This window comes from Pinus tabuliformis, chromosome 7, assembly GCF_031772625.1.
Source record: "Pinus tabuliformis cultivar Carrire ecotype Pingquan chromosome 7, CPIR1, whole genome shotgun sequence".
Lineage (NCBI taxonomy): Eukaryota > Viridiplantae > Streptophyta > Pinopsida > Pinales > Pinaceae > Pinus > Pinus tabuliformis.
In genome coordinates, this window is record NC_142293.1 from 864861352 (window position 1) to 865005530 (window position 144179).

General features: G+C 37.9%; 1 pseudogene; it reads left to right on the forward strand.

The window, feature by feature from the left end:
* The first annotated feature begins 7588 nt into the window (after positions 1–7588).
* LOC149250348 (abscisic acid receptor PYR1 pseudogene) lies at positions 7589–110205 on the forward strand (annotated as a pseudogene).
* The last annotated feature ends 33974 nt before the right edge of the window (positions 110206–144179 follow it).

Sequence of the window (144179 nt, forward strand, 5' to 3'; positions counted from 1 at the left end):
CAGGAGAAAATCCTCTGGAGTCAAATAGAGGAGCGTCAAAAACAAGAAGAAATTTTATGGCGGCAAAAGTCGCGAATAAGCTGGCTCAAAGAGGGTGAGCGAAATACTAAATTTTTCCACAAAACTACCATCCAACGGCGCATGCACAACAAAATCACCTTTGTTAACAATCAGCAGGGTGAAAGAGTGGAGGCTCATGAAGACATGGAGAAAGAATTCACTGGATATTTCAAGGACATTCTAAAGGAGCCTAACAGTAACAGAGACGAGGCAATCCGAGCTATCACACAGCACATTCCTAAAATCATCAATGAGGATCACAATACTCAACTGCTCCAGCAAGTCACACTAAAGGAAGTAGAAGATGCCATAGCTCAGCTTAAAGACGGAAAGGCGCAAGGGCCTGACGGATTCACGGCCAACTTCTTCCATGAATTTTGGGATCTCATAAAAATTGAAGTCTGGGATCTGGTGGAAGAATCCCGCAGCATGCATTGGGTACTCCCGGCCCTCAACTCAACCTTCATTGCCTTGGTACCCAAAGAAGTAGCCTCAAACAAACCTGAGAAGTATCGGCCAATAGCACTCTGTAATGTAATTTACAAACTCATTTCAAAGGTTATTGCAAACCGACTCAAACCGCTCCTACCCTTGCTTATCTCCCCAGAACAGACAGGGTACGTTGAAGGTCGGCAGATCATGGATGGAATTATTCTATCAAACGAAGTCATACACTCTTTAAAGCTTCTCAAGAAACCAGGTATGCTTCTCAATTATATCTTTCTAAAGCCTTCAACAAGCTTAGCTGGAAATACATACACAAAATGCTCTTAGCTTTTGGCTTTAGTGTAACCTGGACCAGATGGATCATGAACCTCATCACTTCTCCCAGTTTCTCTGTCATTCTGAACAGATCCCCCTCACCTCCTTTTCTCCCCTCTCGTGGCATCCGGCAGGGGGACCCTCTATCACCTTTTCTCTTTGTTTTAATGGCTGAAGGCCTAAGCAGGCTCCTCAAATCGGCTGTATCCTCTCATGCCCTTAAAGGAATTTCCCTTCATGGTCGCACTCCTCAAACGCATCAGCAATTTGTTGATGATACAATGCTCTTTGGGCATCCTTCTGCAAAAGAAGCCTATGCTTACAAATCCCTTCTATCCCTCTTCTCTGAAGCCTCGGGCACATCCATTAACGTTGCAAAATCACAACTTTTTTTCTTTAACACTCCCCCCTTCTTGCAAAGGATTATAGCCCGGATTCTGGGATTTACAATCTCCCACCTGCCTTCAAAATACCTGGGCGCCCCCCTTACTGACTCAGCAATCAAGCAGGTATCTTGGAGATCGTTGCTGGACAAATTAGAATCAAAGCTTTCATCCTGGACTTTCAGGGCTTTAAATCTGGCAGGCAGACTCGTTCTTATCAAATCAGTTTTACAAGCTATGCCGCTTTATTTATTCTCTATCTTAGCAGCTCCAAAAGGGATTCTAAAAGAAATTCGCAATCTTCAGAGGAACTTTCTCTGGGGATCCACAAGCTTGAACAGGAAATGGGCACTTGTCAAATGGACAGAGGTATGCAAAACCAAATCAGAAGGAGGGCTAGGTCTTCGGGATCCGCTCCAAAGCAACAACACTATGGGAGCTAAAATCTGGTGGAATTGGGTCTCCAAGCCAAACACCCCCTGGGCCCAACTATGGCAAGCTAAATATGCCAGCGGCAGTCAATGGAATGACCTCATCAGAATCAATCCAACTGCGCAGGGATCACTCATTTGGAACAATGCAAAAACCCAAAGTAGCTTCATCCAGGATCATAGCTTCTGGGAAATTAACTCGGGCAAGGCAGCTAGATTCTGGGAAGATTCATGGCAACAACTTCCCAAATTAGCCAATCTGTTCCACAAACCTCTATGGCAGGCTCAAATGAACCAAGAAAGCATCCCTTTGGTACACCAGTTCTGGCAGCCATCTCCAAATCACGACTTCCAAACATGGAAACCGGCGCGTCTCTGGCAAATAGATTGGCAGGGAGAAGTGTATACAGACATTGATCAGGAACTCAACAATAGGAAGATTCGCCTCTCGAATCAGCAAGACAAACTCAGATGGGGCTACACAACCAAAGGTACTTTCACCACCAAGGAAGCTCATCACCTGCGCTATTCCAACCTCAGGGCGGTTAAAGATCAACTATGGGAGCAAGTATGGCAAGCTGGGCATTGGCCCAAAATCTCAACCTTTTTATGGCTTCTTAGCAGAAAACGCATTCTTACCTGGGACAATCTGATCAAAAGGGGAATTGTAGGGCCATCTAGATGCCCAAATTGCAACATAAATTGTGAAACCATTAATCATTTAATGGAAGAATGCCCATTAGCAAAACAAATCTGGGAGAAAGTCGAAACATGCAATATGAGAGCTCACTCCAGGCTGGAGGACATAACAGAAACCATAAGGACCTGGGAAAAATACCCATACAAGTGCAAGATCCTCAACTACTTGTGGCGCATTATACCAGGATTTCTGTACTGGACCCTGTGGAAAGAACGCAACCACAGAACCTTCAATAGCACATTTAGATCCATAGATGATCTTTGGCTCACGCTCAAAAAGAACATACAGGAAACTCTGGCCATCAGAGTTTGGAATGATAATGATATGCCGGAAAATCATCAGGAACGCCGCATCATGAAGGAATGGAATCTTGAACTTAAATCCCTAGTCAAAACGACCACTACACCTTCCACCAGATCCGCTTCACCATCCTCTTGGTCCCCGCCTGCACTCAATTCATACAAGCTGAACTTCGATGGTGCTGCCAAAGGCAATCCTGGCCCAGCAGGCTTTGGAGGAGTTATCCGTAGACATAATGGCGAAGAAATGCTAGTATTCTATGGCTCAATAGGGAAAGATACTAACAATGCAACGGAGCTAGAGGGTCTTTGGAAAGGAATCTGTTTAGCTGAACAGCATCACCTCTCCCCTCTGGAGGTAGAAGGCGACTCTCTCATTCTTATAGAGGCAGCTAAAAGAATGCAGGCTGGAGCTAAGGCAGTCAAAATAGCGAAGAGCTGGAGATTGTTAAGCCGTTTGGAATCCCTGGAAGAAAAGCTCCACGCTCCCCACAATTTATCCTTCCATCATGTAAGAAGAACAGCTAACCAGGTAGCAGATCGGCTAGCAAATCAAGGAGTGTCACAGTCGACACATTACTTCTCAGGCTCTCTAGATATGGTTGAAGATGATAAACTCAAGCACGACTGCATCTCTTTGGTGCACAAAGACATCCTTCCCCGGATGCGGGTGTCCATCATGCATGAATGGCAGGTGGCCATTAAGGCTTTCCCGCGCCTCTATACCTGTCTCAAGGCCGAGGCAGCGAGCAGGTACGAGACAGCGATGGCAATAAAAAACTATTCAATGCTTCAGGCAAACGACATTAAGGAATGGCAGAGCACGGTCGAGGTTGCATTTAAGTCGAGCAAGCATGCTCCGGTCTCGAGGAGATCTGGTGTAATGGAGTCTGGTACGCGGCATTTGGTGAGGGCGAAGTCCTGGTTATATACCAACACCGCTCAGACCTGCAATGACCAGGGAATGTTGTTTGAAGTGGGAGGCAGGCAAAATATTGCTCTGCAATATTGTCTCAAGGAAACTGAGCAGAGTCTCAAGGCGCTCAGGTTGGAAACAGTTATGCGTCGAAGGGGCGTGCCTCGCCGCGGTGGTCGTTCAGGGGTTCGTTATGGGATTGAAGGGGAGGAACCGCACCCAATAGCACCTATGGCAGCCATTTCCCCCTCATCATCCAGCTCTGAGGAGGAATTTTTGCTATTGCCGGATTCCTATCAGTCTTTCCGCCTCCGCATTCCCAGAGGGATCCTTCAGTCGGATGTTATGGTCAATTTCTCTGTGTATCTTTCAGAAGCGCCTCCAATTAACCCCTCATGGTCCTCCCCTGCTTCCGACAGTCTCCAGAGCAGCGAAATTCTTCTGGGGGATATGCAAGGAAGAGTGCATAGGATGCCCCGTCCGCGGGCACCCATAGAACAAGTCGACCAGCCTCAGCAGGCTCAGAACCAGGCGAACTCAATTTGTGATGAATCAGTGCAAGAAATTCAGCCATTAATTAACTGTGTCCAGAATAGGAATGCGGAACAGGATTCAGCTCATCCGGGTTCGGAGGGGCATCTTCAGGTGGGTGAGGAGTCTGTCATATGGCTTGATCCGCCCAACCCGATGCAAAGGCAACCGCCAACTTCGCCAAGTCACCCTACCTGAATATGTTCGAAGGCGTTTCTCCAGGTTTTTGCATTTTTGTATTTTTGCTCATGTCTTTGTTGGTCAAATCCTCAATTTCACTCAGTTCCTGTTCTCAGCCCTATAGTGGCAGCTTGTTAAAAGTTCGAGTCAGCAAGGTAATAGAGTCTGTTATTTTGGCCATCCAGAACTGTAATGTTGTCCAAGGGGCTCATTTGGACAATCATTGTAATGCTGTCTCAGAGGTCTGCTAGTCTGTCCCAGTTGTCTCTGTTAGAGGGTGGCCTCGTCCCCCTTGGTTGCTGTAAATTATGTAAATATTTTTCTTGCTTAATATAGAAGTTACTTTTACCCAGAAAAAATAAAAATATGATCTTATACTAGAACCCTACTATAATTATTATTACTATTAGTGTTAAAAGTAAAATGATAGTGGTATCTTCCTATCCATGGATAGGGTATTGATATCTTAGTAATCTACTAGGAACCTCAGTTACTAGATTTAGGGAATTAGTAAATGAAATGAATCTATTATAGTTTTAAAATTAATTTAACGGATGGGTAACTAATTAACATAAATTCATTAGAATATAAATTAGTTATTTAAATATCTTAAACCATATAATTTAACCCTGAAGGAAAGAAAAGGATTAAATCAAATAAGGAAGAAGGCTAAAGAAGGAAGGATAAAGGATAACAAGGGAAAATTTCTAGAACCAGCTATTAAAAGAGGGAGGGGTGGAAACAACCAGGAGGTGAGGGATGGGATCCAACATCTGTTGATCTTCCAACCGTCATCTCTATTGAGATTGCTTGGCCTCTTTTCGATCTCAATGTCTTCCCTAAATTTACGGTGGTGGAATTGCGAAATTCTAGCAATGACATTGGCCTCCTCAATACAAACATGATGTTCGATTTTCTCCGCATGCTCAGCTAGTGCGGAATGCTTAGTTCTCCCGTGCTTAAGATCCACTGCGTGCTCACTGATTCTTCGATTAATGGAGCACACAGTCTCACCAATATAGGGGGTCTCACAGGAACAAGGAATAATATAGACCCCTTTCATATCCCTAGGTTCGATAGGATCCTTCACCGATCGGAGGGACTTACGAATGGCGTTAAGGGGTCTCAGGTCGAGGGGAAATTATGTTTCCTCAGAATCCTCGCAATCCTATCAGTGGTCCCTTGAACAAAAGGTAGATGGATCGCTGGGACACGCTCTTTAGGTTCTTTTTTAACTATTGAATTGTTGGAAGCTTTGAGAAAAGCCTTCTGACCCAGGTATTTGCTATAATTGTTCTTAACAAAGACCTTGAGAATATGGGATTTCTCTTTCTCGAAGCTCTTTTCATCAGAGATCCTTAGGGCACGAGTAGCGAGAGTGTTGAGAACGCCCAACTTTTGATGAGGGAAATGATGGGAACTGGCATGGAGATATTGCTCAGTATGTGTTTTCTTCTGAAACACCTGGTGGGAGAGGGAACCATCATTATTCTTAGAAATAATAATATCTAGGAAAGGGAGGCAACCATCAACTTCCTGTTCCATGGTGAATTTAATGGTGACAGACTGAATGTTAAGATGATGGAAGAAGAGATCTAACTCCTCTTGGCCATGCGGCCAAATGACATTAGTGTCATCTACGAATCTTTTCCAAAGCTTATGTAGAGGCGAGCCGAGGCGAGAGCTTTGGATTCAAAATCTTCCATAAAATGATTAGCAACGACAGGGGATAGGGGTGAGCCCATGGAAACACCACAAGTTTGTTCGAAGAACTCACCTTCAAAACTAAAAATGGTGGAAGTGAGACAGATCTCAACTAACCGAGCAGTATCGGGATCTGTTAGGCGGTTGATAACATCCAAAGCCTCATTTATAGGGATGCAAGTGTAAAGGGAGACTACATCAAAACTAACAAGAATGTCCCCAGGGTCAAGCTTAAAATCATTGAGCTCACCAACAAAGGAAGCAGAGTCTTTGACGAAAGATTTTGTACGACCAACTAAGTGTTTAAGCTTTAAGGCAAGGAACTGAGCTAGAAGGTAAGTAGGACAACCAGTGGTGTTGAGAATGGGTCTAAAGGAAGCCCCTTCCTTGTGAATCTTAGGGAGCCCATAGATCCTAGGAGTAATGGGATTGCTCTCAATGAGTTCATGGCAAAGGAAACTCAGGTAGTTACTGGACTTGATGGCAAGAGTCACCATCCTAGAAATCTTATTAAGCAGGTTTTTGGGAAGCTTTTTATAACTACCACTATTATGAAGATGATCTAACATCATCTTACGGTAGTCCTCCTTATTAAGAATGACAGCAACCCCTCATTTATCAGCTTTCCGAACAAAGATATTTTTGTTCTGGTTTAAGTATATGAGGGCCATAAATTCATCCCGGCTAAAATTACTCTGATATTTACTTGATATTAAATATAGTAAAAATACAAGCGAATCGTAATTATGTTGAAATTACATATATACATGAATGCTTGAAATTTATGATCCCGTCGAAAACAATTCATAGTATACGAATAGTTGTCCTTTGGGGAGACGATGGATATTCTTCCCGTTGTTTCGTCAACAGAAGCATATTCAAGTCACCTGCAGAGCGTGGTTAAAGGAGCTATGCAATTGCTTCCTCAACAGAACCATATCCAAATCAACTGCATCTACCTACTTAATGAGCTCTTGTAAAATGAAAAACGGGGTGCAGATGAACGGAAAACGGGATCCAATTCCCGAAATTAATGAGCCCTGGTCAGGGGTGGTGCGGGATGCGGTTAACCCCTTTGGAGATTTGTTGCCCACGATCATGCAATCTAAATTAAAAAAGTTAAAAAATAGACCATTATCTATTAAATATAGGATAAAAAAGGGTGTAATCTTAATTAATGGTCATATAATGTTATGTTGTATAGGAGTAATTTATGATCCCTTTCCAAACAAAGGGAGAGGGCGCAGTGGGGTGTGCGTATCCAATTCAACTGCAACTGCCTACTTATATCATTCCTCAACCCGTGAAGAGTGAAAAACGGGGAGAGGAAGATGCGAAATTAATGGAGGGCGGGATGCAGTTGCCGACCATCATGGAACCATATAGTATTCCTCATCACCGTATGTGTATGTGTATATATATATATATATATATATATATATATATATATATATATGCGAAATTAATGGAGGGCGGGATGCAGTTGCCGACCATCATGGAACCATATAGTATTCCTCATCACCGTATATATATATATATATATATATGTCTCTCTACAGCCTAACCACAGATAAATCGGCAACTTTGAGAATACAAACAGAGATATTATTTGTACTGTGAGAATGGAAATGATGAGGCAGCAGATTAAAATCTGTCCAGAGATTGAAATCAAAATTCTGGTTGCCCAACAAAGCATATGCAGGCCCCTCAGTTTGATAAACAAGTACTACAACCACCAGGTTGGAAAGGAAGAAAAGCAGTGCTCGTCCGTAAATATTCAGAGAATCAGCGCACCGGCGAGCGCAGTGTGGTCGGTTATTCGAAGGTTCGATAAACCTGAAACGTACAAGCCCTTCGTCAGCAGCTGCTCCGTCAAGGGAGATGTCAAGGTGGGATGCTTCAGGGAAGTCAAAGTCGTATCGGGGCTTCCAGCGAAGAACAGCATTGAGCGCCTCGAGATTCTGGACGAGGAGAAGCACATTCTGAGTTTCAGGGTGTTGGGAGAAGAGCACCGCCTTCGGAATCATCAATCAGTGACGACATTGAATGAGTTCGTGGAGGAGGGAATTGTTTGGACTAATGTTGTGGAATGTTATGTCACAGATATTCCAGAGGGGAATAGTAGAGAAGATACGTGCACCTTCATAGATACCATCGTCAGATGCAACCTGCAGTCCTTGTCAAAGTTATTCCCACGTCTCAACAGTCCTTGTCAAAGCTATTCCCACGGCCCACGTCTCAACAGATTAATAAATAATTGTTTTTATATTATGATCGTAAAGAACAAACTGCATTATTTTTTAGTTTTTTTACGGGAAATCTGCACTCTCTGAGATATAATTGTTACGGCAGAAACCGTGCCTAATTGCATTCATTTCTGAAGTGGCAGAGGGTCGTTGAGGACGTTATTAAATTTTGTTTTTAATTCAAAAACAATGTAAAATAAAACAACAATTTTGTTTTTTTTGAATTCAAATTTTTGTGATCGATAGACTTTGTTTTATAAAAATAATTGTTTGGGAAACGAATATAACAATACTGTTTTTTTGAACTTAAACTTCCTTCCATCAATTGAAAATGAAAAGCAAAGTAAAGATATAGATGCCTCCATGGATCCTGCAAAATCTCTCTCGTATATGCTACTTTGATTTTCAATAATTCTGCATATGCTCCAATGTCTCTGCAACATCCTTCGTATTACACTTTATTAGGATTTAAGGCCCGTCAGCACAGAAAAGGTTAAATTCTGGAATTGGAAGGTTAAACTCTGGAATTGGATGTTGAGACATCGAGAACTAAACAAGAAAGTAGATGCTATCTTGATAGAATTGAAACCTAACGTTACACTAAATAGCTTTGTCGACAATGTTAATCACCTGTTCGAGACCCCATAGACCCCGAACAAGATGAAGTATTATTGTAGAAGTATTATTGTAGCCCGCTTCGAGAAACATTTTCAGTCACCGAATTCAGGGGAAGTTGGAAGGAGCTATTGATTCTGGTGATTAAGGCAATCGTAGCGTGATTACTAAAGCTCTAGGGTTAGACAAAAAGCTGAATGTAGCCTGATCACTAGAGCAATAGGGTTAGACAAGAAGTTGAATATTTTGGTGTTTTTTTTTTTTTTAAGGAATGTATTATAAAATTAGGATAAATTTAGTTTAAATACCACTTTAATATTAACATGAGTTGAAAGGGATCTAATTTCTTATTTTTTTATGAACTCATATTATTTAAATATATATTTTAGTTGAAATTAGCAAAATTTCAACTTTATAACCTAGAGACACTTTCCACATTACACCGGGCTGTAAAAAGAACCTCTAAACTCAATCTCAAAAATATATTAAGATATGACAAAAATCTCTTTTTACTTTTTATCCAAATCTGCTTTGTTTTAATTTCATAACTTTCAATTCTCTCTCCATAGAAGTTTTTGTAAATTTTCAATTTATAATTCGATCTCAGTTTTAACCATAGAAGTTTTTGTAAAATTTCAATTTATAATTTGATGGCAATGGCCTGCCATGATTGCCCAAGATTCTTGGTACAACTCCAAATCTCACACAGCGCTTCCCTTCTTAATAAGCGTAGGCCCTCCTTTCTTCGGTGATTTCCAATTAAACTCACTCTTCCTCTTTCAACCCTTTTTCCCTCAACGATGGAACTTCTATTCTCAATTCAATATTGGCGTAATTCCAAAAGTTGAAATAGCCCTTCTTGATTCCTTTGACATTTCATTTCACAAATTAAAACAACCTTTGGAGATTATTAGTCTAAGTCGGAGGTCGGCCATAACTTCCAAGACAGTAGTCACTAAAATCGAGAAGAGACCATGGTCATGAGACTATTATATTTCACTGTCATCGTCACCGAAGATAACAGAGGTATCCAAAGTCTTTTTTCCCACAAAAAATCCTAGCGAAACCTAAGATTATGTGTCACTGTGCTTGCCCAAGATTTCAGAGATCTTATGCCAAAATGTCACTATGCTTATGACCGAGATACTCTACCTTACTCTGCCATCGAAGTTTCAGAGTGATATGAAGTTATGTCCTCTTGTGATTACTCCAAGTACGTATTTATAGGTCCATGTATGCAAGCTGACGTGAACTTAGAGAACCATTGCGTCCTTTTATTGAGTCGATGTGTCATCTATAGATACTTTGAAGCCGACTTGACTGTCTTTCACACTGTTTTGCTCACAATCTTCTTCTTTGGAGGATGGTGCTTGTCTTGGAGGGTTACTTGACACTAGGTTGACGCATATTCATGCTCGAGAAGAGCTCTTTAAGATGACTTTGATTCTTTGACTTTCCTAGAACTATGAAATGAGCAAGAAACTCATTCTTATAATTTACAAAAATAATATTTCTTTTTCTTGACAAGTACAAAGATCAAAATTACGTGTAAATATCGAACCTAGTTACACTTTCTTCAACACTCCCTCTTAACTAGGGAGGTATTTATAATGGCACTTGGTCATTCTCAATCCAAAGAATTTCTCACAAGAAGAATTAGATTGGTAACCCATCTGTATAACATCATATTAAGCAAAATTGTTTATAGCAAGGCCTTGACGAATGAAAGTATCTCTCATAAGATCAGTGCACAATTCTGGCGAGTATAGACATCTTTATCATTGTCTCTCAAGGTACATACCCATCTGGGTGTTCATCAAGTATGGCCTTCTACGATTATTCTTGTCTTGGGTTCCTAGCCCTTAAGGAATATCAGTCCTGTTGCCTACTCTTATCTTGGATGCCCTACAGATCCTCAAAGAGCATCGGATGCCAGATGATTAGCCAACCCTCCATTCTTTCTTCCAAAGTGATGACAAGAATGTTGTGTCTATCACGTGTCTACATTTCCATTCATGGCCTTAACCTATACTTACGGTTGTTAGTCTTGGTCTAGTGCATGACACATGAAGTCGAAAAACACAGCTATCACTCCTTTTTAATTAGTGGTGATCCATTGCAAGGTCCCTCTTGATCAAGGACTTGTCCGATCTCCCTCTTAGCTTGGGACTCTTCTATATATCAGCAACTTCTTTCTTCGTGGGTCCTTCAGCTCCTTGATCAATTTATCTCCTTGATTTCATGAAAATCAGTTGACCTTTTTCCTTGCAGGGATACAACCATCGATCACTTTCCTCCTTAGTTTATCATGTCATTCCTTTCTTCATGGAAAGTGGCCTTATTCATATATGGAACCTTCGTTATATGTCTACTTGTTTCTCATCATGCTTCTTCCATCCACCACGTGAATGCTAGTTGTAATTGTATTTACAACTCTTGTTCGAGTAGCCCTGCATTATCCAGATATTATTCAATAAATCGAAACATCATATTAAATTAAATCATACCTTATGAGATGGATCTTCATAATGACATCTCCTTGTACATATCAGCATCCTTCACACATATTGACACATCTCCTAAAGATATCCATTTTCAAGGGTCTTAATTTTTTAGACTTCCATCAGAATCTTCATATCTTTTCGGGAGATTTCCTAGTCAAATCTTCTTGGTCTTTGGGATGTTTATTTCCTACATCATGGTTGCATATCTCATGATTTCTTCCTTCCTCACACATTTCATTCCCATTAGCTTTCAATCAAAGTTTATTCATTGTAGTCAACCATCTCGTACTTCGTATGAGGACATATTATGTTGATTTCATTTAGTGTGACTTATGCCTTCTTGCATCCTTTCAGAGGAGGAAATCCTTTTTCTTCTTGACCATGCTTCTTAAGATAGAAGCAATGATCCATGTTACCAGCAACCGTATGACATGACATTATAATATTAAACACAAGCATGCATACCTTATTTTACCTTCAGGTCATCGAAGTTTCTTGTAGTATCTTCCTTGATTTAAAATATCTTCAATCCCTTGATCTACTTCGTGTCATCATATCATCATCTCATGGATTCTATAAGTTGGATTTTTTGTTGAAACACCTACTTCCTCTCTAAATTAGTGAACCCTACAATGAGGATTCCATCAGAGAATTTTGAGGATCTTGTATATCCCCAACTGGCAGATGTTTCCCTTCTGTATGATGAGCCTTAGATTACTCCTTTCCTTCCTTCAATGTCCATTGAGGTTCCCAAGAGCTATATATCCTACATGTTTGTCTACCATGGATCTTGTCCTTTAGGATTCCCATGGTGATGTCACGAGCTCTTGTTTATGATGCTTCCATGATGCCATGATGCAACGCATTATCATTTTCATGTCTTATAACACAAGATTTAGGAGCTTATGATAAGACCCTTTTGTAAGGGATACTATCTTACTCATAGGAGATATTTTTTACTCCCTCCTTCCTTGGTCCTTTTCTTCAGCTTCCTCCATCTTTCATTGATATGAGCTTAAAAAATATTTCTGTATCATTGAATCTTAGCTATACTTATTTTGTCTTGCTTGAGGACCAACCTTGCCTTTCCTTTCTGTACATGGCTGAGTTATTTTTACCTTCAATATTTTTGTCATCAACTTGTCTTTCTCTATCTATCATAGAGACCATAAGTTGTCGAATGAGGTAACTCATAGATATTTGTTACCTTGATTATATATTAGTGCATTATAGATCAATGATGGTTATCTTCCTTCCTCGATCTTATTTATGGGACCTTATGAAGGTATCCTACATCCTTTGATACCTTTGCTTCCATGTAGATAAAATTTCATGTGACCTTCTTCATTGCACATTCAGAGAATGAGTCTATCTTATAGATTTTCTTTGATGTGTCCAATATTTCTATATGAGGGGATCTTATAAGTATCCATTTCCATAAATTTAGAGCAGACCTTTTAGTGACTTCAGCTTCTTAGAGGACTATAACTATCCTTCTTCTCCATGCAAGGGATCTTGGTGACCCATAAACTTATAGATGTCCTTGCAATTCATGAAGTCATTTAACAAAATTGATAAATTGAAAAGATTCTTACTTGTCATGTGAAGATGAAATATTCACCTTGATCAAGTTGGTGAAGGTTGAAGAAGATGTACAAGGGATTCTTCTCGGATGATCTTCTTTCAAGTGAGAAAGCCTTTCCTTAAATGGAAAAGGTTGCTCCCTTTTGATGAGGATTATTAGTTGCTTCCTCGGATGGTCTTCTTCTAGGGAAAGGATATGATCCTTGCTTGATTTAATAACCTTGGAGATGATAGTGCCTTTAATATAATTTTCCTTATTCTATAGATCAAGATTCTTGCTAGGGTTTCAACTTTCTCCAAGTTTATGTGATCTTCATTTTCAAATCCTTTGAGTTGTGTTGTTTTGTAGACATATTGATGAGGGTCTTGGTGGCATTTTGATGAGGACTCTCGAGACACAAGTTCTTGTTGTTGTAGACTATCTCCTTGACTGTATAGACAAACTTGCTGATGTATACTGTTGTTGTGGATTTCTAGGGTTTGATGAATATTAGGGTTTGTTTATTTAATGCAGACCTTGATGACCTTTAGCTTACTTTGATGCCCTGCTAGAAGATTGATCCTTGAAATGTCTCTTTTCTTCCCTTCCTTTGACTGTAACCATAGCTCTGAAACCATGTCGAAGAATCTAGGCAAAATGTAGTTTATATGATTCTTCATCACACGATAACTATTTGTGAGTTATTTTAACTTTTTTCTTATTATCACAATATTATCTTGATACCATTAATATGTGTATTTCTTATTTCATCAAACAATTACCAAAATACAAGAGACAAGAACACAAGATGTTGGCTTTCTGCTAGGACCAAAGCCTCTCCCTCTTGGAGAGGAAAACCTACAAAAAAATATTCTTATAGTGATTCCAATTGACGAATACCAAGACCTTGACAATTAACCTATTAGGCCACTCCAAGACCAACACACCAATCCTATTCTTCATGTTTGCTTAGTTCATCATCATTGGACCACTGAGATTTTCCTTGCTATTGTCATCACTGAGAACATTATTGTCCCTTTACTGAGATACTCATTATGACAATGAGATCATTGCTTCTACACCATTACTCCATCTTCACATAGATCATTGTTGCATCATCTCAACTACACCATCATTACTGTGTCATCCTGTTACACTACCATAGATATATTCTTGAAACCATGGTTGAGATTATACTTTGATCATTATTGTGTCTTGATGATATGTCGAGACTGTATGATCCTCTCCATCGTAGATACATCAAGACTGCGAGATCAAAACTGCGACTGTGTATATATATATAAGTCGAGACAGAGTATGACTGAGGTTCTTCATATGCATGTCGAGATTGTAACTTCTGTGACAATAGTCATTGAAATTGAGAAGATACCATGGTCATGAGACTGTTATATTGATCATCACCGCATATAGAAGAGGTATTCGAAGTCCTTTTTCCCACAAAAAATCCCAGAAAAACCCGAGATTATGTGTCATTGTGCTTGCCTGAGATTTCAAAGATCTTATGTGAAAATTTCACTCTCCTTATCATCGAGATACTCTACCTTACTATGCCATCAAAGTTTCAGAGTGATCTGAAGTTATGTCCTCTTGTGATTACTCCAACTGTGTATTTATAGGTTCTAGTCCATGTATGCAAGCTGACATGAACTTAGTGAACTGTTGCGTCCTTTTATTGAGCCGACATGTCATCTATATATACATTGAAGCCGACTTGACTGTCTTTCACATTGTTTTGCTGGCAGTCTTCTTCTTTGGAGGATGGTGCTTGTCTTGGAGGGCTACTTGACACTAGGTTGACGCATATTCATACTCAAGAAGAGCTCTTTAACATGAATTTGATTCTTTGAATTTCCTAGACCTACGAAATGAGCAAGAAACTCATTCTTATAATTTACAAAAATAATATTTCTTTTTCTTGACAAGTACAAAGATCAAAATTAAATTTGTAAATATCAAACTTAGTTACACTTTCTTTAATGCACAAAAACCATAAAGGTTGTATTGACATGTCAGATATCATGGTAAAGGCACTTGGAGATCAAGTGGACACCCAATATGAAATGATAATCTACATGGTTGAGCTAATGGACAAAGTGGGTATGCTAAATAGGAGAGTTTCTATAATTGCCAAGAAATTTGAACACATCGATTTTTCTACCTTGGATGATGACATTGTTCCACAACCACCAAACCTGATGGACTCTCCAATAGAGTAATGACCATGTGAGCCTGGTGTGTCAAGAAAAGTTTCTTTAATATCACTTCCATCATCATGTATATTACCTTGTGGTTTATTTTATTTCCTAGTAATTTTTATAGTTCAAAAGATAGTTTAGTAGCTTATGAGTTATGAAACTATAAAATTTTGAACTTATGTTGCTAGTATGGTATCCCAAGTGGCATAGAAATAGCTTGCACTACTTATCTTTGTTGTTCTTTTTTATAGTAATATAAAACATCTGATTTTACAAAAAAAAACTTGGACAGTTGTAAAACAATTTTTATAACCTTGCTAATTTATTGTTGAAGAAGACACACAAATCCATATAAATACCCATGCGAGGTGCCACAATGTCAAATGCGGTAGCCATGGCTGCATCAATATTGGAGGAAATGAAATATTCACACCTCGATCATAGTGTATTCTCTCATATCATCTATATATGGTAAAACAAATTAATAGTAAAAAAAAATATTTTAAAGTTACATTTATTGAATATTTGGTGATTGTAAAAGTGAAATATATAACCATTGATTTAGCATCAATTAAATTTTTTACTAAACTCATCCAAACAACTTTCATGTATAGGATCCTCCATTGGGCCATTGCAAATATGCCTACACTTAGAGCATAGATATAGTTGTACTTGATTTAAACTAGAAACATCAACACACCTATGTGGAGTTGATGGTCTGCTATAGGTGTCACCTAAAGGCCCTAAACCTTGAGGTCTAAAATAATCTGTCGATGTATCTCATTTGGAGGCTACCACAAATTAACTACATTGCACTAGACTACATGTGAGACATGCTATCATAGTGCTAGTGTCATCAATGCAATCCAAAAGTTAAAGTGTCTATGGAGTGGTTATGCATACACCAAAGAGCAGGTGGCCCTCTCAATGGATTATGGCTAGCATTTGGTTGATTATGGGAGGAGCCAATACAAACATGTTGGAACTCACTAATGGTAAAATAGTTCACGTGGAGGCCAATCATGAACTCGGACCATAATTTTCAAAGACAATACAATGGCACCTCATGATTATCATAAGGAGGTTTATCAAAAACCAAAAATCATTGACTCATCGTGTTCTCCTTCCATGGATCAAATGTGCATCAATCAATGAATAGATATATCTTCCTAGGATCAATGGGTTGTTTGGATCTTGGGTCAATAAATATCCCCACAATCATTTTTTTGGTGATATTCAATCTTTTAACTTGTTGTTCAATGATACTAGTGAGTAGAATTCTCTCGTCTTGGTCATATATTCAATTATTGTTTTCAATTGACCATAGGCATGGTCAATGGACATAATTATTTTTGTTAAGGGATGTGACTAATGAAACTATTCATGGTTCCCTTGTGTTCTTAAGCTCTTAAATCAATATTTTTAATTCATTCGCTACTACAAAAATAGAGATTAATGACTATGAAACTATAAAAGTTAGTCACCACAATTATTTGAAGTGAATTAATACTAAATTTGATCAATTTTAAGTGACCCAATTGAAAAAGACTAACTTAAATGACTAATTTAGTCTAGAGATAAAATATAAGACTAGATAATAAGTGACCCAACTAAAAGCGACTAAATTAAATGACTAATTTAGTCTAGCATTAAAATATATAACTAGATAATAAGTGACAAAATTAAAATATTAATGTAAATAACTATTATAGTCTAAGAATAAAAATATGAACAACTAATAAGTACCACAAGTATATGCATTAGTCATTTATGCTATTAATTTTTAATTGTGTTGCTCCAGAAATGCAAAATTGAAATTTTGATACTGAAGTGTTACATTTCACTAAATTTTAAAATTTGAAAACAAAGGTGTACCTGAATCGATCTATACTGTTAAAATCCAGAGACCCCTTTAAAGGTGTCTCTAAATCTATCTGCAATGTTAAAATTTAGGTAGATGGATTCAACGACCCCCTTAAAGGGATCTATGAATCCATCTATAATGCTAAAATTATAAAAAAATTATACAATATAAAGTATAAGTTGGATATTTAGTATAGTACTTCAAACTTCATAACTTCAGAGTTCTTTGCATGCAGTGTTGGAAATAATACTGAGAGGGGGGGTGAATCAGTATTATCAAATTCTTTTCAATATATCTTCTTTATTTTTACTTTGAATAATTCTTCAAATATTGATCATTACTTTGTATGTCAGTATCATAAAATAATGAGCAGGAACAAGAAAAGCAAATAGTCACACAGAAGAACACCAGATATAAGGTGGAAACCCAATGTGGGTGAAAACCACCTACTGCAATATGTCTCTATCTTCTTTTAATAAGAAACTCCTTTTACAATGATTTTGTACTTGTGCAGTCCTTTACCAGTACGCAGGCTACAACCTGCAGAGAGCTACAACTCTCTCTCTCATTTTCCAGTCTCTCCTGGAAGGGAGCTACAACCCCCTACTTCTTTTCTTTCAAGGACCACTTTTCATTAATTTTCAGACTGGATCCAAGAACATCAAAAACCCATCAACTACACTTGCATCATCAATCTCTGATTTCACCAAAGCCAACCCGCATACAGATCTGCAAATATTTCCTTATAACTTTGCAGTTGTTCCATACATCAGACATACCCAGATCATAACATGTGTACAATAAAACATGCATCAATAATTCAGACCCAGATTATTAGATTTATAGATCAAGCGTGTGCCACATACCACTATTCCAGCCTTAAGATTTTGACCCATCAATAGAACTTATCCTTCTCCTTACGCTCAGGTTCCTTCTTCATTCAGATCCAGATTTGCACCATAACCCAATCACCATATTCTAGATCTAGCACTTTATCAGATATTCAATAATTCAGAAGATGCTTTGCCAAATGATTTCCTTCCTCTTTTATAGTCTTAGGCCTTTCACAATACCATGGTCCAAAACCATAATAACACAATACCACGGACCCAATACTTGGGATCAACACTTTTGGATGCAATACCACGGAACAAAACCATAGGATCAAAAACTGTCGGACTAATACCATGAACCATCCATGAAAGTGTGTGAACTTTTCTCTTGCATGAAAGTGCGTAAACTTTTCTCTACATGAAATAAACTTTTCTCTGCATAAAAGTGCGTGAACATTTCTCTACATGAAATAAACTCTTCTCCGCATAAAGCTGCGTGAACTTTTCTCTACATGAAATAAACTTTTCTCTGCATAAAAGTTCGTGAACGTTTCTCTACATGGAATAAACTTTTCTCTGCATAAAAGTGCGTGAACTTTTCTCTACATGAAGGAAACTCTTTTGCACTATAATTTATCAAATAAATTTGCTGCACTATAATTTATCATTTGTGTGATTTACCATGAAGGACAACACTTGTCTCATAATGCCAACAATCTCCCCCTTTGGACTTGTCATACTGAGAATTGTCATCTGATATCTCTTCCGTAGATTCATCTAGATATATATAAGTGAGTTGATCTTCTATGAGTTGTTTTCCATCAAGTACAACACATGCATCATAATGCCAACATGCAGTTCATAAAATCATCTATAATAGTTCTAGGAAGTTGTATTCTTCTATCATTATGAGTGAGTTTTTGTCGGTATTTTATGTATAATGTATTCTTTCAAGTTTCTTATTTCTAGGTATAAGGATCTTGATATTTTATTTCAGATGATCATGATATCTATTTTCATCGAAGTTTTCCCCCTCGAAAAGACTTATTTCAAGTCGTTGGTTTATATTTTATTCTATTTTTTTATCTGGTTACACATCATTTGGTATCAAATCTTTGGATCTTAATGTTTTACTGCTTCGAATAGACCATACTAGAATTTTGTCTATAACTTATTTTCTACGAGGTTTTAGAAGCTAAAATTTCTACCACGTGGAGCAGAAATCATGGTGAACATCTTGTAAAAAATCTAGAACTTGGTTCACTATATTCTCAGAGATATGATTCAAGGAAATTAGGGTATTTTTATGCTCTAGAATTCTTCCTCAAATAGATGTCTCTGTGAAAATTGTCATAACTTTTGTTTCAGGCATTCAAATTGAATTTTGTAAAGAGTGGATGAAATTGCATAGATTGTAGTTTTGTCGTACCATGTTCAAGTTGGAAGGTTTAAATAGGGACATGTGGCATTCCATACAAGTTTACTCTATTGAATTACTCCATAAGTAGGTCATCTTGGGATATTTGACCTAACTTTATCTTGAAGAATCCAATATCGGTCTAACTGGTGGTCTTGGGAAGATGACACAGAGGGATACAACTAGACACAATTTCAAACCTTTGGAGGATGAAATCATAGAGATACAACAATTCCAAGTTCATCCTTATCAGCAAGATCAAAATCAAGCTCTAATAGGTTTTAATTTTTAAATTTGCATAACTTTGGTTTGAAAAGTTAGTTTGAAGTGATTCAAAGGGCATAGTGAAGGAAATATTTCATTAATTAGTTCCAAAATGCCTCCCAAACAAAAAAATCTACACTCATTAAGAACTCAGAAAGCTCTACTATGATGCATGAAGAGGAAGAAATGAAACATGATATATCAAATTTACGGGACCAGCTGTAACAACTTTTTGTTTCACAAAGAGCCACAAAAAATGAACTAGAATGGGACATGGATGGTTTAAAAGGAGACATGGATGATTTAAAAGGGAACATGAATGGTTTAAAAGGAGATCTAGTAGGTTTAAAAGAAGACAGGGAACGCTTGAAGGAAGGTTTGACAAAGTTGCTACAAGAAAGGCTTTTTAATGTGACAAGGTATCCCATGAGACTCATGATGAAAACAAAAGGAATGTGAATCATGATTTTAGAGACTCAAACTTTGGGTTGAAGACAAACCACATTACAAAGATTGATATGAGTAACTTTGATGCAAGAATCCAATAACATGGATGCAACAAATGGAGAAATTCATTTATCTACAGGATGTGTAACACATACAAGGTACAAGGTACACATTGCATCTATATATTTAGAGCCTAATTAGTTTGTGTGCTATCAATGGCTTCTTCTCATAAACTTTTTGTCGCTTGGACAATTTTTACTAAGGAGTTGATAGCATATTATGAGGATACAAAGAAAAATACATTCTTTAGGAAATTAATAAATCTCAAACAAAATGGTTTAGTTAGGGAGCACATTCGGGACTTCCAAAGATTGAATATCAAGGTAAATGATATTCTAGACGAGCATATGATTCATGTCTTCGTAGGTACTTTAAAGGATAACATCAAACATGAGGTTCACCTTTGGGAACCTAAGTCATTGGAGAATGCATTTAGGGTGGAAAGAAAAATTGAAAAATTTTTTATGGTAACAAGGAAGTCTACATCTCATAACTATAAAAATATTGTTGCCCCTAGCCTCGCATAACCTACAAGGTTGACACCAAAACAAATGGAGTAAAAAAGAGAAAAAGGGATTTGTTATAGTTGTGATAGAAAATGCACTAAAGGTCATAAGTCTGATGAGAAGAAATTAGTTTACATAGATTTCAAAGAGCAGGAAGAAAAGGAATAAGAAACATAAAAAGAAGAAGACATACACCAAGAACCAACCCCAAGGGTTGAAAAGGAAGAAATGAATCTAGCCACATCTTGTAAAGCATTGATAGGAATTACCACTAGTCCTCAAACTCTCAAGATAGAAGGATATATCAAGAAGAAAAGGGTAATAATGCTTATATATTTAGGAAGTTCCCATAATTTTATTCATTTGAATATAGCCAAGGAGTTGAATTGATTTCTATATCCAGCACTAGAGTGTCAAGTGATGGTTGCAAATGGAGGAACTATAAATTTCTTAGGTAAGTGCCATAATATCAATTTAACCATGGGGTAATATGTATTAAATAGTCCAATGCTTGAAATTGCAATTGGTGGTGTTGATGTTGTATTAGGATTCAAATTGTTACATTCTTTGGGGATAATAGATTTTAATTTTCAAAAGATTTCCTTGAATTTTTGCTAGGAAGGAAAGGAAATAAAATTAAGGGGTATCACAAGGAGACCTAGAGAGATAATTAGCTCTAATGGCATGAAAAATATTTTGAAGAAGGAATGATGGGTAATTGTGTAATTATGCTCACTAAATTTTCAAACATTTAAGTCATCTATTTATTCAGGTCTCCAGAACGTCCTTGACAATCACTCACTACAAGGAAAGGACCCGCTAACAGAGGTTTTTGTGGAAGCCCCTATAAAAATAGCCCAAAAATCCATTTGTAGCAGAGTTCAATAGCGGAGATGGGCAGGTGGATGTTTTAGTGGATGTTGTTTAATGGTGTGTCTATAATACCCAAATGCGCTGATGTGTCTATAATAACCAAATTCATTGGTGCATTATATAATCATACGCACTAATGCTTAATAGAATATGGTGCACCGTAACAGAGTTGTTTTTAATAAAAACTAAAACTGTAATGATGCACTAAGTATATAATGCACACAGTGTAGGAATTTACAGGGTAAGTTCCTCAGAAAGAACACCAAAAGGACACCGCTCACAACCAGATCACAGATCAATACACCAGTATTTTTGACGTGGTTAAAACCATCAAAGAGGGAAACAGTCCACGGCCTGCGCCAACGTGGCTACTACAGGCAATTTATTAATCAAAGAATGAAAATTTACATAAGCTTCTCTCATGCACGGATTACCCGAACAATGACCCTCCATGCGCTTTAAATAGAACTCATGGACCAATCGGGTGTCAAGCCACGGATCAAGTGTCGGTAATACCGAGGAGAGAATGAACCGTCGGATCACTACATATCGTGACCGTCGGATTGTAAGTTACAAAACGTACAACGGTAAAGAAACACACTTTACCTAACTCTATACCTAACTCTACACTAGACCAAGTTGAACTTAACTATATCCTATGTGTCGGAATATCCTAACATCCCCCCTTAAGAACAACTTGGGATAGGATTGAAGGATTTACAAATATGACACAATAGGAGAAGGAAGGAGGCACTAGAGCCTATCCCCCCTTAGTGACAACTTCCTGAAATCCAAGCATATATCGAAGTTTAGTGGACTTCGCCTCTGTGAGAGCCTTTGTGAAGATGTCTGCAACCTGATCATCTGTTGAACAATATTGCACTTCAAGAACATGGTCATGAATGAGCTTTCTGATGAAGTGCATGTGTAGTTCAATGTGTTTGCTGCGCTGATGCTGGACTGGATCTTTGCATAGCTGAATGGCACTTTGATTATCACACCAAAGTGTGGTTGGATGTTGCTGCTCAAAGCCAAACTCTGATAGGATCTGACGAAGCCATAAGGCTTCCTTACTAGCTTCCACAGCACCACGATACTCTGCTTCTGCTGACGAAAGAGAAATGGCAGCCTGTTTCTTACAAGCCCATGTAATAGGTCCTGAACCAAGAGTGAAGACATAACCGGCAATAGACTTCCGATCATCAGGGTCACTAGCCCAATCAGAATCAGTGAAACCAACTAATAGAGGAGTTGCTTTGGCACTGTAATGAATCCCAAACTGTACTGTACCTCAAACATAACGAAGTATTCTTTTAGCTGCTTTCCAATCACTTTCACGGGGGTTTTGCATAAAACGAGCAACAAGGCCAACAACAAAGGAAAGGTCAGGACGAGTATGGGTTAAATACAAGAGTTTTCCTACAAGTTGACGGTATAAGGTAGCATCAACTTCAGGAGAAGTACAAGAGACTGAAAGGGAGAAGGGGCTGGCTTACAGTCTTCCATGTGAAAATGACGAAGAATATCACAAGCATACTTGGACTGGGAAAGGAAAATACCCTCCTTGGATTGCAAGACTTGAAGACCGAGAAAATAGTGTAAGTGTCCTAAGTTTGTCATTTCAAATTTCTTTTTAAGGCTGGACTTCACATGGTTTATAAGGTTGGGATCACTACCAGTAAGAATAAGATCATCAACATAAAGAACAAGGATGATAAGAGAGTTGCCCACTTTCTTGGTGTAGACAGTATTGTCAGAATGACACCTAGAAAAGCCAGATTCTAAAAGAAAGCTATCCATTTTGGCATACCAAGCCCGAGGAGCTTGCTTGAGACCATAAAGAGATTTCTTAAGTCGACATACAAGGCTGGAGTCTGTTTGGATGAAGCCAATGGGTTGTTCCATATAGATTTCTTCATGCAAGTCCCCATGCAAGAAGGCAGATTTAACATCCATCTGATGGACTTCCCATTTTAAAGAGGCAGCAAGGGAAAGAACAAGGCGGATAGAGTTCATTTTGGCAACAGGGGATAAGGTTTCAGTGTAGTCAATGCCTTCAACCTGTGAAAAACCCTTAGCAACAAGACGAGCTTTATGTTTATCAACTTTCCCATCTGGTCCATACTTGGTTCTGTAAACCCATTGACATCTAACAAGTTTGCGTCCCTTTGGTAGAGGAACAAGATCCCATGTATCATTTGTCATCAATGAATGATATTCTTCATTCATAGCTGCTTCCCAATGTGGATGGCCTGAAGCTTCTGCAAAAGTGTCAGGATCATGATTTACTGGAGCTTGAGCCAGTAAAGAAGAGGCTCTTTCAAACTGAGAACGTGTACGTCGCTGATCTGTAGGATCACTAGCAAGATCACCTGCTGCATCCCGAGTAGCACGAACCCATCTTGGAAGTTGAGGATCCTGGAAGGTGGGGGAGGATTATCATCCTCACTTTCATCATCTGAAGAAGAAATGTTTTCAAAAGTAGAAGAGATAGGAAGAGGTGGCACATCCGCCGGACTAGGCTCACAGGCCGATTTATTTTCATCAAATTTTACATCTCTTCTAATGATAACATTTTTGGACTTAAATGGAATAAGTCTATAACCTTTTACATCTTCAGAATATCCAACAAAAGTACATTTCTCACTCTTAGGTTCTAAAGCTTTATGCTTTTCGTCTGGAATATGGGCCCATGCTTCACTTCCAAAAACACGAAAGTGACTTACATCTGGTTTAATGGAACTCCAAGCTTCTTCTGGAGTGATATTCTCTAGAACCTTAGTAGGAGTGCGATTGATTATATAATTTGCACAATTAATTGCTTCGGCCCAAAAACTAAGACTGAGTCCTTTAGATTGCAGCATACAATTATCCATTTCCTTTAAGGTGCGATTTTTTCTTTCAGCTACACCATTTTGTTGTGGAGTGTATGGAACAGTATGTTGCATTTGAATTCCATTTTCGGTGCAAAAGTTGATGAATGTGTTTTTAACATATTCTCCACCATTATCAGTTCTTAGCTTAAGAATTTGATGTCCAGATTGTTTTTCAACAAAGGCTTTGAAGGCCAAAAATGTGTTAAATACTTCGCTCTTGAGTTTTAAGAAGTATACCCAAGTGCGTCTGGAGAAATCATCAATGAAAGTTAAGAAATACTTGCAGCCAGAGAATGAAGCAACAGGAAGAAGCCCACATAAATCACTGTGCACAAGCTGTAAAGGGGCTGAGGCATGCCAAGAGGCACGTTTGTCAGAACTGTCCCGATGATGTTTTCCGAGTACACATCCGGAACAAACACCATCTCTGCAAGATACCATAGGAAGACCTGTCACCATATTTTCTTTACATAGATGTTGAAGGGAGCGATAGTTTAAGTGACCAAATCGCTCATGCCAAAGTTTGCTCACTTCATCATTATGAGAAACAAATACTGAGGGAAGATTTGATGACCCAAAGTTGTGAAACTTATACAACCTTGTGGAATCATCAGCAATACCAGTAGCTAGAATCTGTTTAGGATCTCTTAGATCCTTGATTACAACATCATGAGGTGAAAATTCAACAATTTTACCTTCACCTGAATGAGTTATCTGATATACAGATAGAAGGTTGCAGGATAAGGTTGGAACACATAATACATCATTGAACTGACCATTGTCCAGATGAACAGTTCCAGTCCCTACAACATTAAGAGATCTATCATCACCAACATATATATTTTTGGTGTTACAATCATTTAAAGAAGAAAACATGGCTTGGTTTTTGGCCATGTGATAAGAGGCTCCAGAATCAATGAGCCACTCATGAGAAGGAGAAGAAGAAGATACATTTAATGCATAACCAGACTGAGATGATTGACAACGACATGCAGAAAGTGCCATTCCGGAAGTTGGAGTTGAAGTATGCTCCACATGGATGTTATGTTTCTTCATTGCGGCTTCCAAGGCTTCCATCTTCTTAAAGCATTTAGATTCTAAGTGGCCATCTCGATTACAAAAGTTACAATGTCTATCAGTCTTCATCCATTTGTTTTTATTGGTCTTATCATTTTGCTGAAATGATCTTTCATTTTGAGGCTGAGTTGGTTTAGGACCATTCTTTTGAGGATATGACTTCTTAGGATTCTTTGAATTTGGTTGCTGCTGGGCGGCTAACGCTTTCGTGGAAGAGTTTCCAAGATTAAGAAGACCAAGGTGTAAGAGTTTTTCTTGTTCTCTTATTAAAGAATCACAAAAAGAGTCAAAGGAAGGGGCCTTGTAGTCTTTTCCTTGACAAATGAAAGCTTCCCTTGTAGAATGGAAAGTGGAAACAAATACAGAGTAGGCTGGTCCCAACTTAGTAAGGATGGAATAAATAAGGTTACCATCTTCTTTCTTAACCTTAACACGTTCCAAGAGATATCTAAGGGTCTTGAATTTGGACAAGAAATCTAAATGCAAGAAAAATTATTAGGATCCAAAGTAAGCAACTCATTTTCAAGTTGATGGGCTCTAATTTCATTTTTAATCCCAAAAACTTTAGCGATTTTTTCCAATGCTTCATGAGGAGTCTCAAGTTCTGCAATATGGAATCTAAGATCAGGAGAAATAGACATCCCTATCAAACCACGTGCTTGATCTTGTCTATTTTCCCATTTTGCAGCCTTGTCTTCATCTTTTGGTTTCTTCTCTTGGTCTGTGGCTATTCTGTAGAGACCTTTACTTCTAAGTAAATCTTCCATGTAGGCTATCCATTGGAAGTAGTTAGTGCTGTCAAGAATGACTTGGCATGGAATTTCCATTTTTTTTTTTTTTAAATCTGAAGCTGAAGCTGCTGAAAGTAAGTGTTCCAATGGATAGATCTCGAAAAATTAGGCTGTTTTAAAAAAAACGGCTCTGAAAAAGGTTTCCGGATGAAGAAGTTATGGCTTTTTGAAAAAAATTTGTTGAAGTTGCCGGCAAAGTGCGCGAATGTGCGGGAATGAAAAAATCCGCCCCCACAAAATGGAGACTTGAACCCAAGACCTCTACTCTCTTAAAATAGCTTTGAACCAATTGATCTATACAAAAAATTTTAGAGAGAGAGAGAGAGAGAGAGGGGGGGGGGGCCTTGGTTTGCGTGCTTGCCTTGAGAAAGCTCTTTTTCCCTACAAAACACAAAACACGAAACCCAACACGAATATGCAAAGAAAAATGAACCTTGCGGCTCGAAGTTAGCTTTAGCCAAAAAACTAGATATTTAAAAAAAAAAAATCTCAAAGTTAGCTTTAGCCAAAAAACTAAATATTTTTCTCAATGTTTTTGATTTTCCGAGATCACACTAAGGTGCAGGGAAAAGAGCATACGCATGAGAAAAATCCTTCCTTTCTGTTTCTGATTTGCCCAGATCGCACAGAGTCGCAGGGCAAAGAGCATACGTAGAAATGAAAGGTATAGATCCGGTTAAAAAAAGGGCTAAATAAACTGAAACCGAAATAAGCAGAGAGAAAATAACAGTAAACTGCAAAAACATTGTATACCTCCCGATCTGAAAAATGATGCAGCTAGGGCTACCGGAAACCTTTTCGCGTGAAACGAAAGGGGTTCCTCACTGGAACAGATGCTCCGAACGCAACAGAGCAGTCCTCTCGGCCCGAAAGCAGTCAGAAACAGCAGATCTAGGAAACGACAGCCGCATGCAGTTCTACCGGCTTCAGATTTGGATCATCAACGGACGCGGCCCTCAAATAGCTCTGATACCATGTAGGAATTTACAGGGTAAGTTCCTCAGAAAGAACACCAAAAGGACACCGCTCACAACCAGATCACAGATCAATACACCAGTATTTTTGACGTGGTTAAAACCCTCAAAGAGGGAAACAGTCCACGGCCTGCGCCAACGTGGCTACTACAGGCAATTTATTAATCAAAGAATGAAAATTTACATAAGCTTCTCTCATGCACAGATTACCCGAACAATGACCCTCCATGCGCTTTAAATAGAACTCATGGACCAATCGGGTGTCAAGCCACGGATCAAGTGTCGGTAATACCGAGGAGAGAATGAACCGTCGGATCACTACATATTGTGACCGTCGGATTGTAAGTTACAAAATGTACAACGGTAAAGAAACACACTTTACCTAACTCTATACCTAACTCTACACTAGACCAAGTTGAACTTAACTATATCCTATGTGTCGGAATATCCTAACACACCGGTGCGTATAATACTCAATATCACCAAAAAGGGTTGAATTTAAGAAATGTTGGTCATAAAATTCATTTTCCCAATCTGATGCTATACTCTCACGACACTCTTATACTAAACAAGTACACTAATGCCTCGATGCATAACGAATATATAACATCTATGCTTAATAGAAAGTGGTGCATCGTTGCGGGGGAATTTTTTATTTAAAAAAAATAATGATGTACTACCTATATACGACATGCCAGTGCATATACTAAGAAATAGCACCAAACAAAGATTAAATTTAAAAAATGTGAGTCGTAAAATTCATTTCACCATTTCAATGTTATACTAAAGTGATGCACCAATTATCTTAATGTATTTAAATGCATGGATGCATAAACAACAAGGTGCACCACGATAGGGTTTTAATTTAAAAAAATACTTGTGCACTTAGCAACATGCATACACTAGTGTAGTTACCCTAGAGCATCGAAACAAGTTAAAAAAAAGAAATCTACCAGTTATAAAAATTCATTTATACCATTTGTAGTGTCTTAGAGCTCTCAAACAAGGGTGCTACTCTTTTATTTTCAAAGCCCCCTGTTGGCTTACGGGGTGCTGACCCAAGATCAAAGTTAGTTGCATCAAAAAAATCCCTACACTACTGGCCCTTTCGACATCAATCTGCGGTGCATGAACTGAAGTCTCACTCGAAGTAATATGGGGGATGCTAGAACCACATTTACGCACCCAAAGATTACTGCGATTTCCTTTTATTACCGAGATCAACCTTCGCGCAAATCTATAAGCCCTTACAACCTGTCGTTGTAACTTCCCTTAGTCAGCCTCTAGACCTCCTCAAAGGTCTATGAATGGCTTTTGCAGACCCTGAGCAGGCGAATCAGCTACTTACGTGCACCCTAGTGTACCCTTAGATCATTGTTTACTCGGATCTACCTAAGTGTTCAATAACTTTAATAGAAAGCTCTATGACCTTTGTGTAATCACTTAACATTAATTGCGTTCAGATATTAATATGGATTAAGTAAAATCGCACATCAATACATCATTATTTCATAAAGACATTATTCATCACAACATATATCACATTCATACATAAAAGAATTAAAGAGATAAACACATGAATTTCTGTAGCAATCTCCCTTATTTATCTTCAATATAATTTTACATACTCAAAACTTCCCTGCGCATGTAGGTGCAAGGGTCCACATACTCTGCTATGGACACTACTCTAGGCCTATGTGCACTAAGCTACAGATCCTTTTCCCCTCTAAGACTACTTCTTTGTGCTAGAATTCTTCCTTCGTACCCATACACCAGCTTAGATTACTTGTAGATATTCGAAAAGCCGACTCAAGCTTACATAAAGGAGGGTAAAACCCTTTTTTGACTCTTAACTAGTTATGCACTCCGCGACCATAGTTTTTGGATACTTTACATCTTTTTACATCAAAACTTGGGCTTTTGCCACAAGATTGACCCAGTGGACCCCATCCCAACAAGACCCCAACACAAAGGTCGCGACTCACCCTCGAGTCACTCGGCTGGCGTAGTGATATTGCTACAAAGATCCCCCATCTCTACTTGTACAACCGCTACTTCAGTCGTGCTCTGCGTGAATTCCTACTTTACTTGCTCCACCTCCTACTCTGTGGCTGGTCCTTCACATGATCACTTGATCTTCTGTTGTGTTAGTTGCAAATTCGCCAACTTTTCCTGTATGTTGGCCAAGACTAGGTAGGGTTCATCTAGCCAAGTACCCAACCTAGCCTTAAGGATTGCTTCCTTTTTTTGCACTGCTTCCATCTGTGTAAGAAGTTGCTTTGCCTGCTATAACTTCGTGAGGCATTGTGTTGTAGTAATGGAGCACGTTGTTTCCCTCACTTCATCGTACTGCTTCTGGAGCTCGCAGATCTATGTATTTAATATACACAGGGTGGGATATTCCTGCAAGGTCATCACCACTTCCATGACCTGTTCAAACAAAGATGTCTAGTCAACAACCGAGACATCCGTAATAGTTATCCCTTCCTTAACAACAACTTTCCACTGTTTCGTAACTTTTGGCGGAGTCGAAGGCTGTGACTTAAGCTCCAGTTCTGTTATTTTCATATTAAGTTCAAACTGAACTCTATCTGCCTCTACCTTAGCATTTCATACATCCGTAGCAAGTTTTTGAATCTTGGCCTCAAGCGGTGCCTCCTCAGGTATGTGAAACTTTGGCACTGTCCTGCATGCCTCTGCAACCACAACCGCCAGCTGGGCACTCTGTGTGTTTCCTTTGCTTTCAGGGCCTCCGTTTTCTCGGCGAACCTTTTCTCATTGGTCAGCCTGTACTCGCTGATTAAATTGAAGGCGCGCTGCTCCCGTGCTCTCAATTTTTCTGTCACATCGGTTTGCAGCGCGTGAAGATATTCGTTGTGGAGCGCTGCAATGTTGCGGCCAATATTCTTCAGAGTGCTCACGACGACCTTCTCATTGTTTGATTCGGCACTTAGGGACCCTTCTGGTAGCGCGAATTTCCAGAGATCCACTCACCTGACATGTTCTGCAGCTTGACGTGTCCCTGGAGCTAGGCTCATTTGTGTAGTGCCCACCTGACTATCTCCCACCTGTATCCTGCTGATATGGATCTACAGTCTGCATAGATCCTTCTGATTAGTACTTAATGATTGTAGGTGTTGTTCCTCAAATTGTTTCCATAGTTCGGCGATGGTGTCGTGCACTTTCTCCCCGATCTTGTCGAGGGAGCCCTCTGTCAACGTAATGGGATCTGGCAGTGGCTTAGTTGCCTTTCCCTTCTTTTGGGGCCCCTACTTCTGTTGTTCTTTGTACCTCTTTTACCTTAAATGGAGTGATTTTTCCTTCATCACTGCCACCTCCCTGCACCGATTGCTCGTCTTCCTCATTCTAGGGCAAATGAGATTTACTACTTCGCTCGGAGTCGCGCTGCTCTTGTTTAGCCTGCTGCTTTGCAAAATGCTCCTTTTCTAGTCAGGCCCTCTCGTCAGCCTCCTTCCTTTGCTACCTGGCTAACTCTTGGACCGTCTCTTTTGTTGCATCCTTCTTCTTTTTCTCCATTGAACTCCCTACGCCTTTGCTGGTACCCATGGCCAGGTCGAACGAAGAGTGCCAATCTGCTAGCTAGTGCTTGATTACTTCCTGAATCGCATCATCCATGGTAAGATATGGCATATCAAACCACTTCTATTGTGGATCCTTCTGCGACCTGATATAGACGTAGTGGAAGTCTGCTTTGAATTCTTCCTACTCAGATAACTGCTCAAACATGGTTGGGGACAACTGTGGCCGCTAGTTGATGTCCATGTGAATGCTCGACTCCGTCAAAACCCAAAAGATTTTCATTTCTTTGACCTATGCGAGGTCCTTTGTGGCCCAAAGGGAGGCAAACTTGGTAGCCTCTAGCAATCCTGCCCCAATGGAGGGAACTCACTATCCTCTGGAAGGTCCCAAGCAACTAGCACAATAGAGAGCAGCAACCACACATAGTGGAAGGTATTGCTCTCATCTTGAGCCTCGCGACAATTCACAAGGAACTCGTTACATATATATCGCGACCTGTTAAACTGCATGCCCTCTGCGCACTATGCAGCTAACGAGAGCACGGGCGACGAAACCTCGTCCACATGGCACTTCCTCATGACCTTTTCAGCTAGTATCTGCATGGAAATTTTCAACACAGGGTCGCTGATTGATGTTATGGAGTACCTGCGTGGCTTCTTGACAAGCACAAATTTCTTCTTCATCTTCTCTGCCAAGTCCCGCTCGCTTATCTTTCCGCCAAACTCCTTGGCCAAATTCAAGCCTTTTGTTGGCAGGACCGTGATGCGATGGATAAGCATGTCCATGATGGGGATAGGCATGCCAAGCCATAAACACCCATCATCCACCAAAGTCAGTAGCTGACTCGTGCAAGTGGTATTAATTTTGGAGCGGTGATAGTGGGGAACCCACAACAAGTTTAGCAACCCCGATTTATTTACTTCACGAATCCACTCAACTAGCTCCAACGCAGTGACACTAGATTCTTTATAATACACCCGTTTCATGTAATTCTCCATCGCCTCTCATTGTCAACCAAACCCTAGTCCTCCATCTTTAAAAGGGGAGCCCTCGCTAGACGCGAACCTTCAAAGGTTATATTTTGTCGCAACAGGGGCGTGTGAATGTTGAATTTCTCTGCGTTTGGATCCTTGGTGACCTTCACATTTCCTATGCACGGAGGGATATAATCTAGAAACTTGGAGATGGGTTCCACACCCTCATCATCTATATCTTTTATGCCCTCTTAAGTCTCCAAGTCTACAACCTTCCCAAGGTGCTTGTCCTTCTTCTGTGACTGGGTAGCATACTGCTTTCTAGGCAACTCGTGTACTAGCACCAACCATTTCTGCTTGTCGTTCTTTGGCTTATGGGTCTCACGCACTGGTGTAGGCTTTGACCTAGGCAACCTTGGCGTCGTAGGCACAGGAGTTGGAGCCTCCATGCTCAAAACTGCTGGGGCTGCTCCTTCGGAGGCAACAGTTCCTCCAGTGCTTGCAATCTCACCTGGTCCTAACATAGTGTTGCGACTGGATTGCTGGGTCTCCTTAGGTAGAGTATCAAACACAAATCTTACAACCAAATCCTTGAAAAACTGAGGATTCATGAGCGACAAACATCACAACTCAAAAACTCTAAGGATGCAAAGTGTTCTCTGTTGGACGGGCACGCATAATTTATAGGAGATTTTGAATATAAATTCAAGTGTTCTTCCCAAAATTCATCCATAAATGCTGGTTTGGTGGTAGATCTACAAAAATTTCATCCTTAAATGCTGACCACCTGCTCCTCTTAACAGTCTTATGGTTGTCAAATCATGAACAGTTACTCTAACATTCACTTGCTGGTTGCACTTTGCGGCATCTCCCTCCATAGTGCAGCTCCCTTCTCGCTACTTCTAACACTTTGGCATCACCCTTTTTCACGTGTTCCCCACCTTTCACATAGTTCCACAAATCAAGCAGTGTAGTTTATAGTCTTGTGCTCCCTTGCAGCTACCTAGAACACTAAGATTGTTCTATCATCATATAGTCATTTAGTTGGATCTCCTATATATGGCTTCAATCTGCTTCCATTCACCTTTCCCAAAGAAGTTTCATCATTCAACTTAGCAAGCTGAACCGCGCCCCCATCTGTGATTTCTTTGATGACATATGGCCCCAACCAGTGCATCTGAAACTTTCCTAGAAACTTAGCGAACTTACTATCATATTATAAAATCGAGTCATTTATCTTGAAGTGCAAAGCTTAATGTGGTGATCGTGCAAGCCTTTTCATGTTCCTTCTGGACTTGCTAATGGAATCCAACCAATGATATATCTTCTTCGAGATCTTCTATTTGCGTGAGTTTCTCTTCCAAGGCTTCACGGTCTGCCATTTCTATGAATGTTGCTATGCGGAGACTAGGCATGATATATTCCATAGGCATCACAACTTCTACACCATCGACAAATCGGAAAGGCATCTGACATGTTATATTTTTGCAAGTAATCTTATACACCCATAATAGTACTGGTACGCACACGTCCCAATCATTCCATTGTGTATTGCAAATGTTCATTAGCACATTCTCCAATATTTTATTGAAGGCCTACATTGTTCCATTATCTTGAGGATGATATGGCATACTCTTCTAATGATACATCTAGAATTATTCTGTCAGCATGCTGATCGTTTCATTAAGGAAGTGGGTACCATGATCACTCATCAATACCTTCAGGAAACCAAACCTGGTTAACATATATTCAAACAAGAACTTGGCTTTCGTTTCCCCTGTGCAAGCCTTCATAGGATGTGCATCCATCCATCTAGTCAGATATTCTTTCACGGTGATGACATAGCGTGCTCCTGTCTTTTTCCTTGGGGGCTGAATTGGTCCTACAAAGTCAATTGCCCATTTGTCAAATGGCTGTAATGACAACTAAGGATGTAATGGCTGATCGTCCCTCAACGATCGTCTACCCGTTCTCTAACATGCATTGCATGCCTTACGCTATGCTTTATAATCTTTATGCAACATAGGCCGTCACAACCTAGTGCGTAAAATCCTCTATGTTGTCGCTTTTCCTGCATAATGCCCTCCCGTAGCTCCGCCATGAGCTTTATCCAGGATGTTATTTCATTCAAAATCAGGCACATACCATCGAAGTATCTCATCAGCACCCATCTTATACAACTTTCTTGCAATTACTAAGAAGTCTGTCGTGTGCACTACTAACTCCTTCTTCTGCTGGCTATTGTATCCTTCTAGAGCTGTCCGTGTAGTAAAAAAGTGGATAATATGCAAAATAGTTGTCCGCTACGTGCACCGCGAAGAGCTATGCATTGGTCAGCACTTCCTCCAAATTAGTAGGCTCCTCCATTGTTTCAATTCGCGACAAGTGGTCAGGTCCTGTATTCAACCTGCCTGGTTTGACAATTACCTCAAAGTCATATAATGTCTGAACTTTTGGAGCGTGTATAGCATAGCCAATCCTTCGCGCTTTGTTGTTGAGTAATTCTTTGCCGCCTTTGACAATTTTCTTCTTGTAAATGAGATAGGATGATCCATATCCCTTTCACCAGCTTGTGTCACCATTGGTCCTAATGCAATACATGAGGCATCATCATACACATGGAATTCCTTCTTCCAATCTAGGAAGACCAAGATCGGCACAGTGACCATCTTTTCTTTCAATACATCTAAATTGCACTGACATTCTTCATACCAACAGAATGTAGCGTCCTTCTTCAATACCTTCTCCATAGGCGTGGTAATCTGAGCATAAGCATTGATGAACTTTTGATAGTATCTAGTCTGGCCCAACATTGCATGTAGCTATTTGACACTCCTTGGAGCCTCCAAATTGACTATGACCATGATCTTAGCAAGGTCCACCATTAGTCCTTTCTTGCACACCACATGACCCAAAAAAATTCCAAAGGGGACACAAAATAAGCACTTCTCCTGATTCAACGCGATATGATACCTTTGGCACATATCCAATATTAAGCGTACATTGGCTACATGGTGCTTTACTAACCCAAACTCTGTCCAATAATAAAAATATACCACCAAGAATTTGTGAATAAATTCTTTGAATCTCATGATGACTACGAGTGAGAATATCGCCAGTGCATTCTTGAGTCTGAATGGAATTATTGTATAGTGAAAACAACCCCATTCCGTTGCAAAATTTGTCTTGTTCCTATCTTCCATCGTGCTCTTAATCTGATGGTGCCTAGATAACCCATTAGTGAATGAGTAAGCCTCCTACCCTCCAACATTGTCTAGTACATCATCGTTAAATGGTGTCGGGAAAGGATTATGGATGCAGGCATCATTAAGCTTTCTTATATCTACGCAAATCCTTATCTCTCCCTTCTTCTTTTCCTGAACTACCATCGGCCTCACCCAATCAGATTCCTCCACTGGTTCAATATTACCTGCCTCAAGCATCTTGTCTAATTCCAAGCGAATATTTTCCTTGTATTTGGGATTAAGGCGATATGATCTCTGCTCAACGAGCTTCGCGTCTGGTTTCAAAGTTATATTCATCACACCCAAATCACCTATGATTCCTTTCAAGTCCGAAAATTTTGTAGGAAACAAGTCTTGATACTCATGGAGAAACTCAACAACTTTATCTACCGTGGCATCATCCCAGTAGTCCCCAATCTTCGCAAATTTTGGCTCTGGTTCCATGCCAATGTTTACTTGCCTAGTTTTCAATGGCGCGGTGATGTGTATATTCTCTATCTATGGACCTGTTGAGGGCCCCGAAGTCAGGTCAACAACAAGGGGGATACCCACCCGGTCCGGAACCTGGTTGGCGGCTCCTTGCCCGTTTGGAGTAGCGGGTCTAACTGGGGGTAATGGGACCAGTTTCCCAATATGAAGGGTGTGCGTGTGTGTGTAGAGTTTGATGATATTAATCTAAAAGGTTTCTCTGAACTAGTCTTAATTCTAACATCTAAACTACTTCTATACTAATGTGATCTAATGAAGAGAAAACAATACATCTAATCTACGCTAACCCGGGGTGTTCTCTTTTGTTATGCGATCTAGAAAGATTTCTAACAATAGCTGGTAATAAAGATCATTCAACTGTTATCAGAATATAAATCGATAAAGATAAACCATTCTGCATAAGAAGTTAGGCAGAGTAGTTGTGAACAGCATATCGCATAATCAGTTTTCTATATGTCAAGCATAAATAAATGACTCCACCGTACAGAAGTGCCAAATGGTAATACATACATTCATACAGTAACATATAAAGAACTCAGCTGTATATCACTTTGGGGATACTAGCAGAATTTAGTCAAGAGATAAAAGTACCATTTATGACTGATTTCACTAATAAACTTCAAGCAATAATGATTTACTTCTACTTGTTCTAATATATGTTAAGAGTACAGAAGTGCAACATCAGTAACAGACATTAAAATGCAAACATAAATAAATCTCGATCCATCCATTCATCAAAAACCTCCTCTGAGGGTGCAGAAGTGCATGTTATGAGGATAAGTTTTTTGACAGATTTCCAGACCCTTCTCCAAATGCCATGAGAAGGGTTAAATACTACTAGCTAATTGATCTTAATTACACGAATTTAGGGAATCGGCTTCAAATGACCGCCCTTTACTAAAAGCAAATTTATTTCTAAAACTTTAAATCTAATTTCTGACCGTTTCTGTATATTCTCTTTAGTGTTGTCAACTGCGCAGCACTTTCCTGGGAAGAGTCGGTTGGCTGCCTTCTTCTTTTGCTCGGGAGATAAAAGTGGAAATAACAAGAGTTGGCACCTCCTCCTGACAGACCAGAAGATATTTTCGAAAACCTTTCTCTAGCTGGGTGTATTCGCCGCGTGTATACTTAGCACAACCCAGGTTCTTCTCGAACTGATTTTGTTGTTGCTGTTTCGGTTTTCGGTCGTGCGAATGACTGAGTGGGTTAGGAGTTGCGCTGTATGGACAATCCCCTGTTTCGAGAATTGTTTCCGCTCTTTGTTCCAGGCTTTTCTGGAGCGTCCTCCTTCTTTTGCGTTTCTCTTTTTGCTTTACCCAGTCTGAGCTTCAAGATCTTTTGTGAACACGCTGCTTTTGTGCGCCTTTGACTCTGAGTCCTAGATAGTCTAATTTCATCAGTGCCAGTTGTCTGATAGTCTGGAATCCGCGGTCCTGCTGCATGCGGCATTCGTTTGCGGAGGCATCTTCTCTCTGCTATTTGATTGGCGCTTTCCCCTTTCTCTCAGATGTTTCCTGCATATAAATTTATATCAGTTGCGTGTCTTGCAGTCTACACAAAGAAGAAGGGAAATGAAAAGATTGACATAAAAGCATTAAACTCTAATGAATGCATAATCCTGACATGCATCATGACTTGACTCTTCGATAAATGCGATGCAATCATTCCTTGATACTCAAGCATGCGGTCATTAATTTCCTTTAAGGCGCGCGCTTGGTCTTTGGGTTTATCGTGTGATGAGTCTTTTCAGATCGCAGATCGCAGATCGCAGATCACAGTTTACTGATATCGCAGATCGCAGTCATCGCAGATCGCGGATTTTATTCAATGGTTTATGGTGCCATAGCGTGACGTTTGCGATGTGCGATGTCGCATATCGGCGATCGGCGCTTCTTGGAGGTCCTCCTTTTAGAGCGCGTTTGAGATGCATGCGACGCGATGGACTTCGCGTCGCTCTTTCGCAGTTTTACTTTTCGCGCTTTAAGTAATGCTTCGACCTTTCTTTGCGATGCGATTTAAGCCTTAGGGAGAAAAATACAAAAATTTAACAAAATATTTTTTGGGATTTTTTGTTCAGGGTCCCCCCTTTGCTCGACGTTATTTCTAATATCAAGCAAAGAGGGGGGGTTGTTGGTGACCACAACAATGGCGATTCACTGTGAAGAACCAGTTATCTCTGCTTGTTCTATTGCATTTTCACTTCCAAAACAGAAAAAATTTTCTTATGTCTAAATTTTGTTATGGACGGATAGAGTATTACCCCTTATCCTGTCAATGATGTTTCGTCACAACTTTTTATTTCATTCTGATTGTTTGCTTCCTCTGGGTTATTTCTTGTATTCACACCTAGACATTACTCAGTCTTTTCAAAGACAAAATAAGGTCTTCTCTGCGTACTGGCTTTGTAACGTATGCTCATTTGTCGTAGGTAGAGCCTCTGCTGCCCGCAAGCGTCCATAGCCTCGACAGGGTTACCATATTATCCAGCAATGATCCTTTTTCCTGCTTGAGGTTATCTACAACATTCCAGAGAAAAATCCTTTTGACACTTTTCTTTCTTTCTTTTTTTTTTTTTGATTTTTTTTTATTCTCTAAAGAACAATGTCTTGGTTTGGTGGCCAAATTATGACACAGTCATTCACTTGATTTACACTTTTGTTGAACAAGCTGGCTCGTGATGAGACCCCTTGTCTTTTGATTGCAACAATCTTGAGTCGTTGCCCTGTTTTGATAGACAGTAGTGGCAAAGTCAGCAAGTTATAATATCTGTGATCATGATAAGCCGGCTCGTGATGAGACCTCTTATTCTTTGAGATATAGTGTTTTCTTGGATTGTTTCTCTGGATGTTGCGATTTTCCTTAACAGGGAGGAAGTCATTGTTTTTCCTTAAGAAAGCTCTGGACGACAATAATAGAGTTTAAGAACAGCAATTTTGCAGAGAATACTTATTTTGCTATTGATGATACTTTTCATTGCATTGGCATAAAACAATTCTTTTCCAAAAGTTACTTTCATCCCAGATTTCTTTGTGAAGTTGAAACTAACATCATATTCAGGCTAAAGTTAACTCTATCTGTCAATAATAAAAGTCAGATTTTTCGAAAGTTTTACTATTTATACAAGTGAAATCAAAATCTGATAGAGAAATGGTATATTCTTCATAAATACAATTTATGATCATTCACAACCAACCTTATTTATATAAGAAAAATAAAACTAAAACAAAACTAAAATTATCCTACAAAAATTAGAAGGATAACCTTCTATGGAAAATACATTTTGAGGATTTGTCCATTTACAGGCAGAGAATCTCTTCTGCCTTTCAAGTCCTACAACACAAAAGTCGACGGGCCTATGACCTCTACAATCTGAAAAGGACCAAGCCACAGCTTCTGGAATTTCGTATGCTTTCCCTTTTCTTCATGTGCCTTATCCCACTTCAAAACTAAATCTCCCATCTGAAAGTTTTTTCTGGTCATTATGTTCGAATCAAAAGAGGATTTTATCAGCGCTTGGTGGTGAGCATGGGTTTTCTTGGCCTGTTCTCGTTGTTCTTCTAGCTTGATTATTTCCGTTTGCCTTAGTTGTAAGGGAGAAGTGGATACTTCATCAATGTATTGTACTAAGGACAATGAGGGAATGACTAAGTGAGTAGGAAGAACTGCTTCTCTCCCGTAAACTAAATTAAAGGGAGAAGTGCCGATAGAGGCTTTCTTTGTAATTCTGTCTGCCCATAGGGCGTTTACTAGCGCTTTATGCCAATTCTTTTGGTTTTGGTCGACTGTCTTTTTGATAATCCTGATTAGGTTTTTGTTCGTTGATTCAGCCAACCCATTACCTTGCGGATAGTAGTTGGCAGAATACTTCAGTTTGAACCCTCTTTTGAGCGCGAACTCAGTCATGGTATTTCCAGAAAAATATGAAGCATTATCGAATATTAAGGCCGTTGGCAATCCAAACCTAGTAATGATAAACTGATCTATGAATTCAATAATGTTTTCAGAATTAGCTGTCTTGAGAGGAACTGCCTCTACCCATTTAGTAAAATAGTCAGTTGTCGTGAGGATATACCTATGCTGTTTAGAGGAGTGAGGAACGATCTCACCTATTATGTCCAGGCCCCATTGGCTGAACGACTGTTCGATGTTAACCGGCTGCAGTGGCATGGATGACTTCTTTTGTTTTCCTGCAGCAGTCTGGCAGACTTGGCATTTTCTTACGTGATTGTACGAGTCTTTGAACATCGTGGGCCAGTAGTATCCTGCACGTAAGATTTTGTGCGCGGTGGTTTCTCCAGCATAGTGTCCACCTGCTGGTCCATCGTGGAGTTCCTGCAAAACCTTTTCGGCTTCAGTTTTCTCAAGACATCTAAGAAGCACAGAATCATAATTTCTTTTAAACAGGACATCATTCACGAGTTGGTATTGTTTGGCTTTTAATCTCAGGGCTCTCTTCTTGATGTGATCCAGGTGAAATGGAGCATGCCCGTTCTTTAGGAAATAAATGATGTCAGCATATAATGATTCTGCGTCGTTTAGGCTTACCTCATACGCGTGTACCTCTTCAGACGATTCTTTGGGGATTTGCGATGCTCCAGCTAACATCTTGCAGAAGCCTTGGCCTCGAACGATGTGTGCCGGCTTGATCTCCAGGTCGTATTCTTGCAAGGCGGTGATCCAATTCGCTCTCTTTTCACCCACATCCTTCTGTATCAGGAGATTTCTTACCGCTGGGAACGGTACTATGACCTTGGTATGGGCCTTTAGCAAGAATGGTCTGAAATATTTAATCGCTTTAAAAACGGCATATGCCTGTTTCTCTACGTCCGAATATTTCAGCTCAGCACCTTGTAAGTTTGAGCTAAAGAATGCGATCAGAGCTTCTACCTTTTCTTGATTCGCTTGAGTCAAGATTGCAGCATAAGAATTCTCTGAGGCAAACGTGTATAAGACAAAAGGCTCTGAAAAGTTTGGGGTTGCTAGAGATGGAGCGTTGATGATGGCTTGTTTGATTAAGTTAAACGCTTCGTGCTCGTCTAGACCCCATTTAAAGTTTGAATTCTTTTTTATCATTTTTTGTAAAGGAGAAATAATACGTGAAAAATCTGGGACAAATCTTTTGACAAAATTGATCTGTCCTAGGAAAGATTGCATGGTATTTTTGTTATGGGGCATGGATATATCGGAAATTTCTTTGATTCTGTCAGGTTCAATGTGAATGCCAGATTTGGACACTATGAATCCTAGCAATTTTCCTTCACTCAACGCGAAAAAAGATTTCTTCGGGTTAAGCGAGATCCCATACCTTAAACATATTTGAAAGATTTGCTTCAAATCTTTGAGCTGGTCGTTTCGGTTCTTGGAGTACACAGTTATATCATCCAGGTAAATCACTACCGATTTGTTGACTAAACCTTTAAAAGCGATGTCCATAGCCCTTTGAAAAGTAGCGCCGGCGTTGATCAGACCGAACGACATTTTCCGATACGCGTAGGTACCCCATTTAGTTCGGAAGGTGGTTTTTAACTGATCATCTGGGTGTACCAACACTTGGTTATATCCTGAAAATCCGTCCAGGAAAGACATTAACTCTGAGCCTGCGACTGCCTGTAATATTTGCTCCATCGGTGGGAGGGGAAAATTGTCTTTCTGACAGGCTTTGTTGAGGTTCCGGAAGTCGATGCAGATTCTAATATCTCCGTTTTTCTTCCTAACGGGTACCATATTAGATACCCATTTGGAATGTCTGACCGGGAAGATTATTCTGGCTCTCAACAATTTATTCAGCTCAGTTTTTATCTGACTTTCCAAGTTCGGGTGGATTTTCCTGAGCTTCTGCTGGACAGGTTTCTCGTTGTCAATCATGGGGATAGTGTGTTGAATGATAGAAGTCTTGTAGGTCTTCAGCTCATCGTAATTCCAGGTGAAGACGTTTTTGTACTGTCGTAGAAGACGGATATATGCTGATTTTTCTTCAGGAGCCAGGCCTTGGCCTAGATTAACGTTTTGCGGCTTCTCATCGGTTCCTAGGTTCACTGATTCATAGTTCAGAGTCGAACTGTAAAGTTTGGCATTAGCTGACCTTTTGAACCGACTTTTCAAGTCGTATAAATCTTCTAGTTTGACCACCGATTTGGGTATAGCATTATCAGTGCTATTTTGTTGTATCTGGTGGTCATGACAGTCTTCGTCGATTATCTGGTTTGAGTAGGATCCTTCGGAGGTGAGGAAACTTACGATGTCTGGGTCGTCGTTGAATACTCTCCAGTTAGTGATGTTGTCAGGGATAGACGGTTTAAAAATCAATTCTATCGAAAACCTATCTGGACTAAAGTCTTCGGAGGGAATGAGTCTGGAGGCTACGTTAGCTAACAGGTCTGCGCTTGCATTGTGAAGTCTCGGGATTGACGAAATATTGAATGCTGTAAAATGTGCAGTGAGATCTTGTACTAAAGATTGATAGTGCTTTAAATGACTAGACAGGCAGTGTATGGTGTTACATACCTATTTGATGACGATCTCGGAATCTCCAAAGACTTGAAGATATTTGACGTTGCAGCTGATTGCTTTGTATAGGCCTTGCACCAAGGCTTCGTATTCCGCTGTGTTGTTCGTGCAATCGAACTCCAGTCTGCATGTGAGCATTGTCTTATTTCCATCCGGGCTAATCAAAACGCATCCTGCTCCCGCTCCCTCGTTGGATTTAGAGCCATCAAAATATAATTTCCAAAATAAAGAAGTATTTATAGGGTTATCTAAGAAACTAACACATTTTGAATCATCAGTCTGGGAAAAGTTTTCTACTTGGGACAAAACTGAATTTTCTAAATATGGTGATATGTGAGCATTGAAATTTCCGAGGAAAGAGTCTACCGAGTAGTTGCCTATGATGCTGCTGTTGTATGCTATGGCTTCATTCTCTCCTTCCAAATCCGTCACTATGTATTTTTGGTGCAATTCTCGTTCAACCTTTATTTGATTTGGTTTCTCGTTGAAGGGTAACCACATGTGCGACCAGTCGGTTGAAAAGTATCCGTGGAGTTTCTTGGACCAGTCCCTGCTAAGAATCAGGCCATAAAATTCAGGGATGTCAGCCACTAGGATGTCGATAACTTGGCATACCTTGGGGTTAGAAGACAGTCTTATGGTCACTTGATTCAGTTCGCCTATCACTTCGACTTGTGATCGATCAAGTTGAACTATGCGCACTGCGGATTTTTGCGGTTGAACGTTGAGTTTGGCACATATTGACTTGGGTAGAATATTGGTTGAAGCACCAGAATCAACCAAGCAGTTTTGCACGTTTCTGTTAAAGATTTCATAAGTGAGGAGGAAAGGAGTATGAGATCTAGATCTCCCTCCAATAAAAGCGATGTCATTTGGATCGATTTTATTGATCGTGTTGATTGGAGGTCTTCCTATATTATGGGAAGCTATGGCTGTAGGTAAAGGCGTAGTAGGTACGGCGTGTAACTCTTTCATCATGATTTTCTGTTGGTGTTTCAATTTGCTCAACTCGTACAGGGTGATATTAGCCCTAGTCTTTTTCATGTCATCGATGATGTTATACTCCATTTCATCCGACACTATTAGTGTCTTTGATGGAGGCGTTTGCTCTGATTGGACTGGGCTAAAAGAGGTCGCTTTAGCAGTTGTTTTCTTTGGTGCGACCCTTTCTTTTGCTGCAGGGCTTGCGCCCTTCTGTCTTGGGATATTCTGGGGAGGATCAAGCTGATTTTTGCTTCGTGTGATGACCGGAAGTGCTTCTTGATCTTCCTCTTGTGGGAGGATGAAATCCCACATTCCTTGCAGTTCCACCACTTCTTCATCGTCGGTCTGCATTTCGATGGTGCTCTCTTCTTCTTCTTCGTCAGATTCCACGTTTGAGACCACGTTGGGTGGCTTCGTCTCCATAGGAGGATTTCTCTTAAAACTCCTAAAAGGCTTTCTTGGGGACGATTCTGCTACTTGTTTCCTTATATCAATCATCTCATTAGACATGGCCTTTTATACCTTTTGTAATCCTTCCATGTCGAAAGGATCTTTCGTTTGCTTCTTCTTGGCGTCTTCTTTGAAAGAGATTTTCTTAGATTTACGCTCTTCGATTGTAGATCTCTTTTCTAGGGCTACTACACGTCTTTCAACTCCCAACGCCTCAGCCAAATTTTCGACTAAGGTTGTCTTGCTCGCCCTATCTACGAAGATGGCCAAGTTTGAAGGTAAGGCCGTGATGTACCATTCGCATCTTACTTCCTCGCTGGGTTGAGAAGCAGCGGGGATTTTGTTGAGGATCTTGTTGAACCGTAAGTTAAAATCTTTAATGGGTTCTCTAGCCTCAGCTTTGAGATTGGATAAATCATTGATTAGTGTCGCTGTCGATCTATCATCGCCGAATTTGGTGAGAAATTGATTTTGAAAAATGTCCCAGCTGGTGATAGATCCGGAGGGCAGCGAAAAGTACCATGACCCGGCTGTCCCTTGCATTGTATAGGGGAAAAGTCGGACCACGGTATCTTCGTTGGTAACTCCGTTGAGATTAACAGAAAGCATGAAATTATTGATATGTTCTTCAGCTAGCATTCATGTTTCCGGATTGAATTTCGGCAGCCATTTCTCAGGATGGGCAGGTATTGGACTTAGGGGTGGAGGCATTAAAACCGCCCCAGGATTGTTCCATGGAGATTGGGCCATCGCTGAGTGACTAGTTAACAAAAGTGCAGAAGATGATTTTTGATGTTGAGAAGATGGAGATGTTACGACCTTCGACGATTGCGGAGGAAGGGTTGTGGGAGATGGATGAGTGTTTTGAGGTGACGACGTGGGTGGTAGACTTCGCGGAGAGGGAGTTGAGATGGACGAAGTGGATGAAAGAGTCTCTCTGTCAGACTCTGGAAGTGCTTTCCTTGCTCTTTTCCTAGTAGGGAGAGGGGTTTCAGTTGGCTGGATGCCAAAGTTTTCACTCTTCAATCGGGTCAGGGGATGAGCAGGGTTGTACTGCGAAGTCAAGCTGCCTTTAGATTTATCAGACTTCTGGGTGAAAATAGAGAATCCCTGGAGTTTACGGATCAACGTTTGAACTTCAGGGGGATCGATAGTAGGACGGTCTGACGTATCGGGGTGTATAGCAGCGGTGGATGTCCGAGCGACTTCTAGTTCCGAGTTTAGTCGTACTAGAGAAGTCGGGGAAGTTGGTGAGGGTGATTTGCTCTCAGAATGGTATTTGGATTTTGAATTATGCGCCATTCATAGCTCGGGCCCTCCTTCTAGCGCCAGAAATGTTGAGGGCCCCGAAGTCGGGTCAATAACAAGGGGGATACCCACCCGGTCCGAAACCTGGTTGGCGGCTCCTTGCCTGTTTGGAGTAGCGGGTCCGACTGGGGGTAATGGGACCAGTTTCCCAATGTGAAGGGTGTGCGTGTGTGTGTAGAGTTTGATGATATTAATCTAAAAGGTTTCTCTGAACTAGTCTTAATTCTAACAGCTAAACTACTTCTATACTAATGTGATCTAATGAAGAGAAAACAATACATCTAATCTATGCTAACCCGGGGTGTTCTCTTTTGTTATGTGATCTAGAAAGATTTCTAACAACAGCTGGTAATAAAGATCATTCAACTGTTATTAGAATATAAATCGATAAAGATAAACCATTCTGCATAAGAAGTTAGGCAGAGTAGTTGTGAACAGCATATCGCATAATCAGTTTTCTATATGTCAAGCATAAATAAATGACTCCACCGTACAGAAGTGCCAAATGGTAATACAGAAATTCATACAGTAACATATAAAGAACTCGGCTGTATATCACTTTGGGGATACTAGCAGAATTTAGTCAAGAGATAAAAGTACCATTTATGACTGATTTCACTAATAAACTTCAAGCAATAATGATTTACTTCTACTTGTTCTAATATCTGTTAAGAGTACAGAAGTGCAACATCAGTAACAGACATTAAAATGCAAACATAAATAAATCTCGATCCATCCATTCATCAAAAACCTCCTCTGAGGGTGCAGAAGTGCATGTTCTGAGGATAAGTTTTTTGACAGATTTCCGGACCCTTCTCCAAATTCCATGAGAAGGGTTAAATACTACTAGCTAATTGATCTTAATTACACGAATTTAGGGAATCGGCTTCAAATGACCGCCCTTTACTAAAAGCAAATTTATTTCTAAAACTTTAAATCTAATTTCTGATCGTTTCTGTATATTCTCTTTAGTGCTGTCAACTGCGCAGCGCTTTCCTGGGAAGAGTCGGTTGGCTGCCTTCTTCTTTTGCTCGGGAGATAAAAGTGGAAATAACAAGAGCTGGCACCTCCTCCTGACAGACCAGAAGATATTTTCGAAAACCTTTCTCTAGCTGGGTGTATTCGCCGCGTGTATACTTAGCACAACCCAGGTTCTTCTCGAACTGATTTTGCTGTTGTTGTTTCGGTTTTCGGTCGTGCGAATGACTGAGTGGGTTAGGAGTCGCGCTGTATGGACAATCCCTTGTTTCGAGAATTGTTTCCGCTCTTTTTTCCAGGCTTTTCTGGAGCGTCCTCCTTCTTTTGCGTTTCTCTTTTTGCTTTACCCAGTCTGAGCTTCAAGATCTTTTGTGAACACGCTGCTTTTGTGCGCCTTTGACTCTGAGTCCTAGATAGTCTAATTTCATCAGTGCCGGTTGTCTGATAGTCTGGAATCCGCGGTCCTGCTGCATGCGGCATTCGTTTGCGGAGGCATCTTCTCTCTGCTATTTGATTGGCGCTTTCCCCTTTCTCTCAGATGTTTCCTGCATATAGATTTATATCAGTTGCGTGTCTTGCAGTCTACGCAAAGAAGAAGGGAAATGAAAAGATTGACATAAAAGCATTAAACTCTAATGAATGCATAATCCTGACATGCATCATGACTTGACTCTTCGATAAATGCGATGCAATCATTCCTTGATACTCAAGCATGCGGTCATTAATTTCCTTTAAGGCGCGCGCTTGGTCTTTGGGTTTATCGTGTGATGAGTCTTTTCAGATCGCAGATCGCAGTTTACTGATATCGCAGATCGCAGTCATCGCAGATCGCAGATCGCAGATCGCGGATTTTATTCAATGGTTCATGGTGCCATAGCATGACGTTTGCGATGTGCGATGTCGCATATCGGCGATCAGCGCTTCTTGGAGGTCCTCCTTTTAGAGCGCGTTTGAGATGCATGCAACGCGATGGACTTCGCGTCGCTCTTTTGCAGTTTTACTTTTCGTGCGTTAAGTAATGCTTCGACCTTTCTTTGTGATGCGATTTAAGCCTTAGGGAGAAAAATACAAAAATTTAACAAAATATTTTTTGGGATTTTTTGTTCAGGGTCCCCCCTTTGCTCGACGTTATTGCTAATATCAAGCAAAGAGGGGGGGTTGTTGGTGACCACAACAGGACCTTAAACCTTATGTTAGCCCTTTGCTTCTAGGATATCAATATTCCTTGTATCTTCATCCTCCCCTTCACCAATCATATTATAGCATTCAAGCGCATGGCGCAACTGGGTGCTCCAATCTGGCTGAACTAATTCTAGGGGATCTTGCGGAATTCTGAAGATCATTTCCTTAACCTCCTGTAGGGCTTCATTAATGCTTTCAAACCCATCTTCAAAACTAAATTTCATTAAAAAGCCCTCCCTTAAGATATCCCACTCTGTGGTGTCGTGGCAGAGCTCTATTTCTAGGTACCAATTCATAGGGATTATATCCAATGTGTGATAGAAAAAATGCACCCATTCTGGTTGCGGCTCCATTTCATAAAATTTAGTCAATTTTGCTAAATGATCATGCAGATCATTCCTCCCATCATTTTTCTCAGTTAGCCGAAATTTTGGGCGAACAAATCGCAACCTCATCATTCTCCTATAATTATGGCATTGATCAAAGTCATCTTTATGCGTACCCACCCACCATGCAGGCGTAGTGCATAATGCCAAATTCAGTGTTTGAAAGTTATGGTCCTTAGGTACTTCTCTTTCAAATGCATCCAAAAATTTATCCACATCAGTTAAAACATCAAAATAAGGTAAATTTCTTACCTCTGATGACACACAACATAGCGATTCAGTCATCATGTTGCAGTGTAGTGTAGAGACTTCATGCAACTTGTTTTTCCAATGTTCCAATTCTTCATCCGAATTCGAGGTATTGGAAGTTTCACGGTCCCATGCAATCTATCCATCAGCCATTGGATTAACCCAATCTTGGTCTTGCGTCGTAATTTTGTAGATTTGATCCAAATCATCATCACTTTTCTCATAGTTGTGAACCTGTTCAATATAGCGTGGTTTCTTTTGCAAGGTCCAATGGTACCACCACACGGAGTGATTTTCTTTCAAATAACATCATCTGCTTCTCCAAGTTGATTACCCCATTCATATCAATAGCCCAATCAATTCCAAGGAGTTTGGGGTATGGATTGTTGTCATCAACAATTTCTATCATTTCAAAATTAGCAAGCACACTCACACCTTCTGTGTCTACTGTAACTCCATAGGGATAATCTCCTGCTGGTTCTCCATCCTTAATTGAATTGGAGACCACTGCAGCATAGGACTCCCCATTCTCTCCCATGTCTGCCTAGGAAAAATGTTCGCATCAGACCCTGAATCCAGAATAACTTGGTCCATCTCATAGTCTCCTATTTCCACAGTGCGCCCCATCTCATGTCCTATTCTCGTCTTATGTTTACCGATCTTTCATACTACAATGTGTCCTTCAGGAGAGTTTTCCTTACCAACACACTTGTTTATTGATTCTTGTAGCCCTCATCGAAGCTTTTCCTTGCCTCCATAAATGTTTCCTTCACGTGCTCCAGATCGAATCCAGTCTCCTTTTCCGGGGCCTTGCAGACCCATCCAACTTCTTTAGGTTGTTTTCCCTTATCGTCACCAGTCGTGATCCCGCTTCGTAGCGCAATATTCACATTCGGGTCCTCTTCACGGGGCTCAACTCTCATTATTGTAAGTTCTGGGTAGGATGATGAGGCTGCACCTTTTTCTCCTGAATCTTGGCCATTAGTACAGGACATTCTTTGATTGTGTGGTCAAACTGAGTTCAGTATTGACATGATAGGCATGTTTGATTTGTACACTCTTGCACGTAGTGTCTTGGCATTCCGCAATTGTAGAAAATGACCTTCCCATGACCTCTACCAAGTCCTCCCTATTATCAGGAAAACTAGTGTCTATTCAGAGCTACTAGTCCCACTAAGACGGGTAGCTATCTTAGAAACAAAAAGATTAAAGTTACTTGTGTTTTCCTTTATGAGAGATATATGAGAGAGAAGTAGAGAGCACCAACCTCACTCTTTCACTAGTCTCCTTGCCTGTTTCCTCTCTCCTTTGATAGAGCTTTTGCCACTCCTTTCTCACTTGTCCTGCTTCAAATAACATCTGTAGAGTCAAGGCAGCAAAATACCATCAAAGCATAGAGATCTATAACCATAAATAATGTAGGATCAGATGTACATTAACCATATAAATGCATACATAAACAAGATTCAAAGATATACAAGCATATGGAGGAAAACTCAAATAGATTTATTGATAGAAGTAGTAGAAGAGAGGATTACAACCAGGCTGTCTGATCCAACATCATCCTCCCAGCATGAAAGCCTTCTTCACTCATACAAGGCAAGATCACCCAACAATGTCTTCAAATAGAAACCAACAACACTTCCTTGCAAATTACAAAATTCCAGCCTCTGGATCTCTTAGATGAGGGATCCATATATAGATGTTTACATGAGAGTGAGTCAGCTTCTGGGATTTTGATTAGTGTCATTTCACTGATAGTTCTTGGTTCCACTTGGAGATTTTAGATATCTTACTCATCCCTGGGAGAATTCAGAGAGGCAACTGTCATATAAGTAGTTTCTAGAAGATCCTCTGGGTTTCCACCTAGCACACTGCTTCTACCATTTTTCTACTCTTGCTCATCGCACCCTATAGAAGGGCTTTCCATATGCATCGTACCCCCCGTGTGTAATAGGTGATATGCATCGTGTTAGTGCCTAGATTTGTCTCAGGCTGAAAAGACAAGGTTCTAGGTCCACATCAAACCATGCTCAACTTGGTAGCTAGCCCTACGAGGACAGGAGAGGGCTCTCTCCGGGTCAATCTTGGAAAACGGTAATCAATGAGGCTCGAGATGAGTAAATTTGAAACTTATTTTAGGCTAGGTATTAAGTGCAGGGATTTGATTTGGTTTTTTGAGGGTTTTGTTGAAAAAATGGGAAAGGAAAATTTGGGCTCAGGGATGAGGCACAGTTTCTGCAGAGTTCTGATTGGGGCAAGAAAGGCAATCATTTTGATGCTTTAAAGTGAGTGAGATGGATAGATCAAACTGGCGTGTAGAAATTTTGAATAATATGACACATATTCACAGAGATTATCCTAATTATACACTTATAAGAAAAACATGCATAATACATAACCTCCTCTACGTTGATCATCAATTTACAGAAGCAGAAACATTCACAGGCGCACATAGAAGCATCAATCAAACTCATTAACACAGTATGTATCCCGGGGAAAGCATCTCGCTAAAAACCCCAACTATCTGTATATTATATTGATTGAATCATGTAACATTACAAAGTACAATGCTTATCACAAGCAATCCAGTACCAGCTCCACCTGTTACACACAATACAGCTCAGATTTGATCTCCAAATCTATTCCACTGCTTGCCTGCCTCTCCAGCTCAATACCTGCTCAAGAACTGATGAGAATGGCTTACCAAACTCGTATTTGACCTGCAAATAATCACTCACACTCTGTTGGACGTGAGCACAGGCTACAATTCTTGATATTGGCCAATTCATTGGCATACTCAATCCCTCTGATTATGCAAATCCTCATGCACAACTATAGTCAAAACTGATAGCAATCTGATCCTCTAACACATGTCCCTGTTGAACTGAACATGCACTGACATGCAACTGAGTTAAGTGATGTATTCTATAGTTGCATTATGAGTTAATAACTTGTGAATTAATTAATAACTAATTCACCCAACTCATCTCTAGTCTATTGATCAGTTAGACTAAATACAACCAGTTTAACAAAGCTAAACTGAACACAACTCCATCAACTGCACCTCCAGTCCACTAAACTCAACTCACTTGAGTTCTAACTGAAGTCCTGCATGCAAATATTAGTCATCGCATAGGTAACCACGTATTTCCTTCTAGGATCTACATGTACCACATCCGTAGCTCATCCTGAAGTGCTCCAAGAGAATAAGATCAAGTTTATTGTCCAAATATTATTATGAGACAATAATATTTGACTTTTCTATTTTTGACAGCCAATCTAAAAATAGACTTTGATCACTCACACTATGATCACTCACACTATGGTCACCCACACTGTGGTCACCCACACTGTGATCATCCACACTGTGATCACTCATACTGTGATCATCCACACTATGATCAAAAATAGAACTTGCGCCATAATTGGCCTGCGGGCCCACTTAGTGAAGGCGACTCTTTTCACTAAGCTCCATCATCTTGTTGCATTCTCAACAAGCATTTCTTGTTGCACACTTTTCAACATGGCGAGGGGCTAAGGAGAGAAAGAGAGTCTCAAGAATTCTCCATAAACAGATGAAAACATGAAAATTTAAACAAATTCAAAGGCAAAGCATAACAGTTATGGATTCTACCTTAATCAATCATTTGTTCAAATTCAGAAGAAGAAGCAGGAAAATGATACACATAACACTAATGAACTTACAATTACTCAGAGAAGCACACCATCAAAACATAAGGCCACATGGATCCCAAAGAGTGCTGTAAAACCCTGGTCTTTCCTTAGCCAAAAATGCAAAAGTGAATGTACAATAGAGTGCCAAACTTTTCCCAAGAGTCCAACCCTGACAATGAATTAGAAAATAGATGATATAGACCAGCCCAACCCATTCCCTTGCCTCTAGGTGTCAAGCTCATCATTCTATGGGCTATTTCAACCAATTCTAAACAAAGCACTAAAATCTAGGCAGTCAAAACAACTTGCCTCTATAAGGTAGGAAACTGATTCATTCATTAAATTTTCACTTTTTGATGAATGAATCCTCTAGAAAAAGTAACTAAGTGCCAAAATTACATCATGTTCACCCAATTACATCAAGACATGTCAAAAATAACATTACAAACCAAAACTAGTCAAACTGGCCGAATTTCTGAGCTAGAAGGTGAAAAATTGGGCCAAAAACCTGTGTGCGTCGCGCCAATTTCTGTATGCATTGTGCCACTTTGCTATTGATTTTTAGGCACTTTATGAAGTCCAAATTGAGCCAAAGTGTTCTTTTTGGAAATCCTTGCCTGTCTACTTTCCAACCCAAGTGGAATTTCTGAATTTGGTGCCCATTTTCCCCTCCAAAACTTCTATCTCCCAAGACTGCTTGTTGTGTGTGAAATTAGGGGCAGAGAGGTCATTTTTAGGGTGTTTTTGACCTCCTGAGGACTCAAAACTTGCCCAAACTTCTTGGACATGCACAAAAATTCATAATTTTTCATGAAAGATCCAAAAATATAATTTTTTTTTGCATTTGGAGCCTCCTATTGTAAGCGCGCGCCACGTGGCGTGGCGCACAGGGAGAAAAACCCTGTTTTTTTTACAAAAATTTGCAAAAACACCAAAAATGCCCCAAATTTTTGAAAATTTGGGCTGGAGCTTCTTCATCAAGTGTTATGTTGGGCTAAAGAGGCCTCGGCCAATATCTGAAGACGATCGAGCTCCCTTTTCCTCTTTTGTTTCTTTATTGCCTTCCTCAATTTTGCCTTCAAATTCCGGATTCGGGCCTTGCACAACTTGTTTCGCGCCATGTAGTGGAAAGCCATGTGTCTCAGCAATGCATGGTATTTGTTGGCTTTGTCCAATATCCTCTCTAAGTGCATGTTGACTCTCTCGAGATTGGCCTCCCAATCCTCATTAATCTCTTGCTCCAAAGACGTTAACTCAATTCTTCTTCTTTGTGCAGCTTGACGATTATGGCGGATGTTTTGTAGCTCCATCATTGCTTGCTAATCCTCAAGCTGTTTGTTCCTCTGCTCCAAGTACTCCATGGTCCACTTGGCCCTCTCTAAGTCAGGGGATAAGGCTTCGATCTCTAATCGCTGCTCCTAGATGATCTCTCTAAGTTTGGCGCTTTGCGGACCTGTATCTGTATCTGTATCATGAATGAGAATGATGTCGGTCTCTCGTTCACCTAATGGCTCACCTGAAGGCCCCTCATCCTGCATTAGCCCCTTGCCTTTGTCCTGCACCTGCGGTGCTGATGGAGAAAGCGAGGCCCCTTCCACCCTGGGTTGAGATAACACTCGCTTTGCCGCTGCAAACAAACGTCTGGTGCCTTTCTGATATGTGATGAATACTGGAACACTAGCAGCCTCATGGCGCTCATACCGATGAGAAGGTTCACCTTCATGCCTAACCTCTGATAATCTCCGTGAAGCTCTGAAGAAGTCACGAGAGATGAAATCATCGCAAGTGATGCCCTGCAATCCAAGCTGATGAAACACCAAAATATTAATAAGAGCAAAATGATAGACATTGTTAAGTTGCTGATGAGGGGTTTTATGATGTTTAAAGGTGGTCATCATCTCTATGTTCCGGCAAATGAAATACGAAATGTTAATCATCCGTACCCTGGTGAAATGCATGAGCAACCTGATGTGATAAGCATTAAGATGAGAGAACCGTCCCTCACAACTGAAATATTTCATAATCAATCTCATTAGTGGAGCATATTCATCTTTCAGATATCGGAACAGGAACACTCTCTTGAGCTGCCTCAAGAAACTGGTTTTGATGTAGGGCTCATAATGCTACCGGTCAATCTTTCCTTTCTTGTGCCATAGTTCACCAATGTTCGGTATACCGGTTGCTAATGAGACAGATTCTGGTGTAAGTGTGAAGGTGACACCAGCAAAGATAGCTTGATCTCTGTGCAAGTGCAGCACAAAAAGACGAGCCAGCTCATGATGAAATTGGACACTAGCCACCTTTTGACAAAATTCATAGCATGACTGATGTTGAAAACACTGCATAGCAAGAGGGCAGGCCTGCCATTCTGTAAGGGTGGTCGGTTCTTCCCTGACATGTCTGCCACTTTTATGAGGCCTCCGAGGTGCTTGTTCTTCCAAGGGAGAGTCACTTTGGGTTTCCACATCATAGTCCGATGAATGCTCAGATGCCATGACTGCTATACAAAACACCTTGAAGACAAGATGCTGTTGTATATGAAAACTACTTTGACTGCTCTTTGGGGTGCAAAGTCTGCCACCAAAGGGAAAAAACAAATGCAACAGGGACTGTTAGTGATTGTTAGGAAGGGAATACAATTGTGAGGAATGGGAATTACTGGGAGAAATTTAATAGGGAAATATGGGAGTGGGTTTGAGGGATTTATGTATGGGAATAGGGTTGAGGGTTTGGGACCATTGTATAGGTTTTGAGGTGTGAGGTTGGAGGATTTTGGATAGAGCATGTAGGAGAAGGGAATAATGAATTTAGGTGATAGGGAATTAGGGGTTGGTGAAGACAAGGGAACAATGGGAGGGAGGAATACTTTTGGTGCCAAAACAGTGAGTACAGTGAGTTCTAAAAACCCCGACAGCAAGTTGGCTTATGTTTATAAAAAGAGGGCTTGATATATGTGTGTTCACCCATTGTTACCCATAAACCACCATCACTGATTACAAAATTTGATGCAACATCAAGATAGCAAGCCTACTTGGCAAATCTATGCAAGGTATGAGCAATTTGAAGAGATTTGACATAGTTTTAGGCTTTGGGCTATATGCGTCGCGCCAAGAACCCAGTGCACTGCACGCTTCATGTGCATCGTGCCCCTTCAAAATAACACTGGGTAGAAACTCCCAATGCGTTGCGTGCTTCTAGTGCACTACGTCGGCTAGTTGCAAACAAGTTCTCTCCAAATCACGCACTGCTCTCACCCAATTCGCTCTGAACCACTTTTCTCCAACCTTGGCATGCAAAATGACTTTGATCTTCATGGCAAAAGCTTATAAAGACATTGGCTTGATTTTTGGTTCTTCAAAACCCATTTTGTAATGTTTTGAATTTGGCACTTTTTGATAGCTAATAGAACTCAGAATTTTTGTTTCCTCCTTGATTTTTTGGTTGAAATGATGAATTTCTTGGCAAATTTTTGCAGGAATAGCTGACATGGGAGTTGGCAAAGGAGACCAGGGCTGCACCTGGAGAATTCAAGAACTGAAAATTTTGGAAACTTATTACAAAAAATGAAATGTCGACTTGTCTTCAAAACAATGTTTTGAAGAAAAGTCATAATCCATGATATGACGGTAAAATCTTTGAAATAATAACTTGTCAAGAACCTCCCTCTCTAGCCTACTGGATTTATTAGACTTTGTCGAAGACCATTGGCTAACCCTAGACCTAATGACTAAAATCATTGTTATGACCTAGAAACTAAAACAAGACTGCAAATGACTTTTAAAATATGATTTTGATGAACAAACCCGAGCCAACATTGCAAAGCATGAGGGGGATGAAAGACAAAATCCCTTCCGACAAATTTATGGAATGCTCCTTACGGAATGCAACTGATCGAGTGAGATGGGACACCTAAACATGAAATGCGAAAAGCATTTTGATCTTTGACGGAGGGATGACCAGACTGACTCTAACACATCGCACGCTATGCATGGAGCAGTCTGTATGGTCCAGTTTTGACCAGTTCTGAGTAGTTTTTCATGGAGAAATTCTGGGAGGAACAACACTTTTAGGGGTTTAGAATCCCTTGGTTTATGGACATATGTGATTGGGGTTGTAGTGCCCAAATATGTCTATAATAGTTGCCACCTAAATCATGAGGTCGTAAATCCTTTTGATGTCGGGTGAAATGCTTTATAATGAGGATCCGAGGTTTTTCGAACTAGAAGGTGACCTATAATAAGATACAACACAATAAATTATCTTCATAATATTTTCATGATTTAGCTAAGGCAGGCATTCCCATGCTCAACATTCTAAATTCATATTCATGTACATAAGACAGACAATCGTCTTTGTGGAAAACTGATGATTCTGGTGATCTATGATCTGGTCAAGGGATTACATTACGAAAAAGGACCACTGGAATTTAGTGTCTATTTAGAGCTTCTAGTCCCACTAAGATGGGTAGCTATCTTAGAAACAAACAGATTAAAGTTACTTGTGTTTTCCTTTAGGAGAGATATATGAGGGAGAAGCAGAGAGCACCAACCTTCGTCTTTCGCTAGTCTCCTTGCTTGTTTCCTCTCTCCTTTGATAGAGATTTCACCACTCCTTTCTCACTTGTCTCACTTCAAAGAACACCTGTAGATTCAAGGCAGAAAAATACCATCAAAGCATAGAGATCTATAACCATAAATAATGTAGGATCAGATGTACATTAACCATATAAATGCATACATAAACAAGATTCAGAGATATACAAGCATATGGAGGAATACTCAAACAACTTTATTGATAGAAGTGGTAGAAGAGAGGATTACAACCAAGTTTTCTGATCCAACATCATCCTCTCAGCATGAAAGCCCTCTTCACCTCATACAAAGCAAGATCACCCAACAGTGTTTTCAAAGAGAAACCAATAACACTTCCTTGCAAATTACAAAATTCTAGCCGCTGGATCTCTTGGACGAGGGATCCATATATAGATGTTTACAAGAGAGTGAGTCAGCTTCTGGGATTTTGATTAGTGTCATTTCACTGATAGTTCTTGGTTCCACTTGGAGATTTTAGATCTCTTACTCATCCCTGGGTAAATTCAGAGAGACAAGTGTCATATGAGCAGTTTCTAGAAGATCCTCTAGGTTTCCACCTAGCACACTGCTTCTGCCATTTGTTTGCTCTCACTCATTGCACCATACAGAAGGGATTTCCAGTATGCATCACGCCCCCCATGTGTAATAGGTGAGATGCATCGCACCCTATGCATGGAGCAGTCTGTATGGTCCAGTTTTGACCAATTCTGAGTAGTTTTTCATGGAGAACTTCTGGGAGATGATGTAATTAGCTGACCTTGTTCCTTTAGAGTATGAAACAACACTTTCAGGGGTTTAGAGCCCTTGGATTATGGACATATTTGATTGGGGTTGAAGTGCCCAAATATGTCTATAACAATTGCCCCCTGAAGAATGAGGTCATAAATCTTTTGATGTCGGGTGAAATGCTTTATAATGAGGATCCGAGGTTTTTCGAACTAGAAGGTGACCTCTAATAAGATACAATACAATACATTATCTTCATAATATTTTCATGATCTAGCTGAGGTGGGCATTCCAATGCTCAGCTTTATAAATTCATATTCATGTACATAAGACAAACAATCATCTGTGTGGCAAACTGATGATTCTGGTAGTGTGATCATCCTTTAGTTTGGATGATTATCTGTTCAGTTGTGATGTACATTTGATGTCTTTAGTTTCCTAAATATATTGCAGCCTGGATGAATGAAACAAGATATGGGGTCTTCAAACTCGTTCAATCTACGCCCGAAGTATAAGTCGATCCATGTGAGAAGATGTTCTTATGTCGAACATGGAAAGACATCACCTGGTTACCAGCCAATGATGTAAGTTGTTAACAAACGCGAGAGGAATCATCGATAATGATGATGACCCTCAAGGTATTGCAGTACAATTCACATGGTGTGAATACATGAGTTGATGTCGAACACCACGTAAAATCTTTCAGTCGAAGGCCATTGATGTAAACCTGTCGCCGGAAGTGAGAAACTTGCCATTGAGGCATGCAAGCTTCAAAGTATTGAAAGGGTTGTCCCTAAGTCAACTTCTTGGATAATGAGCTGATGTCCACAAGAAGTGACCTATCGTAGGAGGGCCTTAATGAATCCCACATTTATGACACGTAATGGAGCAAATGATTTTTTGGAGGTGAAAACGATCTGATGATACAAGGTTCAGGGTGGCGATCATGAAAAATGGAGAGTGAAGGTATTGCAGCGGATGAGACATTAGCTAGGTTGGTGAATTCTCTAAGTGACTTATCTTGAACATATCAACGACACTGAGATGGATTGGTAGTGTTAACCCCAAGGTGGATGGTGCGGTGTACCAATGGTGATGTGACCGGTGAATGGAATAACCCAACCTAACTCAATCATGGTGACAGAGTGAAAGTGTCATGTTCAAGAGCGACATGCTACCAATGAAGCTGTTCAAGTTTTCTTCCCTTTTTTCCTAGTCATTGCTAACCAGTACCTCTTTATTTTTGTCAATCTTGGGGAGGATAACGTATGCTTGTTCTATAATTTTCCCTTCGGGAAAAACCGTCGCTATGTTTTAACTAGCCTAGTGACAGTGAAACTCGATCTTGTCTGCATGGACAATTTTTTCGCTATTGTTTTAACGAGTTTAACGACAAAGATAACTCAATCCTTTTCAATTTTAGGGAGTCTAAAAAGGGACATAAAGGCAACTCCAGTGGTCCTTTTTCGTAATGTAATCCCTTAAGTCTGAAAAAGTGTAAAATAATACGAAAGGGATGACTTTTCGATAGTTTTAACAAGCCGAACAAGACAAGCGCTCGATCTTTTCATGTAATAATCCCTCAAGTCCAAAAGATTAGAATCTAGAGGAGGGATAGCATTGCCGATCACTTTAATGAGATGGAGAGGCCAATTACTCGGTAATCTTTTCATATGTTACGAGTCAGATGAAAAGAGCTTAAAGGAGACTCGTTTTTTGAGGAATAAGTGATGTTTTGGATAGCAACTGGTTCCAAGTAAGGTTTGGAACATTCCAATCATGGCAGTGTAAAGGAGGTGGCTAATAGAATCACTCGTCGCAGCTATTCCTCAAAAGGGTAAACAATCAAATGGAGGCGTATGATCAGCTAAAAAAGAGTGGAGGTGATGGTAAGAACACGACCAAGGATCAAAAGATGATATTCATGCAATCAAAATGGTTATTTACTGGGGGTGGGGTTCATTTTTTAATGAGCTTAAACTCTATGGAAACACTTGCTTATTTCTAGGTTTATTTTTTGACGAGCTTGAACTTTGTGTAAAACTGCTCATGGCGAGGTTTATTTTTTAACGAGCTTGAACTTTGCGTAAAACTTCTCGTTGTAGGTTGATTTTTTAACGAGCTTGAACCTTACGGGAACATTGCTATTTTCCCTTTTTATGTAAGCTAGGAATGACCAAACTATAAAGCTAAAAAGCTAAAAAACGCTAAAAAGCTAAAAATGAAATTGGTCGTTTTTGCTTGTATAAAAAAGGTCTGCATGCCCCCAGCATAAAAAGTCTTCAGTAACCATATGGAAACTTATTATGGTTAAGCATGATGATTTTCTATCAATACTTTAGACAAAACATTTCCTGCACTTTGTCCGCCAAATAGACAAAGGTGAAAGGTCACTCGGACCGATCACATAACTTACAGGGAAACTTATCTCTACTGCTAGGTTTGTTTGCAAAATAGACAAGGGTGCATGCCCCCCTAAGATTTGTTACATTCACTAGACTACTTGGTAATCAGGTGGATGGAATGAAGGTTCCTTTATGAGATCAAGTGAAAGACTCGACTTGAAACTTTGCTCAGCCTTATTTCATTTTTTAACGAGCTTGACACAAGACAAGGAATTCTGCTGAGATCCTTGGTTTCATTTTCTAAAGAGGTTGGCACCAGTCAACGAACTATCCTTGGTGACTTTTGATCATAACTCATAAGGGGTCATGAAGGAAAGATCTGGTTCCAATGCCCCCAGTACATAATGTACAACATCACTGAATTGATCGTCAGATGATGTAGGTATGGTAGGGTTTCGAGGTAATCGTGATGTTCCACACTGTCAAAATGGTTAGAGTTCTTCTTAATGTTTGATGATGTAGAAGATATCATATGACAAGTTTCCACTCTGGCCACTTCCGCCAGATTAATTGGAGGTGGAAGGGAAAAAGTACCCATTAAGGAAGGGTCTTTTAGGAAACCTACTCCGATATTTTGAAGTGGTATAGAGCTTCCATGGATCAATGGAATTCTTCCGGTAACTTGCAAACTGTTGCGGAGGAAGGTTAGTTGGTCAATGATTATAATTCTGCCTTGTAAGGGGAATGAAATCTTTCTAAAATATGTTGACACAACAGCAGCCATAGCATAAATCCAGGGCCTTCCTAGCAAGATATTGTAGTCAAGGTTTCCATCAATGACCTCAACTTCAATTTCTACTGTCTTGCCCGCCAGTTTGACTTGCAAGTTACTTAATATCCCATATGGCGTGTATGTCCTTCCATTGAACGTTTTTAATGTCATTGATGATCGTGACAAGGGTGGAGAGTGTAACATTTTCTAGCAACTCATTGACATAATACAGGTAGATGCCCCCTCATCAATGATTGTTCGATGAACTCTTTTGTTGAGGGTTTTCACTTGTATGAGGAAAGGGAGCTGGGCTGGTAACTGAGGTTCATATCCTTTATGATTAAAGGCCACTAGATTGGAATCCACCAGATCAATTCCACTTATCGCTGATAACAAAGCCTGCTTTTGTGGGGGGCAATTCTACAGTACTTCATGTGTCGACATAGCGGACGGTGATTGGGCCAGATCCTCCACTATATTATAATTCTGTGCTGCTCGAGCACGAGGATTAAACTTTGATTTATGTACTGCCTCCTTAGGCATTTTTATTGTTAATTTACAAATGATTGGTGGAACAAATTCCAACGAAGTTGTTGTCGAACTGCTTGGTTGATCTGTATCCTTTTCGTTCGATGATTGTGGATTTCCATAATCTTTATTCCTTATTGATATCAAAGAATCATTTTGTTGTTTTGAGATGGATAGCATAAGCACTTGGGATGGGGAAGCACGATCACTAGAAACCAGGTTTGTTTCTGGGCTTGGAAATGGATTAGTCAACACCACTGGGGTATTTGAAGTTTTTAAAATTTCATAACATTAGCTTTATGAGGAAAATCTTTCGTGAAATGCTCGTCATCGCATATGTAACATGCATAACAAGGATTCTTTTTCTCATTAAGGTTTTCAAAAGATTTTTTAGGAGGTGAATTTTCTTGTTTCTTCTTATTATTTTTCCCTTTCTTCTTGCCCCCTGGTTGCTTCAGTTCTTTGCCTTTGTCAGCCAACACGAATTAACCTCTGAGGCATGAAGTTCTTCATTTGCATTTTGACCAGAAATCGTATGAGCTTTCTTATATGTAGCCTTAGCGGTTTTTGTGCTACATGTACCTATCACGCCATCGCCGGCATGAGAGTCTTTGTTTGATTTAGGAGGAGGAGGAACGGAAAACTCTGGTCTAGGAACATCAGGAATTTTGTCATAGAGCGTGCCAGACTGAGTATAGATCAAGTCTAGATATTTCGCACGAGCAATGACTTGCTCTTCAGTGACAACTCCCCCCTTAGCCACATCTTCTGTAATAGAAGGTAACAATGACTTAATAAACCATTCAGCTAAAAGTTGATCAGGAATGTACGTCTTCACCATTCTTCGACAATGCTCCCACTCATGAATATGATCAGATATGTGAGTGGCTATCATTTGTTTAAAATTGGTAAGGAGTTATGTCCCTCTTTCGTACCTTATGGGTAATTGAAAATGGGTTAAAAGGTAGTGGCAATGGTGCTAAAGTTATCAAACGAAACTCTAGACAATTCTCTATACCATTTCGCTGCCAGACCAGTTAACGTTCACTGAAAAAGGCGAGGCCTAATCAAATCATCATTCAGGGTGTTGGATGAACACCACAAATGGAATGTCATTACATGATTCGATGGATCCTCACCTAAATTTTCATTGAATTTAGGAATATCTGACGGAAGTTTATGAGGAATTGTTGGACAACAAGAGGCGTAAGAAATTGGATCATTTGTTAGCTGATTCAGATTTGGTAATTCTAAAGTTGCTACGAAGGGCAACTATTGATTTAGGTTTGGAGAAGCATACCCAGGATAAGATGGGATCGCCTGAGCAGTGGGTCTTTGCATACCAGCATAATGCATTTGATGTTGATAACTTTCATAAGGTTGATGGCCATAACCATTATAATATGGTTGTTGATAACCGCTTTGGAATGTGGTTTCCCATTACTTACAAAGACTTGTTGCTCAGGTCCTTGGTATGATTGTTGGAATTGCGGTTGTTGATATTGAACCAGCCATGGTTGTTGGACCATTTGCTATTATCCAATACTGGATGATTGACCAACAAGTTGAGTCATAGTACATGTTTGAGCCTGAGTCACTCCAGATGAGGAGGCACTAACCTGAGGTTGTGATTGAATCGTTGAGATGAGAGGCTGTTGTATAGCAACCTGAAAAACTTGAGGTTGACATACAACAGGTAGCGCTTCTACTTGCGATACAGTCATAATAGTAGGTGTAGTGGGAATATTTGGCACAGGATGGACTGGTTGCATTGAATATATAACCCTTGGTTGTTGAGGCAGTATTGGTACCCAACCGCTTGATGTAATTCTAGTTTGACCTGAACTTTTTTGTAAACTCCCATATGGTTGTTCTCCAGGAGGGAACAATGAAAAGGCATACTGACCCCAATATGGTGGTAATCCAATATTTAAAGGGTAGATTGGACTTTGAAGACACATTGGATTAACTTGTTGAGTTTCAACATAAGAAATACCAGATGAGAGTCCGGATGAAGAAATGGGAACTAACCATGTCATCGAAACAGTCCCTGATTGGACTCCGGCTTGTTGTTGATAACTTGCCGGGACAGATGGTATACCAACAATCATTGTAGGAATGAAAATAGGAAGCTTCGCCGTAGCTATTTTAGTTGGCACAGTCCTAGATGTTGATGGTTGTTCAGACATGTTTAGTCTATCCAAAATATTTCCTAGCGATTCGACAGGAACTTGCGATGATAAAGAACTAACTTTTGTAGTAGAAGGATGTAAGTGGATACCAGTTCCAAAATGCACTAGAGTACTTGGTGGAAGATCCTCCACTATCTCTTCTATAGCAATCAATCTAGGTGGAAGAGGTAGGCCGTTAGGTCCATAAAATATTTTTAGTGCCGAAGAAGGTATAGACTCTATAGCGACAAATGTTGGAGGGTGACACCTTCCGAATCAGCCTAGGTGGAGTTGTTTCAGGGATAGAGGTGTCTACCGTTACACTAGGATCAGTTCTAATTTCCTCTTGTAACTGCGAAACTTCTTCTGTAAAGGCAGATGTAACAGAAATAATTGGAGTAACTATAGTCTCTAACGATGTTGAAACACAAGTTTCAAATAAATCAGGTGAATTTGACTCAGTTAAACGAGATTGATTGGCCCAGAATGGTTTTGTTTATGGAGTCAAAGATGGTTGACTCGTTAGTCTCCGTGAACGATGAGATTTTGATTGACTTTCTTCCATGATTTCAGATTACTTGATCAACTCAAAATAAAAAGGGGAAAATGTTATTCCGAATTAAATGAATTTTATGATGCTTTGACACAACTTCCTTTTTCAATTTTTAAGAGTCGAGAAAAAGCTAAAGATGACTCTAGTCGCCTTCTATTTTTAATGAACCTGAAGTGACAAGTGCTCAGATAGAAATTTTCTTTTAAGGAGTCTAAAAAGGAATGAAAGTGACTACTCTAGAAATATAGACAGAGGGATTACCAAACCAATCACAAAACTGCAGAATACTTTTTATGGTACAGCAGTCAATATTCCCGAATGCTGTGTTCAATGCATTGCGATCGATAGGGTGATAGACACAGCTTCCTAAGGATAAAGGAGGTAGCCTATTGTGGTCTCCTAATATATACTCAATGGTACATGGGAGCACATGTCCGTACTGGCACTTGTGTCATCTCAAAGAGGAGGAATCACCCAACCTACGATGAAAGTGATAGTTACCAGGCTTTACGACGCCAGAATATGTCTCTAGCCTAGACTTCTAAATGTTGTGCGTTAGGTTCCAAAGCATTTTTATGTTCATTGAGGCTTATTTTACAGTTCATCTTTCTTAAGAAGTTTTCCTTTAAGGTTCACCACGTGATGTAGATATACAATTCCTAAATATGAAATATAAGATGATAAACAGTCGTTTACTTTCTTTTTGTAATGAAAATCCTAGCTACTAAGGAAAGAGAAATGAAATTCTTTCAACGTAGAGCAGAGAGCACACACTAGATGCACTTTCCTAAATCAACTTCAGCATGCAATATTAATGCAAATGCACATGCATGTATTGTTTTTTTAGTTTCCTTAATGTGAGAATGACAAAAAGAAAACTAAGTATAGATCTGAACTATCTTCTTTCAAGGCGACAGTACTAACAATCTTTCTTCAAAAAACGAAAGTAAGACCAAGACGACACTTTGCAATTTTGAATTTAAAACTACTTTCGACACTTGAAATACTATTAATTCAAATCAAATATAATGGAAAAGGTGTAATCGACTATCTAAAAGAGGAATGCTTTGCGACACTCTTTTTCTTGACTAAAAGCGACACTTGCGACACTTTCAAATCAAAAGACAATAGTTCGATTAAGCTACTATTTGAAAAGGAGAACTGTAAATGATGAAAAATACATAAAAAACATTCACAATTCCTTCTAATGGAGGCTGAATAATACAAAGGAAGATGGTTTCAACAGAGATGTACTCATCATAGACAGCAAAACTACTGAATAAAGCCGAAGACAATGAAAAAAACCAAAATCTAAAGGCAGAAACAGGCTCAAACAATCATCGCACCTGTAACACAGGGAAACAAGGATGCATCTCACCTGCAACACACAGGAGGTGCAATGCATCTAGGTTGCTAAGAAGAGACTGTATGATGGTCCAGGGATGAGATTGAGCTTGGTTTTCACTCACAGTTTGCAGCTAAGTTCAGGGATTTAGGTTGATCTAATGATTGTCGGTAAACAAAAAGTATAGGGGCTGATCTAATAAGGTTATTTGAGCTACCACTAGGGCACTTTGGATGTTTGCAAGCTAGATGTTTAGTTCATAAACCAACTCGGAGATTGATTGAAGCAGCGTTGATCTACTTTGCAATTGCATAGCAAAAGCAGTTCGAAGGCTAGCTGGCTTAACTTCAGGCTTCGTCTGTGGTTTATAAAGCAAACAACAGTAACAAAACAAACAAAATATTCGCTCCCCAGCAGAGTCGCCATTTTGTTATCGAGAAAACTAGTGTCTATTTAGAGCTTCTAGTCCCACTAAAACAAGTAGCTATCTTAGGAACAAACAGATTAAAGTTACTTGTGTTTTCCTTTATGAGAGATACATGAGAGAGAAGCAGAGACCACCAACCTCAGTCTTTTGCTAGTCTCCTTACTTGTTTCCTCTCTCCTTTGATGAAGCTTTTGCCACTCCTTTCTTGCTTGTCCCACTTTAAAGAACACCTGTAGAGTCAAGGCTACAAAATACCATCAAATCATAGAGATCTATAACCATAAATAATGTAGGATCAGATGTACATTAACCATATAAATGCTTACATAAACAAGATTTAGAGATATACAAGCATATGGAGTAAAACTCAAATAGCTTTATTGATAGAAGTAGTAGTAGAGAGGATTACAACCAGGTTGTCTGATCCAACATCATCCTCCCAGCATGAAAGCCCTTTTCACCTCATACAAAGCAAGATCACCCAACAATGTCTTCAAAGAGAAACCAACAACACTTCCTTGCAAATTACAAAATTCCAGCCCCTTGGATCTCTTAGATGAGGGATCCATATATAGATGTTTTCAGGAGAGTGAGTCAGCTTCTAGAATTTTGATTAGTGTCATTTCACTAATAGTTCTTGGTTCCACTTGGACATTTTAGATCTCTTACTCATCCCTAGGTGAATTTAGAGAGGCAAGTGTCATATGAGAAGTTTCAACAAGATTCTCTGGGTTTCCACCTAGCAAACTGCTTCTACCATTTGTCTGCTCTCGCTCATCACACCCTATAGAATGGATTTCCAGTATGCATCACACCCCCCATGTGTAATAGGTGAGATGCATCACACCCTATGCATGGAGCAGTCTGTATGGTCTTGTTTTGACCAGTTCTGAGTAGTTTTTGATGGAGAACGTCTGGGAGATGATGTAATCAGCTGTCCTTGTTCCTTTAGGGTATGAAACAACAATTTTAGGGGTTTAGAAGCCCTTGGCTTATGGACATATGTGATTGGGGTTGTAGTGCCCAAATATGTCTATAACACTCCCCTCCTTGGCCTCATCCGCGCCCCTAATATCCTCTGCACACTCCCCCAATGCCTTGATCAGGAGGTCAAGTTTCTGCTTGAATTCGATACGTAGGCATCCTTTCCATCATTAATTCATAGCTTTGGCAGTGACACTCATCATCGTGGTGTCTGTAAAAATCGCAGAACAATTATCGTGGTGTTTGTACAAACTTTTGCATCAAATGACAATTATGCATGACATGTTTTTCGACCACCTAAAACATAGCGCATCATAGCGCGAGCCCCATACTTGGTCCTGCTGGCGCTTCCTGCCTCAGGGTCATCAGCCCCACCCTGAGATATAATTCACTAAGACAGGGCAATGATCCTTATCATGTCCCTCGGTCTTATATTTGAGCCACCAAACTTCTTTCCGCACCTCTGTCCTGACCTCTTTTCTTTTTTCACGCTCTGTAATTCCAAGCAGAGGTTCTACAACTGCGAGTGAATTTTTTGGACTCCAAAAGATGCATCCTAAATAGGTGTTTCATGCAATCTCGTTGTGATTTCTAAATCTTTTGCCTTACTTCCTATCTCTTGCTGCAATAAAGAAATCCTTAGGTGGGGCAGGAGCGTGGATACAAACCAATCACAGTGCTGAATATATGTGAGATTTATATTAGCTTTGCAAATCCTGCACTTCAGTCTTTCATCTATCTCCGAGGGTGTTTCACCAGTCCTCATCATGATTTCCTTAAATCCAATTAGCGATTGTGAGGCAGACTAAGGCTTACCGAATTCTTTGTTCAAAGCAGCCTGAGTATCTACTAACGATGCCAATGGATTATCAATGCAGTACTTAACGTACCATGTCAGCGCGTGATCTTGCAGAGTGATAACCAACTACACCTTCTTTATATTATCATTCATAATCTGTTGAGTTGTCCACACAGCCTTTTCAACAAACCAAAACTAGTCTGGATCGTCACTTCCTAAGCCCTTGAAAACTGGCAACTTCATTGTATTTGACATGTTGATTGGTAGTGGTGGTGGTGGCGATGTGGGCGAAGGTGTGTGCTATGAAGGTGAAGGTGTAGGTGGAGTGGATGGATGACGTATTCGTAGAAAAACCTACCTTATCAACTAGATAGTGCTCCATGGTGAGGCTTGTATTGCTCCCTCTTCGTCACTTGAAGGAGGTTCGATCAATGGACTATATTCAGGACCTACTTTTTCTTCATTTCTAAAGCTTCATCCACTTTGTGTAGATCCAAACATCAAGGCAATGGAATAACCCGCTTTTCACAGAAGGGAATCTTAATCCAAGTTTCCAAAGATCTAAAATACTTACCTCGCAGTCCCTTGAAGAAGCATCACTCTACTTCATTGTAACTGACTGAGGTATCAACTGTGAATTCCATCATAAATCCTCCTATGACTCAATCAAGCTAGTGATCAACAATGCATGCGGTCTTATCTTTAGAAGCTTCCAACTTCCACACCAACTCTGGGGTCCACACTATTGGACCGTCCAGCCTCCACCTTCCTTGGTCGTCTACAAATTTAGTTACCCACTCATATAGTTCCATCAAGAAGGTGGAGAAGAAGATTTGATGTATTTCTATGTACAAATATCGTCCAACCACTATTCTTTTGTTACGCACGGATTTATGTTTTCTTGCTCTCCAAATTCATGGATCTTCCTATCCAACCACTTCTCAATTTCCTTCTTGGTCGGATTCGAGTGATGCGACATATCACATCTCTTTATTCAAATCCTTGTCCTAGCAATGAAACCATTTGTTGGCTTAGGGGGTCGTGACCCATGTTCATAGTTAGTTGCACCAAATAAATCCCTACACTACTGGCCCTTTCGGCATCAATCCACGTGCACAGACTAAAGTATCACCCGAAGCAGTATGGGAGGATGCTGGAACCAAGTTTTTACACCCAGAGATTAGTGTGATGCCCTTTTATAACCGAGATCTTCCTCCACGCACACCTATAAGCCCTAATGGACTATCGTTGTAGATTCCCTCAATGAGCCTCTAGACCTCCGCGAAGGTCTACGACTGACTTTTGCAGACCCTCAATAGGCCAATCAGGTACTTACATGCACCCTAGCATACCCTTAGATCAATATTTAATTAGATCTACCTAAGTGTTCAATAACTTTAACATAAAGTGATAGGATCTTCATGTAATCAATTATCATTAATTGCATTTAGATATTAAGATGGATCAAGTAAAATTGCGCATCAATACCTCATTATTTCATAAAGACCTTATTCATCGAGACATATATCACAATCATAAATAACAGAAGTAAAGATATAAACACAGGAATTTCTACAACAGTCTTCTTTATTGATCTAAAATATAATTTTACAGACTCAAAACTTCCCTGCGCACTTAGCTACGAACACTACTCTAGGCCTCTTCACACTTAAATGCAGAGCCTTTTCCCCTTTAAGACTACTTCTTTGTGTTGTACTTCTTCTTTCGCAACTAACTCTGAACCTGGGTCAGGACCCCCTAAGCCAACAAATCCCTACACTACTCGCCCTTTCTACATCAATCTATAGTGCGTGAACTGAAGTCTCACCCAAATCAGTATGGGGGGATGTTGGAACCAAGTTTCCACACCTAAAGATTAGTGTGATGTCCTTTTGTGACTGAGATCTGCCTCTACACAGATCTATAAGCCCTTATGACCTATCTCTATAACTTCCCTTAATCAGCCTCTACACCTCCACAAAGGTCCACGACTGGCTTCTGTGGACACTAGACATGCCAATAAGCTACTTACGCACACCCTAGTGTACCCTTAGATCAGTATTTACTAAGATCTACCTAAGTGTTTAATAACTTTAACAGAAAGTGATATGATCTTCGCATAATCACTTAACATTAATTATGTTCAGATATTAAGACGGATCAAGTAAAATCGTGCATCAATGCATCATTATTTCGTAAATACATTATTCATCACAACATATATCAAATTCATACGTAACAGAAGTAAAGAGATAAACACAGGAATTTCTGCAATAGTCTTCTTTATTGATCTTCAATGTAATTTTACAGACTCAAGACTTCCCTATGCGCTCAGCTGCAGGGGTCCATGCACTCAACTGCAGACACTACTCTAGTCCTTTGCGCACTCAGTTGCACATCCTTTTCCCCTCCAAGACTACTTCTCTGCGCTAGAATTCTTCCTTCATAGCTAACTCTGAACCTAGGTCAGGACCCCCTAATCCAACAAATCCCTACAATACAGGCCCTTTCGGCATCAATCCATTGTGCACGGACTAAAGTCTCACCTGAAGCAGTATGGGGCGATGTTGGAACCAATTTCCGCACCTAGAGATCAGTATGATGTCATTTTATGACCGAGATCTACCTCTGCGCAGATCTATAAGCCATTACAACCTATCATTGTAGTTTCCCTTAATCAGCCTCTAGACCTCCACGAAGGTCTACGATTTAGTTTTGTGGACCTTAAATAGACCAATCAACTATTTACGTGCATCCTATCGTACCCTTAGATCAATATTTACTCAGATCTACCTAAGTGTTCAATAACTTTAACAAAAAGTGTTATGATCTTCATGTAATCACTTAACATTAATTGTGTTCAGATATTAAGACGGATCAAGTAAAATCACACATCAATACATCATTATTTCATGAAGACATTATTCATCATAACATATATCGCATTCATACATAACAGAAGTAAAGAGATAAACATAGGAATTGCTGCAACAATCTTCTTTATTGATCTTCAATATAATTTTACAGCCTCAAAACTTCCCTACAAAATGAGCTGCAGGGGTTTGCACACTCAACCGCAGACACTACTTTAGGCCTCTTCACACTCAGCTGCAGAGCCTTTTCCCCTCTAAGACTACTTCTATGCGCTATACTTCTCCCTTCATGCCCATAGAACAACTTAGATTACTTTCCTTAGACTCTCTAAGACACACCTATTTATACAATTCCATGGTCCATGAATGATGGGAAATCTTAAAAAGTTGTCTCAAGCTTACATAAAGGAGGATAAAACCCTTTTTGTCTCTTAACTAGCTACGTGCTCCACGACCACGATTTGTGGAGATTTTACATCCTTTTACGTCAAAACTTGGGATTTTTCCCCAAAATTAACCCAAGGGACCCCATCCCAACACAACCTAATGTCATTTCTTCCCTTTCTTGGCATCCTTCAATCCATTGCTCAGTGTGTTTGTTTTGAATTTTCTCAAACGGTGCTCAAATTTGTTTTTTTCATTTACGTGGTAACCATGCCTCCCCGATGAGCCAATGTCTAGGTAATGTCCATGTTTCTATTTAATTTAACTTTCTAGGAGAGTATAATTGAAAATTAGGTAAAAAAGTCATTGTTTTTGAATTCTTTTTCTTGCGCGGTACATTCGAACATTTCATCTTTCGCCAAGGGCGATGCACCCTATAAATTAGCAGGGTGCACCGCAAATCAATGTGTTCCATAAATGCACTGCAGTTTTTGATGTGCGTTGGGAAATTAATACGCACTAGGAAAGTTATAAGGGGAGTCATGTGAACTGTAATCCACTATCTTTCTGGTCATCTTTGATCTTCTTCTTCATGTAGACATACCGTGTAAGATAACCAAATATATACATAATCAAACATACCTTAGTGAAGTTCATGGGAGGCTATCTCATCTGCATAAATTAGTACAAATTAGCACTATATATATCTATATCTATATATCTATCTATATATATATATATATATATATATATATAGATAGATATACATATATAACACCAACATATCAACGTATTGCCATCATGCACTGAAATGCCAACTACATACATAACAACCATATCTATTACAATGCATGCATATGACTCACATGCATGCATAACAATCACATCCCATCCATCCAATCCAAGTGTTTGGACCTGGAAGCTCTCATACTAATCTGTAGCACCCCCTCCCCACATTTACCCGCTTTTACTAGCCCTCTAGGTAAATGTGAGGCAAAAAATGTCACTGTGACATGAACCAACCTCCTTGTTCCAAGTAAGGAAGCGGGGCCTATAGGGGATACAGATCACTCAAGAGTTGAAGAAACACCCCAGGTGGTCAATATTTGAGCTAGAACTTTTATTCACTAACCTAGAATCCCAACCGCACCCTTGATAGTCCTTGCATGCGGTTGTGAGCCTCCAACCGCACTCACAAGCCTTGTTCCATGTGGTGGTGACCTAAATTTCCCAGTTCAGAGGGTTTTTTCCCAATATCTGAGCCACAATTCCAGGCCAACCTCCAAACCACTGCCTGGGACTTCTTAGAATGATAAATGACATAACAACATAGCTAAACGTTAAAACTTGAGTTAGAAACGTGTTCTAAACTAACTAGAACATACTCGACATTTCATCAAACACATGGTAAACATGTAAGCTATAGGTCATCAATGCATATATGAGTGTAAATCTATCTTCTTTAGCTGTGAATCACTAAGAAGGTCCAATGCCTTCTCAAGTAGTTGCAACCACACTTGCTAGACCATACATTCATCAATCATTCATCAACTTACCAAACATAACAATAGGAATAACTAGAACATATTATAGAACCAAGCTTATAACCAACATACAATAAGAATACTAGCCATGACAGAACAAAAATTAAAGCCACATAGTAACAAGTATAAATTCTCATAGAGTACAATAGATAACTAGCTCATATTAACTTGTGCATAAGGCAACCAAGTCAAGGACTTCGACGTACCACTTGACCATAGATTGAGCTGAACGAAATATTTCTTTTACCATATCACCCTCATGCCATATTCCAAGCATGAATATGGGATCTCATGGGATAATGCAAGACATAAATAACTAAAGGAATTTATAGGTTAAACCACCTCCACCCTCAAACTACCGCAATCTTGTCAAAACATGTCAAGAGATCACAAAACAAAGACAAGATTAGATGCCTATGAATTCCTTCACAATACCTTGAGGACTTATCCTCTCCCTGTGCACCTATCAAGGGCTTCTTGGATAAAACCATATCCACCCCCAACCCTTGGGAATTTTCTTGAGACTACCTCACGTGGTTCCAAAATCATTCGACAATTCAAAGCTCAACCAAGAAATGAATCCCATCACACCATGGTTATCCAGGAAATGGTAAGGCAAGGTTGAAACCACTATCAAACCTAACAAAAACCATGCCAATACAAACAAATGAACTAAATACCCAAAGGAATGAACCATTCATACACACCTCAACTAGGAAATCACACATTCAACTTGTTACCAGCAAAATATTCCCACTGAAGTTGTTGATCCAACCCTATCCTTTCTTTCCTTGCTCGTCCTTTTCTTGCTTGCTCGATTTCTGCTCTTGGTGGTCTCTCTCTCTCTCTTTGCTCACTTTATCCAAGATAAAACTGAAAAAAGGTTGTGAATTGATCGTTAGAAGCCTTTTTATCATTGAGGCCTCTATTTTCTTCATTTTTCCTTCAATTTCCCTCTCATGCAAATTTGTGTCTCTTAAAATTCCTTTTCTCCTATTTTCCTTTATATCATATATAAAATGCCAATTAATGCCACTTTTACTTTACCAATTCCATTTCCAATATCCATAGCCATTAATTAACTAAAAGTGATGCCCACTATAGTGCTTTTCCCATCATTCATCTTGGAATACATGTCCCATAACCTTGTCTTTATTTTTCCTTTATTAACCTTTATTACATGAATTTTTAACCCAAGTTTGTTACAAAGACCACTCCAAGCGTGTATAAATTGACCCAATGGTAGAAGGTACTTAAATAAATCCATTTGAAAAATCCCTAGGAGCAAAAGAAACTTGATGAAGTTATTCAAAAAATGTAGACCGAGGAAAAAAAAACCAACAAGACATGGAATCCCAAAGCCCCATCAATTGAAGAAAAAATCAAGAATGTAATATAAAATTCCAAAGGCATCTTTGCATATAGTCGTCACTAGAAAATGGATGAGATCTTCCTCAGCTCACATAAGTGAAGCCACGAGAAGAATAGTACATCTTCCAATAAGAAGAATGAGACTTCTTCCATTAGGCCGAATGGCAACATTAATAATGGTACCTCATATAAAACTAATCAGGCCACTGGCACTAAGACTGATAAACCCACTACAATTGATCTAACAGATGATACACCTACCAACTATTTGATGCACATTGTAAATGAACCAAATGAGTCAGAGAAAAATTAGTTGAAACAAAATTAGTCAAAACAAAACCAGTTATAGCAGAACCAGTCGGATTAGAAAGATAATTTTGAAGCGAACTCGCAAGATAATTTATTTTATCACACTTAATCTGATGAAACCATAAAATATCACAACCCACAAATGACTGAGATATCGATTGACCAACACCAAGAAAGAATGACTGATGTAACAGTCACCAACCCGCCAGTCATGAACAATCCATTGATGACCAACACAGTTTCAACGGGCATGAATTCTATAGTACTAGCCTCAACAAGCACGATGGGGGTCAAGGATAAAAGGGCGATTAATGATACCTTTACCAAGTATGCCAACATCAAACTAGCCAGCGGAAAACACATTTTTGAAGTTCTGGAATAGTTGTTTAAATGCACTGAGCAGAGTTGCAGAAGAGAAAAAAGGATACCAAAACGCTTCAAATTCAACAGGAACAGGAAAGGCAGATTTTGATGGTATGTCAAAACCAAGTGTTCGCATTATGATGCATGTGTTGTCCTTGATGGCGACTCACTTGTATATGGTAACTAAATGAATCTATAGGACAAATCAAAGGTGACAAAATTATAGAACACAGAGATATCAAAAGTGACAGAATGATGGAACACAAAGATATAAGAGGTGACAGAATGATGGAATAGAATAATGGTTAAAGGTTTGATATAGGAAGACTATGTTAGTTTTGTCCTTGATAGACAACCTATTTGATGAATGGGCTACTTGATAAAGATATAAAAAAGATGTGACAGAATGGATGGAAATCATGTTTACAGATGTGAAACAATGCAGGGCAGTTCAGAGGAATCAGTTAAAAAGTAATGTATGATGGCACTCACATTGTAATAGGTCAATTCAGAGGTAATAGAGTAATGACACAAAAGAACAGGATGATGGAACAAAGGGTTACAAATTAGAATCAAGCAATTGAAGAAAAATAAAGTTTTAAGTTGTATTAAGTTGTATACGCCATTTCATCTAGTCCAAGTAGCATATACAAGTGGGTACATAGAAAGAAAGAAGCGTATAAATATGCATGCACTTCCGCAAGAAGAAAAATGCGTATGGGATGGAAAATTAAGGTTAAATAATACCAAGGGTCAATACCATGGTATTAGCCCACAATATTGAGTGGAATAACAGTTACTTGATCACGTCTAAGAATACCAAAGGTTCTAAGTGTTGTTTTGGTTCGAGGTATTGAAAAAGACTCTAAGTATATAAGGAGGAGATGATCAAATGGCTAAGCATGCAAGTAATGAATATCTTATGAATAGTTAGATAAAAATAAAATATGCATGTTATGAGTTTCTGATGCTTTGCTTGATCTATACTAAGTATGCACCTGATTGTTTGATGATGAATGAGATCTAATGATGGATCGGGATCATAAAACCTGAAATGACTTCTCATTATGTGATATGATAATGGATAGGCTAGATTTGATTTCTAACAAATGTTTTGTCCTTTAAATGCTAAGATATGGGTATATCTAAAGTTTGGAATAACTGCGAAGTTATAAGTTATTATTTGCATATCTATACGCTGATTTGACTGGGAGAAGGCACATATACACGTGCGTTTGGCTCTTCCAATTAGAGTATGCAGAAGAAACGTTTGTTGTTCAAAGATAACTGGTCTATCTAATTAGTGTTGTTCTTTTACTGATGTTTGTCAATGATGTCTTCTTTGGATCTCAGAGTAAAACTGATTGTATAAGGAGATTGAGTCTGGTTGAATGATTGATTGAGTAAGAAGGGTGATATTTGTTGCTAACTGTTTAGAACTCTATAATATGATAGTAGATATTCATAATGTCTCTGGTTAGTTCAATTTTTGGTTCAGAAGTTTGATGATTTAGTATCTTTAGACGTATATGCAGGTTGGGCTACAGAAAGTAACGTATATATGCAGGTTGGATTCATTGAAGTAGCGTATGAATTCTGACATATGATTTTTGAGGTTACGACTCTGGTTATTGATGCAGTGTTCTGGGTTCATATTTGTGTACTAGTTATATTGATCTTCCTATTCGAGTTAATTGGTTGAATTTTGATTAAAGGTCAGCTGATTGAGTTTTCAGTTATTGATTGATTAAGTTGTGGTTGATTCAGAGATTGATGATTGGATTTTAGTTATATAAGAGATTGATGAATGGGTTTCAGTGATTTGTTGATGCAGATGTATTTGATGGTTGTATTGTAGTGGTGATTGATTTTGAGCTTCAATGTTATTGATGGGTCCAGTATGAAAATTTGATGAAATGTGGCCTACATATTGTGTTGTTTTGTACCTGGAGTATCGAGTCTAAAAATTTATGAAACGTGGTCCCTAGAGGATACTAAGGGTTGAGCCTTTAGTGAGGAAGTCGAAGCTTCCTGCCAGTAGTGCCTGGTGATTAGATTAGGGGGTTGGAGCTCCCTTCCAGTATTAGCTAGAGATCAAGTGAAGGTTGTAGCCTTCTCTAGGATAGTGCATGTGTACTGGTAAACATATTAGCCAGTACAAGAGCTAGGGGGTTGTAGCTCCCTTACAGTAGAAGCTTGAGAATGAGAGAAGGTTGTAGACTTATGCAGGTGGGTGCATGCGTACTGGTATGATTCTGCACCAATACAAGATTGTAAACAACTTATTCTTTATATTAAAAGGAAGACAGAGAGTAGGTGGTTTTTCCCGCATTGGGTTTCCACCTCAAATCTTGGTGTTCATGTGTGTTCTTATGTGTGATGATTTTTTTATTGCAGCACATGGTTAATGTTTATCGAGTGGTTAATAAAGTACAAATACACTAGTTGCAGACAACATATGATGGATTAACTCAATTGTAAGCTGTTTGGATATATGCTAATTCTCTTAAGAACAATTGCGTGCACACGCAGGTTCGATTCAGTAAAGTCTGATATAGAAATCTGAATATGAACTGTAAAAAGTTATTAATTTCTAAATACTGATTCATGCCCCCAGTATTTTTCCCATCAATTGGTATTAGAGAAGGTCCTCTGGCAGAAGCTTGATCGCTTGAAGGAGTTTCGTCGAAATAATGGGAAAGCAGCAAAAGAAGAAAGCACCTCAGAAGAAGAAGACATCTCAAAGGAATAGTGAGAGTAGGATAGACAATTGGCTATTAGGTGGAAGCAAGCATTTATATTTAGAATCACCTCAGATTGAAGATGAACAAGCAAAAGAAGTATCGGGTACTGATTTTTGGTCTTATGGAGATACATTTCTTTGTTCATGCAACATTTAAAATAATGAAAGTGATAGTGAAACACCTGAATTTCCTCTTATGGGTGAAAGTGAAAGAAATCTAATAGAGACAAAAGTTAAAAGACTCACAAATAAGACTAGAGATCAACAAGATCTATTTTACAAAAGGGAGTGTGCCTTCAAGGAGGAAGTTACGAGGTTAAAAGCTCAGTTAGAGGAAGGAAAAAAGGTAAGGAAGTAGTACAAGGAAAACGAAGATCAATGTCAAAGGTTGCAGGATGAAGTGACATCATTGAGAAATGAAGTAAATGAAAAGGATACAATAATCAAGAAACTTAAAGATAGATCCAGCTAATATGAAAGTCTTGAAGCTGGGGTCATCTCTCTAAATGAAGATCTTCAAGATTCAAATAACTAGAATGGAAAACTACCTCAAGAAGATGAAGAACAAGAAAATGAGATTCTCAAATTAAAACAGCAAGTGGAAGAAGGAAGACAAATTAAAGAAATAAGGAAGAACAAGTATCTAGAAAAGGAAGAGCAATATCAGGTTGAGGTAAATATCCTAAAAGGTAAATTAGAAGAAAAGGACAAACTTTTACGATTTCAAGACAGTATTAAGATTTTGGATAGTATTATTAGTAGTCAAAGGTCTCTTGCCATCAAATTTGGTCCTGTTTTTCGTGAAACTGTTAAAGGTGAATCTAGCTCACAAAATAAGGCAAGGAAATCTAATGCAAAATCTGAAATGCTCAATAAGGAGATAAGAGGTCAACCCCATCAACAATGAAGGAAAGAAAATCCTCAAAGAAAATCATTTACTCCTAACTATGGAAGTGTTAATCAATTCTTTCCTCTAATGAATAATGTTGAATGTTTTATATGCCATAAGTTTGGACATGTTGCACCCAGATGCAGAAGTAGAATGTCTCAAGCTAATAACACTTTCACAGAAAGATCGTCAACTTCTAAGAACTTTAAGGGATATTCCTTTTCTTGCAATTTGTTTGGTCACAAAGCCATTGATTGCTATAGAAGGAATATGAAACATATAAGATGTTATACTTGTAAGAAATTTGGGCATGTAACAAAAGAATTCAGGGACAAGTCTACGGATCACTGCAGACAATATGGTAAGCAGTCAAATGAGCAGATTTATATCAGAAAATATGAAGAAAAAGATGAATCCACCAAGAATCAAGAAAAGGAAGATCATATAAGGTGTGATCTTGCTCTCTGCTCATTCAAATACAAAGATGGTAGTAGATGTTCTCATCACATGACTAGAGACAAGAGAAAATTGGAGTCTCAAATGAAGAACCATCATGGTAATGATATTCTTGGGACTGATGCTTCAACAAAAGTTCTAGGACCAGGTATAGTCAAAACATTCTCAGGAGGAACTGAAAGTATGAAGCTTCATTGTTCTAATTCTCATACGCAGATATTATGAAGACAAGTAGCATATATACACTATTTTGAAACTATACAGTCACATATATGTTGGTTTGATGAAGAAGCAGTGGGACAGACTCAGAAAAAAAGGGTCTGATATGGTTCAGACAATTATCAATTGTCTTTTTTGTCTTGAGGATTGATGATTACAGACTGTTGATGTTATTTAGAAGTGATTTTGGCTCTCACAAGTTATTGATGACTTGATGTATAACTAGTTGATGATGATTCCTTGATGATTCTTACTGTTATATTCAATGATAAGATCTGACAGTGATCAGTTGGAATAGGTTCAGGTGTTGAAAAGTGTGCAACAAGTAATGCTTGTTGAGAGTGCAACAAGATGATGGAGCTTAGTGAAAAGAGTCGCCTTCACTAAGTGGGCCCGTAGGCTATTTTTGGCACAAGTCTATTTTTAGACTATGTCTATTTTTAGACATATGGATCATGTCTATGGATTGTAGGTTGTTGTTTATGGATGATTGGTCAAGTTGGGAAAAATAGATGGACTTCTATTTTTGATGAAAGTGTGAATGATCACAGTGTGAGTGATCAAAGTCTATTTTTAGACTGGCTGTCAAAAAATAGAAAAGTAAAATATTATTGTCTCATAATAATATTTGGACTATAAACTTGATCTTATTCTCTTGGAGCACTTCAAGATGAGCTACAGATGTGGTACATGCAGATCCTAGAGGGAAATATGTGGTTACCTATGGGATGACTAATATTTGCATGCAGGACTTCAGTTAGAACTCAAGTGAGTTGAGTTTAGTGGACTGGAGGTGCAGTTGATGGAGTTGTGTTCAGTTTAGCTTTGTTAAACTGGTTGTATTTAGTCTAATTGATCAATAGACTAGAGATGAGTTGGGTGAATTAGTTATTAATTAATTCACAAGTTATTAACTCATAATGCAACTATAGAATACATCAGTTAACTCAGTTGCATGTCAGTGCATGTTCAGTTCAGCAGGGACAGGTGGTAGAGAATCAGATTGCTATCAGTTGTGACTATAGTTGTGCACCAGATCTTGCACAATCAAGGGATTGAGGATGCCAATGAGTTTGCTCACGTATTTTCCCAGTATTGTAGCCTTTTCTCACGTCCAACAAAGTGTGAGTGATTATTTTGAGGTGAAATACGAGTTTGGGAAGCCATTCTCATCAGTTCTTGAGCAGGTATTGAGCTGGAGAGGCAGGTAAGCAGTGGAATACATTTAGAGATCAGATCTGAGCTGTATTGTGTGTAACAGGAGGAGATAGTACTGAGTACTTGGGATGAGTATTGTACTATGTATTGTTAAATGATTCAATCAATATAATATATAGATAGTTGGGGTTTTTAGCGAGATGCTTTCCCCGGGAAAATACTGTGTTGATATGTGTGATTGATGCTTCTATGTGTGCCTGTGAATGTTTCTGCTTCTGTAAATTGATGATCAACGTAGAGGAGATTATGTATTATACATGTTCTGCTTATAATTGTATGATCAGGATAATCTCTGTGAATATGTGTCATATTATTCAAAATTTCTACATGGTATCGAAGCTGCTTGATTTGTAGAAGAGATTTTTACAGGATATCAAGCAAGGATTGATCATCGGATCTATTATTCAGGAAGTGTTTACATTTTATTTCTTCAGGCAGAGTCTGTAATCAAGCCAGGTAGCCTCTCGATTCATACTTCTTTTGGAAGGTGAGATATCCGGTGAATGCCCATACAGTCGATCTTTGTACAAGAAATATTGTGTTCTCACGAATTCTAGATCGGAAGCAGTTGAGTTTTTGTGCTGGTGGAATTCGAATTTAATTCCAAAGCAAGAGATAAACTCAGAAACATTTAGTGTGAGAATGGAGACAGTATGCCCCAGTATCTCACGAAGTTCACCCAATGCCGGGATGAACTGGGAAGTGTGGGGGTGACTGTCAGATGGGGATGGTGAGTCTAGGACTCCTTGACCTTCCTAAGAGTTGGCATAGCTACCAGGACTTGGTGAATGGAAGGGAGAAACTGCCAAATTGTGAACGACTATGGTCGGATTTGATGCAGGAGGAGATCAGACGGCGCACCAAAGACAGTTCTTCATTTATGCATGATGAGGAGAACTGTGCCTTAGCGAGTAAGGTGAAGAAGGAGAAGGAGAAGGTTTCTCTTTCCGAATCTTGTTCTTCCAATGATGGGAAGAAGGTTAAAAAATCAAAAGTGCGATGCGTTCGTTGTCATGATGGAGACTTGGTGGTTGAGAGGGAGCATACATTACCTCTCAACATGCAGAGCCATAAGAAGTCTCAGACGATTGTGGAGGAGCCACGATTTGTGCAGCAGCTTCAAGAGGTTGTGGAGGAGCCACAACAAGGGAAGCTGAGAGGAGATAGAGTAGAGACATCTACTCATCCAGAGACCTCCAGTAGGGGGAAACTTCGAGCCAGATGGGCTGAAGGATTGCATGCAGCCATACCTCCAGGTAGGAGGTGGGGTGATGTGGATTGATAGTCCCAAGGAGGAGGGGCAGGATCCTTGAGGTACCCAACCTCTTGGATGAGACCTTGCTACGGGAGCCCCGATGTGTAGTAGCAGGAACTGATTGATTGGGTGGAGACAGATGCGGATGGAGTGGCAGAGAGAGCGACAGTGCAGGGAATCCCAGGACAGTGCATAGCTAGCAAGCTGTAGCAATGCGAGAGGCACAAGTGTTTTGCACAGTGTTAGGTGGCACAGAGAGGTGTTCAATGGTGCGAGATGCATGGAGATGTTGCAGTAGCGCAGATGTCAGAGAGGGAGCACTTGTCAGCAGCAGGTAGAGCTTCAACATCAGAGGGTGTTTCTATCCCAACAGGGAGGTCAGTTGGGAGGTGCAGTGCGGATGCAATGCTGAGAGATAGAACCAGCAGCATCACGGATGCAGTCAGAGATCAAAGTGACAGAGGCTAGAGCAGTCAGATACTCAAGAGCACATAGATGCAGAGTTTCAATCGACAGAGGCAATAGCAGTCAGATACTTTGATGACAGAGCAAGTGGACCGGCCAGATGTGTTGCATGGAGAACATTCCAGAGTTACAGGATCGGGTTTGAGAGGAAGCCTTTCTTGTTGAGAGGGAGTGTTGAAAAGTGTGCAACAAGAAATGCTTGTTGAGAGTGCAACAAGATGATGGAGCTTAGTGAAAAGAGTCGCCTTCACTAAGTGGGCCCGCAGGCTATTTTTGGCACAAGTCTATTTTTAGACTATGTCTATTTTTAGACATATGGATCATGTCTATGGATTGCAGGTTGCTGTTTATGGATGATTGGTCAAGTTGGTAAAAATAGATGGACTTCTATTTTTGATGAAAGTGTGAATGATCACAGTGTGAGTGATCAAAGTCTATTTTTAGACTGGCTGTCAAAAAATAGAAAAGTCAAATATTATTGTCTCATAATAATATTTGGACTATAAACTTGATCTTATTCTCTTGGAGCACTTCAAGATGAGCTACGGATGTGGTACATGCAGATCCCAGAGGGAAATATGTGGTTACCTATGGGATGACTAATATTTGCATGCAGGACTTCAGTTAGAACTCAAGTGAGTTGAGTTTAGTGGACTGGAGGTGCAGTTGATGGAGTTGTGTTCAGTTTAGGTTTGTTAAACTGGTTGTATTTAGTCTAACTGATCAATAAACTAGAGATGAGTTGGGTGAATTAGTTATTAATTAATTCAAAAGTTATTAACTCATAATGCAACTATAGAATACATCAGTTAACTCAGTTGCATGTCAGTGCATGTTCAGTTCAGCAGGGACAGGTGGTAGAGAATCAGATTGCTATCAGTTGTGACTATAGTTGTGCACCAGATCTTGCACAATCAAGGGATTGAGGATGCCAATGAGTTTGCTCACGTATTTGCCCAGTATTGTAGCCTTTGCTCACGTCAAACAAAGTGTGAGTGATTATTTTGAGGTGAAATACGAGTTTGGGAAGCCATTCTCAACAGTTCTTGAGCAGGTATTGAGCTGGAGAGGCAGGCAAGCAGTGGAATAGATTTGGAGATCAGATCTGAGCTGTATTGTGTGTAATAGGAGGAGATAGTACTGAGTACTTGGGATGAGTATTGTACTATGTATTGTTACATGATTCAATCAATATAATATATAGATAGTTGGGGTTTTTAGCGAGATGCTTTCCCCGGGAAAATACTGTGTTGATATGTGTGATTGATGCTTCTATGTGTGCCTGTGAATGTTTCTGCTTCTGTAAATTGATGATCAACGTAGAGGAGATTATGTATTATACATTTTCTGCTTATAATTGTATGATCAGGATAATCTCTGTGAATATGTGTCATATTATTCAAAATTTCTACATCAGGGGGAGAATGTGCTATGCTTCTAATGATGCATTTTTGGCATTATGTTTAGAAGTATTTGGTACATAATGATTGTTATCAATGGTAAGGATGACTATGTTGTTGAAGTGTTTCAATGATGCATCATGCTACGTTGTGGTCACGGGTTTCCTATGATGAAATCTCAGATGATACTTATATTACTTGGGCCACATAGTTGTTATTTAGATCAGATTTATGGATGATTCATATGATTCTCTTTTACGGTGCATATAGTACATGTGTCATATTTCTTACATAGATGATCTTCATAAGTTTAAGGATAAGAACAAATCTTGAGTGCATATCTTCATTATTTGATGATGATAAGTGTCACACATTTATTTTACGCCGCTGACATCATCCCTTCAAAGATGCATAAATTTGATATGGTGCAGTTATGGATGAGGATTCCTATATTTATTGGATATTACATGGTATATTGGTTGAGGATTATTGATCTTGATGATATCAAGAAAGTTTGACTGTGAATTCATGATTTGCTTTTCTCATTGATGAGAAGCTAGATACACATTATGTTGGATAGATGGATGATTACTTAAGTCGAATATTGGTAAATATTCTTGGGTGGCCAAGAGAATGGGTGTTATTACAGGTTTCAGGAAGACATAGCTATTTGAAGACGTGGATACTCAGAGACATGGCTTACTTAGTAACATAATGATGATGAATTCTTACTTTATGATGATAGGTTTGATACTCACATATGTTGATTATGATGGTTGATGCTTATTAGATGTGGAATGTTATAAAACTCCCTAGTGATGATACATGGTTGATATATTGAGTGTTCTTGTAGAAAGATCATGAAGTTCTTTCTACGATGATGATTTTATGGTCATAGATGATGACTATGGCGATTTCACATATATTTTATATGATGTGAATGGTTTTGTATTACTGTTTGGATATATGACATATGCTTAGTTGATTCATGAAAGCATATGTTAAGGCTTTTTCTACTAAGGAAATGGAGCAAGTTGACCTTGATAAGATCAAGGGGATGAGTTGATATCTATATGTGGCATACTTTGCCACAATTTGATGATATTAAAATCTACATTGACTTATCTTGTGAACCGATGATGGACATATACATTTTTTTGTTCTCAATGCTGCTGATAGATGCTTATGGTGCAGATCATATATGGTGTATGATAGTTGCTAATAAATATCATGGTCTTGTTTAGATATTTTGTATTTGTTATAAATGTCTTGTAAAACGTTTGATGTAAAGGTCATATGGTGTAATAATATGTCTCTTTCTATCATAGTCTATTATGAATGAGTCCTTTTGGACATATGATGTAATTTGTAGCCCCACTATGCATGGGAAGGATGATGTAATAATTGGAATTTTCAGTCATGTATGAACATTTGGTGTATCCCCACTTGGTTGGGTGATTGATGTATGCATGAGCCATTGGTGATAGGAAGGTCATATGCACAGAGTTGAGTTATAGATTCATGTTATTCTTTTGAAAAATATTTATGCAGACTCTACATGTGCTCAGGGGGAGCATGAAAAGTATAGTGCATCTCAGCATGTACTAAGGGGGAGTTTGATTAGAGAATTCGGAATGTCCCTAGGGGGAGCATGATCAATGTTTATATTCAACAATTCAGATATGGAAGTCTTCATTTAACATTGGTGAGGCATTTTCCCTTGATGTCAAAGGGGGAGAGTAGCTTGGTGTTTGGAGAGTAGCGTGATGTTTTGAGAATCTTAGTGCTTTTCTTGATGTTATTTATAGTTTGTGGTAACCAAACACCAAAGTCGTTGCCATCAAGTCCAAAGGGGGAGATTGTTGGAATTATGATGCATGTGTTGTCCTTGATGGAAACTCACTTGTATATGGTAACTAGATGAATCTACAGGATAGATCAGAGGTGACAAAATGATGGAACACAGAGATATCAAAAGTGACAGAGTGATGGAGCACAAAGATATCAGAGGTGAAAAAATGATGGAACAAAATAATGGTTAAAGGTTTGATACAAGAAGACTCTATTAGTGTTTTCCTCGATAGGCAACCTATTTGATCAATGGATTACTTGATCAAGATATAAACAGGGTGTGACAGAATGCATGGCAATTGTGTTTACAGCTGTGATAAAATGTAGGGAAGTTTAGGGCAATCAGTTCAGAAGTGATTTATGATGGCACTCACATTGTAAAATGTCAATTCAAAGGCAACAGAGTAATGGCATAGAAGAACAAGATGATGGAAAAAAGGACTATAGATCATAATCAAGCAATTTAAGAAAAATAAAGTTTTAAGTTGTGTACAATGTTTTACCTAGTCCAAGTAGCATATACAAGCAGGCACATAGAACAAAATAAGTGTATATGTATGTACACACTTTCACAAGAAGAAAAGCACATATGGGATGGAAAATTAAGGTTAAATAATACCAAGGGTCAATACCATGGTATTAGCCCAAACTATTGAGCGAAATAACAATTACTTGATCCTATCTAAGAATGCCACATGTTCTAAGTGTTGTTTTGGTCTAAGGTATTGAAAAAGGCTCTAAGTATATAAGGAGGAGAAGATCAAAGGGCTAAGCGTGCAAGTAATGAATATCTTATGAATAGTTAGATCAAAAGAAAATATGCATGTTATGGGTTTCTAATGATTTTCTTGATCTAGAATAAGTATGCGCTTGAGTGTTTGATGACGGATGAGATCTAATGATGGATCAGGATCATAAGACCTGAAATGGCTTATCATTATGTGATCTAATAATGGATAGGCTAGATCTGAGTGATATCAAATGTTTTGTCCTTTAAATTCTATGATATGGGTATATCTAAAGTCTGGAATAGTTGCGAAGTTATAATTTATTATTTGCATATCTATACGCTGGTTTGCCTTGGCGAAGGCACATATACACACTGATTTGGATCTTACAAGTAGTGTATGCAGAAGAAAATTTTGTTTTACTCATGTTTGTTAATGATGTCTTCTTTGGATCTGCAAGTAAAACAGATTATATAAGGAGATTGAGTCAGGTTGATTGATTGATTGAGTAAGAAGGGTGATATTTGCTGCTAACTATTTACAACTCTATAATATGACAATAGATCTTCAGAATGTCTCTGGTTAGTTCAGTTTTTGGTTTAGAAGTTTGATGATTCAGTATATTTAGAGGTGTACGCAGGTTGGGCTATAGAAAGTAATGTGTACATGCAGGCTGACTTCATTGAAGTAACGTATGCATTTTTACATATGATTTTTAAGCTTGCAGTTGGTTATGGTTGTTGATGCAGTGTTCTGTGTTCATATTTGTGTACTAGTTACAGTGATTTGTCTGTTCCAGTCGATTGGTTAAATGTTGATTAAGTGTCGATTGATTGAGTTTTAAGTGATTAATTGATTCAATTATGGTTGATTCAGAGGTTGATGATTCAGTTTCGGTTATATCAGATATTGATGATTAGGTGTCGATGATTGGTTGATGCAGATGTATTTGATGCTTGCATTGCATTGGTGATTGATTTTGAGCTTCAGTGTTACTGATGGGTCCAATATGAAAATTTGATGAAATGTGGCCTACATATTATGTTGTTGTGTACCAGGAATATCTAGTTTGAAAATTTATGAAATGTGGTCCCTTGAGGATACTGAAGGTTGGAGCGTTCAATGAGCAATTCGAAGCTTCTTGCCAGTAGTGGTTGATTATTAGATTAGGGGGTTGGAGCTCCCTTCCAGTAGCAGCTGGAGAACAAGTGAAGGTTGTAGCCTTCTGTAGGTCAGCGCCTACATACTGGTAAACATATGAGCTAGTACAAGAGCTAGGGGGTTGTAGCTCCCTTCCAATAGAAGTTGGAGAAGGGGAGAAGGTTGTAGCTTTCTGTAGGTGGGTGTCTGCATATTGGTATGATTCTGTGCTAGTACAATATTGTAAACATCTTATTATTTATATTAAAAGGAAGACAATGACAACATCGGCAGTGGTTTTTCCTGCATTGGGTTTCCACCATAAATCTGGGTGTTCATGTGTGTTTCTTATGTGTGATGGTTTACAACACATGGTTAATGTTTATCTAATGGTTAATAAAGTACTAATGCAGTAGTTGAAGACAAACATATGATGGATTAACTGAATTGTAAGTTCACTGGATATACGCTAATTTTATTAAGAACAGTTGTGTGCGCACACAGGTTTGATTCAGTAAAGTCGCGTATGGAAATCTGAATATGAAATGTAAAATTTTTTTGATTTGAAAATATTGATTCACCCCCCCCCCCCCCCTCAGTATTTTTCCCAACACCAAGTAGCAAACAAACTTATAATCCCCACCCCAACCAAATTTGATGAGCATCTCATCCACATGCAACAGTTGGTGCAACAGTTAATCAACCACAATTAACAACTTATTGCATATGTTGTATACCTACAGGCCCAACTTACAGTTCTTGGAAATCCAAAGTTTATAGAGATTCAGGAGAAGGTTCACAATGAATTTGTGGCTACCAAATAAACTTTGGAGAACACACTCGACAAGGGAGTTTCCCTTATGACAACATTGGATAACTGGCCACCCTATCTTGCATCTAATCATTCCAAAATCAAGGCTCAATATGTGCTCACTGGACAATTGTTTGCAAGAAAAATTGAAGACCCCATGCCATAACAAGGACTTAGCAAGACATTGGAGCAGGAATGATAAATTTATGGGTAGCTACATTGATAGGAGAACTAGTTGATAAGGGAAGGGAATAAAGCACAACAATAAGCTGAGAAATGCATCTGAATATCTGCAAGGATTACTTAATCAAGTATTGAGCATTGAAATGACCAAACCTTTCATCCAAAGCCTAGCAAAATACATGCCCCTCGAAGAAAAATTTTACTACCTGTTAGAACTTAAATAATCTAGTGCTAAAGTTAGATTGGAAGTACGTGAATGGTATATTTTCGATGAGCATGTGCATATCTTTGCTACAGTGATTTATTAGAATTCATATCCTAACATGGATCCTTCACCACCAGCTTGTTTTGCATCGTCGGAACCACCATGACATACCCACCAATTCTTTGCACCAAGTGTTTCACGTCAAGGATGTGTGCAAACCGTGAACTACATTTCTCCAAGACAATCATCACACTTTCATTCTTAGTTTAGTGTTGATGCTTAGAACTAATAATAAAGAAAATTTAACTGGGATTTGGCTCATCCTTGACTATGCAATGTACAGGCAAGCGAAGTACTGGCAATTCACTAGTCATTATTGATTGGTTCTTGGGGATTAGTAGATTACACAACTTTTCCGTAAATCGTTGGCAACAAAGAAAGTTCCAATTATAGGATTTTTTTGAGGAGTTGGAAATATCATATATCCAGAGGGAACACAATTTCTATGGGGACATAAGATCGAAGGAAGCATTACTCCAACTTGTAGGACATTTAGTTATACAAAAAAAGTCTCTGATGTCCTTATGATGAATGCCAAAAAAAATGAAACTGAAGTTGTTGTAATTGTTGGAACCTAACAAGTTTTTATTTTGATTGTCATATGTTTTGGATTGGTAGAATGTTGTAATTGAAAAGTAATTTAGGTACTTTCATTTCAATGAAATAATAAGTATGAGATTTTTCTTGGGAAAAAAACTCTTAAAATGAGATGATTTTGTAGGTCAAATAGATATATCTATATATATATATATATATATATATATACAAATGATTTAAGGTCAAAGTAAATATGAATGGGCATATGTGGTGTGAGAAAACTTACAGAGATTTATTCTTAAAAAATTTAAAAGTCGAAATTACATATATATACATACTTAAGTTGAAATTACATATATACATAAATGCTTCAAATTTATCATCTCGTCGAAAACAATTAATAGTATACGAATAGTTGTCCTTTGGCGACACGGTGGATATTCTTCCCGTTGTTCCGTCAACAGAAGCATATTCAAGTCAACTGCAATTACTTCCTCAATAGAACCATATCCAAATCAACTGCATCTACCTACTTAATGAGCACTTGTAAAATGAAAAATGGGGTGCAAATGAACGGAAAATGGGATGCAATTCCCGAAATTAATGAGCCCTTGTCAGGGGTGGTGCGGGATGCGGTTAACCACTTTGGAGATTTGTTGCCCACGATCATGCAATCTAAATTAAAAAGGTTTAAAAGTACATCAATATCTATTAAATATGGGATAAAAAAGGTGTAATCCTAATTAATTTAGGATCCCTTTCCAAACAATTAATAGTATTTGAGTAGTTGTTCGTGGAGATGGTGTAGGGTGTCTGTATCCGATTCAAATCCAATTTCATATTGTAATAAAGTGATAACTAATGTGAGATTAGTTGTAGTATTTGGTTAGACAATTAGACTATGTAACTGTCCCAATTGATTATATATATATTTGTATATATTTGTATACCAATGTATTAGTTTTGATTTGACTAATAATAAGGAAGATATATATGTATTCTTTCATTCCCCATTACTCTGTCTCTCTTATCTTTACTTATGCTTCTCATGTGATTGCTTGATGTCTGTCTACTAGTAACAATGTACGCTTTTTGTTAGATTACAATAGTCCTTCTTTGATCGAGCCCAAAAGTCATGTTAAGGATGTATGCAAACTGTGAATTGCATTTCACACTTTTATTCTTAGTTTAGTATTGAGGCCTAAAACGAATAATAAAGCAAATTTAATTGGGATTTGGCTCATCGTTGACTATTCAGTGTCCATGCAAGTGAAGTGCTTACAAATATTTGGAAATTCACTAAGGGTTATTGATTCGTTCTTGGGGATTAGTACATTACACAACTTTTCCCTAAATCGTTGGCAACAAAGAATGTGCTAATTGTTAGGGTCCTATAATTTTTTATAGGATTTATCGATTATAGCTAGTAATTATTATGTTTGAGATGTTGTAAAAAATATTTCATCTAGCAAATTATTTCCAAAGACACCAAGTATTAGAATTTAAGGATATTTTTTTTTTCATGACAATTTTTGGATCAGATCAGACTACACGTGTTTTCATCAGAAAGTGCTAAAAAAAAAAATTGAAATGATATATCTTGCGCCCAAATCCGACTCCTGGATTGAAAGATAGGCCAGAATGAACCTTTCACTTCAAAAGCAGATAAAGGCTCAAAAACTATTTCTGGTACAGTTTTAAATTATATTTGCATCTATCTTTTGTGAAAAATTTGTTCCCCATTATGAATATGCCATATGATTTGTAACTCTTGTTAAAATCCTATTGCATATCCTTCTAGTCACATTTCCATGTTTTATTATAAAATCTAGCATTAATCCATTATTTAAATCCCAAACCTTAGCCATATTTCCATAAATCCAACTCTAGTCGCATTTCCACTCTATTCGTATAACTCTAGCCACATCCCATATAATTCCCAAACCATATTCAATTATCCCTAGTTTATTTAAATAAAACCAAACTCTACCTGCGTTTCCATTGAATGGGCTAATTGTCAAACTCTAGTTGTAAATTGTTGAAAAGTGTGCAACAAAAAATGTTAAATTTAGGAAGTGCTAAAGATAGAACTGCTAAAAATTGTTGGGTTGTGTTATATTCTTTCCACGTAGTTAATAGGGGGTTTGAAGGGCACCCGTAACCCCACTTTATGGGGTCTGGGGCAGCGCCCCGAAAAATTTTGGTTTTGGACCATATGTTAGGTTGGGCGGATCCACCTATGGTTTTGTGCATGATTTTCGCACATGCTTTTTGGACGTGATGGTTTTCGGTCCATGGTATTGGACGCGATGGATTTCGGTCCATGGTATTGGATGCTTCGGCATGTATAAATATGTATTGTAACATTGAAAGGAACATAATGAAAAATCAAGCTCGTAGTCCCGGTTTTGGGATCCAGGGAAAAATCTCTGTGCATATGTGTTTTATGGGTTATGCTCTCGCATTGTTTATTTTCTTTGTTTAAGAATTCATATGCAGGTAATTTCTGTACAGGGTTAAAACCTACATTTGGTATCAGAGCTGTTTTGGCTTCAAGGGGACGCCTTTGTTGCTGAGGGGTTTCGCTCGGGCCTGTGGTAGACCCTGTTCAGTGGGAGATCTGCGAGATCAATTATGGTGGTGAAAGAAGATGGCGAGAAATGGAAAGATAGAGATTGAGAAGTTCAATGGTTAGAATTTTGAGTTGTGGAAACTCAAGATGGAGGATCTGTTGGTGGATAAAGATTAGTGGATCGCGGTAGATCCGGGTACTAAACCATCGGGAGTGACCGATGAAGAATGGAAGAAGTTGGATCGGAAGGTAAAGAGCACAATACGATTGTGTGTCTCAGATTCAGTATTGCTGAATGTATCAAGGGAAGCTATGGAAAAGGCTTTGTGGGTCAAGTTAGGGACTTTGTACCAATCTAAGTCTCTGGTGAATAAACTGTTCCTACGGAAAAAGTTGTATAACCTGAGGATGAAAGATGGAGACTCGGTGACAGAGCATCTGAATGCGTTTAATACTGTGGTAAGTCAGTTATTATCTGTTGATATTAAAATTTCAGATGAAGATAAGTGCATCAGTCTGTTGTGTTCTCTACCAGATTCGTGGGATAGTCTGGTTATTGCAATAGGTAGCAATGCAACTGCTTTGCAGTTTGATGAAATAGTCTCAGCCTTGCTGACGGAGGAGATGAGACGGAAAAATATGGACAAATAGAATGGTGATGCCTTGTCTGTACGAGGACGGTCCCAGAACAGAAACAAAAATAAGTCATCGAGTGGGAGATCTAAATCTAGAGGGAGATCTAAATCTCCAGGAAAGCCTACAAAGGTGGTGTGCTGGAAATGCGGAAAGGAAGGGCACTTCAGAAGGGATTGTAAATCTAAAGCTCCTGATAAAGGAAAGGGATCTAATGATGCTCCTTCTGCAGAGGCGAAAACCACCTCAGATGAAGGTGGGGATGTGTACTTGGCTTCTTCAAGTACACATGTAGATCATGAGGCATGGTTGATTGACTCAGGTGCATCCTTTCACTTCACTCCCCATAGAGATTGGTTCTGCGAGTATGAGAAGTATGATGGTGGTGATGTCTTCTTAGGAGATGATAGGAAGGCTAGAATCATTGGTCGGGGAAAAGTAAAGTTGAAGTTGCAAGGTGGAAGGGTTAGAACACTTCCGGGTGTTCTACATATTCCTGCATTGGCCAGAAATCTGATTTCTGTAAGCAAGTTGGATGATGCAGGTGTAAAGATGGTGTTCGAGAAAGATACCTGCAAGATGGTTCGAGGAGCACTGATATTGATGCGGGGAGTTAGGATTGGAACTCTGTAAAAGCTGCAAGGTAGCACTGTTGTTGATGGGTGCAATGGTTCTATGGTTCCTGAAAATGGAGCAGAAAATCTAGTGGTCTCTGGAGAGAAGACCATGTTGTGGCATCAAAGGCTTGGACATATTGGAGAGAAGGGCCTTCGAATACTTCATGGTAAAGGTATGGTAGAAGGTATGAATGATAGCTCTCTGGATTTTGATTTCTATGAAAATTGTGTGTATGGGAAGCAGAATCGGGTGAGTTTCCCCTCTGGTGGTAAGAGGACGAAACAGATATTAGAGCTTGTGCACAGTGATGTGTTTGGACCTGTGAAGGTTCCATCACTGGGTAAGTCTGTGTACTATGTATCATTCATAGATGACTTCTCAAGGAATACATGGATATATTTCCTTAAGAAGAAATCTGAAGCCTTTGACAGGTTTAAAGAATTTAAGGCTCTGGTGGAAAATCAGACAGAGAAGAAGATAAAGGTGTTGAGGACAGATAATGGTGGAGAATTTTGCAGCAAGGAATTTGAAGAATTTTGTAAGAAGTGTGGTATAGCACAGCAGAAGACTACTCAATATACACCTCAGCAAAATGGAGCCGCAGAAAGAATGAACAAGACGTTGATGGAAAGGGCAAGAAGCATGCTCAGTGGTGCCGGGTTAGGACAGGAATTCTGGGCAGAGGCGGTGGATACTGCATGTTACCTGATCAATAGATCACCTTCATCAGCGTTGGAGGATAAGACTCCACAAGAAGTATGGACTGGTAAGAAACCCTCTCTTTCACATCTAAGGGTATTTGGATGTGATGCATATGTACATGTTCCAAAGGAGAAACGAACCAAGTTTGATAGTAAATCTGAAAAGTGCATCTTTATTGGGTATAAGGATGGTTTAAAGGGTTATAAGCTTTGGAACCCAGTCACACGGAAGGTTGTGTACAACCGAGATGTGTTGTTCAGAGAGGTAAAAGATGTTATTCTACATGAAGTCCAACCAAAGGAACCTGAGAAGATAGAGTTTGAGCCAAAGGAGGAAGAATCAGACTCTGCAGCAGAGGAGGAATCAGAAGATGAAGAGCCACAAACTCCGGCTGTGAGAAGATCAGTTCGAGAAAGAAGGCAGCTAGAAAGGTATAGTCCATCTGCTTTCAGTTCAAATTTTGCTTTGTCTGTTACTGATGATGATCTCAGAACTGTGAAGGAAGCAGTGGATTCAGAGGATGGAAAACTCTGGAAAGAGGCCATGGTCGATGAAATGGCATCTTTGCACAAAAATGAGGCTTGGGATCTGGTGGAGTTTCCGGCTGGAAGGAAACCCATTGGCAGCAAATGGGTGTTCAAGAAGAAGAGAAATGCAGAAGGAAAGGTGGAGAAATACAAAGCTCGGCTGGTAGCAAAAGGTTATTCCCAGGTGCCGGGAATTGATTTTGGTGATATTTTTTCTCCTGTTGCCAAGGTAACTTCTATTAGATTACTTTTATCTATTGCTGCTGCTTTTGATTTTGAGGTAGAACACATGGATGTGAAGACAACATTTCTTCACGGGGATTTGGAAGAGGAAATCTACATGAAGCAACCTGAAGGCTTTGCAGTGAAGGGTAAGAAAGAACTGGTATGCAAGTTAAAGAAGTCTCTGTATGGGTTAAAAAAGTCACCAAGGATGTGGTATCAGAAATTTGATACATTTATACGGGGACTTGGCTTCACGAGAAGCAAAGCAGATCATTATGTGTATTTTAAATTAATTGGTGACCATGTTATTTATCTGGTCTTGTATGTGGATGATATGTTGCTGGTTGGAAATGACAAAGAAATTATCCAGGATTTAAAGACCCAATTGTCCTCCAAATTCGACATGAAAGATCTTGGTGCTGCAAACTATATTTTGGGCATGGAAATTAAAAGAAATCGGTCAAAGAGGAAGCTCTGGTTAAACCAGAGGAGGTATGTCGAGACAATACTTCAAAGGTTTAATATGCAGGATAGTAAACCGGTGAAGGTTCCTATTCTTGTAGGTGTGAGGTTATCTGCTGAACAGTGTCCCAAGACACAAGAAGAGGAAGAGGACATGTCTCGTGTTCCATATGCAAGTGCAGTGGGTAGCCTGATGTATGCAATGGTCTGTACTAGACCAGACATTGCACATGCAGTGGGAGTATTGAGCAGGTTTATGTCAAAACCTGGGAAGGAGCACTGGACAGCAGTGAAGCGGGTTTTCAGGTATTTGCGTGGCACTAGTGATTATGGTTTGTGCTACCAAGGAAGACCAGGATTGGACAGAGTGTTGGATATTCATGGCTTTTTTGATGCAGACTGGGCTAGAGATCTGGATCAGAGAAGATCTACAAGTGGGTATGTGTTTAACCTATTTGGAGGTGCAGTCAGTTGGAAGAGTAAGAAACAATCTGTAGTGGCACTATCAACTACAGAGGCAGAATACATGGCAACCACTGATGCAAGCAAGGAAGCAGTTTGGTTGCAGAGATTGTGTTCAAGTATGGGGTTAGTACAGGGAGCTATAAGAATAGACTGTGACAGCCAAAGTGCAATTTTCTTGGCAAAGAACCGTGCTTATCATTCAAAGACAAAGCACATTGATGTTCAGTATCACTTTGTGAGGGATATGATAGAAGACAGAAAGGTGTTGCTGGTAAAGGTGGACACTTTGAAGAATACTACAGATGCATTGACAAAATCTGTAAGCTCTGAGAAGTTCTCTTGGTGTAGAGAAGCAATGGGAATCTCAGGGCTGAAAAAAATGACTAAGCTCTCCTGTGGCCCCCTGTGGAAAGAAAACAACAAGTGAGAGATTGTTGGGTTGTGTTATATTCTTTCCACGTAGTTAATAGGGGGTTTGAAGGGCACCCGTAACCCCACTTTATGGGGTCTGGGGCAGCGCCCTGGAAAATTTTGGTTTTGGACCATATGTTAGGTTGGGCGGACCCACCTATGGTTTTGTGCATGATTTTCGCACATGTTTTTTGGACGTGATGGTTTTCGGTCCATGGTATTGGATGCGATGGATTTCGGTCCATGGTATTGGATGCTTCAGCATGTATAAATATGTGTTTTATGTGTTTTATAAATATGTGTTTTATGGGTTATGCTCTCGCATTGTTTATTTTCTTTGTTTAAGAATTCGTATGCAGGTAATTTCTGTACAGGGTTAAAACCTACATTTGGTATCAGAGTTGTTTTGGCTTCAAGGGGATGCCTCACCCCCCCACCCCATAATACCATAAACTACTCTGACCCCTCTCCAAAATCTATTTTCCCCGCTCTCGCCACATCCCTGCTCCTCCTCCTCCACAACTATTTTGACACATACCTCCTCCCGCCATGATCCCACACCCACTTACTATTCCATCTCCTTGCCTCCATCATGTAGATGTATAGCTCATTTTCCTGATTGTATTCTTTTCACCTAATCCCCAACTGCCACGTGGCCCCTCCACGTGCATTCATTCATAATCCAAAAGAATTGCCCCCTTTGCGATAGAAGCATCAAAAGGACAGTGGACAGCGAGGACACATTCAACACATTTTAATCAATAAGTAGCAAAAGGACAGAGGACAACATCACATATTCAGCACAACAATCATCGAACAGAATGCAGTGAAAAGTGGGACAACACAACACATCTGCCAGCAAGACAAACAACATTGCTCATTTAAAGGCCTAGTCACTACCAGAATGCCCAGAAACAACATCAACACTCAACCGACTGATATTTTTTAAACAATTTAGTCTATTTTTATACTTTTTGTAATAAAATCTTGAATTTTGTTTCAAGATATTTGTATAGATATTCATAACAAATCTTGATATTTTAAATCAATATATTTTGTAATAAATTTGTATAAATACTTCATCATTTGAAGTAATACAGGTTGGTTTTTGTACAAAAGAAAGCTATTGTATGTTTTTCAAGCCTCAGTGGACTTATCAGTAATAAAAAGGACATTCTTCACAGGATTCATGTGTTGGACTATTTGGTGAAGTGCTCCTCTCATTGTCTATGTGTTATTCCTTTGTTTCCATGTTTATGTTTTCTTAAAATTAAATTATCTCACATAAAGTTGATGAACATAATTTGTTGAAAAATACACTCTGATTTTGGCTGTAGATAATTTCAATGTTCTCCTTAGATATCATGCTAAAGAATTCTTAACTTATCTTTAGCCTCAATTGAACCTATATCTTTTCTCCTACTTCATTTCATCTAAATCTAAAAGATCCAGTTAGTTCACTGCATTGACCTCTACTTTCGTTTCCTATGCCCTGTAAAGTCTTTCTTAAGGTTGAATAATCATGTCATTACCTGCCTTACAACTTCTAATCTCTACCTTCAGACTTCTAAAGATATCTTCTATGTTAGGAGAGTAATCATCTCTTTGTTTCTCATCTGATCTATAAGGGGAGTCACATGAATTGTAATCCACTATCTTTATGTTCATCTTTGATCTTCTTCTTCGTGCATACATACCATGTTAGATAACCAAATATATAAATAATCAAACATACCTTAGTGAATTTCATGGAAGGCTATATCGTCTGTATACATTAGTCCATATTAGCATGATATATATATATATATATATATATATATATATATATATATATATATATGTATGTGTGTGTGTGTGTGTGTGTGTGTGTGTGTGTGTGTGTGTGTGTGTGTATGTATATATATCACATCCCACCCATCCAATCCAAGTGTTTAGACCTCGAAGCTCTCATACCAATATGTAATGCCCCCTTCCCACATTTACCTGCTTTTACTAGTCGTCTAGGTAAATGTGAAGCAGAATGTCACTATGACATGACCCAACCTCCTAGTTCCAATTAAGGAAGTGGGACCTATAAATGAGACTTATTGACCACAAACTGACATTCTAGAGGGGATATAGATCACCCAAGTGTTGAAGAAACACCCCAGGTGATCAATCTTTGAGCTAGAACTTTTCTTCACTAACCTAGACTCCCAACCACACCCTTGACACTAATTGCATGCGGATGTGAGCCTCACACTACACTCACAAGCCTTGTTCCATGTGGTGGTGACCTAAATTTCCCATTTAAGAGGGTTTGGTCCCAAGATCTGAGCCACAATACCAGGCCAACCTCCAGACCATTGTCTGGAACTTCTTAAAATGATAAATGACATAAAAACACAGTTAAACATTAAAACTTGAGTTAGAAACTTGTCCTAGACTAACTAGAACATACTTGACATTTCATCAAACACATGGTAAACATGTAAGCTACAGGTCATCAATGCATATATGAGTGTAAATCTATTTTCTTTAGCTGTGAATCACTGAGAAGGTCCAGTGCCCTCTCATGTAGTTACAATCACACTTGTTAGACCATACATTCATCAATCATTCATCAACTTACCAAACATAGCAATAGGCATAGCTATAACCTATTATAGAACCATGCTTATAATCAACATACAATAAGAATACTAACCATGAAAGAACAAAAATCGAAGCAACATAATAACAAATATAAATTCTCATAGAGAACAATAGATAACTAGCTCGTATTAACTTGTGCTTAAGCCAACCAAGTCAAGAACTTCGATGTACCACCCGACCATAGATTGAGCTGAACCAAATATTTATTTTACCTAATCAGCCCTGTGGCATATTCAAAGAATGAATATGGGATCTCATGGGATAAACCAAAACATAAATAACAAAGGTAATTTATAGGTTAAACCATCTCCACCCTCAAACTATCGTAATCTCGCCAAAATAGGTCAAGTGATCACAAAACCAAAACAAGCTTCGATGCCTCTGAATTCTTTCACCATACCTTGAGGAATTATCCTGTCCTTGTCCACCTGTCAAGGGATTCTCGGATAAAACCATATCCACCCCCAACACTTGAGAAGTTTCCTCAGACCACCTCACCTAGTTCCAAAATATTTCGACAATTCAAAGCTCAACTAGGAAATGAATCCCATCACACCATGGTTATCTAGGAAATGGAAAGGCAAGGTTGAGACCACTACCAAACCTAACAAAAACCATGCCAATGAAAACAAATGAACCAAATACCCAAAGGCATGAAGCATTCACACTTCAACTATGAAATCACACATTCAACTTGTTACCTATAAAATATTCCCACTAAAGTTGTTGATCCAACCCTATCCTTGCTTTCCTTGATTGTCCTTTGCTTGCTTGCTCATTTTCTGCTCTTGGTGCTCTCTCTCTCTCTTTGTTCACGTAATCCAAGCTAAAACTGACAAAAGGTTGTGAATTGATTGTTAGAAGCATTTTTTTTATTGTTGAGGCCTCTATTTTCTTCATTTTCCCTTCAATTTCCCTCTCATGCAAATTTATATCTCTTCACTTTCCTTTTCTCCTATTTTCCTTTATTTCATATATAAAATGCCAATTAATGCTACTTTTCCTTTACTAATGCCTTTTCCAATATCCATAGCCATTAATCAACTGAAATTGATGTCCACTATAGTGCTTTTCCCATCATTCATCATCGAATACATGTCCCATAACCTTGGTCTTATTTTCCCGTTATTAACCTTTATTACATGAATTTTTAACCAGAGGCTGTTACAAAGACCACTCCAAGTGTGTCTAAATCGACCCAGTGGTAGAAGGTACTTAAAGCAATCCATTTGAAAAATCATGAGGAGAGAAAGAAACTTCACGAAGTTATTCAAGAAATGTAGACCGAAGAAAAAACAATCAAGAAGACATGGAATCCCAAAGCCCCATCAATTCAAGAAAAAATCAAGAATGTAATGTAAAATTCCAAAGGCATCTTTGCAGATAATATTCCCTAGAAAATAAATGTGATCTTCCTTAGCTCACATAAGTGAAGCCATAAGCAGAATAGTACATCTCCCAGTAAGAAAAATGGGACTTCTTCCATTAGGTCGAATGGCAACATTAATAATGGTACCTCCTATCAAACTAATCATGCCACTGGCACTAAGGCTGATAAAGCCACTACAATTGATCTAACAGGTGATACACCCACTAACTCTTTGATGCACATTGTAAATGAACATAATCAGTGGGAGAAAAATTAGTTGAAACAAAATTAGTCAAAACAAAACCAATTAGAGGAGAACCAATCTGACAAGCAAGATAATTTTGAAGTGAACTCGCAAGATAATTTATTTACGTGAACTTACTCTGATGAAACCATCAAATATCACAACCCACAAATGACTGAGGTATCGATTGACCAGGACGAGGAAAGAATGAGTGATGTACCAGTCACCAACCCACCAGTCATAAACAATCCATTGGTGATCAACCCAGTTTCTACAGGCATTAATTTTATAGTACCAGCTTCAACAAGAATGATGGGGGTTAAGGATAAAAGGGGGGATTAATGATACCTCAACGATGTATGCCAACATCAAGCTGGCCAATGACAAAAACATTTTTCAAATTCTGGAATAGTTGTTTAAACCCGCTGAGAAGAGTTGTGGAAGAGAAAACAAGATAGCAAAAATATTCAAATTCAATAGGAGCAAGAAAGGGAGACTTGGTTGTTATTTCAAAACCAGTTGTTGGCATTATGATGCATGCGTTGTCCTTGATGGAAACTCACTTGTATATGGTAACTATATGAACCTACAAGATAGATCAGAGGTGACAGAATGATGGAACAAAATAATGCTTAAAGTTTTGATACAAGAAGGTTGTGTTAGTGTTTTCCTTGATAGACAACCTATTTGATGAATGGGCTACTTGATAAAGATATAAACATGATGTGACAGAATGCATGGAAATTGTGTTTACATATGTGAAAGAGTGCAGAGCAGTTCAGAAGTGATGTATGATGGCACTCACATTGTAACAAATCAATTTAGAGGTAACAGAGTAATGACACAGAAGAATAGGATGATGGAGCAAAGGATTAAATATTAGAATCAAGCAATTAAAGAAAAAGAAAGTTTTAAGTTGTATTAAGTTGTATACATTGTTTCACCTAGTCCAAGTAGCATATACAAGAGGGTACACAGAACAAAAGAAATGTATACATATGCACACACTTTCACACGAAGAAAAACGTGTATGGGATGGAAAATTAAGGTTAAATAATACAAAGGGTCAATACCATGGTATTAGCCCACAATATTGAGTGGAATAACGGTTACTTGATCAAGTCTAAGAATACCACAGGTTCTACGTGTTGTTTTGGTTTGAGGTATTGAAAATAACTCTAAGTATATAAGGAGGAGAAGATCAAAGGGCTAAGTGTGCAAGTAATGAATATCTTATGAATAGTTAGACCAAAAGAAGATATGCATGTTATGGGTTTTTGATGCTTTTCTTGATCTGGACTAAGTATGCACCTGAGTGTTTGATGATGGATGAGATCTAACGATGGATCGGGATCATAATACCTTAAATGACTTATCATTATGTGATTTGATAATGGATAGGCAAGATATAAGTTCTAACATTTTTTTTGTCCTTTAAATGCTAAGATATTGGTAAATCTGAAGTCTGGAATAACTGCGAAATTTTAAGTTATTATTTGCAGATCTATATGTTGGTTTGACTTGGCAAAGGTTCATATACATGCTGGTTCGGCTCTTCCAAGTAGTGTATGCAGAAGAAAAGTTTTTTGTTTAGAGATGACTGATCTATCTGATCAGTTCTATTATTTTACTAATGTTTGTTAATGATGTCTTCCTCAGATTTGAAAGTAAAACTTATAAAACAAATTTTATAAGTTCAGAATGTGTCTAGTCATTTTAGGTTTTGGTTCAGAAGTTTGATGATTCAATATCTTTAGAGGTATAGTAGGTTGGGCTACAAAAAGTAACGTATACATGTAGGTTGGCTTCATTGAAGTAATGTATGCATTCTAACATATGATTTTTGAGGTTGCACTTTGTTCAAGTTGTTGATGCAGTGTTTTGGGTTCATATCTATGTACTGGTTATAGTGATCTTCCTATTCTAGTTGGTTGGTTGAATTTTGATTAAGTGTTAGTTGATTGAGTTTTCAGTGATTGCTTGATTCAGATATGGTTGATTCAGAGATTGATGATTGGGTTTTAGTGATTGGTTGATGCAGATGTATATGATGGTTATATTACAGTGGTGATTGATTTTGAGCTTCAATGTTACTGATGGGTACAATATGAAAATTTGATGAAACATGGCCTACATATTGTGTTGTTTTGTACCAGGAGTATCCAGTTTGAAAATTTATGAAATGTGGTCCCTCGAGGATACTGAGGGTTGGAGCCTTTAGTGAGGAAGTTGAAGCTTCCTACCAATAGTGGCTGGTGATTATAAAATGGGGTTGGAGCTCCCTCTAGTAGCAGCTGGAGAACGAGTGAAGGTTGTAGCCTTCTGTAGGCTGGTGCCTATGTACTGATAAACATATGAGCCAGTACAAGAACTATAGGGTTGTAGCTCCCTTGCAGTAGAAGATGGAGAACGAGAGAAGGTTGTAGCCTTATGTAGGTGGGTGCATACGTACTTGTATGAGTCTGTATCAATACAAGATTGTAAACAACTTATTATTTATATTTAAAGGAAGATGGAGTCAACAACATTAGGTGGTTTTTTCTGGCATTGGGTTTCCACATTAAATCTTGGTGTTCATGTGTGATGGTTTGTTTATTACAACACATGGTTAATGTTTATCTAATGGTTAATAAATTACTAATGCAGTAGCTGAAGACAAACATATTATGGTCTTCTGGTGATACATTTCTCTGTTCATGCAATATTGAAGATAATGAAAGTGATAGTGAAACAATTGAATTTCCTCTTATGGGTGAAAGTGAAAGAAATCTAATAGAGACAAAACTTAAAAGAATCATAGATAAAATTAGAGATCAAAAAGATCTATCTGACAAAAGGGTGTGTACCTTCAAAGAGGAAGTTACCATGTTAAAAGCTCAGTTGGAGGAAGGAAACAAGGTAAGGAAGTAGTATAAGGAAAAGGAAGATCAATCTGCAAGGTTGTAGGATGAAGTGACATCATTGAGAAATGAAGTAAATGAGAAGGATACAACAATCAAGAAACCTAAAGATAGATCCAGTTTCTATGAAAGTCTTGAAGCTGAGGTCATCTCTCTAAAAGAATATCTTGAAAATTCAAATAAGAAGAATGAAGAACTACCTTAAGAAAATGAAGAACAAAAAAATGAAATTCTCAAATTAAAACAAGTGGAAGAAGGAAGAAAAATTAAAGAAATCATGAAGAAGTAGTATCTAGAAAAGGAAGAGCAATATCAGGTTGAGGTAAATATCCTAAAAGGTAAATTAGAAAAAAAGGATAAACTTTTACGATTTAAAGACCGTACTAAGATTTTGGATAATATTATTAGTAGTCAAATATCCACTGCCATCAAATCTCTTGGTTTTCATGGAACTATTAAAGGTGAATCTAGCTCACAAATTGAGGCAAGGAATTCTTATGCAAAATCTGAAATGCTCAACAAGGAGATAAGAGGTCAACCCCATCAACAACCAAGGAAAGAAAATCTTCAAAGAAAATCATTTACTCCTAACTGTGGAAGTGCTAATGAATTCTTTCCTCTAATGAATATTGTTGAATGTTTCATATGTCATAATTTTGTTCATGTTGGAGCCAGATGCAGAAGTAGAATGTATCAAGCTAATAGCCATATCACAGAAATATCATCAGCTTCCAGGTACTTTAAGGGATATTTTTTCCTTGCAATATGTTTGGTCACAAATCCATTGATTGCTATAGAAGGAATATGAAACATATAAGATGTTATGCTTGTAACAAATTTGGGCATGTGGCAAAAGAATTCAAGAACAACTCTATGGATCACCGCACACAATATGGTAAGCAATCAAATAAGCAGAATTATATTAGAAAATATGAAAAAGATGAATCTACCAAGAATCAAGAAAAGGAAGATCAGATAAGGTGTAATCTTTCTCTCTGCTCATTCAAAGAAAAAGATGACAGTAGATGTGCTCATCACATGACTAGGGGAAGAGAAAATTGGAGTCTCTGATGAAGAACCATCATGGTAATGATATTCTTGGAACTGGTGCCTCAACAAAAGTTATAGGACCGAGTACAGTCAGAACAAACTCAAGAGGAACTAGAAGTATGAATTTTCAGGGTTCTAATTCTCATACACATATATTACGAAGACAAGTAGTGTACATACACTATTTTTGAAACTGCATAGTCGCGAATATGTTAGTTTGATGAAGAAGCAGTGGGACAAAATTAGAAAAAGGCTCTGATATCGTTCAGAAAATTGTCAATTATCTTTTCTGTCTTGATGATTGATGATTACAGGCTATTCATGTTATTTAGAAGTGATTTTCGCTCTCACAAGTTATTGATGACTTGATGTATAACTAGTTGATGATGATGCCTTGATGATTCTTACTGATATATGAAATGATCAGATATGACAGTGATCAGTTGGCACAGTTTTAGGGGGAGAAAGTGTTATGCTTCTAATGATGCATTGTTGGCATTATGTTTAGAATTCTTTGGTACATAATGATTCTTATCAATGGTGACGATGACTATGTTGTTGAAGTGTTTAAATGATGCATCATGCTACGCTGTGGTCATGGGTTGCCTATGATGAAATCTCAGATGATACTTATATTACTTGGGCCACATAGATGTTATTCAGATCATATTTATGGATGATTGAGATGATTCTTTTTGATGATGAATATAGTAAATGTGTCGTATTACTTACATAGATTATCTTCAAAAGTTCAAGGAGAAGAAAAAAGCTTGAGTGCATATCTTCATTATTTGATGATGATAAGTGTCACTCATTTATACTATGCTACTGTCATCATGCCTTCAAAGTTGCATAAATTTCATACGGTGTAGTTATGGATGAGGATTCCTATAGTTCTTGAATATCACATGGTATATTGGTTGAGGATTATTGATCTTGAAGATATCAAGAAAGTTTGACTATGAAGTCATGATTTTCTTTTCTCTTTCATGAGAAGATAGATACACATTATGTTGGATACATGGATGATTACTTAAGTTTCGTGTTGGTAAGTATTCTTGGTTGGCCAAGAGATTGGTGTTATTACACGTTTCATGAAGACATAGCTATTTGAAGAAATGGATATTTAGAGACATGGCTTACTTAGTCATATAATGATGATGACTTCTTACTTTATGATGATAGGTTTGATACTCACATATGTTGATTATCATGGTCGATGCTTATTAAATGTGGGATTTTAGAAAACTCTCAAGTGATGATACATGGTTGATATATTGGGGGTTCTTGTGGAAAGATCATGCAGTTCTTTCTATGATGATGATGTTATGGTCATAGATGATGACTATGGTGATTTCACATATATTTGTTATGATGTTAATGGTTTTGTATTACTGCTTGGAGATATGACATATGCTTAGTTGATTAATGAAAGTGTATGTTAAGGATTTTTATACTAAGGAAACAGAGAAAGTTGATCTTGATAAGATTAAGGGGATGAGTTGATATCTATATGCGACATACTTTGTCACAGGTTGATGATATTAAAAGCTACATTGACTTATCTTGCGAACTGATGATGGACATATACATGTTGTTCTTATGGATGCTAATGATAGATTCTTATGGTGCAGATCATATATGGTGTATGATAGTTGCTAATAAATATCATAGTCTTGTTTAGATCTTTGGTATTTGTTATAAATGTCATGTAAAAAATTTGATGTAAAGGTCATATGGTGTGATAATATATCTCTTTCTGTCATAGTATATTATGAATGAGTCCTTTTGGACATATGACGTAATTTGTACCCCCGCTATGCATGGGAAGGATGATGTAATAATTGCAAATTTCAGTCATGTATGAACATTTGGTGTATCCCCACTTGGCTAGGTGATTGATGTATGTATGATTCATTGGTGATAGGAAGGTCATACTCACATAGTTGAGTTATAGAATCATGTTATTCTTTTGAAAAATATGTATACGGACTCTCCATGTGCTCAGGGGTAGAATGAAAAGTATAGTGCATCTCAGCATGTACTAAGGGGGATTTTAATTAGAGAATTCAACATGTCCCTAGGGGGAGCATGATCAGTGTTCATATTCAATAGTTCATATATGGAAGTCTTTATTTAACATTGGTCAACCCTTTGCCATTCATGTCAAAGGGGGAGAATAGCTTGGTGTTTGGAGAGTAGCTTGATGTTATGAAAATCTTAGTGCTTTTCTTGAAGTTATTTACAAGTTGTGGTTGTCATCAAGTCCAAAGGGGAAGATTGTTGGAATTATGATGCATGTGTTGTCCTTGTTGGAAACTCACTTGTATATGGTAACTAGATGAATCTACATGATAGATCAGAGGTGACAGGATGATGGAACACAGAGATATCAGAAGTGACACAATGATGGAACACATAGATATCAGAGGTGACAGAATGATGGAACATAATAATGGTTAAATGTTTGATATAGGAACACTGTGTTAGTGTTTTCCTTGATAGACAACCTATTTGATGAATGGACTACCTAATAAATATATAAACAGGATGTGACAGAATGCATGGCAATTGTGTTTACAAATGTGACAAAATGAAGGGTAGTTTATGGGAATCAGTTTAGAAGTGATGTATGATGGCACTCACATTGTAACAGGTCAATTCATAGGTAACAGAGTAATGGCACAGAAGAACAGGATGATGGAATAGAGGATTACATATCAGAATCAAGAAATTGAAGAAAAAGAAAGTTTAAAGTTGTATTAAGTTGTATACGATGTTTCACCTAGTCCAAGTAGTGTATACAAGAAGGTACATAGAAGAAAATAAGAGTATACATATGCACGCACTTTCACAACAAGAAAAGCACGTATGGGATGGAAAATTAAGGTTAAATAATACCAAGGGTCAATACCATGGCATTACCCCAAACTATTGAGCGAAATAACCGTTACTTGATCTTGTCTAAGAATGCCACATGTTCTAAGTGTTGTTTTGGTTTGAGGTATTGAAAAGGCTCTAAGTATATAAGGAGGAGAAGGTCAAAGGGCTAAGCGTGCAAGTAATGAATATCTTATGAATAGTTAGAGCAAAAGAAAATATGCATGTTATGGGTTTTTGATGCTTTGCTTGATCTAAAATAAGTATGCACTTGAGTGTTTGATGATGGATGAGATCTAATGATGGATCAGTATCATAAGACCTGAAATGGCTTATCACTATTTGATCTAATCATGGATAGGCCAAATCTGAGTGCTAACAAATTTTTTGTCCTTTAAACACTATGATATGGGTATATTTAAAGCCTGGAATAGCTGTGAAGTTATAAGTTATTATTTGCAGATCTATACACTGGTTTTCCTTGTTGAAGGCACGTATACACACTAATTTGGCTCTTCCAAGTAGCGTATGCAGAAGAAAAGTTTGTTTTACTCATGTTTGTCAATAATTTCTTCTTTGGATCTGAAAGTAAAATTGATTGTATAAAGAGATTGAGTCAGGTTGATTGATTGATTGAGTAAGAATGGTGATATTTGTTGCTACCTATTTAGAACACTGTAATATGACAATAGATCTTCAGAATGTCTCTGGTTAGTTCAGTTTTTGGTTTAGAAGTTTGATGATTTAGTATATTTAGAGGTGTACGCAGGTTGGGCTACAAAAAGTAACATATACATGCAGGTTGATTTCATAGAAGTAACGTATGCATTTTTACATATGATTTTTAAGCTTGCAATTGGTTCTGGTTGTTGATGCAGTGTTCTGTGTTCAGATTTGTGTACTCGTTATAGTGATCTATCTATTCCAATTGATTGGTTAAATTTTGATTCAGTGTTGGTTAATTGAGTTTTCAGTGATTAATTGATTTGGTTATGGTTGATTCAGAGATTGATGATTGGGTTTCGGTTATACCAGAGATTGATGATTGGGTGTCGATGATTGGTTGATGCGGCTGTATTTTGATGGTTGTATTGTAGTGGTGATTGATTTTGAGCTTAAATGTTACTAGGTCCAGTATGAGAATTTGATGAAACGTGCCCTACATATTATGTTTTTGTGTACCAGGAATATCCATTCTGAAAATTTATGAAATGTGATCCCTGGAGGATACTGAAGGTTGGAGCATTCAGTGAGCAAGTCAAAGCTTCTTGCCAGTAGTGGTTGATGATTAGATCAGGGGGTCAGAGCTCCCTTCCAGTAGTAGCTAGATAATGAGTGAAGGTTGTAGCCTTCTGTAGGTCGACGCCTATGTACTGGTAAACATATGAGCTAGTACAAGAGCTAAGGGGTTGTAGCTCCCTTCCAGTAGAAGCTGAAGAAGGAGATAAGGTTGTAGCCTTCTGCAGGTGGGTGTCTGCATACTGGTATGAGTCTGCGCTAGTACAATATTGTAAACATCTTATTATTTATATTAAAAGGAATACAATGACAAGATTAGCAGGTGGTTTTTTCCTGCATTAGGTTTCCACCGTAAATCAGGGTGTTCATGTGTTTTTCTTATGTGTGATGGTTTACAACACATGGTTAATAAAGTACTAACGTAGTAGCTGAAGGCAAACATATGATGGATTAATTGAATTGTAAGTTCACTGGATATACGCTAATTCTATTAAGAACAGTCATGTGCAGACACAGGCTTGATTCAGTAAAGTCACGTATAGAAATATGAATGAAATGTAATTTTTTTTTATTTGTAAATACTAATTAATCCCCCCCCCCCCCCCCTCTCAGTATTTTTTCCAACACCAAGTAGCAAAGAAACTTATAATACCCACCCCAACCAAATTTGATGAGCATCTCATCCACATACAACAGTTGGTGCAATAATTATTCAACCATAATTAACAACTCATTGCATAGGTTGTATACCTGCAGGCTCGACCTACAGTTCTTGGAAATCCAAAGTTTACAGAGATTCTAGAGAAGGTTCACAATGAATTTGTGGCTTCTAAATAAACTTTGGAACACACATTCGACAAGGGAGTGTCCCTTATGACAACATTAGATAACTGGCCACCCTATCTTGCATCTACTCATTCCAAAATCAAGGCTCAATATGTGCTCACTGGAGAGTTGTTTGCAAGAAAAAATGAAGACCCCATGTCGTAGCAAGGACTTAGTAAGACGTTAGAGCAAGAATGATAAATTTATGGGTAGCTACATTGATAGGAGGACTAGTTGATAAGGGAAGGGAATAAAGCACAACAATAAACTGAGAAATGCATTTGAATATCTGCAAGGATTACTTAATCAAGTCTTGAGCATTGAAACGACCAAAACTTTCATCCAAAGCCTAGCAAAGTACACACCCCTCGAAGAAAAAGTTTACTACATGCTAGAACTTAAATAATCTAGTGCTAAAGTTAGATTGGAAGTACGTGAATGGTCTATTTTCGATGAGCATGTGCAGATCTTTGCTACAGTGATTTATTAGAATTCATATCCACGCATGGCTCCTTCGCCGACAGCTTGTTTTCATCGCTGTAACCACCATGACATACCCACCAATTCTTTGCACCAAGTGTTTCACGTTAAGGATGTGTGAAAACCGTGAATTGCATTTCTCCTAGACAATCATCACACCTTCATTCTTAGTTTAGTGTTGATGACTAAAACTAATAATAAAGAAAATTTAACTGGGATTTGGCTTATCCTTGACTATGTAATGTACAGGAAAGTGAAGTGCTAGGAATTCACTAGTGGTTATTGATTGGTTCTTGGGGATTGGTACATTACACAACTTTTCCGTAAATCATTGGCAACAAAGAAAGTGCCAATTATAGGAATTTTTTGAGGAGTTGGACATATCACATATCCAGAGGGAACAAAATTTCGATGGGGACATAAGATCGAAGGAAGCATTACTCCAACTTGTAGGACATTTAGTTATTACAAAAAAAGTCTCTGACATCCTTACGGTGAATGCCAAAAAAAATGAAACTGAAGTTGTTGTAATTGTTGGAACCTATCAAATTTTTATTTTGATTATCATATGTTTTGGATTGGTAGAATGTTGTAATTGAAAATTTTTTGGGTACTTTAATTCGAATGAAATAACAAGTATGAGATTTTTTTTGGGAAAAAAACTCTTAAAATGAGATGATTTTGTAAGTCATATATATATATATATATATATATATATATATATATATATATATATATATATATATATATATATATATATAGACATATAGATTATATTAAAGAAATGATTTAAGGTCAAAGTAAATATGAATGTGCATATGTGGTGTGAGAAAACTTATAGAATTTTAATCTTAAAAAATTTAAAAGTTGAAACATAATTTAAATTATAAAATTAATCAATTATATTCGATTTCAATTTCAATTTTTATTATTTTTTTCTTTTAAAACATATGACTGTTACCATGAATCTATAATTTTTATAAAAATGAAATTGCATATTTTTTATGAATATTCAATTTAGTTTTCCAAAATTTATATAATACAAATGATTTTTTTTTTTTTTTTACATTAATCTTAAATAAAAAATATATTGAAGATATTAAAAAAAAGTTAAAAATCTATTTAAAAAAAAAGACTTATAAGAAAATAAAAATAAACAAATATATAATATATTAAATAAATAAATATTCTGTTATAAATTTGAAATAAACATCTAATCATATATTCTAAAACATTATATAACATATATGTAAAAATAAAAATATTTTAAAGAAAATTCAGGAAAATAAAATTAGTTAAAAAAATCTAACAACTATCTTATATACTTGATATGGATCACAAAAGCGTCAATTCAACAAATATTTACATTCTAAAAAATTATACTAACATTCTAAAAAGTTATATTAACGGAAATAAAAACAAAAATATAAAATTATTTTAAAGGTATAATACAATCTTAAAACAATCTCACAAATATAATAATAATAATAATATCCATTTTTAAGGTCACAGCCAAGCAAGACACCAAATTGGTATATGAGACCCCCTTGTTTGTAAGACAAGGGACCCACCTCAACCCATCGATTTGACTACTAAGTCTATGAAAGGATACATACTCTACCCCCTCTAGTTTTGAATATATAACCTCTTAAGAGGAAACACATGCTTTTAACCATTAAGCCCACTCAATCTTTATTAAATATAAAACTATTAAGAAAAATATTTAATGGATTTTTGAAATTACATATATGCATAAATGTTTCAAATTTATCATCTCGTCGAAAACAATTAATAGTATACGAATAGTTGTCCTTTGGGAGACTGGTGGATATTCTTCCCGTTGTTCCGTCAACAGAAGCATATTCAAGTCAACTGCAAAGCATGGTTAAAGGAAACTATGCAACTGGTTCCTCAACAGAACCATATCCAAATCAACTACATCTACCTACTTAATGAGCTCTTGTAAAATGAAAAACGGGGTGCAGATGAACGGAATATTAATGAGCCCTTGTCAGGGGTAGTGCGGGAGACAATTCCCGAAATTAATGAGGTCTTGTCAGGGGTAGTGCGGGATGCGGTTAACCACTTTGGAGATTTGTTGCCGACGATCATGCAATCTAAATTAAAAAAAGTTAAAAACCAGATCAATATCTATTAAATATAGGATAAAAAAGGGTGTAATCCTAATTAATGGTCATGAGTATACAATATATGTATACTTTTGTATGTTGTAAAGGAATAACTCTGAAATCAATTTTGCTCTCTCCCTACGTGTCATTACTTTGCACCATTAGATGATATGTTAGACGATTGAGCCATCTTGAGTCGTTGGATTATGTTGACGTCGCTGCAACACCTTAACTGCCTGAGCAGCGCATCGGCTTCGTCTCCTTGGGTACTGTATCGATGGTGGGGAGAAGATGCTCGTGTACGAGTATATGCCCCAGGGGTTGCTGAGTCTGCATCTGTTTCTTTTCTCGATTGTGCAGTTGCAGAGAGTTGCTGCGATTGTAGAAAATCTGCCTGGAGCATCACTTTCCCCTGTACACGATACTTCTCTGAGCCTGGCAACTGGTAGTGCTGGTGTCATCAATCATGTAAATCCTGCTTTCAATTCCCTGGACGGGCTTTCCACTGTCGATGTTGCAGGCCGACACTGATCAAGTCCAAGTGGGATCGACAAATCATCCACAAAAGAACTTGCCGTGGCATCCATGAATGAACTCATCAGAATGGCTGGAATGCAACAACCTTTCTGGATCAAAATCCCTCACGATGGGATAAAGGAAACGCTCAACCATGATGAATATTTTCGCCAATTACCGACGACCAATGGTCCGAAACCGCTGGGATACCGAACTGAGGGAAGCAGAGGTGTTGCCACCGTGCTTATGAATAGCATGGATCTGGTGGAGATACTTATGAATTCGGTATGTAAGTAAACAACCACTGATTGTACCACCACCATTTCATCTTCTTGCCTACTTGATCGATTTCTAACTACTGCTACTCTATACACGGTTGAACTAACTAACTGAACTTTCGTATACAATTCAGAACCGTTATTTGGAAATGTTCGCATCAATTGTTTCCAGAGCCACGACCTTGGAGGTCTTATGCGATGGTGTAGGGGATACCATGAATGGCAAACTCCAACTGGTATGTTAATCTTTTATTCAGATCTGAGTATTGTTACAGAGGGAAGTGAAATGCTCTAAAATACCTAATCAGATTAGGCCTCATTATTTAATTCAAGGATATTAGATTAAAAACATTTTAACTTTGAATTGGAAAATCAAGTATTTTCTCATTATTTAAGTCCAGGATTTTAGATTAAAAACGCTTTAGCTTTGAATTAGAAATTTAAATATTTTTACTTTTCTAAAGCTTAGTAATGGTCTCTAGAATAGTTTATTTGTGAAGCGAATTATACATATTTCTTTATCGATGCAGAAGGTAGAATCTCATTAGATATACTGAATGTCATAACAGATGTATATGGAGCTCCATGCTCTCTCACCGCTTGGTCCGCTTAGAGAATTGTATTTCTTAAAGTTCTGCCAGCAGCTTGGTGCAGGAGTCTGGACCGTCGTAGATGTTTCTGCAGACAGTTTAGTGGAGAACTCAATTCCGGTGAATTGCAAGAGGCAGCCATCGGGATTAATAATTCAAGACCTCCCTGGCAATTGTTCAAATGTAATTGCTCATAACAATTATTCCATGTTATCGAATTAATATCCATGGTTCCTTGCCTACAGGTTTTCATTGCTGACTGACTCATTAACTGTTTATAACAGGTTACCTGGGTAGAGCACATCGATTATGACCATAGAGGTGTGGACTCCGTGTATCATTCTGTGGTCAGCTCCGGATTGGCGTTTGGATCTCAGCGTTGGCTCTCAGCACTGCAGCACCAATGCCAACGTCTAGCTCTCATGGAAGTAAATGCAGATATGACTGGTAAACCTTGTTACCTATCAACCTTATATTCCATTACTATGAATCTATTTTCATCCAAAAATATTTACGCCGTAAGGCGTTCCCCTCTGAAATCAACTTTGCTCTCTGCCTACGTGTCATTACTTTGCACCATTAGATGATATGTTAGACGATTGAGCCATCTTGAGTCGTTGGATTATGTTGAGGTCGCTGCAACACCTTAACTGCCTGAGCAGCGCATCGGCTTTGTCTCCTTGGGTACTGTATCGACGGCGGGGAGAAGATGCTCGTGTACGAGTATATGCCCCAGGGGCTGCTGAGTCTGCATCTGTTTGAATGGGCGGCGGCCGGGCTGAGGCCGCTAGAATGGAAACAGAGGCTTAGCATTGCCCTCGATGTTGCCCGCGGAGTTGAGTACCTGCACAGCCTTGCACAGACGAGCTTCATTCACAGAGATCTGAAGCCCTCTAATATCCTTCTGGGCGACGACATGAGGGCCAAGGTCTCGGATTTCGAGTTGGTCAAGCTGGCCCCTGATGGAAAGTTTTCTGTTGAAACCAGGCTGGCCGGCACTTTTGGTTATTTGGCCCCTGAATACGCAGGTACTCATGGAATCACTCCATTTCATTCCATTGCCCTCGATGTCGCCCGCGGAGTTGAGTACCCGCACAGCCTTGCACAGACGAGCTTCATTCAAAGAGATCTGAAGCCCTCTAATATCCTTCTGGGCGACGACATGAGGGCCAAGGTCTCAGATTTCAAGCTGGTCAAGTTGGCCCCTGATGGAAAGTTTTCTGTTGAAACCAGGCTGGTCGGCACTTTTGGTTATCTAGCCCCTGAATACGCAGGTACGCATGGAATCACTCCATTTCATTCCATTGCCCTCGATGTCGCCCGCGGAGTTGAGTACCTGCACAGCCTTGCACAGACGAGCTTCATTCACAGAGATCTGAAGCCCTCTAATATTCTTCTGGGCGACGACATGAGGGCCAAGGTCTCGGATTTCGAGTTGGTCAAGCTGGCCCCTAATGGAAAGTTTTCTGTTGAAACCAGGCTGGCCGGCACTTTTGGTTATCTGGCCCCTGAATACGCAGGTAAGCATGGAATCACTCCATTTCATTCCATCAATCTAGCTTTGTTGGAATTCAGTAGCTTTGTTTTGTTTCATTCCATCAATTTAGGTTTGTTGGAATTCACTAGCTTTGATTTGTTTGAATTCATTAACTTAATGGTGCTAGGAAACCCTTCGGAAGGATGGTTTCCCACATTCATGGATGGTATATTTAACCTTTAGACATGCTAGACCCATTGGCATTGGCATAGGCAATAGACTAGTGCACCTTACCTCACCTCTAAGGGGATTCAGATTTCTCAAGTGAGATTCAGACTTAGATTCAAACTTGACACCTAGTGGTATGGAGCTCATGAACCGTAACCCCAACTCTCATGGTTGCAATAGAACCGACAACCTGATTAAGAGACGTGTTTCTTATACCATCCTTATATGAATCTGCATTATTGAAGTGAAGTTAAACAGCCTTATGAATCTGCATTATTGAAGTAAAGTACATAGCTTGAATAAATAGGAACAATTTTTTGTACCATACTTGTCCTCATTCCTGCCCTTTGTATATCTCTGTGAGAGAAAAAGAATCCCAACTTCGCATGATCACAGTAAAGCCCACAACTTGAATAAAAGACCTGTTTCTTGTACCGTTCTTTCATAAATCTGCATTATTGCAGTAAAGCCCACAACTTGAAAAAAGTGCATATTTCTTGTACCATCCGTGCCCTCATTCCTTTTTATTTTATTGTTGGATCTGTAAGTAAAAAGGAACCCCAACTCCACATTACTGCAGTAAAGCCCACAACTTGAATAAAAGACCTGCTTCTTGTACCATTCGTCCTTAATTCTCTCTTGTTTTTTGATGCATGGTGAGTTGTAAACCTCAACTCTGCATTATTGCAGTAAAGCCCACAGCCTGAATAACTTAATAAGACACCTGTTTCTTGTACCATTTATGTCTTCATTTCTCTCATTTTTAGATTTATGAAACCCAACTCCACATGATCTCGGTAGGGTTCACAAACTGAATAAGAGACTGTTTCTTACACCACCATTGTCATTTAACATGTGGTCATGGTCATCAAACTCAACTAAATAATACACAAGATCAAGGCTTTATGCCTCCAGGGTTTGAATGTGGGTCATTATTGTGGGTCATTATTGTGGCTACGAGGATTGCTTCTTATTGGTTTAGTTCTTGAGATGCACTGACCCACCTTGTAGTGTAAGGGTTGCCCTTTTGCATTTTACATATTTGCACTTAACGTGAATAGTTTGAATGTATCTGTCTATTTTTCTACTTTGAATATCCAATCAGATAATGATATCAATACTTGAAAATTGTGGAAGACTATCTTCTGCGTTTGGTCTGTTTATTGTGTGTCCTTTGACTGTATTTGGAATTTGTGAACGAATATATTGTGCATTGGCTCCAACGAGTAGAGCTTTGACGAAATAATGTCACTGATGTTCATTAATTTCAGTTTGTATATTCAAATTTTAGACAACTTACATGCCACATAGTTTCAATTTCAAGATTTTCCTTCTTTCGAATCTCGTTTCATTGAAGGTGTTTGCTTGTTATTTTATATTATATTGAACAAAAATAAATGCTAATTTTTTTTAATGGTTAAAAAATCAAGGCCAGTATGTATTTATATTCATTTATTTTCACGACGTTTTTTGGTATTTTTTCTGAATAGCAAGTGGTTTTTTTTCCCTTTATTAATCTATGCACAGATTTCTCCCACCTGGAACAGTGTACACAGTTATCCCACCCTAAACTGCAATAACATATGTGTGCAGCTATTTGCAAATTAGCAATGGAATTAAGAATTCTGGCAAATTCATGGAATTTGATTTAGAAATATAAAAATTTATTAGAAATATTTAAAAATGGTATTAGAGAGTTGATTTTTATCTACTATTACACAAATCTGCACCCTCTAGCACAAAATCCTTACAAGGTACTGAGCTTAAGTGTAACATGGAAGAGTTGTCATTATCACCTAGAGATATACTTCCTTTCTGTTAAGTTTAGCCGAACTGAACTTCTATACGTATGCAAAATGTGAAATGTATATGGTTTATAACATATCATCCGTGAACTTATCAGGCCAGAAACTGGTTTTGGTGTGCAAGTCCCTGGCTAATGTCATAGTATCCTTCCTCACTTTGTTACTAACATTGTAAACGGTTTCAGTGCCATGCCACATGGGCGATCCTTGGTTTGTGGCTGTTTTCTATGTGATATTTCAGGTGATCTTACTGCAGTGGCATAACTGGATGTCCCTATTTTTGGATTATTGTGTGTATCTTAACATTGCTGTTGGGATTATTTCTCAAAAGAATTTTTAACTTCAAAAGAAGTCAAAATGGCACAAGTATTTTTTGTTTTGGGAATTCTCCAACATTTGTACCTCACTCTGTGGCAGTGGGATTATATTAGAATATCTGAAAACAAATATCTAAACATTTTAATACTCACAATAAATTCCATTGTAGACCTTGATGTTCTCCCTGTGTTTTATACATTATCCTATGTTAAAATGTCTATTAAGTATCTAATAGAGATGCGAGGAAGGAATTACCGAGAGAAGTTGCAAGTGGGTTAATGTAATGGTTAGAAATTCACAAATTGCCTGTGGAGCTCCCAAGTCACCATGACATCATGGTTGCTGAAGGAGCACATAGTTACATTTGAGCATTTTTCTTTACTGACTCAGACTCAAAATCAGACATATTAGAGCACGGTTCTTACAATTCCTCTACTAATTACAACAACCATCACTTTGGCAGTCGACTGCCTGCCCCCCCTCTTGCTTATCAGTCTTCTTTTATACATTAGGTAGGTACGGTGCTTATCTTACCATGGTCAAGCAAGTTGTGAAATGTATATGATTTATAACATATCATCCATGAACAAAAGATTTATCGGGCCAGAAACTGGTTTTGGGTTTTGGTGTGCAAGTCCCTGCCTAATGTCATAGTCTCAATAGTCACTGTTAGGCACGTCAGCATTCACACTGGCTTTGACACCTTCAAACCTTACTATACTTTAATTCGTTCTATTATTATAATAAAGCACTATTGTTTGTACTATTCAATTTTTCCTGGTAAAAATAGTACTGGAGTACATTCCATACATTGCAATTTCATACTGACCTCCCATCATGGCGCTGTCCTTTCAACCTAAATATGGAGGAGATTAAGCCCTTTCATTGCTTCCACCGACAGTGTGTGAAACCATCTAATTTCAACCTAACTCAACATAAATCTCAGGGCCATATCTGCACTTCACGTGTATTGCTTGTACTACTAGATTTCGGTTCCTTTCTCCTTCTCTATCAATCTCATTTCAATAAATTATAAATTACAGACATTCATTGACGCAGTTTCAGAAAGGGTTTCCCCTGCATATTGGGCTCACATGAATAAATGAGACAGAGCAGGCTCGACTGGGGTGACCTTGCAACACATTCACAGGACTAATGGAGATATCAAGAGTTTAGAGTAATGTGGATGTGTTCCGAGGTCGCCCCAATCGAAACCTCCTCTGCTACTGCTGCTTTAATGGTGTCCTCCGCTTCTCTTCACTTCTTATCTCACAGCCAATATACTCAAAGGTAAGGACAGATACTATAACTACAAGCAAGAAAGAAACAAAATCTGCAACAAGCAACAATTTTTAACAGTCTCTTTCGTTTGTTTGTGATTCGTGCAGTCTCCCCTCTCTTTGATAGCAATGCTTTGTTTTCAGGTGAGCAAATGTTGTTTATAGGGTCAACCATGGGCATTTTTATATATATCGGGAATCTGGCAGATAACAACAAGGTTAATGGTTTGAACTTGCTCTTATTTTTAGGATTGCAAGATATTTTTAGATTCTAATAGTTTTTAAATGTGATTTTTTGGAAAGTTTTCTTATTAAATTTGTCTAAAATCTGCTAGGGATTCATTGAAATCACAAGCTGTCTAGGTGAACTCTTCACAAAGAAAGTGCCCCAGAGATTTTTGAGGGTGCTGAATCTATATATGCAATTAAAAAACCAGTTTAAACAACACAAATCAAGATTTGGCCACAAATTTTTTCACTAGGAAACTCCAAAAAATCTCATTTAAAGACATTGGCTCTACCTATCTGTTATGTAGAATCTGCATTTAATAGCGACCTTGGCCCTCATTTCTAAAAATATTCTTGTTTCTTTGATTGAGAAAATTGTATGTCACAACTAGCATAATTCAAGTGCAGTAAGTTGTTTGTTACTGAATCCTTCTATGCTATCAAAATCTACAAATACAATTACAGCCAAATTATTTGTTTACTTACTGAGTCCATCAGTGCCAATCAGGCTCTACAATTCCAATCCATTTAATCATAAATTTCAACAAAAATTGGTCCACCATGTATGTGGATCAATCATTAGTCAGTAACCCTACTCCTCAGGAGCCAACGTGCTTTCAAGGGTTGTAGTTTAATGCACATGCTACATAGGAGATAGGTGCTGCCACGGTGTTCAGCCATGGGATGTTCAGCTCACAACTTACTTTCTCTGCCAACGGGCCATGCTGCCTTGTAATGGTACATTGATGCTTGAAGGCCTCATTCAATCAAATATGCAGGGAAATATGGAAGGAGGAGTGGTAGCAATCTGACTATCTGAGTTCGAGTCCTAAAATTGAAAAAATCTCGAAATTACAGAGTAAAGTTTCTTATTCCTTTGAATAGTGATAGTAACTTTCTTGGAACTTTCTCAATAGTCACTGTAAGGGAGGAGGAATATAATTGCTTTTCACGCAAGTTCCTGGGTTGATGTGATAGCCTCCTTTCACAAAATTCCTTTGTGCAGTCCCATCATTGCTTTGAGTGGTCTCAAACATTTCCAAAAACCATTTTATACAATTGGTTTATAAAGGCTTTGCCTTTACAAAAATCTAGCAAACCTTCTTAAGCCTTTCGTCCCTCCACCATAGTCTGATCTGAGGTTCAGGTCTCTTTTAGGGCTTGACCCTTTTCGGATTGCAAGTTGGCCTCACCTAAGTCACTTTGGTATTGTCTTCTTCTGATGGTTTGGCTTTCATGTTTGCAGAGTTTTACTTGGGAGCGTGAGCAATTATGTTGTGTCCAATGCATCCTGCCCAGTGACAATAGTTAAAGGGACATATAAACCATAAAGGAATGGATAGATTCAGGTTTTATTGACATATAAACCAACCATAATGGAATGAATTTAGGGTATATTATTATTGCTGATGCTTTTATTCAATTGGAGTAGCATGGCTGGATTCAGGGTTTATTGTTCTTGCTGATGCTTTATTCAAGTTTAGTATTGTTATTGTTTAGGAACCAAAATACCTTTCTGTAGCTGATTGCTTTTTACTATAAAGGAAATTTGAGTTTCATCAACATTGACTTCATTAGAGCTGTTCTGATACTCAGCAATGGATGTGTGGTAGGTTATATTCCTTTCTGATGATTGGTTTGGTTTATTATTTCACATTTCCTCCATGTTATATTTGTCCTTTCCCATTGAAATATTTAACAAATCCCCATATCTATATTCTTCTTTAGTTCTTGTTGAATAGGGTCATTGTGAGTTTCTTCTATCTTTATTTTTGCAGTTAACGTGGACAAATTTTTTTGACCTTCTGGCAGGTGTTGGACACAGACATCAGTTCTAGTGGCATCTGGAATGCCATAAACTTCCTAACAATTTTCACGTGTTCTCACACTAATAGGAAGTAAACCATATAGAATTTAGGTCATTCTATCAAGAAACGTTATTCTGTCAGCAAACCTTCTAAAATCCTGGTTATTCTGTTAAGAAACGTTAGGTGTTTATCAGGAGAAATAAAATGCCAGATATAAACTTGAATGTGTCTTATTTTTTATATTTCATCAAACAAACATCAATTCATTTGAATTTGTAATACTTGAAGAGGGGCTAAAAGGTTAAAGGGATGCAGACCTCAATGAGATTTGAGACAGAAGCTGGACTTTTCTTCATGACCATAGCCAGACTAACAAATTATGTATGTTTTATATAGGCAACTGTTGTAACTAAGGTTTACTGGGGTGATCCGAGGGAAAAAATCTGTGATGCAATTGAATATATTAAGGTGGACTGCTTAGTCATGGGTAGCGGAGGCCTCGGGCTCATCAAAAGGTATTCTCTCTCTGTGTGATCACCTAAGTCACTTTGGTATCGTCTTCTTCTGATGGTTTGGCTTTCATGTTTGCAGAGTTTTACTTGGGAGTGTGAGCAATTATGTTGTGTCCAATGCATCTTTCCCAGTGACAGTAGTCAAAGGGACATATAAACCATAAAGGAATGGATGGATTCAGGGTTTATTGACAGATAAACCAACCATAATGGAATGGATTTAGGGTTTATTGTTATTGTTGATGTTTTTATTCAATTGGAGTAGCATGGGTGGATTCAGGGTTTATTGTTCTTGCTGATGCTTTATTCAATTGTAGTATTGTTATTGTTTATTTATTCAGTTGTAATAATGTGGAGGTTTTACGGATTGTTCACTGTGCTATAGCTCTGGTTTCACTGCTAAAGGTAGCCTAGTATGGTAGTATGTATGGTTGGCTAGGTTGTGATCATGGTGTATCATGCCTTCTAATATCTATGAGAATTTTGATGTTATTTGCTTTATGTGAACTAACTTCAGAAGATGGAGGAACCAAAATACCTTTTTGTAGCTGATTGCTTTTTACTATAAAGGAAATTTGAGTTTCATCAACATTGACTTCATTAGAGCTGTTCTGATACTCAGCAACGGATATGTGGCAGGTTATATTCCTTTATGATGATTGGTTGGTTTATTATTTTACATTTCCTCCATGTTATATGTGTCCTTTGCCATTGAAATATTTAACAAATCCCCATATCTATATTATTCTTTAGTTCTTGTTGAATAGGGTCATCGTGAGTTTCTTCTATCTTTATTTTTGCAGTTAACGTGGACAAATTTTTTTGACCTTCTGGCAGGTGTTGGACACAAACATTAGTTCTAGTGGCATTTGGAATGCCATAAACTTCCTGACAATTTTCACGTGTTCTCACATTAATAGGAAGTAAACCATATAGAATTTAGGTCATTCTGTCAAGAAACGTTATTCTGTCAGCAAACCTTCTAAAATCCTGGTTATTATGTTAAGAAACGTTAGGTGTTTATCAGGAGAAATAAAATGCCAGATATAAACTTGAATGTGTCTTATTTTTATATTTCATCAAACTAACATCAATTCATTTGAATTTGTCATACCTGAAGAGGGGCTAAAAGGTTAAAGGGATGCAGACCTCAATGAGATTTGAGACAGAAGCTGGACTTTGCTTGATGAAAATAGCCAGACTAACAAATTATGTATGTTTTATATAGGCAACTGTTGTAACTAAGGTTTACTGGGGTGATCCAAGGGAAAAAATCTGTGATGCAATTGAATATCTTAAGGTGGACTGCTTAGTCATGGGCAGCAGAGGCCTCGTACTCATCAAAAGGTATTCTCTCTCTGTGTGATCACCTAAGTCACTTTGGTATCGTCTTCTTCTGATGGTTTGGCTTTCATTTTCTGCAAAGTTTTACTTGGGAGCGTGAGCAATTATGTTGTGTCCAATGCATCTTGCCCAATGACAGTAGTCAAAGGGACATATAAACCATAAAGGAATGGATGGATTCAGGGTTTATTGACATATAAACCAACCATAATGGAATGGATTTAGGGTTTATTGTTATTGCTGATGCTTTTATTCAATTGGAGTAGCATGGGTGGATTCAGGGTTTATTGTTCTTGTCGATGCTTTATTCAATTGTAGTATTGTTATTGTTTCTTTATTCAGTTGGAATAATGTGGAGGTTTTACTGATTGTTCACTGTGCTATAGCTCTGGTTTAACTGCTAAAGTTAGCCTGGTATGGTAGTATGTATAGTTGGTTGGGTTGATCATGGTGTATCATGCCTTCTAATATCTCTGAGAATTTTGATGTTATTTGCTTTATGTCCAGTGAAGTAGTTGTGAATGTTTTATTTAAATTTTCATACTTTGGAATGTTTTATTTATGAATTAAAATTTTATGTGGATTATGAAAGGATTCATGACTGACTTGATAAAAGGTCAAAAATGAAATTTGATTCAGATGGTATTTGGTATTTGGTTTTACTTATGCCCAGGGGGAGATGTACTCCAGTCAATATATCAAAAAGGGAATAATGGAAATATATAATATATATGTGGTTTATAAAATTAAAATTTATATTTTATTTAAAAGAATTTTACTTATGAAGAAAAGTTTTGGAGATTTAAATTGTTAAATAAATAATTTAAATAAATTAAATTTAATGATTTTATTATGAATTTCTCTGAGTGGACTTAATGGTTAATGGTTAAGAGTATGTATTTCTTCTCAAAAGGTCACATGTTCAAAACCAGAGGGGCAGAGTGAGCATGTATGTTTTGGTAGACTTAGCAGTCAAATCGTTGCGCCTGGTTCTAGAATTGATGTTTTGGTAGACTTAGACTTAGCAGTAAAATTGTTGCGCCCAGTTCTAGAATCAATGTTTTGGTAGACTTAGCATGGTAGACTTAGTAGTTAAATTGCTGCACCCGGCTCTAGGATCGGACTTAGCAGTCAAATCGCTGTGCCCGGTTCTAGAATCGGGAACGACCCCTTGTTCTGTGGCCAAATTTGAAAGAGTAATAAGTTGGTTCAATTCCCAGTTCTAGAATCGGGAACGACCACTTGTCTTGTGGCCAAATTTGAAAGAGTACTAAGTTGGTTTAATTCCCGGTCAAGTGATATATTAAACTTGATAAAAATGTAAGGAGTTGTCTTTAGCGCGACTTTTTGGACTTTTCGGTGCTGGAATCTGGTGGAAAAATTTGAGGTGAAATCTTGATTTGTGTTATTTAAGCTAGTTTTTTCACTGTATATATGAATTCAGTACGCTGGAAAACCCCTTGGGAACTTCGATTGCACAGGATTACCATCAAACTTGTGATTTCAATTCCAAAATATAATCTAACTAAACTATATATATTGAAATTATGTAATTGAAAAAACTTATGAAATTAGAATCAGTGACAACCACTTGTCCTGTGGCCAAGTTTTAAAGAGTACTAGGTTGAGAAGAGCCTGTTTGTCGTTTTCATTGTTGAATTTACTATGGCACCATAGCCCACATTTGGATTAGAATAAATATGTTGGCACTGTTTGTCCGTCCTATATCATGTTCATCAATATACTGGGGAATGGAGTAATAAATGTGACCCATTAATGTGTTTTTGGGGATATAATTTCTTTTATTTTATTTTTAGCCCTTTGTCATCTTTGCTTTTTATCAATGAATTTCTTTGTAACATGCTAAGAGGATAAGGCCAAAAAAAACATCACTTCAATATTTTTTTATTAAAAATATTGAAATATCACATTTGGTTATAGATGATAATGTGTATATTTTATTTTTAGAATGCTAAGATAGAGCATGAGCGTCATTTTATATTATTAAAAATATTGAAATGTCACATTTGGTTATAAATGATAATGTGTATATTTTATTTTTAGAAAGCTAAGATAGAGCATGAGGGTCATTTTATATTTTTGAGTTCTTAATGGTGTACTATATACTCAAGGATAATGTGTATATGTAATTTAAAGTGAATTTCTAAATGATTATTATTGATTATATTGTAGTGTATTAGTTTAAAATTTATTATTATTGATTATATTGTAGTGTATTAGTTTAAAATTTATTATTATTGATTATATTGTAGTGTATTAGTTTAAAATTTAAAAATAAAATAGGTAGAAGTTTATTTTATATAATCAATGATAACGGATATATTTAATTTAGAGTGAATTTCTAAATGATTATTATTGATTATATGGTATTGTATTAATTTAAAATAAAATAAATGTAGGAATTTAATTTTTTTAATATTTTTGTTAAAATATTATATTTTGTTGGAAGTATTGATATATATTTTAATTTAAAAATGAGTTGTGAAAAGATTATTATTTATTATATTGTGTTTTTTTTTTTAATTAAATAAAAAATTTATTAATTATAATAGAGTTTATATTTTTTTTTAATGAAATAAGTTTAAAATACTACATAAAAGAATATTTGTAGTTATTAACTTTATTAAAATAAAATAGATAATTAAATAATTTAAAGAAATTTAAATATAAAAACATAAAATAAAAGAGGTTTATTATAATATATATTGGGAAAGATGTACATCATAAAAAATAATAAAAAGGTATAACTTTATTTTGATGAAAAGAGTTGAAGTTATTTGGTATATTTTTCCATTAATCATTTATTAATAGAGAACGATTTTCATCATTGCATTTTTAAAGAACATATCATTAGCTTAGTGTTAATGCATTTAAAAGATCGTATTACAATTCTGTGAAATTTCCTTTATGTTTTCCCCTCTTTTGTTTTGGTTTCAATTTCCAGTTTTTAAAGTTGAAATGAGCTCTAGCCTACAATGCTATGTATTCATAAACACGTTTATTTACAATAAGACCTTTATCTTTGACAAAGCTTTTTCTAAATTAATAGATTGCTAACATTTGTTATCTATAATTTTCACAACAAAATCTGTGAGCATTCAAGTTGTCTGTAAATTTCAGATATCAGCGAGAAGAAGCAAGAATTGAAGCTTTGGTAAATCTTAAGACTTCCAAAGCTGAAGCTGCAACCAAAAATCTGAAGGTATAGGGAGTGTGCCTATAAATATTGGTACACATTTAAGAATATTTCCATAATTCTGGTTGTTTACAACATTTAGAAAAAGTGAATAGAGATGTTGATATTTAGGTCATTGACTTAATTCACACACTACATGGATAATGGATTTCCGCACTTTATGCCTTACGGCGTTTCCTTTGCAACATTTGATGCAAATGCTAGTGTATGATCCCTTTCCAAACAATTAATAGTATCTGAGTAGTTGTTCGTGGAGAGGGTGCAGTGGGGTGTGCGTATCCAATTCAACTGCAAGTGCCTACTTATATCAATCCTCAACCCGTGAAGAGTGAAAAACGGGAAGAGGAAGATGCGAAATTAATGGAGGGCAGGATGCAGTTGCTGACCATCATGGAACCATATATTATTCCTCATCACCGCATATATATATATGTGTCTCTCTCTACAGCCCAACCACAGATAAATCAGAGATATTATTTGTACTGTGAGAATGGAAATGATGAGGCAGCAGACTAAAATCTGTCCAGAGATTGAAATCAAAATTCTGGTTGCCCAACAAAACATATGCAGGCCCCACAGTTTGATAAACAAGTACTACAACCACCAGGTTGGAAAGGAAGAAAAGCAGTGCTCGTCCGTAAATATTCAGAGAATCAACGCACCGGCGAGCGCAGTGTGGTCGGTTATTCGAAGGTTCGATAAACCTGAAACGTACAAGCCCTTCGTCAGCAGCTGCTCCGTCAAGGGAGATGTCAAGGTGGGATGCTTCAGGGAAGTCAAACTCGTATCGGGGCTTCCAGCGAAGAACGGCATTGAGCGCCTCGAGATTCTGGACGAGGAGAAGCACATTCTCAGTTTCAGGGTGTTGGGAGGAGAGCACCGCCTTCGGAATTATCAATCCGTGACGACATTGAAGGAGTTCGTGGAGGAGGGAAGTGTTTGGACTAATGTTGTGGAATGTTATGTGACAGATATTCCAGAGGGGAATTCTAGAGAAGATACATGCACCTTCATAGATACCATCGTCAGACGAAACCTGCAGTTCTTGTCAAAGTTATTCCCACGGCCCACGTCTCAACAGTCCATGGGCTCACGTCTCAATAGATTAATAAATAATTGTTTTTATATTATGATCGTAAAAAACAAACTGCATTATTTTTTATTTGTTACGGGAAACCTGCACTCTCTGAGATATAATTGTTAGGGCAGAAACCATGCCTAACTGCATTCATTCCTAAAGTGGCAGACGGTAGTTGAGGACATTATTAAGTTGAAAAATGTAAAATTGAACAACAATTTTTTTTTAATTCAAAAACAATGTAAAATAAAACAACAATTTTGTTTTTGTTTTTGAATTCAAATTTGTGTGATCCATAGACTTTGTTTTATACACATAACTGTTTCGGAAACGAATATAATAATAGTTTTTTTGGCCATGGCCCAAAATCTTTAGAGCTTAAACTTCCTTCATCAATTGAAAATGAAAGGCAAAGTAGAGATGTAGATGCTTCCACCGATCCTGCAAAATCTTTCGTATTTATACTACTTTGATTTTCAATAATTCTGAATATGCACAAATACTTCTGCAACATCCTTCGTATTGTACTTTATTAAGATTTATTAGGATTTAAGGGAAGGTCAACACACACAACAGGTTAAATTCGGGAATTGGATGTCGAGACATCGAGAACTGAACAAAAAAGTAGAACTGAACAAGAAAGTATACGTTACACGAAATAGCTTTGTCCACAATGTTAATCCCCTGTTCGACACCCCATAGACCCCGAACAAGATGAAGTAGCGTGATTACTAAAGCGCTAGGGTTAGACAAAAAGCTGAATGTAGGCCAGGACTAGACAAAAAGTTGAATATTTTGGTTATGCTCTGTTTGGTTATTTTTTTTTTCATGTAATTAATTATTTTTAAATTTTTTTTTTCAAGGAATGTATTATAAAATCAGGGTAGATTTATTTTAAATACCAATTTAATATGAGTTGATAGGGATTTAATTTTCTTTTATGAATTAGCATTATTTAAATATTTTGTATAGTTGTTTATTTATTTTTTATTTTTAGATTAAAAAAAAATTATTTTAGTTGAAATTAACAAAATTTTAACTTTAATAACCGGGAGACACTTTCCACATTACACTGGGCTGTAAAATGAACCTCTAAACTCAACCTCAAAAATATATTAAGATATGACAAAAATCTCTTTTTACTTTTTATCCAAATCTGTTGTGTTTTAATTTCATAACTTTCAAATCTCTCTCCATAGAAGTTTTTGTAAATTTTCAATTTATAATTCGATGACAATTTTAATTTCATAACTTTGAAATCTCTCTCCATAGAAGTTTTTGTAAATTTTCAATTTATAATACGATGGCAGTGGCCTTCCACGATTGCCCAGGATTCTTGATACAACTCCAAATCTGCACGCAGCGCTTCCTTTCTTAATAAGCATAGGCCCTCCTTTCTTCGGTGATTTCCAATTAAACTCACTCTTCTTCTTTCAACCCTTTTTCCCTCAACAATGGAACTTCTATTCTCAATTCAATATTGGTGCAATTCCAAAAGTTGAACTGGCCCTTCTTGATTTCTTTGACATTTTATTTCACAAATTAAAACAACCTTTGGAGAATATTAGCGTAAGTCGGAGGTCGGCCATAACTTCCAAGACAGTAGTCACTAAAATCGAGAAGAGACCATGGTCATGAGACAGTTATATTTCACTATGATCATCATCGAAGATAGCAGAGGTATCCCAAGTCCTTTTTCCCACAAAAAATTCGAGAGAAACCTAAGATTATGTGTCACTGTGCTTGCCCGAGATTTCAGAGATCTTATGCGAAAATGTCACTATGCTTATCACTGAGATACTCTACCTTACTGTGCCATCGAAGTTTCAGAGTGATCCGAAGTTATGTCCTCTTGTGATTACTCCAACTGTGTATTTATAGGTGTTAGTCCATGTATGCAAGCTCACGTGAACTTAGTGAACCATTGCATCCTTTTAATGAGTCGACGTGTCAACTATATATACTTTGAAGTTGTCTTGACTGTCTTTCACATTGTTTTGCTGACAATCTTCTTCTTTGGAGGATGGTGCTTGTCTTGGAGGGCTACTTGACACTAGGTTGACACATATTCATGCTCAAGAAGAGCTCTTTAACATGACTTTGATTCTTTGACTTTCCTAGAACTATGAAATGAGAAAGAAACTCATTCTTATAATTGACAAAAATAATATTTCTTTTCTTGACAAGTACAAAGATCAAAATTACATTTGTAAATATCGAACCTAGTTACACTTTCTTCAAAACTCCCTCTTAACTAGGGAGGTGCTTATAATGGTACTTGGTCATTCTCAATCCAAAGAATTTCTCATAAGAAGAATTAGACTAGTAACCCATCTATATAGCATCATATTAAGAAACATTGTTTATAGCAAGGCCTTGACTAACACCACTATCTCTTATAAGATCAGAGCATAATGCTGGTGAGTATAGACACCTTTATCGTTGTCTCTCAAGGTATATACCCACCCGGGTGTTCATCGAGTATGACCTTCTAGGACTATTCTTATCTTGGGTTCCTATCCCTCAAAGAATATCGGTCCTCTTGCCTACTGTTATCTTGGATGCCCTACATATCCTCAAAGAGCATCGAATGTCAGATCATTAGCCAACCCTCCATTCTTTCTTCCAAAGTGATGACAAGAATGTTGTGTCTGTCATGTGTCTACATTTCCATTCATGGCCTTAACCTATAATTACGGTTGTTAGTCCTAGTCTAGTGCATGACACATGAAATCAAAAAACACAACCATCACTCCTATTTAATTAGGAGTGATCCAATGCAAGGTCCCTCTTAATCACAGACTTGTCAGATCTCCCTCTTAGCTTGGGACTCTTCTATATATCAGCAACTTCTTTCTTCGTGGGTCCTTCAGCTGCTTGACCAACTTCTGTCCTTGATTTCATGAAAATCAGTTAACCTTCTTCCTTGCAGGGATACAACCACCGATCACTTTCATCCTTAGTTTATCATGTCATTCCTTTCTTCATGGAAATTGGCCTTCTTCATATATGGAACCTTCATTATATGACTATTTCTTTCTCATCATGCTTCTTCACTCCACCACGCGAATGCTAGTTGTACTTGTATTTACAACTCTTGTTCAAGTAGCCCTGCATTATCCAGATATTATTCAGGAAATCGAAACATAATATTAAATTAAATCATACCTTATGATATGGATCTTCATCATGACATCTTCTTGTAGGTATCAACATCCTGCACAAATATTGACACATCTCCCAAAGATATCCATTTTCAAGGGTCTTCATTTTTAGACTTTCATCAGAATATTGATATCTTTTCGGGAGATTTCCTAATCAAATCTTCTTGGTCTTTGGGATGTTGATTTCCTTCATCATGGCTACATATCTCATGATCTCTTCCTTCCTCACACATTTCATTCCCATTAGCTTTCAATCAGAGTTTCTTCATTGTATTCAACCATCTCGTACTTCATATGAGGACATATTATGCTGAATTCATTTAGTGTGACTTATGCCTTCCTGCATCCTTTCAGAGGAGGAAATCCTTTTTCTTCTTGATCATGTTTCTTAAGATAGAAGGAATGATCCATGTTACCTGCAATCGTATGACATGACATTATAATATTAAACACAAGAATACATACCTTATTTTACCTTCAGGTCATCGAACTTTCTTGCAGTAGCTTCCTTGATTGAAAATATCCTCAATCCCTTGATCTACTTCATGTCATCATATCATCATTTCATGGATTCCATAAGTTGGATTTTTTGTTGAAACACTTACTTCCTCTCTAGATTAGTGAACCCTACGATGAGGATTCCATCAGAGAATTTTGAGGATCTTATATATCCCCAACTGACACATGTTTCCCTTTTGTATGATGAGCCTTAGATTACTCCTTTCCTTACTTCAATGTCCACTGAGGTTCCCAATAGCTATAGACCCTACATGTTTGTCTGTCATGGATCTTTTCCTTCATTATTCCGATGGTGATGTCACGAGCTCTTGTTTATGATGCTTCCATAATGCCATGATGCTTACTCATAGGAGAGATTTGTTACTCCCACTTTCCTTGGTCCTTTTCTTCATCTTCCTCCATCTTTCATTGATATGAGCTTCCAAAATCTTTCTATAGCGTTGAATCTTAGCTATACTTATTCTATCTTGCTTGCCGACCAACCTTGCCTTTCCTTTCTGTACATGGTTGAGTTATTTTAACCTTCAATATTTTTGTCATCAACTTGTCTTTCACTGTCTATGACAGAGACCATAAGTTGTTGAATGAGGTAACTCATAGATATTTGTTATCTTGATTATCTATTAGTGCATTATAGATCAGTGATGGTTATCTTCCTTCCTCGATCTTATTGATGGGACCTTATGAAGGTATCCTACATCCTTTGATACCTTTGATTCCATGTAGATAAAATTTCATGTGACCTTATTCATTGCACATTCAGAGAATGAGTCTATATTATAGATTTTCTTTGATGTCTCCAACTTTTCTATATGAGGGGATCTTATAAGTATCCATTTCCATAAATTTAGAGCAGACCTTTTAGTGACTTCAACTTCTTAGAGGACTATCACTATCCTTCTTCTCCATGCAAGGGATCTTGATGACCCATCAACTTATAGATGTCCTTGCAATTCATGAAGTCATTTAACAAAATTTATAAATTGAAAAGATTCTTACTTGTCATGTGAAGATGAAATATTCACCTTGATCATGTTGGTGAAGGTGGAAGAATATGTATGAGGGATTCTTCTCAGATGATCTTCTTTCAAGTGAGAAAGCCTTTCCTTAAATGGAAAAGGTTGCTCCCTTTTGATGAGGATGATTAGTTGCTTCCTCAGATGGTCTTCTTCTAGGGAAAGGATATGATCCTTGCTTGATTTTATAACCTTGGAGATGATAATGCCTTCAATATGATTTTCCTTATTTTGTAGATCACGATTGTTGCTAGGGTTTCAACTTTCTCCAAGTTGATGTGATATTCATTTTCAAATCCTTTGAGTTATCTTGTTTTGTAGACATATTGATGAGGGTCCTTGTGGCCTTTTGATGAGGACTGTCAAGACACAAGCTCTTGTTGTTCTAGACTGCCTGCTTGATTGTATAGACAAACTTGATGATGTAGACTATTGTTGTAGATTTCTAGGGTTTGATCAATATCAAGGTTTGTTTCTTTAATGTAGACCTTGATTTCCTTTAGCTTGCTTTGATGCCCTGCTAGAAGATTGATCCTTGAAATGTCTCTTTTCTTCCCTTCCTTTGATTGTAACCATAGCTCTGAAACCATGTTGAAGAATCTAGCGAAAATGTAGTTTATACGATTCTTCTTCACATGATAACTATGTGTGAGTTATTTTAACATTTTTCTTATTAGCACAATCTTATCTTGATACCATTAGTATGTGTATTTCTTATTTCATCAAACAATTACCAAAATACAAGAGACAAGAACAAAAGATGTTGTCTTTCTGCTACGACCAAAACCTCTCCCTCTTGGAGAGGAAAACGTGCAAAAAATTATTCTTATAGTGATTCCAATTGACGAATACCAAGACCTTAGAACATAAGATGGATCTAGGCTAGTTATTATACAAGTAATAATATATAATGAATAAAATGATAAACAAACAATGGTATATTAACTAATTTCTTCTAATAAAATAGTAACTTTTACATTACATAGGATTAAAGATTAAGAAAAATGAAATGCTAAAGTACATAATTAATTTTAAATATAAATTATTTATTTTGTATCAAATGTCATGAAAAAAATGTTAGAGCTGAGAAAAACCATCACACAATCCATGAAAAATAAATATATAAATAAGAAAACATTTTAATATCACTATAACAAAAGAATTGAAAACATTTTAATATCACTATTAATGTTTATTAAATTTGTATAAATAATGTCCACAGGGTAGAAAATTTCCAAATGCACTAAGTGGTAGAAAATTTACCATAAAAACATATTTTACTATAACTTTCTAGTAGAGTAGTTTTAATGCAAAATTTTCAAGAGAGGCACTCCCTGCCAAGTCCTACATTGAGATCCTCACAACACCATCATATTTTTATCAACCACTGACCCCCTTCAGTTATGGGAAACTTGGGGGTGAGAGTCAATAGGCACAAAAATTAAACATCAATGTATATGGTCTATTATCCATAAATATAATATCTTGCTTTGATGCTAGACATACTAATATGATTTAATTGATTCCTAATAAGAGCTACTTTCAGGCGCCTAGTGTGTATTGCTATTGTTGTGCCTAGTAGTCCCATGTTTGGCCTATTCATGGTTACTAATTGGTTTGACATTACTAAAAATATTTTTATACTATTGTATCTTAAGCTAATATGGTGATTTCACCCAAAGGCACTATACAACCCAATATGGTAGGACCCCATGTAAACATTGATGCCCATAAATGTCAATTTTTAATAGGATATGGAGAGGTTTGCATTGAATTTTTAGGTAATAAAATAGTTAAGATAAGTTTGAGGCAATCATTTTATGGGTTTATCGATGATGGTTTACAAGTCCATGGTATTCCATAGACCATGATATTTTTCAGTGGTGTTCGTTATGATAAATCCTATTTAAAGGATTGGGGAAATATATTATAGAATGCAAGAGTACCAGCTTAGATACATCTTAACTCTGGATTTGATCATTCTTGGAACTTGGTAGATTTGGATTTAAGATGGATCTAGGTTGGTTTTCAAAATAATTAATGTTTATGAAGTCCTTGTAATATAATTTTTCCAAATAGAATGTTTCTATAATTTCTATCTTATAATTGGTTTTCATTGTTAAAAGAAAAAAGTTAAACATAATATGAGTCTTATATAATATTTTCTCTTGTCAATTATAAAATTTTATTGGCCTCCTAATATAATAAGATATGATACTCAATGCAAACAAAATTTTCGATAATACCTAGAATTAAAGTTGTTACGGTAACAGACATATTGGTATAATTCTATTATTAAATAAGTTTTATTGACACTTCAAAATTGTGCCAACCTTATACTAGAATATTAAATCAACACAAACAATATGGTATTTTCTATATCAAATTATAACCAAACTAGTTCATAATACTAATATACATAATTATTATCCTTTTCATATAAAAAGATTAACGAAATTTTTAATAGGAACGGTAAATAATATTAGAAGAAATACTGTAAGGAGTCCTAGATTAAGATGCCAAAGATTTGTTTATGAAAGTTTATATAAATTTGTTTTATATAATCTATGATGAGAATTTTATTGAAAAAAAATGATGAATAGATATATTCAAAGTAGCGAACTAAACATAGTCTAGTTAAAGTTCTAAATTCTATATGCACTATATAATTCCAAATTTAATGAAATATGTTTATTGTTGAAGTCGTTGTAATATAATTTTTCCAATTTTAATGAAACATGTGTTATAGGATAAAAATAGGAGAGTTTCTATAGTTGGCAAGAAATTGGAAAACTTTGATTTTTCTTCCTCAGGCAATGACAGTGAACCGAACCCAATGAACTCGATGGAATCTGTAATAGAGTAATGACCAAGTGAACCTGATGTTTCAAGACAAGTTACTTTTATGGCACTTCCATCGTCATGTCTATTATCTTGTGTTTTTTTTGGTACTTTGTATAGTCTAAAAGACAATCTAGTAGCCTATGAGATATGCAACTATAAAATTTTGAGCTTATGCAACTGGTATGGTATCCCAAGTGGTATAATAGTAGCTTGCACTAATTTTGTATATAATTTTTTTATAGTAATATAAAAGACCTAATATTAAAAAAAACACAAACAATTTTAAAACCAAAAAAAAATAAATTAAAATCTTGCTAAGTTATCATTGAATTAGACACACATAAATTCATTTAAATACTTGTGTAGGAGGTTCCACAATGTCAAATATTGCATCCATGGGGACATCAAGTTTAAAGGAACTGACATATTCTCACCTAGGTCAGAGTGTATTCTCTCATAACATCTGTATATGCTAAAAAAAATAGTGCAAAGAGGTATTTTAAGGTTACATTTATTGAATATTTATCAATTGTACAATTAAATATATAACCAATGACTTAACATAAAATAAAAACTTTACAAAGATGATTCGTAAGACTTCCATGGATAGGATCCTCCATCGATCCATTACATTTATGCCTACAATGAGAGCATAAATACAGTGCTGCTCGACTTGAATCATAATCATTAGCCTACCAATGTGGAGTTGATGGTCTATAATCGATGTGTCCTAAAGAGTCGACACCTACAACTTTAAGATAATCCTTTAATGTATCTCATTTGGAGGCTACACAGGTGAACTATATTACACTATACTACATGTGAGATATGTTATCATAGTGCTTGTGTCGTCAAAAAAATCCAAATGCTTAAGTGCCTATGGGGGGTTGGGAATACACCTAGGAGTAGGCGGCCCTATGAATGGATTATGCCTAACATTTGGTTGATTCTAAGGGGGGCCAAGACAAACCCATTGTAAATCACTAATCTTAAAATAGTGCACATGGATGTTAATTGCAAACATGGCCTATCATTTGCAACGATAATACAATGGTACCTTTGTATAATAACAAATTGGTTTAAAAGGAACATAAACGATTGACTCATTTAGTTCTCTTTCCATGTGTCAAATGCACACCAACCATTGCAAATACATCTTTTCCTAGGATCATAGGGTTGGTTGAATCTTGGTTCAATAAATAACTCCCACGATTTTTTGTTTGGTGATATTCAAATATTTAACTTATCGTTCAATGATACCAATGAGTGTAATTCTCTCATCTTACTCCTATATTCAATAATAATTTTCAATTGATGATGGGCATGGTCAACAGAGGTAATAATGAGGTTAAGGGATGTAGCTAATAAAACTAGTGATGGTTCCTGTTGTTATGAAGCTCTTCAATAAATAGTTTTAATTCATTTAAATATTCTATAATTTGTGTTTGTTGTTTGGTATTTTTCTCCAAGTTAATGTTTTCTTGTGACTTTATTATTGGGTTGGTTTTTTATTTGACTTTATGTTTTTAGCTAGTACAATTATATAAATTATATTTGCAATTAAAAAAACCCTTTAAAATTTTGATTTTTTTAATAGAACAAAAAATATGGCTTACCTCTAAAGCTAAATGGCCATAGAATATTTGAAGCCTTCAGAGTTGGAATCCTGTACTAGATGACTTGATAACCTTTACGAAGGACATGCTTGCTTTACATCTATATTGGAAGCTGGTTTTCCAATGGATTACGAAGGACATGCTTGCATTACATCTATATTGGAAGCTGGTTTTCCAATGGAAATCCTGGTCCGTTGAATAATAAGACGTCATATATATTTTTTTATGCATAGAAAAGTGCGTACATGTTATTTTTAGAACCAAGTGTGCACTAATTTAAAATAAGTTTGTTAATTTTTAAGCCACTTGGGAACATGCATCCTCATAAATACTCTAGTGGGCCAAAAATACTAATATTTTTCGACCATAGGAAATCCTTGTAAAGGTCACTACAAGACTATTTAAGATATTGTGTGAAGAATATATGGTTGAACCAAAATCTCGAAAGTGCCATGGTATTCCAAAAGATATAGTAATAACTTGCACTAATTTTGTCTATAATAGTAATTCTTACAACATAAGTATCTCATATCACAAACAACTAAACTGAATTCATATCTCTCTGCACTTTCGTAAAAGTAGTAATAGCAAAAATACATATAAATTAAAATATTATCTAATAAGCATTTTTGAAATTTTAAATTTAATTAATAAACACAAAAAAAAATTTAATAATAACAACAAACTTACCGTATGACCTGACTTTTAACCATGTTGGGCTGCTCCCTCCCGAGGAACAAACATGTAGCAGATAGCGTGATTAAAGGAACCTATGAAAAACGGGGTGCGGATGATTGGGAGCGTACGGGAGGGGGACTGGGGGATGCTTCCTAACCAGGAGAATATAAATCAGAGATATTATTTGTACTGTGAGAATTGAGATTGAAATCAAAATTCCGGATGGCAGCCCCTTCAGTTTGAAAAACCACGAATGGTACAACATGAAGGGTGGTGTTTTGGCGTCTCACCACATGGACCAGGAAGATAAGCAGTGCTCGTCCGTAAATATTCAGGGAATCAACGCCCCCGCGAGCGCAGTGTGGTCGGTTCAGCAGCTGCTCCGTGAAGGGAGATGTCAAGGTGGGATGCCTCAGGGAAGCCAAAGTCGTATCGGGGCTTCCAGCGAAGAACAGCATTGAGCGCCTCGAGATTCTGGACGTGGAGAAGCGCATTCTGAGTTTCAGGGTGTTGGGAGGAGAGCACCGCCTTCGGAATTATCAATCCGTGACAACATTGAATGAGTTCGTGGAGGAGGGAAGTGTTTGGACTAATGTTGTGGAATAGTAGAGAAGATACGTGCACCTTCATAGGTACCATCGTCAGATGCAACCTGCAGTCCTTGTCAAAGTTATTCCCACGGCCCACGTCTCAACAGTCCTTGTCAAAGTTATTCCCACGTCTCAACAGTCCTTGTCAAAGTTCTTCCCACGGCAGAAACCATGCTTATTTGTATTCATTCGTGAAGGGAAATTCCTATTTCTTATCCTATAGGAATTTTAATGCGGCCTCACATGGGGCCGCATTAAGGCGATACAACACGTCGCTAAGTGATGAGAAAGAAAAATCACTTAGCGGCGTGTTGTATCGCCTTAATGCAGTCCCATGTCAGGCCGCATTAAAATACAACACGTCGCTAAGTGATGAGAAAGAAAAATCACTTAGCTGCGTGTTGTATCGCCTTAATGCAGCCCTATGTCAGACCGCATTAAAATTCCTATAGGGTAACAAATAAGAATCGCCTTCATGAAGTGGCCGAGGATGGTTGAGTAATTAAGTTCACAAATGTAAACTTGGCATTGAATTTTGTTTTATAAAAGTCACTGTTTCCGGGACGATTATAACAATAGATTTGTTTGCATAACTCTTCTTCCATCAAAGTGAAAATGAAAAATGAAAGGCAAAGTAGAGATATAGATGTCTCCATGGAGCCTGCAAAATCTTTCTTATTGTATTTATGCTACTTTGATTTTCAATAATTCTGCTCTGTTCAGAGATGTTTTTTTTGCATGTAATTAATTGTTTTCCCTCTTATATTAACATATGTACAAAGAGCCCATTGCTTTTTGGTATCAAAGCCTGCAGGATCACTGTGTAATAATCCTATAACTTTTAAATCTTTCTCCCTCGAAGTTTTTGTAAATTCTCAATTCCTATAATATATTAGTTTTTTTCTCCCCTTTCCTTGCTCGGATGTTCGTTCCGCCGTTTAATTTACATGCAGATTTTATTTTTGTTATCGTAGAAAGAAGTTTTTATTTATTTATGATATATTAGATTTTCCGGTTTCCTTGTTATTTTTTTCTTTACTAATTTTTTGGTTCACTATTATATTAAGATTTACAGCAACAGCAAAATAGGAGTCTCAAAACTTTTCTGATGAGTTTTAGGTTTTATAAAAGAAATAATTTATAGTAAGAAAGATGGGGTGCTTTTGTTATAGATTTTACATTTTATAAAAAAAATGACTATATTAATATCGAGATAAGTTTTTGGGATTAATCACATTGTTAGTATTTGGTGGACATTTCGAACCAACTAATGTGGTTCATCCTCACCTTGTCCCGAGGATGAACCACATTAGTTGGTTCGAAACCTCGACCAAATCCTAACAATGTGATTAATCCCAAATACTTAATTATCTCTACATTATGGATCAAAAAAGTCTTAGATGTAATATATTAAGATCCTAGAATTTTCGGGTGTTCTAAAGTGTTATAGATATTTCATTCATTAGAATAATCCTTACAATATTTTGAATTTTTTTATTATTTAGTTTATTCTCTTACATTGCAAATCTATCATGAGTAACCTCAATGCTCAATGAAAATGAAATAATGACCAAAAGAACATGTGATCCCAGGAGAAAAGCTAGGGAGAAGGTGAGGCTAAGGCATATGTTTTTATCTCTTTTATTTACTTATGAAAATGCAAACATAAAGTAAGAGGCACTCACTATAAAGTTTAAGACTATGGCTTAGTTTCCTACTACAAAATCTTCATCTTCTTGTGTTATGCTCTCAAATCTAACTCCTAGAAGCTTTGTTTAACCATGGAACAAGTATGATACTAAATAATCGAACCTCCTCTCCTTCTAGGAGCCTAGTATTAACATGGCATGATAGATATATAGGAATTAGTGATTTTGCATCTCTCAACCCTAAATTAGTGCTAGGCTTTGGAATTTCTACAATCCTTTTGAAAGACCACATGTAAGTACTCCGCATGAGTGGGTGATGGGCGCTAACAGGGCATCTACTCGGTACCATGGTGATCAAACAATTAGTTCAACTTGTTGGAGGCATAGCACATGAATATAGATTTCTATTGAAGTTGATACCACACTATTTAAAAAATCTGAGTGTGTAGAATGTTGTTAAGGGGATAAGAGCTATGTTGAGAAAGCTTTGACCCCATAAGTGTTGTTTGATGGCTCAAAATGCCTCTAGAGGGCTTCTAACATAAACTTCTATTTGAATTACCACAAAAATGGGACTTGCAAGCAAATTCCACCAAAATTTTTCGTGGCAAAGCACAAATATAGATGAAAAATTATACAACAACCCTCTTTGGATTGTTCGGAGATGGTGGACACTCTTTTACAAATCAAAATTTCTAATTTTTTATTATCATAAATCATTAAAATTAGTCAAAAGATAACCTTCAAAAGAATAATAACAAGTCTCTATTTGCTATAAAATCTATCTTGGATGTGTTAATATTTTCCTGTATTCTTGGTGCCACAATGGATGCTTGGGACACTTTGTAAGCTATCTACCAAGTATTAGACATGCTCAAATAGTAAAGCCTTTTTTTAGCCCCTACCACAACCCTCTTCAAATCCTCTCATTGCCTTAGGTCTAGATGGAACTTAGGGGCCAACTGTTTCAAATAATTTCAGAGGACACCTGGAAAAGCCTATCCAACATTTGTGTATTATGATCATCCCTACAATGACTTAAGATAACATATAAAAACTTATTAGTTTGAATGAGGCTTTTTGAATGATCCAGTGGCACAAAGGAACCTTCCAACTCTTATCATATTGAGGTAATCCTTAGCGAAAATCTTTATTTCATCATCCTTGCAAGTTTTAAGTGCTTTTAAATCTTTTGTAGCACAACATTGATCCTCTTCCTAGTGTTGTAGCACATCACTAACCCTTAATGTAGAGTTACATATGTAATCCTAGCCAAAATTTGATGTTTTCCCTTAAATTTTACCATTTTTAGCCTCTATAGTGCTATATTGACCCTCTATGTAGTCCTATATCATAGAACTCAACCTCAAAGATGTCATATAACACTTCCCTAATCTCTTACTCAGCTCCATATCACTATCTTGGCCTTCTTCGCAACATTATGAGGTCAAAATTGCACTCAAGGCTTAATTTTAGCCTCTTCAAATCTTTGTAGTGTAGTTTCATGTAGAAATTATGATGAAAACTTGCAACTGCTCAATAATTTTTAATCAAAATCACAAGACACAAACCTACTCTACTACTTTGTGGAAATTAATTTGAAATTTAGAACATCAATCACAAACATGCAATGAGAAATAACACACATGCACACAATATTTTTTTCGAGGAAAGTAATCCGCTAAAAATCCCAATACATGTTTGCAATAATATGATGAATAGAGATGTATTACAATTAATTTTCTCAAATGAGCACACCCTGCAAGTGAATAACCTATCTCTCTGCTCACTAAGAACTAGTTTAACTACACATAACTTAATATAACTTAATTAAATTGCTACAAGTTAGGAATCACTCATGCTTAATTGAACTCAAGCCCTCCAGCTCAAATTAACTGAGTTAACTGAGTGGCAAGTGGCATGTTACCTCGGTTAACTACATCCATGATTTCTGCTAATGTGGAAATTTTAATTTTCTCTAGTTTGACTAAGCCAAAGTCAAACTGAGATTTCCTTGTTAAGTTTTCAACACTCCCTTTCACCAAGAAAGGGATTGTCAACCACCCTTATCCTACACCGTTGTTGCTGCTAATGCAACACCAACAACTGAGAAGCATAAAAATAAACATAACAAAAAAAAATTGAATCAACTGTGTCTGCAACTATCTACTAGGAAACTTGTGCTGCTAATAACTCTGCTACTCAGCCTCCTTCTCTGTTGTCAATGCTCCTCTCCACTCCTTAGTGTCTGACTGAAATTGATCCTCCTACTACCGAATATTGTGGGCCCCTTGTAGAGAGGTAATGATCCATGAGGAGAATGCCTAAATGGACCCTGCCCAAATTTATGCAACTCTTGGACTAAGGATCTACATCATTCCACCTCACTCCTGGAGTTATAGTTGCATGTTCTCCCTCTTCCCACTTGGATCGAACTCCACCCGTACCAGAGGTATTTTCTTTAGTGGATTTCTCCACTCTGCATCCTCTCTAGCTCTCCATTTTTGGATGCTCTACAACTTCAAGAGGCTCCTTCTGAGGCTACATTTTTAGAGATCTAACATGCTCTCTCTCAACCATCATGTCTCTAGTCTCTACCTTGCTCCTTAATGTTATGCATGAATATTCTACCTCAAGGACATACATGTTTTTGACTCGAACCCCAATCTGCTTCACCTATCCCTTGGCTATGTGTCTGAGGAATTCCTTTCCTTTGCTCAAGTTCACATCATAACCAAGGTATTCCAAAACTACTACTGAGGTGATATTTTTCACTAGGCCTGGAAAAAACATGACATTATTGAGTCAAGGAGGGGATACTGACTCCCTCTGAAAGGTGACTATACCAATCTCGGTCGTGCTATACCTTCCATCATCCCCAAACTCAATAATCATATGGAGATCTTTATCCTCCAGGTTACTGAAAAAATCTCTACAGCATGTCATGTGGAATGAGGCACTCGAATCCAAGTACCACACACTCCCCATCACAGTTTTGGCCATGCATACAATAAGGGTGAAATCTAGCTCAAACTGTGAAGCCAAAGCTTCAATTGATGTTGCTACTACAGACTCCTTCTTGCTAGAATTTTTGTGTGGACACTTTATATCATAGTGCCTAAATTCATGGCAATTGAAGAGTTTTATTTTGGACAAGACTTTCTTCTTACCCTCTTGGACGTATTCAGCCTCACATTGGGACTTCTTGTTGAAAAAGTGTAATTAGGTTTATTCTTCATAATGACATATATTTGTGTTTTTATGTAAAGAGCTGAAAAGAAGAAAAATAAAATTATTGTGATGCTTCCATCGTGGGTTTCATGAGAAAGATATTTTATTTTTGAGTCAAGGCTCCCATTGGGAGCCTTTAGGAATTTTGTGATCTAGTCATAAAATAATAAAAGAGTCATTGTCATGTTACACATTGTAAAGAGTCACACTTCTCTATGTAAAGTCATCCTCCAAGACCTTGTCAGTAGCCCTCATGATGCCGACCAACAAGAAAGAGATGTATCTAGAAGAAGAAGTTGGCTTCCCTCTTAGAAACCCTCTTTTCCTTTAGTGGATGTCTCCACTCCACATCCTCTCTAGCTCTCCATTTTCAGATTCTACACAACTTCAAGAGGCTCCTTATGAGGCTCCATTTTTAGAGATCTAATATGCTATCTCTCAACCACCATGTCTCTAGTCTCTACCTTGCTCCTCAATGTTGTGCATGCATCTTCTACCTCAAGGAACTATAGGCTTTTGACTCGAACCCCAATCTGCTTCGCCTATCCCATGCCTATCTGTCTCAAGAATGCCTTTCCTTTGCTCAAGATCACATCATAACCAAGGTATTCCAAAACTATTACTAAGGTGATATTTTTCACTAGGCCTGGAACAAACATGACATTATTGAGTCAAAAAGGGGATATTGACTCCCTATGAAAGGTGACTATACCAATCTCGGTCGTGTTGTATCTTCCGTCATCCCAAAACTCAATAATCATATGGAGATATTTCTCCTCCAAGTCACTGAAAAAATCCCTACAGCCTGTCATGTGTAATGAGGCACCCGAATCCAAGTACCACACACTCCCCATCACAGTTTTGGCCATGCATACAATAAGGGTGAAATCTAGCTCAGATTGTGAAGCCAAAGCTTCGCTTGATGCTACTACTGCAAACTGCTTCTTGATAGACTTTTTGTGTGGAAACTTTGTAGCATAGCACTTGAATTCATGACAATTGAAGTATTTTATTTTGGACAAGTATTTCTTCTTCCCCTCTTGGATGGATTCAACCTCACCTTGGGACTTCTTATTGAAAAAGTGTAACTAGGTTCAATCTTCATAATGACATATATTTGTGTTTTTATGTAAAGAGCTGAAAATAAGAAAAATAAAATTATTGTAATGCTTATGTCATGGGTTTCATGAGAAAGATATTTTATTTTTGAGTCAAGGCTCCCATTGAGAGCCTTTAGGAATTTTGTGATCTAGTCATAAAAGAATAAAAGAGTCATTTTCATGTTACACATTGTAAAGAGTCACACTTTTCTATGTAAAGTCATCCTCCAAGACCTTGTCACTAGCCCTCATGATGTCGACCTACAAGAAAGAGTTGTATCTATAAGAAGAAGTTGGCTTCCCTCCAAGAGATCATGACAACCTAGAGGTTGTGATCAAACTTGTATATATACCCTTACTCAGCCTCATTTGGAGACAATGAATTTAGTGAAGCAAGTTGATCTGAATGTGAAAGTTAGTGTTTGTTGTGCTAAATTCCAATTAGAGTAGAAGCAAGTGCTTGAGGATTATGAGGTAAATTACAAGTTAACCATGAGGTTTTATGTGTTTTTATGTAAATTTCATGAGAAGATTAACCAAATTGAAACAATGAACAACAACATATATCAGTCATAAACATCACCATAAAAAGTAACACAACAACACATGATGAAGGAGTTCACCCCTCCTGGGCTACGTCTCCTTGGTCCATCTTCCAATGGCTTGGCCCTCTCCAATTATGCTATAAATTGTGAATACATACATTTAAGTGCTCAAATGCCTCTGAAACCTATTCCAGTGGCTTCAGAAGACCGAATAATGGTTGTCTAACCTCTTCTTGGTCTCAAATTGGACAAAAATTCAACAAGTTATGAGTTTCCCTAGCTTGGCTATTATTCGCTCCACAAATTCCCAAAAATTTAGCACCAGTCCTACAATTTCGACCCAAATTATGTTAACGGAGCGTCAATTTAGTTGATATTTAGCAAAAAACGTAGCTGCATTAAAATGGCTGCCAAGCCATTAGCTCCAAAAAATAGGGTCATGTAGGGGCCACGTGCCCAGGGCTAAGGCTAATGGCCTACCCCTGTCATTCGAGCCCCCATTCCTTTGTCTTCCATTTTGTTGACACATCATATGGCCAAGATTGGCCCCTCATGGCTGACCCCTTTACATTTGGCCCTTTTTTGCACTAGTGTTCACAAGGCAACGTTTAATGGGCGATTGGGGCTAAGCCCTTGCCCCTTCCCCCAACACCTCCTCCGATTTCAATTTCAAATACGTTTTTGTCATATGGTTAACAAGGACCATGGTTAGCGTGAGTGGTTAGGGCACGACGATATTTTTCTGAGAGGTCATGGTATCAATCCCTGAGGAGTCGAGTTCAAACATGACCCAAAATTTTGGCAGCCCCCGTGCCGCCATGTGGCAGCTTCCGGTTGGGCCACGTGGCAACATGTGGTGTGACCCGATTGGTTCGACGAACCAGTTAACAAGTCAACCATGCCCAGTCAGTAGGCCACGTCAGCAGTATGGATTACTGACTGGGTTGTCACAATTTTGCCAAATTCACCTATTTTCGAAAACAAACAGAACATGTTTTTGGGAGCATATGTAGTCTATTTCATGTGAAACAAGTTGCACTATATTTGGAACAATGAGCACTACGCGGTCATTCAAGTTCCACACCGATCTAACAACTTTTAATTTTGAGAAAAAGTTTGGGCATGTGATCAGCCCTCCCCACTAGAAGCTTTTGGAACCAAAATATCACTTTCAGTTGTCGAATAGGTGAGAGTACAGTTCCCTCACCTTTCTAATCTCAATCCACTTAGCCTTGGAAGAATTTATTCCTTTGAGCCCCACTCGAAGGTAGTCCACACTCCCTCGTTTTGAAAACGTTGTTCTTCTGTCAAGAATGGTGTCCTGTTGTAGTTGATCAAGGTATTCAGGAGAAAAATCCTCAATGGAAGCAATTTGGGCAATCTCTCCTTCATATTCAATCAAAGTAGGTTCATACAAGCTTAAGTTCTCAACATTAACAACAACATAAATTTTCATATATGAAGGAAAATCCAACTTGAAGGCATTATCACCAATCTTTTCCGGAATTTTGAAAGGATCTTAACGAGTTGGTTTTAGTTTTTTACCTTCTCCTTGGATCCTCTCTTGGTTAATGTGAAGCCAAATTTCATCACCGAATTGGAACTTATGATCTACCTGATGCTTTTCATGCCCTGTTTTGTACTTGCCTTGGCTTTTTTCAAGATGATCTTGAACTACTTGAGGTGCCATTTGGAATCGTTCAATGAACTTCTTGTCTTGTTCCATGTCACCATGAATAGAAACATCCTTCTTACCAAGATGGTACAACAAATTATGACACAAATGGTAATCAAATTCCCCTACTTGGTTCTCTTGACTCAAGCTTAAATGTACATTTTTAAGGTATGCATATTGTTGATCATAACTTTCCTGCAAAACAAAATTATGATTGATTAAATTAATTGCACTAACAGTAGAACTAGAAAGCATATCATCGAGCTTGTTGTATATATCTCTCTTATACCTGCTAACCAAGTGGAATTTTTGTAAGGATCCCATCCATCGAAAGTGCCTTGATTGTTGCAACATTGTCACTGCACCATTGAAAATTTTTCAATGACATGAAATGGGCTTGCCATATTTCATGAGTGTGCCCATGGCATAGTCACTTGCAAGTACATAAGTTGAACTGATATTTTCTTTCAAGACATCAAATTCCTTTTGTTGCTTGCCTACCCACTGGAAAACCTCTTCCACACTAGTCAATGCATGAAAATGAGTTGTGATAGAAGAAAAGTTAGCAATAAACTTTCTCCAATATTGGCCCTCTCCCAAAAAACTTATTACCCCAGTGATAGTCTTGGGTGTTGGCCAATTCATCATGACATCGACGTTGGAGGGCTCTATCTTCAACTCACCTCCTCCAACAATATGCCTCAAGCACACCAAAGAAGTTTTACCGAATTCACACTTTGACATCTTCTAAAATAACTGTTATTTCTTTGAAGAAATCAAGTACTTTTCTCACATGCATGACATGTTGATCAAGAGATTTTATGAAAACTAAGATGTCATATAAATAGACTATCTCACCTAGAAATGGCTCCAATACATCATTCATCATACGCACGAAAGTAGTAGGAGCATGGAAAAGACAAAAAAGCCCAACTAGCCATTCAAACAAACCTTTCTTTGTTTTAAATTTTGTCTTCCATGTGTCTCCTTCAACAATTCTACTTTGATGATAGCCACTCCTTAAGTTGCACTTAGTGACATGTTTTCCATTCTTCTTGGTGATCAGGTGCTCAAACATTATGCTCAAAAATTAAAGTGTCATAATCTTGTTAAACTTGGCTTCATATCAAAGAGCTTATCATTTTGAATCTAACGGTGCAAACAAAACTCAAATCCAAGATCGTATACAGAAGTTAGGG